The sequence below is a fragment of the Desmodus rotundus genome, chromosome 8 (genome assembly GCF_022682495.2).
Source record: "Desmodus rotundus isolate HL8 chromosome 8, HLdesRot8A.1, whole genome shotgun sequence".
Lineage (NCBI taxonomy): Eukaryota > Metazoa > Chordata > Mammalia > Chiroptera > Phyllostomidae > Desmodus > Desmodus rotundus.
In genome coordinates this window covers 90,385,068-90,524,272 of record NC_071394.1, presented here as the reverse complement: position 1 = coordinate 90,524,272, position 139,205 = coordinate 90,385,068, and the positions used below count along the sequence as shown (strand labels likewise).

Sequence of the window (139,205 nt, the reverse complement as noted above, 5' to 3'; positions counted from 1 at the left end):
TTTAAGAGTATGACTGCTGGCTCTGCCGTGGTAACAACACAAACTGACATCTCAAACCTCCTCAGGAATCCGAAACCTCAAACGGCTCTACATCATCTGTGACCAGCTTCTTCAACAAGCAGGATTTACTTACAGCAAAGCTCCAGGTCTGAAAGCCGAAGACTGAGCACCATTCACTACCCTGATGACCCCCTTGAGTTAAAAGGGTGGGTGGATTTCAGATTTACAGGGACCCAGCACTTCATCCATAATGAATCCCTGAGTTTCAGCACTGTTGGTGGAAATGGGTGCCACTATTGCCACCTTCCCCTGGTCACTGACTATGCAACGTCACCCAGGAACAACCTCTTCCTTTACTCTAAAAGGGAACATTTAAATTAATTCAGTAAACCCTGTGCTGAAGGTTTTAAACCAAAGGGTATGTGTAATTCAGCCTGCTTGAATGGGGAAAGCTTATAATCTATTTAAATGGCCTTTCTTTAGTCATAAAATAGTATCTCAAAAAGTAACATGAATGAAAAAATGCCACATGTGTGGCCTTAATAATATTAGAATTATATTATTGCTTAGAAAAACTATAAACTTATTTGTATAAATTCTCATCAGTGAATATTTAGATTGCTTTATACTCAGAAAATCTCTGGGATATCTCTCCATATCCACTGAAGGGGATCACAGTATGCCACCCAAAATAAGCCACTCAGGCAAAAGGATTATTTTAAGCTGAAGGCATCTGAGAAACAGCAGACACACAAAGGTCTCCCTGTCCTTCTCCTTTCTACCTAAAAGCAGAACATGAATTTTCCATGAGAAAGTTTCCCATCCTGGTACCAGGAGACAGGGAGCCAATGCCAAGATGAATCTGTGCAAACAAATCTTAATACAGCAACTCTAATCTTCCTTTAGTTTCACCCCACACATTTATTTTCCCACTTTACTGCCCCTAGGTGCTCCAACACCCTCTGTCTTGTCCTGTCTCCATAATTTACTGCTCCTTGTTAAAAATGGTATATAAGCTTTCAGGCCTAGTGGCCTCTTAGTTCTAACTTCATTTCTGTGAGCCCTCCCCACCATACGCATGTAAAATAAACCTTTTTTAGACTCCGAGTCAATATGGAGGCATAGGTAGACACACTTTACCTCCTTGCGCAACCTTGGAAAGAATTACAACTAGATCTCAAAACAAATAACACAGAACTATCAGAATATGGAGCTGTATGGAAGTCTGACAACCAAGGATTTAAAGAAGCCACATTCATCTAGACAGGTAGGAGGGGAAGAGTCACAGAGATGTGGAGTGGCGGGGAGAGGTGACGGCGGAAGAGATGATCCCACATTCACATATGGGGGATGAAAATTGGGAGGGATACCATGTGAGTGAGCGATCCCAGCCCCAGGCCCGACTGCACAGCCTGGCAAGATAAATACCCATAACTTCTGTCTGTAAAAACCAGTAGAGGTTGGGGCCACAGAAGAAACTGTTGGATTTTCAAGAGACTCTGCTTAAAGGTCCTGCATGGACTTAGAATGTAAGCAAACTCACCCACTCTGGGATCCACCACCAGTGCAAGAGCTGGAAGGGCACCAGTCACATATAGGAAGTAGGTGAAGTGACCGGAAACGGGGCAAATGCCAGACAAACATCCAGAAGCCAGGCAGTGGCACTGTCCCCTCTCTGAGCCCTCCCACCACACAGAGCCCCAAAGCAGTGAAGCAGGTTGCTCCGCCCTGGCAATTACCTAAGGCTCCACCCCCACATAATTTACAGGTGCCTTTTCTACAATAGGCCAAGATACTAAGACAGGCAGTCAAAGCAGCTATACCTAATACACAGAAGTAAACACAGGGAGGCGGTCAAATTAAGGAGACAAAGAAATGTGGCCCAAATGAAAGAACAGAATAAAACCCCAGAAAAAGAACTAAATGAAACAGAGATAGCCAACCTGTCAGATGCAGAGTTCAAAACACTGGTGATTAAGATGCTCAAAGAGCTCATTGAGCATGGCAACAACATAAAGGAAGAAATGAAGGTTACACTAAGTGAAATGAAGAAAAATCTACAGGGAACCACCAGTGGAGGGGAGGAAGCCAGGATTGAAATCAACAGTTTGGAACAAGAGTAAGAAATAAGCATTCAACCAGAACAGCAAGAAGAAACAAGAACTCAAAAAATGAGGATAATATGAGGAGTCTCTGGAACATCTCCAAATGTACCAATATCTGAATCATAGGGATGCCAGAAGAAGAGGAAGAGCAAGAAATTGAAAACTTATTTGAAAAAATAATGAAAGAAAACTTCCCTAATTTGGTGAAGGAACTAGACATACAAGTCCAGGAAGCACAGAGTTCCAAACAAGTTGGACCTAAAGAGGTCCACAGCAAGACACATCATAATTAAAGTGCCAAAGTTTAAAGATGAAGAGAGAATCTTAAAATCAGTAAGAGAAAAGCAAATAGTTACCTAGAAAGGAATTCCCATAAGAGTATCAGCTGATTTCTCAGAAGAAACTTTGCAGGCAAGAAGAGACTGGCATGAAGTATTCAAAGTGATAAAAAGCAAGGATCTACATCCAAGATTATTCTATCCAGCAAAGCTATCATTTAGAATGCAAGGGCAGATAAAGCACTTCCCAATAATGTAAAGTTAAAGGAGGTCATCATCACAAAGTCATTAGGACATGAAATGTTAAAGTGACTTATTTAAGAAAAAAAGGAGATCAAAACTATGAACATTAAAATGGCAACAAATGCACAACTATCAACAACTGAATCTAAAAAAAAAAACAAAAAACAAATTAAGCAAACAACCAAAACAGAAACAGAATCATAGATATTGAGATCATTTGGAAGGTTATCAGCTGGGAAGGGGAAGGGGGAGAATGGGGTAAAAGGTTCGGGGATTAAGAAGCATAATTGGTAGGTGCAAAATAGACAGGGGAGTGTTAAGAACAGTATAGGAAATGGAGAAGCCAAAGAACCTATATGCACAATCCATGGACATGAACTAAGCGGTGGAATGCTGGAGGAAGGGGAGTATTATGCAGAGGAGGACAAAGGAGGAAAACCTGGGAAAACTGTAATAGCATAATCAATAAAATATATTTAAAAAACAAAAAATAAAAATAAAATAAACCATTTTCTCCTGTTAATATGTTTTCTGTCAGGTTAATTTGTAGGGTCTCAACCAGTGAGCTTGACACTGTAAAGGAAAAAGCTTTCCCTCTCCTACCCTACACCATCTTCGTCCACATATCCAATTATTTCCCTGGACTGAAATTCCATGTCGCATTCTTGGTGTTGATATTTATTGCTAAAGTACTCTTTAAAAGACCGTACATATATTCATATCCACTGTCCAGGTATTTGTTATCATTTGTCTCATTTGATGAGCTCCATTGTTTTCTTAGACCTAAATCCCACCACTTCATGAAGCCTTCTACTTCTCACACCATCTCTTTTCCTTTTGTGAAATCCTTTCCATCTAGGGTCTGCAGCAGTTTGTAGCTAAGCACTTCACTGTTGTTTAATTCTTTAAAAGAAGACAATGATGAAGAAGAGGAAGAAGAGGAGGGGGAGGAGGGGGAGGGGAAGGAGGAGACATACAGCCCTTACCAGTGGGCTCAGTTCATTGCAGTGTCATCCCATAAATTCAAAGGTCACGGATGTGATTCCCAGTCAGGGCACATGCCTAGGTTGCAGGTTCTGTCCCACACAGTTGGGGCATGTATGAGAGGCAACTAATCAATTGATGTTCCTCTTCTCTCTCTCCCTCCCTTCCCCTTTCTCTAAAATCAGTAAGCATGTCCTCAGGTGAGGATTAAAAAATGAAATAAAGAAGAAGAAAGAAAATTCCAGTTTCTATTTTTGCCTGGTCCTATACAACGCAGTACAAGTACAAATATGAATTAGACCAAGCCATCACATTCCAGAAGCTCACAGTCCAGTGGGCATCTAAACTTTGCTTTTGTTAAATGCATCTTGTTGAGTAGTTGTGGCGTGTGGTGGGAGGTTAAACAAATGGGTACAAATAGTCCCCTTTTTACAGTTTGACAGAACAGCACTGACACATTAAATGGTATCTGTTTATGAGTCTCTGGCACTACATAATTAGAGAGGTGCTCAAATTTACACTCCTCTCAGCATGTGGGAATGTAATTACAAAAGCAGAGTAAGTTTCCCATCAGAAAGAACCACTTCTTACTCATCACAGCAGCTACAGCATTTGGCCCACATGGAAGACTCTCAGGAAATGTCTGTTAACTGATGGAGGAATGAATAAATGCATGGATGGATGAAGACTGCTTACTGTAAGCAAAGGACAAACTGATATTTTAAATATTTACAATTTCCCCACATCTAAAGAAGACAAGAACTACAGCATAGGGAATATAGTCAATAATATTGTAATGCTATGTATGGTGCCAGGTGGGTACTGGAAATATCAGGGGGAACAGTTTGTAAAGTATATGATTGTGTAACCACTAATCTGTACACCTAAAACTAATACAAAATAATACAGAATATAAACTGTAATTGGAAAATAAAAAACATATATATATGTTCTTTCTTTGCCACTCAACCCAACTCAAAACAAGTCTGTTTATTGAAAGGACCTGAAAATAGTAACAAAGCTTTCAACAACTTTTAATAAATTTAAAGAATATTAACAATATGAAACATTACGAATTTACTTCAAAAAAATTCAAAGCTTTCTTGACCACCCCACCACCATGCTGCTTCAGGCTTGGGTTAACACTTGCTTTGCTGTCTAAATAAGTGATCCAATTTCAAATGCCACACTTCTGCACCTAAAGCCGGGATTTGGGATTTGGCTCCCTCAACCTGCAGGTGGCCAGCCCGCGGGGTGGGTATGCGGGTCTCAGTGAAAACCCACTTCCACGTCCAGCATCAGGCCAAGTGCCAGGCACCACTGAGGTTCAGACACTGAGATGCCTCAACAGGGACAAGAGTGGGGAGACAGCATGGAATCAACGCACGTCAACACACACACGGACAGCAGAGACAGTGCTCAGGCTTCAGAGCCAGCTCTTTAGAGACCCAGCCGAAGGTGACCACATGTAGCCCTGGACATCTTCTTACAAGCACAAGATTGGAGTGTGTGTCCCTCCAAGTGAGCAAGGCACAGCCCCACCTATCACTCTAGATTTGAGTGATTAGGGTGATAGGGAAGACACTCAGCCCTTCGGTATCACCCCAATCTAGCAGATAAACATGACACTCAAAGAGACATCAGCTTTTGGAAACGGGACTGGATTTAGGATACCTGCTGGACGAGGAGGCCAAGGCCACATGCACACTGAGCCTCAGCTCCAATCTTGGACTCTACACCAGCTCTGGTCCCATGCAGCAAACACGCATGCACGTGTTTGCACATGTCCCAGCCAGCTGGTCGAGCGGGGGCAACAGCTGGAACGACTGGCTGTCCTTGTATGCCAGGACCAATATAAAACACCACCACCCTCCTCTCTGCATTATCTGGTTTGTCCCAACCTTCCTAACCAAGAGACCCCATGGCTACCACTCCAGACTGGACAGATGGTCTCACACACATCACACAGAACATACAAACACAGAACAAGGCTCCATTTCATGTCTATACAAACACTTCCCTCTGAAATCATTTTCCAAGTGTGCATGACAGCCTGTGGACTTAGCACTATAGAGAGTTTGAGAGCATCTCTAAAAAGTTACACAGGATTGAAAATGCCTTCCAGTTTGTGGGAGGTGCAGCTCTGATTTGTGAGGAGTGTTTGTGGGATGATCTCTCACCTAGCCACCACCAGGCTCATGGGCCACATGTGACACTCTGCAGCACCTGTCACACCAAAGCAGGGATAGGAGACAAGGCCTGGGGACAACAGGGGAGGGAGGAGACACATCCACCTGCCAGCTTGCAATCACTTTCCACGTGTTCCCTTAGAAGGGATTTAGGGGAAGGTGCAGGATTAGGGAAACTTGCGGCTGAAGGAAGACTTCTGACTGGGAGACATTTATTTCAACACCAAAGGATAGATCATCCACTCTGATCACCTCTCAAAGTAATGGACTGATGTATGGAAGTTTCCTGACAAGGAATTATGAAGAGCTGGGGCAGCTCAAGGTCCCTGGCGATGGGCTCTGGCGGACAATAAGTGTGTGCGGTATTGTTTTCAGAGCTCTGGTTGTTGCTTCCTCAGCTTATTTAGAAATGCAAAATAAGGTCAGATATAAAATATTAAAAACAGCTAATCTGGACAGCAAAAGGCAGATTCTGGGATCCTTCCCTGGCTACAGATAGAAGTGATATGACATCTGATGCCTGAATGGGCACGTGACCGTGCACAACACTGAGTGCAGCGGGCATTCGGCTATCCTTCCTCCTCCTCCTCTTCCTCCTCCTCCTCCTCCTCAGTGAAGTGTGCCTGCTGCTTGCACACATTCCAGTGCAGATACTGGGTCAGGCTCTCAGACTAGCCGCTCACAGGGTCTCAGACACAGATGGAGGGGAGCGGGTAGCACAAGGTGGTAATGCTGATGCTGTCTTCATGGCAGATCTGCCTCTTTCCACCGTCTAGGGACACCCAGGTGGTGTTCCTTGCTTCCAGTGACAGCATGATCTTGAGCTCAACTCCTGCAGGGACTACAATGGGCCAGAAGGACAGAAACTGGGGGCAGATGGGCATGATCATGATAGCCAGCACATTGGGGTGGATCATGGAGGCCCTTAACGCCACATGTTCGCTGTGCTGCCCATTGGGGTGGAGACAATCACACCTGAGGGACAGGTGCCACCCTGCACCATGGTGGTGAGGTGCCATCCAGGTAGATGTCCACTTTGGACAGGTAGGAGGAAGAACCTCTGTCAATCACCACTTCATTCAAGACCTGGTACTGCATGACCTGCATCTCAACCTGGGTGTCCTGGTCGGAAGTCAGCACATCATTCTCACTGACTCCATTGGGGGTGGCAATCTTCTTCCCTCTGGGCTCCTTCATGACCTTGACTTTCAGCCAGCTCTGGAGATCAACAGCTGCATTCCCCTGTATCACCTACATAACTTGTGTCTGAAATTTCTCAAAGTTGAAGGGGGTCAGGAAGCCCAGGGGAGCCCACATGGAATAACACGACTGGAGACACAATACCCTGGAAGAGCAAAGAGGCCTAGAGCAGGGTTCCAACCCCTGCCCCCTTGGACAGATGATGAAATCAATCTGGTTGGAAATGTCATCATAGTCTTCTCTGAGGGTGCAGAACAACTTCTTCACTGGCCCAAAGCTGTCATTACCCACAATGATGGGGTCTTCTAGAACTTTCTTCTCCACATATGATCATGTTCTTCTCCATCAGGTACACGCAGAGCTCCTTGAAGGGCTACAGCAGCCTGGTGTCCTGGATCTTGATAATGAGAACACTCTTTGGGGACTTACTCCACGCCAACCATTGGCTGTCAGGGTCCTGGATGTGCGTGATGATCTGGGGTTTCTGCAGCACTCAGGCCTTTAGTCCAAAAGTGGTCACTGGGCATGGCCCCTGCAGAGAGCAGGTCCTTCGGAATTCCTTTGTGCTTGCCTGGGCAGGCATGGCAGACAAACTGCAGGACTTGGGCCTACTGCAGATGGAGTGGCCCAGCACTATGTCCTCATCCTTCCCACATGCAGTGCAGTGGTAGGATGTGTCTGCATTCAGCCCCTTCCTCACATTGACCTTCTCTGGCTCCATCTCCATCATCAATGAACAAGGGCTTCAGTCAGAACACTGATCCCCGTTAGCTGCTGCAGGCCCCTGCAGGGCTGCCCACTCCTGGGGTCTAGCCATCAAGACTCCACTGCCCCACCCCCATTCTTCAGCATTACCTGCTCCCCCCATGGCTGAAGGGACCATGGCACCCACCCATGGAGCAGCACTCAAAAAACATTTTTTTACCCTCACCTGAGAACATACCCACTTATCTTAAGAGAGAGGAGACAGGAGGGAAAGAAACATCAGTGTGAGAGAAAACATGAACTGGTTGCTTCTCCCATGCACCCTGACCAGGACCGAACCCACACCCAGGCATGTGCCCTGACTGGAATCAAACCCACAACCTTTTGGTTTATGGGAGGACACTCCAACCAACTGAGCCACCATGGCCAGGGCTGAAAATAAAATTAAAAAATAATAAAGAAGGCAGATCTTCTGAAGGTGCCTTTGTTTGAATGATGGGGTGGAAAAGCATTTAGGAGCAATTGATAAGAAGTAAAAAGGTCCTCTAGTATAAAGGAAAAGAAAAATCCAGGGAGACAACTAGGAAGTGGGAAGGAGTTCATGACAAAAGCAGAGCACGGTCTGGAGACCTATGGAGAGGTGTGGCAGTTGCTATAGGGAATGTGGGTGTGAGAAATATGTTTTAAGATTTTTAGGATCTACATCCCCAAGAAAACGTAAATAAAATCAGTGTACTCTTTTGTATCTTTCGAATGTGTAAAACATCAAGCCTTGCTCAGTGTGAACACAGGATGACAGCAAGGGCTGTGAGGGAGGTTCAGGGTCCTTCGTATTTACGTGCAGCTTGCACGTTCGAAGATCACGGAAGTGAACTCTCTTGCAGAGTCAGAGCCCTTATTTGGTTGCCCAAAGGTAAGAGGGCGGGGACACCAATGAGTTACGTGAGACAACAGCGTCGGGGAGAGGAGGGGATAACTTAATCTGGCTCCAGAAAGGCTGGGTTGTGGGGAAGTAGTGATTCTCAACCCATTTGCTCATTCCAAGTGCCTGCCACCTAACTGGAGCTTGGAACCGATGACTGACTGATGGTAGAGGATAGAGGGTACAGATGATTGCAATCAGTGAGGCGGGAATTACTACCCCCATTGTAGAGATGAAGAAAACAAGGTACGAAGTGACTCCCTACAAGTTTCTGGGTGGAGCCAAAACCTCAGTACTCGCTCTAGCTACCCCAGCGTCTCTACCAACGCAATCCGCATCCTGCCCACGAACTCCGCCCCACCCACCCATCCCACACTTCCGGATTCTACTCCGCCCACCGCGAGTACTTCCGGTCTCCAGCACAGCGAGCCGCAGCCCGGAGCTGTGGGGCGGTAAGTCTGCGCTGCGAGAGTCTGCAGGAGCAGTCCTTGGGCAGGGCCACAACAGGTTCAAGCGGCAGCAGGCTCTTATTTCATGTGTCACCACCGACCATTACGCAGCAGTCATTCCCCTCGCAGAGGCCTGAGACCCCGACCAAGGATTACGTCACTTCCGGCGCCTTGCGAGGAGTGAGGGCCGGAGGTGACTCCAGCTCCATCTGGCGGCGGGGAGGAGTCAAGGCGCATCTTCTCGCCAGGTTTTGTGCTGTAGTGCCTCAGAGTTTGAGAGAAGTGTCCTGACTAGAGTTTCTGGGTTTAGCAAAAAAAATACAGGACGTCAGGTTAAACTGAAATCTCAGATAAATAACAAATAATATTTCAGTATAGTTATGTACCAAATATTCTATGGAACACACCTATTTAAAGCAATTCCTAATCACTGTTGTACACCTAAAACTAATATAGCATTGTTAAATGTTTGTTAAGAATTCTTTGTTTACGTGCAATTCAAATTTAACTGGACATCCTGTGTTTTCTCTGGCAATCTTAACCTTGAGCGTCCTTCTGCCCTGGGCTCTGGTATCCAGTAGCAAGGCTGGGATCCTCTAGGCCTGTGTCCATCTGGGAAATAAGTACAATGTTCACCCAGGCTGTCAAAATCAGCTATTGCTAGATGCTGAGATACTTTTATCTCCAAGCCTAATGGGGGCCAGCCCCAGGAGTCCCCTGGCAAAAGTTGGGCCTATTTCAGAGTCCCCATAGTGATGGTCTCAGTGTTCCTTTGCACAACTGGGGTCAAACAGGGTTGGTCTCTTATGGGAAAGCTGAAAAACAGCAGGCTAAGTGGCCGAGGGCTAGAAGTTGCCAGTTTTTTCAGTGTGGGATAATTTGGTGTTTAGGGTCCAGGTTTTCTGTGTTAACAGTGGACAGCTTCAGAGAGCCTGGAGATGTCAAGGGAAAGCATTAGTTTAATCTCATCCCACTTCTCATTCTACAGATGAGTCCCCATGAGAGAAATGGAGCCTTCCCAGACACTCAGAAAAACCTGTGGTAGAGCTGGAGCCTGATTCCAAACCCCTGCCCCTGCTCTGGCCACACTGGCTGCTGCGGTAAACTGGCAGCATTATGGTGGGCATTTATTAAAATAGATGCCTTTTTAGAGATAAGTTTTGGGGGCTTTTTTGTCCCTAAGCGCCTTTACAGACTAATGACCTTCACCTCAAGGCTTTTTTAGCCTTTACTTGGCCCAGTGGAGAAAATGATTATTTGAGCCCTCCTGTGGGAGCCTGGCCTTTGCCTGCTCTAGCCACTTGGCTCTCACCCCTGTGGGTGGTGTGACCCAAGACTTGTCTCATTATGTGGGAGCCAAAAGGCATGCTATTGGAAAGGGTGGGTCAGGCCCACCATGTAGGTGGAAGGGTGTCTTTTTCCGTCCTACAGATTGAGTCCCCTGATACATGGCCTCATGTGGCATCTAGGGACTTCTCTGAGGTTCCACCAGGAGCCAGACTTTGCTGCCTCTTCTGATTTGAAATTTAACCTCTTGTTGGACTAGCCCTGAGTGCTGGGATTCTTCAGGCTGTGTGCCTTGAGGAAGATGTGTACTGGGCCTGTCAGTGCCCTGCCAAGCCTGCAGTCTCCCAGCACAGACCCATAAGCTAATAAAAGAGAGCTGGAGGTCAACGGGCTTGGGTCAGTTGGTAGGACAGCCAGCAGCCTCCTGACAACAGAAGAGGCAAGGAAGTAGTGCCAGAAAGGGGTGTTGCCCCTGAGTGAGGGTTGAGTGTGCAAGGGTGGTGAAGGGGTGGGACTGGATCCCACTGGTAGGAATTCCTCACTCTGTGAATGATTAACTCTCAGCCAAAGTGGATGACTTTGGAGGAGGGCTCAGCTACCAGGACCTTTGGACTCCAGGCACAGTATCCAGAGGGCCAGCGTGTGGCCTGCAGAAGAGACAGACATGTCTGGGTGGCAAGCCTGGGCCCCAAGGACTGGAGTGAGATCCCGCAGCTGTGGGCCTCAGGAAGTCTCCTGGGACCGGCAGATGGTCCATTCTTGCAGCAGCTGTGGGGTCCACTGACCCTAATCCCTCAGGTGCTCGTGTCTCTAGCCTTGTGACTGCCTCACTAGCACTTTCTTTCCCCTAGGTGGCTATGGATGCCAGGTGGAGGTGAAAGCAGTGGGGCATGGCTGCAGCCTTGCAGGTCCTGCCTTGCATGGCCCGAGCCCCATTACGCCCACTCCTCTGGGGGCGCCCAGGGGCACGGCTGGCCAGTGGCATGGCCTTGGCAGAGCATGCTCGGAAGCTGTTTGAGAGCACTATTGCTGCTGTTCTGCCAGGCCCCATGATGCACCGGGCACTGTCCTTGGACCCTGGCAGTGGACAGCTGAAGGTTCGGAATCGGAGCTTTCAACTGAGGCAAAACCTCTACCTGGTGGGCTTCGGCAAGGCTGTGTTGGGCATGGCAGCTGCAGCTGAGGAGCTACTGGGGAAGCATCTGGTGCAGGGAGTGATCAGCGTTCCCAAGGGGATCCGTGCTACCATGGAGTACACTGGCAAGCAGTAAGGAGTTTGGGGGGCTGCTCCCCATTGCCGTGTGGAGGGGAACCTGGGCCCAGACTCAGACTGGATCGGTCCTCCCTTCCTCACCAGCTTCCTTTTTCTCCTAGGTCTGGCCTGGTTCCAGGATGGATATCAGCAGGCATCCTTGTTCATGCCCGTCACCTGTACAGCTGGGAAATTAGATGGGAGGAGAAGAGCCCATGCCATCTCTTATTCTCTGTTCTCTCTACCCTCAGGGAGATGCTACTGAAGTCACACAGCTGTGTCCAGGTCTTTGAGGGTGCAGAGGACAACCTGCCGGACCATGACGCCCTGCGGGCTGCGTTAGCTATTCGGCAGTTGGCTGAAGGTCTGACAGCTGATGACCTGCTGCTCGTGCTCATCTCAGGTGTGGGTGCCAGGTTGGCTCAGGAAAGTCAGGTGGGGGAATATCAGGTCTGTGAGAAACCATTGGTCTAAGCCCCCAGAGTTGCAGGGCAATTGAGGCAATGAGGAGCCTGGATGGCTGACTCCTAGATGGCCCTGTGCCAGTTATCTGGCCTCCCCTGAGCTGTGGGGTCCTCCCTTCAACTAACCTGTTGGCAGACCCACGAGAGGGCAAACAGCACCCAACTCAAGAGTCTTGCAAGGAAAATGCCACTGCTGTTGCTGCTGTCTGGTATCACCTGGGGCTGGAACTCAAGTCTCCAGCCCCCGGAGCCCTCTCTTTGGCCCTCCACTGTCCACCCTTCCATCTGCCTCCTATTTCAAGCTCTTAAGGAATAGTTTTTCCAGTACCTGCTGGGACCTGGGCTACCCCAAGGCAGGGCACAACCTCTGCTGCCCAGGGTGTGGTCACTGCACACATTCAATGCATGTCCGTATAGGGGCACCCTAACCCCGCCTTTGCAGCCCCCAACCCCTTCCCTAATGTGTGCAGTGCCCCACTGTGTGCCTGGGTGGGGAACGTTCTTGGCTGTCCCCTCTGCCTGAAGTCGTCACTGTCTCTGCAGGTGGAGGTTCAGCCCTTCTGCCTGCCCCCATCCCACCCGTCACACTGGAGGAGAAACAGACACTCACCAAGCTGCTGGCGGCCCGAGGAGCCACCATCCAGGAACTGAACACCATCCGGAAGGCCCTGTCCCAGCTCAAGGGTGGGGGGCTGGCTCAGGCTGCCTACCCTGCCCAGGTGTGTGAGTCACCTCTTACCCAGACACACATGTGCCAGGCAGATGAAACCCTAAAACAGCATGTAGATTGTCAGGGACCTGGTATGGGAGGTCACAGGGCTGTCAGAGAGGGTAAGGGGGAATCCACATGTCCACTTGAGAAGGGTTACAGATGGGCGAGGAAATGTACCCGATGGTGTAGGGTGTGTGGATACACAGGATTAGGGTGCAGTTTGTCCTCGTAGCTCTGGGGTGAAGATCAAGAAGGACTGAGCCTTGTGTCTTTGACCCATTCCCAGGTGATAAGCCTGATTCTATCAGATGTGGTGGGAGACCCTGTGGATGTGATTGCCAGCGGCCCCACTGTGGCCAGCGTCCACAACGTACAAGATTGCCTTCACATCCTTAATCGCTATGGCCTCCGTGCTGCCCTGCCACGTTCTGTGAAAACTGTGCTGGCTCAGGCTGACTCTGACCCTCATGGGCCACACACCTGTGGTCATGTCCTCAATGTGATTATTGGCTCCAATGCACTGGCACTGGCTGAGGCCCAGAAGCAGGCTGAGGCACTGGGGTACCGGGCCATAGTGCTGAGCACAGCCATGCAGGGCAACGTAAAAAGTGTGGCCCAGTTCTACGGGCTGCTGGCCCGAGTAGCTGGAGCACGCCCCACTCTGCCCAGCACTGGAACCCCCGTGGAAGAGGGTGAACAACTCCATGAGCTGGCAGCTGAGCTCCAGCTCCCAGACCTGCAGCTGAAGGAGGCCCTGGAGGTTGTGGCAGGGGCTGAGGGCCCCGTCTGCCTGCTGGCTGGTGGTGAGCCCACGGTGCAATTGCAGGGCTCCGGCAAGGGTGGTCGGAACCAGGAACTGGCCCTGCGTGTTGCAGCAGAGTTGGGACGACGGCCACTGGGGCCTATTGATGTGCTGTTTTTGAGTGGTGGCACTGATGGGAGGGATGGGCCTACAGAGGCAGCCGGGGCCTGGGTTATGCCTGAGCTTGCCAACCAGGCCACTGCTGAGGGCCTGGATGTGGCCACCTTTCTAGCCCACAATGACTCACATACCTTCTTCCACCGCTTCCAAGGTGGGGCCCATCTGCTATATACAGGGCTGACAGGAACCAATGTCATGGATGTCCACTTCCTGTTCCTGAAGCCACGGTGATGACATAGGTCATGGTTTGGGAGTCCAGAGGAAGCCTACAGGGAAGGGTCCTGGGATACACCATGGTTGGTCCCCAGGGTCTCACCAGGCCTTAGAGCCCCTCCTTGGCCCTGGCTGCATGGTTGGCTCTTACACCTCCCACCCAGGGCCTCTGCTTCATGTCTTTTCCTCAGATCAGAGTGGCAAGATGGTGGCTCTCTTCCACCTCTACTTTCAGCCATGGCAGCAGGTACCTCTTGAGGACCAGGACAAATCTCTTGGCCAGTTCGCTATTCCCCTAGGCAGCGCCACTGCTGAGGTCCTGAGACTGCTTTTTTTTCTGTGGGGTGAAGCAAGAAGGACTGGAAATAAAAAGGACCACTCTATGGGGTCTCAGTGCATCCTCCTTCAGAGCAAGGACCTGCAGGGAGCTGCTGGGGAGGGAGTAGGTGGGGCTGCACCACAGCACCTGGACCCAATGGGAGTTCCTCACACCCTCTCCACAACACACTTGGCACTTGTTTCATTTCAGCAGGAGCCTGGGAGGATTGAGCCTGGCTCCCAACACACTCAGTGAAGGTGAGCGGAGGGCCCAGGGAGGACAGGCATAAGGACTGCTCTCTGTGGGGTCTGCGAGGGACTGGCCACTCATCCAACAGTGACTCTCCCCAGTGGCATCCCTGCCCCAGTCTCCAGCCTCTGCCATATGCCTCACTGGGTGCCTGCTTACTGCCTCCCACCAGGGACATCCCTCCTGCCTTGGGTAGCCCTTAGCCACAGACACACCTTCTTTGGCTGAGCTGCCCTCTATCTAGGAGCCTCCCCAGCCACATAGGACACTGGACCTTGTTTCCCTGTGCCAGCTCTCTTCCCAGTCTGAATACCCCCAGTTCCTTTAGCTACTACTCTGGGGATACCGTTGTGTCCTGGGTACCAGCCTTGCCATGGGGATCTCCACTGCTGTGATCGTGGGCCAGAGCAGTGATGGGGTCCAGCAGCCCCCTGCCTCTCCCTATTACAGATGACAGGGAAGGGACCAGTGAGGAGAAAAGCAACAGAGGAGGCCAGCAGCCTGTGCTGAGAGAGGGATGGGCCACTGTCCCCGCTCTCCTTGGGCCCGCATGCTCAGTTTCCAAGCCCTCCGCTGGCCGCCCCCGCCGTGCGCCACGGCTCCAATCCCTATATGAGTGAGCAGTAGAATCACATAGGAATAAAAAGCCATAGAGAACAGCGAGGCCTGGGGCTGCTTCTGCTGGCCACCCCAGCCATCTCCTACTTTCTGAAGGTGTGAGGGGTTCTGGGCCAGAGCTGTCATGCCCTCTTCCTAGGACCAGACTCCCTTCCCCACTTGGGCTGTGACAGCCCAGCTTGCAGGTGGTTCATGAACTGGGGATGTCACATCAGGTAGGCTGGGGGTTGAGAGGGAGGTGAGCAAGGTGAGCTGGTCTCAGAGGCCAAGGAGCTTTAGGGAATAGGGGAGTTTACACCCCTCTGAGGCACCAGTTCCTTCTGTTCTGAGTATAGTTAATATGCAGAACAGAAGGAACCGGTGTTGGGGTCATAGTCTTAGGGGACATTGTCCCCACATGGCAGTGCCAGTATGCTGGTGCTCCTCAGGCAACATCTACATATGCCCTGTGCCTGCTTCAATCCCTGCCCTCAGGAGCACATGTATTAGTACTAGGGGTCAAGTTCCAGGCAAGAGCAGGACAGGAGGGCCAGGGCTGTGGGAGAGGACCTGTCTGCCATGTCCCCGGCATGTACACGTGTGTGCATGTGTATGCATACTGGTGTAGGCATACAGCCGAGAGGGGGGATGCATGTTTGTGTACACACAGGTTCTCCACGCAGGAGATAAGCTGCTGCTTGTGCTCATGACTGTTTACACACCTGCTGACGGATTGGGTGGGGGTGGGGTATTGCCAGAGGCTCCCCTTGTGCCACCTTGTCCCCTGCCCTTTGTCTGTTTGTGGGGGCTGGGAGGCCAGGGGCTGGATTGAGCCTAACCCATTAGATTTGCTCATTTGTACCCCGAAGATGACAGAGAATATATTTGGCCTCAATCTAGATGAAAATATGAGAGAAAACCTGCATGGTGAGTGTTCAATAGGACTCATTTGCTCTGTAAATGTCAAGTATGGGTCATAATAATTGCTCCCATTTCATGGTTCTTGACTTCTGCCTCTCCTGGCTCAAATTCCTGCTGCCCACCTCACCTCCCTTCCCTGACTCTTCCTGGCCCAACTGGAGCTTTTATAAGGTGCCTGGCACCTTTGCTGCTGCTGCTCTCACAAGCCCTTCCATTCTCTGAAATTGGCATGAACTGAGAGCAGCTGAACAGTGAGCCTGGATAGCCCTTAGGTGTCAGCTAATCCTTTGTTTTATAGCTGGAGAAGCAGAGGGAAGATGGTTGATTTGAGGCTACCAGCAAGTCTGCCGCAAAACCAGAATTAGAACCTGATTGGGGCATATTTGACCATCCTCTGCCCACCTGCTGGGACTCAGAGACCCTGGGGTCGAATGAGGGCCTAGCCAGAACCAGGGATCCACTCCTGTCTCCCTGCTGCTCCTCACAGGCCTGAGGACAGTGACAGGACCACACTTGGTGTCTCTACGGGTCCATAAATCAGATTCGTCAGACCCTTCTCGGCTCAGACGTCACAGCTCCATTGTGCACGTGATTTGGTAGGAAGCCACATGCAGGTGGGTGGTGGGCTTTTATGCAAGTATGTGTGTCTGCATCTGTGTGGGCATGGGGACATGTGCGGGCCTGTGACCAGTGGAACCCAAACCCAGACACTGAGCCGGCCTCTCTGCTGTGCTCTGCTCCATCCCAGGACAGGGACACACAGTTTGGTGTGGCTAGACTGTTGGGGACAAGGTGAAGCAAGTTGAGCCAGGAGGCCATAAAGTTTGGCAGAGGCCAATTGGCAAAGGGCCTTGTGTGTCTGGCCAAGGGGATAGGACTTCGCGGTGACAGTGGTGACAAGCCTCTTGAGGTTTTTTAGCAAGGCATGATGCCAGGAGGCTGTTTTAGGACTTTGATGCCAAGAGCTTCCTTCCTGCAGGGTTAGGGGATAGGGCATGCAAGGAGGTGAAGTAGGTGTCGCAGGTGGGAAAGAGGTACATCACCAGGTTCAGGAACCCCCTCCCACTTCCCCTCTGCCTGCCCCTCTGCAGCTTTATCCTAGCAGCCTTCAGCCAGCCTAGACAACCCATTAAATGCTCCCTTTGGAAGCAAGGCTGGAAGCTCTGGCTCAACACCCCCACCCTGGAGTAACCTAACCCCTCTGTCCCTGGGAATGCAGTTAGAGTCTTGGGGATTTGGGAGGCAGAGAAGCTGGGCAACTGCTGGACACATTTGTGAGCATAGGTACCTTGTCCTCATCTAGTCACCAGAGTGTCAGAAGTGCTACGTCTTTTAGGACTGGCCTTATCCTGGCCTTAGTTTTCTCCTCTGTCTAATGGGAACAACATCCTTGTCCTGCTTACCTCTCTGGGAGGTGTCAGTAGCCAGTAAATCTGGGTAAGAAACCTGTGCCTCAGGGAGGGATGAAACAAAGGGAGAGGGACTGACCTCTTCCAAGGAGAAGCTCAGGGAGCTCTCAGCTCAGGGAGCTCTCAGCTCAGGGAAGCCTCCTTCGTCCAGGCAAGACCAGGCTTAGAGCCAGTGAGGCCTGGTGCTATTGACTGAGGGCAAGCAAGTGACTATTGCCCTTCCTTATTGGACTGACACTAGCAGGGGGTGGTATTTGAGTCTTTAATGGCTTCTGGGGTGCATAGCACCCTGGGAGGTCACAGAGCCAATGGGGGTCAGTTGGAACTAAAGTTGACCCAGTCTGGGAGAGAGCCCCCATCGTGCCTCAGAAAAATAGGCAGGGCAGTGTGATCCCTCTGAATATGGGTCATGAGAGGGACATGACCCAGGTAGGGAGACCTGGTTTGATCCCAGGCTAGGAATCTTTGGGGTGGAGGGAGCAAGAAGATTTGGGGAGTGCTAGGAGAAAACAAGGGTTGTGTAGGGGTGGGGGGACGCTGACACACCTTGAGTAGTGGGGAAGCCAATGGCTTAGGCAGGCTGCCACATGAGAGACAGGGTCAAGGAGCTGTAGTGTGCCGTGCTCAGTCCAGGAGGGGTGGCTTTTCTCCCTGAGGCAGGGATGTCCAAGGGTCTGCCCCTCCCTGGGTAACCACTAGGGCCCGTCCTGAGGCTTTGCTCTCTCGCTTTTCCTGGTTCAGGCTGCCCTTGGCCTCTAGAAGCTCAATGGGGAAAGCTAGGGATGGACCACCTTGTCCCTTGAAACTAGATGCCCACAACTCTGATTCTTCCTCTGTCTGGGAGGGGTTGCTGCCTGCTCAGATGGGGAGGCTCTGGCCAGGGAAAAAGGCAGGCAAGGGAGAGTTAGGCCCCAAGTCCTAGGGGAGCAAATGTCCTTAACAGCTCTAGCTCATGGGATCACTACCTGCTATGATCTTGTCCACTGCTGACTCCCTGAGGGTTGGGGGACTGTGGGACCTAGTTCTGCCCTGAAAGATAGCTAGGAGCTGGCCCCTCAAGATGCACCCATTGGGAAGTTATCCCCTGCCCCCCCCCATATATACCCTGGCTTTCTTCGGGCAGCCAGTAGAGCCACCCTGTTCACTTCTCTGAGGAAAGGTGAGCAACACACTGTCCTCATCTAGCTCCACTGCTCCTTCCCCAGAGGAGGGTGGGGCTCCTGGCAGTGGCTGCAGCCCCTTCCCACTCACCTGTCCCAGCTTCAATGTCTCCGGCTCTCCTCCCAGCCCTGGGATATCTCCAACAATTACACTTGTAGCCTCACTCAAGGGCCAGGGCTCTGTCTTCTCCTGTCCCCCAGCCTACAACCATTCCACCCTATCCAGCTCAGTTCACCCCAGCGAGCTGACCTCCAGAAGACTCGGGCTCTGGCCTGAACCCCTACTGTTTAGCAATCTGGGTAAAGCTGTCCTAGGAACCCTGTCTGGGGAAGCTGATCAGAGACCCCTAGGGGAGGGAGAAGTTCCCCTCCCCTCATGTGGCTCTGTGGGTTTGGTGGACAGTAGCTTGAGGTGAAAGCAGCCAGCCTGTGGCAGGGGCAGATCTCTTCCGCCCACACCCACCACCTGGGCAGCGGGAGCAGCCCAGCACATCCCTATTCAGCAACAAAAACCTCAACGAGGGACAAGCACCTGTAGGGGTACAGCCCCACTGACAGTGCCACAGCCCAGCCAGAGGCAGCGTTCAGAGCTCCAGACTCCAGGACAGGGCACACACTCAAACCTTGAGGAATAGCTGTTCCAGGCAGCCCACCCCCCGCCCACCCCATCGGTTCCCTCTGAGGGTCTCCCTCAGCCCAGGACCACCCACAGAAGCCAGGCACCAGGAAAGGGACAGAACCTGTTAGCTCTCCATGAGCTCTGCCCACCCACCAGCCCCCCACCCCAGGCCAACTGGCTACCCCTCTGCCCTCCTCTCTTACTGACCACTGGGGCATCTGCAGCTGGTACTCTGACTGCGGTTCCCATTGCCCTGGGCAGAGAAGTGTCTCAGCTGGACTGCCCACTCTCCCCACCTGCCTGCCCCCCAGAGCTCCGGCTGCCCTGTCTAGCGGTCCCGGATCCCCCGGCTCACCTCGGTGGCGCTCTCTCCTCACCAGAGGCACTGCGGTGTGGGAACTGTCCCGAGGAGCTGGTTCTCAGCTGAAACAAAGAGGTGGGGGAGAAAGAGGGGGGCAGCGGGAGAGGGAGAGGGTGAGTGAGCAGGCGAAGGAGTGGAGGCTGGAGGGGGAGAGACAGGAGAGGATGAGAGAGAAGAGGGAGGGGCGGAGAACGTGTGTGAGAGATAAAGCCTGACTCCCAGGGACAGAAGGGCCAAGAACAGAGGAATGAGGAAATTGGGAGAGGGGAGAGGAGGTGAGGGGCCAGACCCAGAGAGGAGAGATTGTTAGAGGGGCAGACCCAGGCCAAGTGAGGGGGCGTGGGCAGGAGAAGGAGGGGTGAGAGGCAGGGCTGCAGGGGGCAGGCAGTCGGGCTGGGGGCTGGGCTAGGTTGGTTGGGCAGAGCCACCCACCACTGTCCCATGCCAGGCTCTGGCACTTGAGTGGACAAAAGACCACGAAGGGGAATGGCAAAGAGGTGAGCAACCAGGCCAGCAGTAAGGCACTGGGCTGGTGGGCTGGCTGGGAGGACAGGGGCCAGGGACAAAGGCAGGAGAACAAAGGTGTCTGAATGAAGGAATCGACCTCTGTTGGCCTCTGCTGACCTCTGGGTGCCACAGCCTGGAGCATCCTAGACAGTCTCCTGAATGGAGGGCAGGTCCACTCTGGGTCAGTCCAGGCTCTGAAGTGGCAGCCTGAGGTCAAGGGGACAGGGGCTAGGCTGTGAGAGGGGCAGGGATCTCCTTCATTCTGTGAGAGCTGGGAACACATCATGAGTGACCACACATCAGGATGCGGGTGTCACTGTCTTCTTGGGGGAGGGGTTGGTTGATGGGGTCTGAAGCTGAACTGAGAACTGGGTATGGGAAATCCTCTTTTAGGGAAGAGCATTTGATGCTCCAAGGGAGGAGGGAAGGCTGGTGAGTGCCATGGGCAAGGAGAGGGGAATGAAAGGAGTAGGGAAGCAGGGCATAGGGAGAGGATGAGGTGGAAAGGAGGTTGCAAGGGGTGGGCCCAGAGCTGCAGCCCCTTAACAAGCCCACCTAAAGCAAAGCCTCCAAACACACACCACACAATTCTTGGGCTGCCTAATGCAGACCTAATGAAGGATGGGATAATGAACCCCTTCCCCTCAGCTGCCCTCCTGGTTCTGGGCGCTACTGTTACAGGCAAAGGCACTGGGTCAGTCAGCCTGGGCAGCTGGGCACGGGTCTGTGTTAGCGCTGGTGGGGGCAGAGGAGGTGGGGTAGCCTTGCCCATAGCTGCCTCACCCCTTTCTTCTCCAGGGCACAGTGCCCTGAGCTAGTCCAGTCTCCTCTCATGCTCAGAGGCACAGGAGGACTTCCTAAGCCTCTGACCAAGACAAGTTCTCTTATTGCCCCACTGGAGACTTCTCATAGAAATTCCAGAGTACCTATAGTCTCTGGAGAGCAGGGGAAGGGGGGGCGAGCCATGGGTGGAGCCTGGAGCTGTGACAGGAAGAGGGGGAGAGAGAGTCAGCCCCCATCCCACCCTGCTATATTCCCCTTGGACTCTGCCTAGCCCAACTCCCTACCGCCTCCTCAGGGAAGCCCTCCGGGCCTACCAAGCAGGGACACATCAACTCAGCTGCCACAAGGCCAGCTGCCTCCTTCTGTAGCCTGGAAACCTATGAAAGCAAAGGACTTTCCTCCCTTCTTTCCTTATGTCCTTCTACTTTCTATTTAGAAATAATTTTAAACTTACAGGAAAGTTGTCAGAATAAGAATAGTATGACACCCAATATACCTGTTAGCCATATTCAACTATCAATATTTTGCCTCGCTTTCTCTCTCTCTCTGCAAACACACATACATTTGCTGTGTGGTGTGTGTGTACAGTCATACATAATTTTTTCCCAGAGCCATTTGAGAGTAAGTTGCAGACATCACAGCTGAAGACAGTTTATCTGTTTCTGTCTCCTAGAGCCAGCCTAGGGAGCCCAGACCATGTGGTGTGGAATGAATGAAGGCCTGGGACAAGCAATGAATGAGTGCACATCATCTATTGGGAGCCTGAGGCCTGGCAACTGGAGGGACTTGGCCAAGGGCACCTAGGAAGCTGGGCCAGTTTAGGTCTAGGTCCCACATCCCTCTTTTATTTTTTTTCTCTTCCCCCAGCCTGGGAGGCAGGGAGCTGGTGCCCACCTAAGTGAGCATGTGGTGTTTGCCGGGTGTGGAGCTGCAGCATATGTCTACGGAGATGGCAGCAGATGGAGCTGAGAGAGCAGGAATGCCTACGCTGTGGCCCCTGGGCACACTCGGGAGACTGGGCACTGCCTGGCCCTGAGTGGGCGTCAGAAGATCCAGTTTCTGGAGTCCCCAGTCACAGTGCCAAGGACTTGACCTCTTATGTTTGGGACCCTCCCCACAAACCAGTGAGGGACAGGGCAGGGATGGTGGGGAGGGGGTTGCTGCTTGACAGCTGGTCCATGCTGATCAGCTCAGAGAGGGCAGGATAGAGGCTCTAGTCCTACTGCAGCTTATATAGTATTTCCTGACACAGGGCTGGCATTCCTCTGTTTCCTCCAGTTCCCCAAAGTGGGTTGGAGTCCATCTGGATTTGTCCTTTAGAAGGCATCTCCCTTATCCCTTCTGACCCCCACCTGAAGATGGTGGTTAAGAAGTTTTGCGTTTAAAAATCACACCTGGAAAGATGACCTGAGCTCTGAAGGCCTGATCTCTTTCCCTGTAGGGGAAGTCTCCTGCTCCAGGAAGTCTTCCAGACTTCCTCTGATCATCCCACCTCACATGGCTTCTGGGGAGTGCCAGCTTGTTTCTTTTGCTGGTTCACACTCATGTTGCCCCCAGGCCCTAGGGCTTTGCTCAGGTCATCAGCCTTTCTCCTCCTCTCCCCTCCCACCAGCAGGATACGTGACTGATGTTCCTAGACGACTGACAGTGGCTCAGTTAGTCCCACCAGGATACTCAGTCCCCCTGATGCTGCTGTGCCCAGTATGTCTGAGAGTCCATAGGCTCTGGGTGGGCTGGGGTGGAGGGGTGAGCAAAGAGACCCACTTGAGAGAGGAAAGGCTTGTTCAAGACCACAAGTCTGTCAGGGCAAAGGCAGACACCCCTCCTTGGGTGTCTGACCACCTGTTCAGCACCTTAGCTGCTTCCTCCCCTGTCCAGGGCAGTGGCCAAGGGTGCTCACTTGGGTGACCACAGGACCTGCTGAACTAAGGGAGAAGTCCCACCTAATCCTTCTTCATCCTCCTTCCCTCCATCTTACCCCAGCCCATCCATGTGACAACCCCGGGGACACTGGCCTCCTCTCCCCCTGCCCATCCCCCTGAACAGATTTCAGCTAATTAGCACATACAGTATTTACTTGATTAGGGTAATGACATAATTAGTGTAACGTGGGCTCCATCACACAGCTTCAACATGCAATTAGGAGCCATCAGTGGGAGGCAACATTGTGAAAATGCTCATTCAATTTTGGTTCCAGCATGGAGGCCGCAGCAGCTGCCGCTGTTGGGAGGGAGGCAGAAGCAGCCGCTGTGTGTATGTATAAGTGGGTGACTGCTGGCAGCTGACAGCCAGTCTAGGACAGGAGAGTCAGTGGGGACAGAAAGGCAGTTTCCAGGGCTGATGGAGTCCCTGACAAAGCCTCTCCCATAACATGTGGGCATCGCCACCCCTCACAACCCTGGGGCAGGGCAGGCGCCCTGGCTTAGCTAGGGTGGCTGAGGCCGGGGGCCTGAGTGCTCTAGTTCCTCTGCCCCCATTAGCAGGCTGTCTCTTCAGGGCTTTGCTGCTGACAGGAGTCACTGGCCCGTCATGGTGGCCCTATAAGGCCACAGACTGGAAGGTTTGGGATGACTACTTATTGGACTAGTGGGGAAACTGAGGCTCCGAGCAAGAAAAGTGATAGAATGGCAGTGCTGACCCTAAAAGTGAGCCCAATGTGGCTAGAGATGCCTCAAGCCCAGGCAAGTCACCCTCAGCTTTAGGAAAGTCTCCTGTCCCCACGGAGGGAGCAGGACCGCCTTTAGAATCACTGTGGGGAGAGCACAAGGTGGTCTCCAGATTCCTGCTCACTCAGCCTTCTCTACCCTTCTTACCAGCTTCAACAAAACTGAAAGGCAGGCCCCTGACCCTTGGAGACCGTCCACAGCCTTCCTGTCAGTGAACCTCACAGCTTTGAGGGAAACAGGTGCAGGGATTGAAAGAAGATGGGAGTCACTGCCACCATTGTGCAGGTGAGGAAACTGAGGCACCAAGGCCTCTAAGAGGTGTGTTAGAACTGATATCAACCCTCAGCAACACTGCTCCCTGCCTGGCTGGGTCACCAGGGCTGATCCCTTCCCCCAGGCCTCAGTTTTCCTATGTGAAAAGAGAGAGTCTATGATCCAGAGTCTCAGATGTCCTGGGTCTGTCCAGAGCCCGTGAGAAATGGGCTGGGGAGTGCCCAAAGTACCAGACATCTATCTTCCCTGCCTCCTAATTATATTATCATAGCTATCCGTCCTTTAAAAAAAAAATTATTATCCTCACCCAAGGACAATCTTATTGATTTTAAAGAGAGGGGAAGGAAGGGAGAGAAACATTGATCAGTTGCCTCTCGCACATGCCCCAACCAGGCCCCAACCAGAGACTGAACCCACAACCTAGGCATGTACCCTGACCAGGAATAGAACACTTGAGCTTTCAGTTTATGGGATGATGCTCCAACCAAGTGAGACACACCGACCAGGGCTCTCCGTCACTTTTGTGTCTCACTTGTGCCCTCCTTGGGGGTCAAGGGGAGATATCTCTGACTGGCAATTCTGTGTGCCCCAGTCTGGGTCCCTTGCCCTTCTGAACTGGGTAACCCCTGTCTCCTATCTGGGAGGCCTGGGCTCTGACCTTCCCACTCAGTAGTGCTCCATCTTATACTCCATACCCCCAGCTAGCTGGACCCCACTCTTATCTGAGCCCTTCCCCAGGTCTAGAGCCACGTGGTCAGAGTAGGCTAACTTGTTTGCTAATCACTGACTATGGGCCAGCCACCTTGGGCCTGGCTGCTGGATCGGGGATGGGGAATGATAGGCAAGCAGAGATGAGGGTCACTGCCTTCAGGGGTCTATGACCTCAGGGTCCAGACAGACTCATGCCCAGGAGTCTCCTCCAAAGGATAGGCAGAGATAAGTGCCAGGAAGAGCCAAGGCCAACAGCCAAGCCAAGCACACAAGTTCAAACAGGCAGAGGTTCCCACCCTCTCCCTCATTGGTCAGAATCAGCACCACAGGGCCTGACAAGGCAGGGGTTTCAGCCCACAGCTGATGGGGAAAGGAGCACTTCAGGTAGTAGGACAACGTGAGCAGAGGCCGGAAGGCCAGAGAAGGAAGTGGGGATACCACGCTCAAATGTGATGTGTTTGAGTGGGCCCTAGGGAACTCAAGGAAGAGGGCAGGGACTCTGGCTGTTTGAAGGAAGGTCAAGGCATTCCCTCAATATCCATTCAACAAAAAGTCCCTATTGTGTGTCAAGCATATGGTGTCCTAGGTTAGGGATTCAGTAGCGACCACGACAGATGAAATCCGTGGCCCAATGTTGCCTATTCTGTAGTCGTGGGAGACAGGAAAACAAGAACAATGTCATGCAGGTGCCATGCAGAAGATCCTCACAGGATGACATGCAAGGAGACTAAGCTGTGGGGCCCGGGAAGTCTGCAGTGACATTTAAGCCAAGATCTGAGGGAGCTAGAGGTCAGGGGGAGAGCATACTATGCAGAAGGAGCAAGTACAAAATCCCTGAAGCCTTAGGGGCACTGAAAAGCAGCCTGTGTGACTGGGACAAGAGAAGAGAAGGGAGGGGATGAGACCAGAGAGGCAGGCAGGCACTGTAGGTCAGGCAAGGCCCATGGGCCTTATTCTGTATGGGATAGGAAGACATTGGAAGGTTTTGAACTGGGAGTGATTTTTAAAAACCATTGTGGCAGCTGTGTGGAGACTGGATTGTTGAGGCTGGAAGCCCAGGGCGGGGCTGTCCAAATGGGAGATGATGGTGGCCAAAACTGGGGCTCTTGCTGAGAGGTGGTGGGAGGCATCTGGGGATGGTGTTTGGGGGCAGGACCATCAGGACTCCTGACGGTTGACTGTGGGGTGTAAGAGAGGGTTGTCGAGGGTGGCTCTTCAATTCCTGGCTTAAGCATATCAGCGAATGGTGTGGCTATTTTCGGAAGAGGAGAATGCTGGGGATGGTTACCTGGTGAGAAGGAAATCGAGGGCCAGATTGGGCTGGAGGAACCAAGGAAACAGTTGTCAGATTTAAGCCTGGAGTTTCAGAGAGAGGGCTGCTCCATCTTTAAAATACACACAAGAGCCAAAGTGCCCCTCCAGCCCCAGGAACCCAGAGATCAAAGAAGCCAAATGATCTAAAGTCCCCCAGCACTTGGGGTAGGGAGGGAGGAATATAAGGGCACTAACTGGTAATGAAAAAAAAAAGCACAATAAAGGTTAAATCAAATAAATATATAAAGACACCCCCAGCAGGACCAAGGCAGGAGCCAGTCAGAGAGGACCCCATCACAATGCCTCCCTCATATCTGCTGAGTGCGCCAAGACCACCTCACCCTGCCCCAAAGCTAGAAAGTTGATTAGACAAACTTGGCTTTTCTCAGCCAAGGTCCAACTAGGAGTAGAATGTGTTGCCATGGAAATCCTGGAGGCCAGCTGTCCAGGTAATCCTCTGCCCACTCTAACCAGGCCCAGTGTTGGAAAGGGCTAGGCCCCATCTTGACAGGACCCTATTGGCTTTAAATTCTCCTTCATAGGGTCTGAGGACCTCCATCACCACAAGTTAGCTGTGTGTCCCCAGGCAAGCCCCTTACTTCTCTGAGCCTGGCTCCCCTTCAGAGGCAGTTGGAGGAAAAACTCTCTGAGCCCTGACCTCCCCTGTCAGAGGTCTGTGAACGCAAAGCCAGACTGCCACACTCAGCAGGGCTGCCAGAATGATGGGGCCGGCTGGGGTGGGGGGATTCTGTTCCCACAGGTATGGCCCTTGGCTCTGGCCTCACCCCCCACTCCAAGGCTCTCAGCTCTTTGGGGCCTACTCCTTCCTGGCAGACAGGCATCACTCCTGGGGATCCTTTCTACAGGGAGAGGAGATGGCTGCCAGGGCCACTGCCAAGGCCATCCTCCAGGACCCATGCTCCTCCATGCAAGCACATTAGGGGATAATTAAGTAAAAATAGGCCTTCTAACCAGTGTCGCTCATTAAGACCTAATTAAGTTAATTAGTTCCAGGTGTGAATGGCGAGGCTCCAGTGAGGCAGCGGCTGTTTGCTGTAATTGCATTTTCACAGAAGCCGTGGTTGCAGAGACAGTAATGGTGGTGGCAAAGGCGGTGGCTTCCCCCAAGGTTTGGAAGCCTGCCAGGGAGTTCAGGAGACTGCCACTCAGCTGGGAGGGGTATGTAGCAGCCAAGCAGGCCAGGGACCACCCATGGAGAGTGAACAGTAGCTGGAGGTTCAAGGTCAGCCAGGCTCAGGAAAACCTACTGCACTCTCAAATGTGTCCCCTCTCCATCCAAGTGTCAGGGGCAGGGGTGCGGGGTTGTACAAAGCCACCAACAGGCGTCTTTCCCCTCTGGCCGAGCAGGGTGGGCACACCATGGTTGAAACTTCGGATTCCCTCACATCACATGGCGGTCCTCAGAAAGACTGTAACAGGGCTTTGCTGAAAGAAAATAGGCGACTTAGAGGCAGTGGTTGAGTTGAGACCTCACAAGTCTGGGGCCTCTGCAGAGGACCTGCTGGCCCAATCAGTCTCTTGCCCTAGACGTCTCCCCAAACCCACTTCCTACCTCAGCTTCTGCACCCAGCTGACCTCAGGGTGTGGGACAGTCCTCCCAGCCTTGGTCACACTCCCATTCATTCATCCATTCAGCTGTCATTCACTGAGCATCTCCTCCGTGCCAGGCCAGGACCAGGGCTGAGGACACAAGACTGGGCGAAACAGGTGGGACCCTGCCCCATGGTGCCTTTGGTCTCTCTGAGGCGCAGACACATAGTTTTGTCGTGGCTATGGGAGCACAGGGGTGCTTAACCTAGACCTGGGAGGAAAGATGTCTCTGGGCTGCAGGGAATATGATCCAAGCGAGGAGGGACAGGCCCCTGGTATGTGGCAGGAACTAAGTGGGCCTCCCTCTGGCCAGAGGACAGCATGAGGTGCCAATTGGAGGAAATGAGGGGCCAAATCAGGCAGGACTGAGGGGCCAGGAGGAGTCTAGCCAGGGCTGCTGGGAGGAAAATGTACTGGTGACTGGCAGCTAAGAGGCCAGGGCTACGGCTGTGGATCTGGAGAGGGGCGGCTGAGTGTGAGGGATGTGCAGCAGAGCTGATGTCAGCCCCCTAGGGAGGAGCCTTGGGAGTGCGGTTGGGCTCTGAGACATTCCCCCAGAGCTGGGACCAGGGTGAGGGGAGTGAAGTGCCTAGGATGCAAAATTTGGGGTGCTTACTCCCAGCCTTGTGTTCCCACCTGTGCTCTGTCCCTGGTCCTCAGATTTGTCACTAAGAGAGACATCTCAGAAAGTGAAAGCCACCCCTGGAGACGGGGTAACAGGGTGATAGTCCTGGGCAGAATGTCCCTACTCTGTCCTTTAGCCCCTTCCTGGGTAGGGGGGAAGGTGGTGCCTCCTCTGTACCCTCCAGGACTGGAGGGGGGCTGGGATTGACACCTTAGGGTCTCACACGCTCTGGACAGGTGCTCCGTTTCCATTCGGGTGCCTGAATTGACAGGCACCCCAGCCAGCTTGCGTGTGTCTCATGACGGGGGTCCCTGACACCTGCGAGGCCTTCACTTGGGTCTTTATAAAAAGTTTTCCCCTCAGCTAAAATCCCCTGAGCCTACCAGTGGCCTCAGCTTGGCTTTCTACCCTTCCCCACCCCTAGGGTGGGTCTGCTGATCTCCTTTCCTAAAACAGCTTAACCTGCCTGGGCTGGTGCAAGGATTAAATGACATGATGTGTGTAAACCTCATGACACATGCTAACTCCTCAGTAATGGGTTATTCACCCACAACAAGAATGAATAACTACAGAGGTGGACCCTGTCCTTCTCCTGGCTTGGGCTGCCCAGTGGTGCAGCCTCAGCCCAGGCCCTGCATCCATCTGTTGGCCTCAGTTACCAGACCCCACTGCTGCCCCCTCTGACATCCAGTGCAGATGCAGAGCTAATCCCAGAGGGAGATGTTCGTAAGGAAGAGGAAGCGACATTTTCTGGAGATGGCCAAGCTGTGCTTCAATGTGGGGCCTGCCCTGTCATTTAAATTGGTTCTCAGTTCACCATTCCCTCCAGTTACAGGTGCTGTCCCAAACCCTTCCCTGTGGTCCCCTGCTCCTCAGGCCTCATTCAGGGGGACCAGTGGTGGCTGAGAAGGGGGGATGCAGAGCCCCCCTCAACTGAACTGTCTGCCTGGAGGCTTCTCTGGGGCATGTCACCAGAGCCCAGCATGTCTGTGGTCTGTCCATGAGGTGGGAGTCTGTCCTGAGCCTGAGGGGCCTGCAGAGCCCCAGATCCCATGGAGGGTGGCAGACCCTGCCGAAGCTCACTCGGAACAGGCTAGGTTCCTCCCAATGGGTGTGTCAGGAGGAGGGATGACCTTGAGGCTCTACTTGCATTTGTTTTGAGGGTCTGATGCCTTGAGGTCCTGGGTCACCTGCAGGCCTGGCTCTGCCACTTGTTTACTGTGGTGTAATCCAGGCCAAGGCCCAGCTTTGCTCTGTGCCTCAGTTTCCCCTGTTGTACAGGAGAGTTATCAAACTCCAGTTTGGCCCATGCTTTTTCACATCCCAGAGCCACCGGGCACCAGGGGAGAGGGGCTGTCCACAGCGCCACTCACAGGAGAAAAAATTAGGTTCAGAAAGGACAGGAGGGCCTCGGCCCCAGGTCACTCCCAGGCCCACAGACCCAGCTTTGAGGGTGTGGTCAGCCACTAGAAGAGGAGGCTGCAGGGGTCAGTGGCCAGCAAACCCCAGCCTTTTGGTCTCCAGTTTTCTTTCACCTGCCCTCCGGCCCCCTTTGCTGCAGCTCACAGCTCTACCCCATCTGAGTGTGTCCTGAGGCAAGGCCCCTTTCTCCATACTCCCAACTATGTCTGGTCCACAAAAGCTGGACCATGACCAGACAAAGGGACAGGGATGAAAGTGCTGGTTGTCATGACAACCTGGCAGTGGCTGGGACCCAGGGGAGGAGCTTGGCTGCGTGCCTGAGCCCAGGCATCTGGACGACCTCTGAGCATCAGGCAGGGTGGCCCAGGGGCTCACAGGGGTCCCCCTCCAAAGCTGGACATACAATGACAACCTCACCCCCTCCACAGCAGCACCTGCTCCCTGGGCCTCCCTGGCGGCCCCATTATCCTGCACCTGCTACCCCCCCCACACACACCACACCTGCTCCCCAGCCCAGGCACCCTCCCCAAGGAAATCCCTGCCCATCCTCAGGCCCAGCTGCCTGCTTTCAAGGCAAGAGGGGCTGTGGAACCAGGAGAGGTAGCTGGGGAGGACCCCAGTCCAGAGCAGAGGGTCCAGCTGCCAAGACAGCTCTGCCTGGCCAGCAGTGTGTGTGCCCTTGACAAGGTGTCTACTTCAGGGCCTCAATCTCCTGATCTGTAAGATGGGAGCAGCCATTCCCTCCCTTGGGGCCTCCAAGAATAAGTTTCCCTTTGCTTGGGATGTCCCCAGAGCTGGTTCAGGGTGGGCAGGTAGGTTGTGAAGAGAAAAGGGAAGGGGTTGTCTCAGGCCCACCTCTGTTAGACCACCTGGAGACCTGATGCCTGCCTGCACAATTAAAAGCCATCGCTTGGAGGTAGAGATGACATTTTCTATAGGCCCCTTAGGGTATAGAGGAACTATACAGAGGACCCATCATTGCCAGGTTCTTGAGGGAAGCTATTGGGTAAAGAAGAGGACACTGGGGCAGGGAAACCATCCACCCTTCCACAGGGAGAGTGAATGCTGTAAAAGGGTGGCCTGGAGGGATCTCTAGTGATCCAACAGTTTCAGGTGGGGAAACTGATCTAGGAACTATCAGTGTCTGGCTCTCTGACACCACCCAACAGATGGGGAAGAAACACAGGGGCAGGAGAAATGGGAGGCCCTGGCAGACGCCCTCCTCCTAGAATGGGAAGGAGATTCCAATAGCAACTGGTCTTTGTCTCATGGCCCACATTCAAGCTGCTTCCTAAATCCTGCAGAACAGCCCCATGTTCCCATACTACTATGCTGCAACCTTGGTGAGTTCCCTCCATTCTCACCACCTCAGTTTGCTGACCTGGAGTGTGGGAGCAGATTGTCAAGGAGACTGACAGCTCCAGCTGCTGCCCTAGCTGTTGGAATGCCCCTGCCTAATGCATTTGGGCCACTGCAGCTGCCTTACCTCTGATAATGAGGAACTCCTTCTCTTGAACAAGCCACACTCCATCACAGAGATCTGGCAGGGGCAATGCTTTTGCCAGACATGGAGGTATTTGGGGCAGGTTAACAGTCCTGGTGCTCTCAGGCCACTCTGTACAGGTGGCCCCAGTACAGGGCTGGGCAAGGTGTGTATTCCCCACTGTGCAGTTGGGAAAACTGAGGCCTAGCAAGAGACTTGACCTGTGAGTTGGCCACAGGACCCATGCCTCCTGCCCTGTCATGGACCTGTCTAGGGGTGGACAAAAGGTCAGAATGGCAGTCTGGCCCCCAGACTCAGGTAACTTAGGATCCCTGGAGTGCAGGGGTGGGGGGCACTTGGTGGGGCACAGGGCTGAGATGATGAGGCCACTCACTGCCAAGAGACCCCTCAGCCAGTGCTCCCCAAGCTCCTTGGGGTTGAAGGGAAATTAAAGGCACTTAGAGCCTAATTATGATGAACAGCTCTCTGTGCAGCTTCTCAGGACCTCCCTGGTGGCCCCATTATGGCCCCATGGAAATGTCTTTCAGAAGATGTCACTATCTGGTCACCTGTCACCTGGAGCTTTGGCCCAGGTAGGTAGGGGCTGGTGGGAAACCTTTCCTGGCAGCTGCTTCTGGAGAGCAGAGCCTCAGCATCCTGGACCCTGTCCCCTGGCATGGTCTGGAATTGCAGGTCAGAGGGAGATGGACTGGGGAAGAGGGGCCATGTGCAGCTGGGCTGCGGTCAGCAGACACCATCTTCAGGTAGTGGCTTCAGTGTGGGTGCTCTGCCTCCTGGTCCTTTCCTAAGGGTCTTTCTAGGACTGATGGATTGGCAGGGCTGCTGGGAAAAGCAGTAACCTTTGGTCCTGTTGCTCAAGTCCACCCTCCAGTTGGGGGACGCAACAGTGACCACTGTATGGTTGCCTACCAAGGGCTAACAACCATGGTCCTCTGGGACCCCTGAGGAGAATATGAATGTGTTCTGTGAGCCGAGGGAGGGCTTCCTGAAGACGTGTAGCCTGAGATGGGATGGAAAGTTGTAGAAAAACTGAAAGAGGGAGAAGATTCCAGCTGGGAAGCTCCACATGAGTACAGGTAGGAATGGGCTTTAGCTGGGACTGGGATGAGAACTGGGCATTCATGGGCCAGTGGTTCTCAATCCTTCTCCTCCTCCTCCTTGTGATCTGGGCTGTCAAGCAGGCCACGTGGATCAAAGGAGAATTTGTCTCCATTTTTATTCATCAAAAAAAATTCTAGTAAGAGCTACTGAGGCCAGTTGGCCAATGGCAGGGGGGGGGGGGTCAGGGGAGGAAGGGGAAGAGGGTGAATTCCAGACCTCACTCAGCCCTCTCTGATACCCCTCATGCCTATGACTTGGTTTCACTTGGCAGCAGCTCAGAGCTCCTGGCATAGCAGCCGAGCTCTTGGGCCCGAGAGAGATCCTAGGGGCCCAAGAGGCAGAGAGTAGGTAGCTCCAGCCACCCTGCCTGGATGTCTGTTCCTCTCTGTTCCAGTTGGCCGGCCACGTGAAGGGTCTGTTCTGTCTCCCATTCACATGGGGCCTTTAATCTCTGCAGCCAGCAAAGCAGTGCTCCTGCCTCACTCAGCACTGCCAGCAAGAAGGCACGGGGAGGGGGAGCACAGGTCTGTGATGCCCTCATACCCCTTGCCTGAAAGGCATGGTCTGGGGCAGGGCACCCAAAGCAGTCTGTCTGCTAAAGCTCTGAGCTTCTGGGCCACCAGAGATGGGCAGAGAACTGCCCCTCTACAAGCACTGGCAGAAACCTGGTTTCCCCTTATTTCAACAAGAGCAAATCTGACCTCCTTTACAGCCCATACAAGGCAAGAGACTGCCCTCCCACCACAGGAGGCAAAAGGAGCTCAGGGTGGTCTCATGGCTCAGCCCCTTGTTCCTCTCCCAGGGAACAAGTAGATATGGTGGACTCCAGGGCAGGGCAGGGACACCAGAGCCTGATCTCATGCCCAACCATTGAGGAAGATGGGGGCTTTAGAGGGTGGGCACCTGAGACCCAGCCTGAGCCATAATCTCCTGCCAGGTAGAGAGGGAGGCAGTCACATTCATTGTCCATCCATGTAGAGGTGCAAGGTGGAGCTGCTAGGGCTGCTGGGAAAAGCAGCCCCTCCCTGGTCCCCACTACTCAAGCCCACCTGCCAGCTCAGGGGCATAACAGTGACCATTGCATAGCAGAGGGTGAGTGACTCTGTGAGCTAAACCTCCTGAGAGTGGATCCTCTCTGCAGTGGCCTGTTCATGTGTCCAACAGCCATGGTCCCCATGATGTCACCAACCCACTGTGTTGCTTGGCAACTTTTCAGGATTAGCACTCTGCCCCTGTCATCCCTGACGTCCCACCATGGGCTGATGTTGCCCTGGCAACCGGATGGGTACTGCAGCTTTTTGGACAGCTGTACCTAGTATGGAAAGTGTCAGACAAAAGCAGGGAAGCAAGTGCCTCTCCATAGGTTGAATGGGGTACACAGCCTATCCCCAGATCCACAGAGGAGTCAGGCTGCCCAAAATAGGGCTTTGGGGTTCTCTGTCCCCTGGAAGAGCTATAGCCACCCTTGCTTCACCCTCCTTCCTTCCTCCCACAGTGAGCACTGAGTACCTACTGTATGAATGCCAACAAGAAAAGCAAATAAAACCTTGGTTGGGGCTCAGGAAAGGTTGTACCAGCATAGGGTCTTGAAGGATGGAAAGGAGTTGGCCAGGAGTAGGAGTTGGTGGAGAGAGATGTCCTGGACAGAGGAGGCAGAAGCCTGTGCAAAGACTGAATCACCGTCTCCCTCCAAATTCCTGAGGCCTGGCCTCTCTGGCTCTCCGACTGAACAGACATTTTATGGTAGGGACAGGGTCCAGTTCAAATCTGGATATTTAATGCCCAGCACAGGCCTGGTACCAAGCCAGCTTTACTAAAATGTCAAATAAAATAGGACATTTATATAATGAGCATAAGTTCCTACTGCCTCCTCCAATACCAACCTGTCTTACCAAGCCTCAGTTTCGCCACCTATAAAATGGGGCCAATTCTGAGAAGGTTCTGGGCAGGGGTTCTCAGGTTAAGGTGGGGTGATTTTTAAATTTTCTTTTGGTTTGTAACCCACCTCTTTTCCTTACAGAGAAATTGAAAGACTGTTAGGGTGGACATCTGTAAACCTTCAGATCCCCTGATTGTTAGCATTGGGCCACTTTTGCTTTGTCTCCTAACTATACTTTTTAAAAATTTTTATTGATTTGAGATACACTGATTTATTGTTCCACTTTATGCATTCATTGGTTAATTCTTGTATGTAACCTGCCCAGGGATCAAGCCCCCAACCTTGGCATATCTGGATGATGCTCTCCCCAAGTGAGCTACCTGGCCAGGAACTACCTATACTTACCTATATATCAATTTTGCAGAACTGCTTGAAAGGGAAATCACAACAGCAGACATTGTGACATTTGTCCTGAAAATTTTCAGTACACATCAGCTAAGACAAGGACAGTCTCCTGTATAACCACAATACCATTATCACATCTAAGAAAATTAAATATAATTTAATATCCAGGACAGGCAGGAGGATAAAAGCCTGAACCCATGCGAGGTCACTCTAGCAATGGGATGCCTGAAACTAGAGAGGGGGGGTAGGCGCACCCACCGCCCACCTTGAGGAGGGGGAGGGGGAGGAGTTGCCATCCGGTGGGTGGGGTGGCTGTTCCGCTGAGCCCCTGGAGAGTACCAGAAGCCACCCTTTTAGCAATAACCTGACTATTGGTCCTGCAGCTGTGGCTTAAATGCAAACTTCCAGTTCGTAAATTTCCCCTATTATTCTCCCTAAATTATTTACATAGCTTTAAAAACAGAACAGGATTCACTCAAAGTTCTCTCACTGAATTTGGCTGTATTGTCTCTTATTCTAAAAGAGTCTGGTAGGGAAGAGGAACTAGGGGGCCTGGATCTGAGAGCCTAGAGAACTGACACTTTCCTACAGCTCCGAGGTGGCCCAGGTCCAGGAAGGGGAAGCAACAAGTCGGGGAAGGAGGAACCAAGTCGCGGAGGGTGCGGGGGAGGCCGGTGCAGACTTGGAGGTTCCGACGGAAGCTCCGGCCCCACGGAGCTGGATGGTCCGGCCCCTTAGCAACGGGCTCAACCTCCCTCCCTAGAGACTGGCCGCCAGACGCGACGTTGCTCCGTGAAGCTGGTAGGTCTGTGGGGCGGAGGTTTGGCAGGGCGAACACGGGCAGGGGGACCCCATAAGGCGCAGAGGGAGAATGGACATGACAGTAAGGAGGACGCCTCCCAGCCCAGGGTCCACATCCCTGCCCCCAAATCTGAGCGCAGTTTCCTGAGCCTTGGCAAATGAGAAAGGAGTGGGCGCATTTTTGAACAGCCTTGGAGAAAAAGTCCTGTATTTACCAGACCGGTTTGGGGGACCCTGCTCCTTGCCCCCCGCCTCCTGTGGAAGACCGAGGCAGGGAAGGAGCCGAGATTCTGGTCCTCATTAGCCAGCCACCCGCTCCCTTTCCTGCTCGTGACCACATCCAGTCTCCTTAGTCCTCGGTGTCCCCATCTCTAAATTGGCAGAGTATTATGGCACTTATCTCGAAAGTTGTTACAGAGATCAACCGCCTCCCTTTACTCACTTCATTCATTCAACAATTAGGCAAACACTTTCCACGCACCTACTCTGTAATTACGAAGGCTGTGTCGGTTCCATGCTAAGTACGAAGGTTCTAAAGATCAATGTTACTGGAAAATTTCTGCATTTTGGGCCCTCATGCTCAGCAGGCAGGTGAGACAGGTGTTTGCATTTATAATAAGGGGAGATGTTCACTGGAGGAAGGAGCCTCAGCTGTGGGAACACAGATCAGGTCACATCAGGTGAGTGCTCCAAAAAAGGCAGAGAAAGCCCGAGTCTGTGGGGTTATCAGCATCCACAGTATCGTTTGCCAGGTGACTCCACAAGGGCAGAGACTTTCAAAGACCCTTAAGCCACAGATCCACTTGTCAAATGAAATCCTACACAGGACTCTGGTACATGAAACATAAAGGAACAGGGTCCTTGTTGAATCAGGGGTGGGTGGCTTAGAGGCCCTTCTGCTTAGGCCCTTCTCCCCACAGGTACACACTTTGCAGAACCTCAGGGTTTCTTGGTACACAGTTCGAGAACCACTGTGTGGTGGTGCTAGGGACATGGACCTTTACGTCAGCCAGGGAGGAAAACTTCAGTTTCCATACTGTTTGTGGGTCCTTTGTAAATTTCTCACTTCTCTAAACCTTAGTTTCCTTGCTTGTGGACTGGTGATAAAAGAAATAACCTACCTTTTGTGAGGATCAAATACCCTTGTTCATCATGTCCATCTAGCGCAGTGCCTGGCAGGTGGTTGGCCACTTGGGGTTGAATGTCAGTGAGTCCAACCTGAAGCTTCCTCTAGCTCCAGCCAATAGGGCTCCCAGTTGATCTGACTGGGGGAAAAAATTAACTTGGTTTCAAATTCCAACTGTGCCTCTTGCTGGCTGTGTGACCTTGCATAGGTTACTTAACCTCTCTGAGCCTTGTTTTTCCCACCTCTGAGCAATGAAGATAGTCTCAGTTTCTACCTCAGAGATTTAAATGAGATGATGCATGAACTACATCCAAGCCTCTTAATAACATTTACCATTCCCAACACTGGATCACCCATGGTATCTTACTGGCCAGCTCCCTCATACAAATGGTCTGGATGGGAACCTTCTTGCCAGCCACACTCATTCCCATGCAGAGGCTGCCATCACCCAGGGGGCTGTGACAGAAGAGAGGTGTTTCTGTCTGTCTCTGTGTCACTGTGCACACTGGCAGTGTACAAGTGCCCAGAGCTGGGGGAGGGGGACTGGAAGGCAGCTGTCCATCTTCGTGAAGGGCTGAGGGACAGAGAGGAAACAGGACTCTGGGTTTGCAGCTCACACCTCCTTCCACCTTCCTGCTTGGGACCTGCCTGGACTCTGCCCATCTGCTCAGAGGGAAATGTTTCAAACAGGCAGCCAATCCCCCCCATCACAGACTCCTTTTGCCATCAGTGACACTGGTTTCCTTGACATTTCTGCATCTATCTCTGTCAATCCTTATAACATACCAGTGAAGCAGCCGAGCATTTCAAGCTTGTTTGGGAGCTGGGGAAATGGAAATGGAACTCTTTTCTGTGGAGCTGGGGCCTTCTTCTCTCCAAGGCCTGCTCTATTTGTTCAAAGATGAGGCAGACATCTGTAGGTTTGCAGCCACGATGGGGCTGATCCCCAGGGGCGGCTCTGTTCTTCAGGGTGCTCTGGGAAGCGCTGGTGACTGTCAGACAGGTGGACCAGACTTAGCATTGTTTTCAGCACCTGCCCTAGGAAGCAGCTGGCCACCAGGGAGTGGATTCAGGGGGGAGTTCTGGTGGGATATGGCTGACTGGATAGAAGCCGGAGCCCCATCTGCCCTTCACAGTCCCTCAACTGGTCTTGCCAACTCACCACCCGCTCTTAGAAATAGCCTCAGCAGCTGCAGGCTGCTTCAGCATTGCTGGGGAGCTTGCTCCAAACATCCCCAGCTGCCCACTCACCTTTCAGGTCAGTCCAGGCAAGGTGCCCCTGCCATGACCCAACAGGAGACCTACACCACCAGTCCCAATGATGGCTAAAATGGACATGGCAGAGCATGGAACACCAAGCCCAGAGAGCAGCCTGTATTGCAAGCTCCTGGCTGCCTCTTCCTCATATGCAGGGGGTGGGAAATGGAATGGGAAAGGAGGGGGAGGGCTGTTATTTGGACCAGGTCCCTATTTCCTTTTGTTAGGATGCTCCCCTTATTTAATTGAAATTTTTATTGAGATAATCGTAGACTCACTTTTGTTTTTGCATCAGTATTGTATGGAAACCTCTCCTCCCCCATACCCTTGTCCCATTTCTTATAATGCTCCCCTGACCAAGGAGTTCCCCCCGTGATGCATTTTGAAGTAGCCGAAAGCAAGAGAGGGTTGGCGAGGGCTTGTTCACCCCTCAGTGAAAACTCTACACACCCTTGACCTTAGGATGGTGGATGATTATGTAACCCAGTGGCACATCTGCTACTCCTTTTGGGGAGAGAGGAGGGTATATGTTTCCTAAACGGGCCTGACCCTGAGCAAAGTTTCTGGCAGTGGAATCTGTGGGCCAGTAGAGGGTCAGTGTCCCTCTGTGGAGGCCATTTAGTCCTCTGGATCCTGGGGTATGGTTGGGGGACAGGAATGGAGAGGCAAGCAGGGCATGGCCCCATCCCCACATGGGGAGAGGCAAGGCAACCAGAGGGCTGGGCTGAGAACATTTGGGCTGTCCTGGGTAAAAGTCTTTTTGGGAAAAACCAAACAGGGCCCTTCTTTGAGTGAGTGAGCTCTGGGCTGTCCTCTTTGTCTCCCCTTGTGAGAAGCCAGGCCTTTTTCTGTAACATGGGGGGGGGGCGAGGGGGGCAAGTACAGAAGGGTGCACTGGGGTAGGGACATTTGCAGAGCTTCCCAGACTCTCCTCACTCAGCCCTGACTGCGTCTGGGAGCTCATTTCTCACATGCAGCATGCAGGGAAGGCCCGTCTCCTGGTGGGACCTTCCCTGCACTGTGTGCCTTTCCAGATTAGGCAGAGACTATTCCCTCCATGCTCCCGCTTCTCTTTCCATGCATAAGAGGATGGGCTTGATTCGGGTGGCAAGCAAGGCATCCCGTATTGTGGTGTCCCTAGGGACTGACAAGAGGCTGGCAAAGGCCCAATGATGCCAATATCTTCTCTTAGGATCTCTGGCTGGGCCATCGCCCTGAGAAACAGCATGGAACAGCCTAACATAGGACAATGCAGCCCTGGAAGGACCCCTCAGGACCCAGGATGCAGCAGTATTCCTGACAGCCAAAAGGATAGTCCGAGGAGGAATCATGCAGGCCTCGAACATAACCTGGGACCAGATTCTGGGTTGGAGAAACCTCCTCCAAGCCCTTACCCCAATCCCCCAGCTTTACCCTTGCCTGCAGTCCCACCCATTCTCTCAGATTTGGGGCAGCCCCTGAAATTGCCCCTGAAAAGCACTGAAAAGAAGTATCCACTGATGAAGCAGCGTGGATTCTACTCTGACATTCTCAGCCCTGGAACCTTGGGTCAACTTGGGGTGAGTGTGGTAACTCTCCTACCAAGCCTGAGCCCTCCTTGTGGGCTCCATTTGCCCATCCTTCCATCCACCCATCTATTTATCACTTCATTTGTTCACTTATCTATCCATCCATCTATCTGTCCATCTATCAATTTGTCCATCACCCACCCACCCACCCATCTACCTCCCTTCCATTCATCCTTCTGTTCATCTATCCATCTGTTCACTCATTCAACAATTCATTACTGAGCACCTACTGTGTGACAAGCCCTGAACTAAGCACTAGGGACAGTGAAGATGAGATATCCATGTTTCTATTGTCATAGGGTGATGGGTTTAGTGGGGAGTTAACTCCCCCACCATCTCCGGTTTGGGAGGGGTCCTTGGATGAGGTGGCATACTGCTGAGATCTAAGAGATGGTAAGAAAGCAGCTGGGGGGCCGTGTCCAGGCAGAAGGTACAGAAGATACAAAGGCTTGGGGTCCCTGACAGAGCCAATGGCCATGTGGAGGAGGAGGGTGTACTATGAGGGGAGAGATAGAGGCTTGGGACAGGGACAGAACAGAGAGAGGGTAGTTAGGGAAGAATTCATGGAGCCCCACAGGCACCAGACAGCATTAGGAAGGTTTTAGGCAGGAGAGAGGGGCCAAGAGAGATAGGACAAGGACCCACTGATACCCACACTGCCTGGGGTGCCAGAGTGGCCTTTGAGAGGGGAGGTCCACACAGAGACCCCTGCTGGCCATGCAGTACCTCTTTCTTGTGACTCCGTTCCTGAACACACACCAACAGTTTTCTCGGAGTGGGCAGTACAGGACCAGAACAAGGTATGGCAAGGGGTGTCCCAGGGGGTGACAGCTTATGGCCCACTGTAGCCTTTGAATCAGGAATTGTACAAACTCACTGTTTCTGCCCTACCCCCATACTCCTGTGGTGCTCCCCAGTGGACTTGGGGAAGACACCAGGCCTTGGGGTGCCTCCCAAGTCCTGTCTATCCCCAGGATGATCATTCCCCCTTGGGGTTCTGGGGTTTGGTTCTAGGAAGTATGCCGTGGCCCCTGCATAAACCAGAACCTCCTACGGCAGGCCGACCTTGACAAGTTCTCCCCAAGAGGTCAGTACCCTGGAAAGCTGGGTGAGCAGGTACAGTTAGAAGCAGGGCCTCTAGCCTCAGGCTGAAAGTCTCAGTTTCCTCAAATGTAAAATGAGGATGACAAGAGATGAGGTGCTTTGCAAGGGCCCAGCTCACTGAACTGGGGTCTCACTGAGTACTCAGTGAGCCCCAGCTACTTTATCATTCCTCTTAGCAGAGCTATACAAGGGTCCTGGGGGGCTAGGGTTGCTGAGGGCGGTGGCTCCAGTTCCTTCCACCCAGCTGGGGGCAGGGGTAGGGCATTTACATGTATATTTTCTGCCTCCCCTGGACGGGGCTTGGAGAAAACCAAGACTGTGTCTGAGCTGTTTCCCGCTAGGGCCTCATCCTCTAGAAGAGGGCCTGACACAGGAATGTGTCCTGGAGATGTTTCCTGGAGGAAAAAAGGTCTCTTCTGTCTCTGTGATGAGTTTTGTAAGGACTGGGACAGGTCTGCAGGGAGTGGGGGGTCAGTCCCCCTTGGCAGAGGGAAGAATAAGGTGGCTCCGGGAGAGACAACAAGCAAGGTGGAGCCCTGAGTGACAGTCAGGAATTAGGTGGGGCCCTCCCACCTGGACAGCAGACAGGATGCCTGCCCCCTTAGATGAGGCACAGGTGCCCCGTGGTCCCAGCTGTCTGCCCATCCTCTCCAACCCTAGCAGAGGCCTAGCTCCTTGCTGGCACTACCCAGATTAGTACTGTCGGGGCCCATGAGCCTCCTAGGGTTTGTGAACCCCCCAAAGTGGCCCAGGAGATGTCACATGCATGAGCATTCGTGCTGTGACCTGAGGATCAAGTATCACAAGTATACATGGCCCAGAAAATTGTTGCAAACCACAGATGTAAGAGCTGTGGGGTTACTGGGAATAGGGAATGGTGCTTCTACCATCCATGGCAGGGGTAAGGTGGGGTGGTCAGCAGCTCTGCGACCCCACCCATGTGATGAAAAGGGGAATGTTGAAGTAGCCTGCCTCAGGCTCATGGATGCAGCAGGGACCAGAGGCCACACTTTGTTCTCCTCACCCTGGCTCCTTCTTGGCCCCTGAGACTCAGGGCCAGGAGCCTGTGGTTCTGGGAGTGGAATGACCCACAGGCTCAAGAGCAGGTGGTTGGGGGTCTGAAAACAGCCCTCTTGGCCAGGCCTTTTTGGTGCTGTGGGGCAGTGGGGTTTCCCTGAGTACTTGACAACTCTGGTGAAAAATGAACTTCAGCTGAAGGCAGGTGGCCTCTGCTGGGCCTCAGAAATGGTAACGCCCAAGGAGGGTCACCAGGGCCTCCCAGGAGAGTGGAGGGAAGTCATCACCTAGCTGTCCTGAGCCCAACCAGCTCCTGGGGAAGGTGGCTTATCTCCTGAAGCATATTCCCATACCTCATTTCCCATTTCTATAGTCTCAGTTTTTCTGGACCTTTCCACTTAACAGCCTGAATCCTGAATAACACCTCAGTCCCAGGCAAACTGGAATGGTCACCCTATCAGTAGGCCTGTGTCCACCAGCTCTCCTCCCCCGAGACCTGGAATGAAAGCCTCTGCCTGTCCTGGTTGTCTAAATAGTGGTGTCCATTTTGTGACTTGAAGGTCCCCCAGGGCCCAGGTGGGGGTGCCCCTACTCTACACTACCCAGGATGCCTGGAGTCAACAAATAGTCCCAGGGAGTGAATGGTGTTCAGAGTGATATGCTTTGGGGGGGCCTCTAGGGCAGGGGTAGCAGGAACAGATCCCAAATATGCAGGGAACTACCACTTAGCCTTCCTCTCTAGTTGTAATCCTCATTTGTGGGTTGATTTAGCATCTGGCTTGAGCAATGGCCACTGGTACTGGGGTCATGGGCAGCATGCTGGCTCTGAGCTTAGAACAGGACCTAATAGACCTTCTGGAGGCCTTGGTCCCTCAGGCTTGCACTCCCTTGGGTACCTGGTGCTATGTCTGGCTTCTCCCACCACTGCCTGGCCATAGGCTAGCTCTGAGATTCCCATGTCCCAAAGTAGTATGTATGCCTAATCCCTGCCTAGTGCTTTGTCCTAGAGCAGGGGTATTGGGCCCAAGTCTGGGTCTCTGCAGCTCCTGCCCATTCCTCTACCTGTAGTCAGAACCTTTGAGATTCCTGAGGACTTCGAGGAGCGCCTGGAGCGGCAGTGTATCGGGCCCACCACCCAGTTGCTCAGCCAGGCTGACTTCCCACTGCAGGCCTATGAGCCCAAGGTGCAGGTGCCCTTCCTGGTGCTGCCGGGCCAGTGCCCCCGCAAGACTGAGATTGAGAGGTATGGCTGGGTGGGCTGGGGGAGGGCCTGTCCTCGGGAGGCTGTGTCTGCCCAACTCAGGGTGAGAGATAGCAGGCAATTCAGGGACTATTCCCACATCAGAGGTCACTAAAATGAGCCTGTGTGCAAGTGTTCAAATCAAACCCGCTAGTCCTTTGGCCTCTTGATATGAACAAATTGCTTTTCTTGCTGTGGAATTGGGGAGGGTGATATTTGGGTCAATGTGGTAGAACTGCCAGGCAGGACAGTAGGGCAGTTGGAGCCCAGAATACCAGTTCCAGCCATCACACCACTCCCTGATGAGTCCCAGAGTCACAAGTTGCCCTGGAGGGGTCCCTGGGCCACATCCTTGCCACCACAACCCCATGGGCTTTTGCTAACACCCACTGATCCAGCCACCTCACACAAGAAGTCATGAGATTCCCTGTCTTCCTCCACCAGGAGGAAGCGGCTGTACCTGAGCCTGGACATTGAGCAGTTGCTGGCCAGCGAGGGCATTGACTCCAACAAGCTCATGCCCAGGCACCCAGACCCCTACCACCCCCAGACCATCGAGCAGGGCAATGACCCACTCTTCCCCATTTATCTGCCACTGAAGGTGAGCATAGCTTCCCCGGAGGGCCAGTGGTCAGGGGGGTGCATGATCTCAGCTAAGGGGCCAAACCAGAAAGGGGGCCCCATGACAATCACAAGTGCTTACTTGCAACAGGGCAACTGCATAATTGGAGCCCCGTAGGGGTCTCAAGCATCCTAGCCTGAGACAGAAGGGCCCCAGGACCCATGGGATGCTGATTCTCCACTGCTTCCCTGGGAACCTTGGTAGCCTCTATGCTCCTTCCCCCACCCAACCCACAGGCACCAAGAAGCAGCCCAGTTGGACTGTGGAATACGTGCAGGACTCTCTGGCCACTGCTCTGGGCTCACCAGAGGGAGACCCGGAGTGGAGGAAGGCATCATTGCAGCCCCTTTTGGGTACTGACAGGCAAACTGAATCCCAGGAGGAGAAGGGGGAGGATGGCCTGCTCTGGCTTCCCCCCTCCCCCTCCCCCTTCCTCTCCGTGGCCCTGAGTGTGTCTTGCAGGGAGGCAGAACTGAATCCAGATGCATATTGCCCTGCTGAGGGTGGTCTTCTGACAACCCTGAATCTCCATCATTTCCAAGTCTGGGTGGGGTGCTCAGGAAAATCTAAGGGTCATCTCTTACCTCGGGCTTGAGCCGGATGATTCTGGGCGGTGGGAGAGGGACCCCATATCCCACTGTGGGTCCCCAGGTACCCTTCTGCCTGAACCTTAGGGTGGCTTCGCTGGACAAGGATCCTGGGTTTCATAGAGTCAGAACTCACGGGCACCTGTGAGCAGCAGAGGAGGGGCTCAGCTCTCTGGTCCCCAGTCTGCAGCACCTGCACCTGGGGAGGAGCCTATGTAGGCGCCCCCATACGCTGGTGTGCCCAGACTACTCAGGCCCCACTAGGTTGATCTGCCTCCTCCTGATGGCTGCTGCTTTCTTTCAGGTGTTCGACAATGAGGAGTTTGACTGCCGGACTCCCAGTGAATGGCTCGACATGGGCTTGGAGCCAGGGTCTCAGGACAGGAAACCAGTCCCAGGAAAAGCCCTCCTGCCCACCAATGACTTCCTGGGACATGGTGAGCAGGGCCAGCCTGGTTGGGGGGCAGGATCCTGGTCTGTACCCTCCCATCATGGCAGTAACTCTGCCAGGGATTCCTGGGCTGCCCTGGGGCTTAGCAGTCCTAGGAGATGAGGGCCCCACCTTTTAAGACATCCCATCTAGGACCCTGGCCAAGGGGCTGGTCACACAGAGGCAGGAAATGCAGGGGCCAGGGATGACATTGGTGGGAGGGCTGGGGAAGGGACAGCTGGATAGTGTCTAGTGTTAAAAACAAAACAAAACAAATCAAAACAGCTTTGACTTCTTGGTAATAAAAAACATATATGTGCATAAGGGGCACAGTTCAAGCCCTTCCATCCCACCACCCAGAAATCACTATCGCTCCAGCTCTAACTGGGGCCTGTCAGCTTCACCTCTCTGTGGCAACACACACACTGTCACACACACTCACTCACTTGCAAATGCACAGAGACACACCATCACACATGTCCACAAGCATGCTCAGTGTTGCACACACCATCCCACACACTCACAAACACATGCAGGCACATTCACATGCACATTTTTACCAACACACACTCACCTACCATCATCCATTTGCAACCACTGTCAAACCCACACACACACACCCACACTGATGCCCAGGTTTGCTCTGCCTTGTGTGTATTGGCTCCTCCATTGGCCCCAGGTCTGCCTTGTGGGCAGTGGAGGCTCTCTCCAGTTGGCCACTGTTGGAAACAGTGCCAGGGTAAGCTTCCACAGCCTCTACCCTGGCCTGTGTGGCTAGTTCTGTGCAGGCATCCTAGAAAGGCCTGGATCATGGGGTTGGAGGTTGGGGGTAGCCATGCCCATGTGCAGGGCTGAGGGCTGCTCTGATTCCTGCCAGTGGGTGGACAAGCCACTATAGAGCAAAGAGTGGGCCCGGTGGCAGGCAGGAGTATAAGAGCCATGTTGGTTTTAAGACTGCTCAGCATCCAGGGGGCCCTCAGTGAGTCCATTGAGCATGCTGTTAACTTTATGTTTCGATTTAAAATCAGGTTAATGCTGGAATCAATTTCTCTGAACTAGACAAGAAGCCCAGAATGTTCCCTTTATTTTTACTTAATTACAAAAATAATTTAACTCAATTGTACCCAGATCACCAATTCCTGGTGATAAAACCAGAATGTTTGGGGCTGCATTAACCTTAAATGCACCGAATACCAGCCTCCCCAGAGTGCTTCTGTTTGGACCCCTTCACACGGGTCCTGGCCTTTGAAGAAGGAGGAGGGGCTCTCAGGGAGTGTTTCTGCAGAGAACTCTCATTTTCTGCTGAGGGTTTCTTATGACATCTTTTCCTTTAAGCTGAGCCAAAACAAGGTTAGTATTTTCAAAAAGGAAACTTACTAGGAAGGGAAGGGAAAGCAAAAACAGAATGAAAGCCAGTGAGGTATACCAAGCAACCTCCTTTACTCATCTGTCCGGCATCAGCCTCCAGGGAATGTTTCCTGGGAATTTAGCCCTTCTTCCTTCCTCGGTCCACTCTGTATTGCCCACATTTATTTTTTTAATTATATTTTATTGATTATGCTATTACAGTTGTCCCAATTTTTCTCCCTATGTCCCCCTCCACCCAGCACTCACCACTCCCTCAGGAAATTCCCACACATTGTTCATGTCCATGGGTCATGCATAGGTTCTTTGGCTACTCCATTTCCTATGCTGTACTTTACATCCCCATGGCTATTCTGTAACTACCTATTTGTACTTCTTAATCCCCTCACCTCTTCACCCATTCATCCACACCCCCCTCCCATCTGGCATCCATCACAACACTCTCCATATCCATGATTCAGCTTGTTGTTGTTTGCTTAGCTTGTTTTTCAGAATCAATTGTTGATAGATTTGTATTTATTGCCATTTTATTGTTCATACTTTTGATCTCATTCTTTTTCTTAAACAAATCTCTTTAGCATTTCATATAATCATGGCTTGGTGATGATGAACCCCTTTAGTGTTTTCTTGCCTGGGAACCTCTTTATCTGTCCTTCGATTCTAAATGATCACTTCGCTGGGTAGAGCAACCTTGGCTGTAGGTCCCTGCTTTTCATGGCTTTGCATACTCCTTGCCAGTGCCTTCTAGCCTGCAAAGTTTCTGTTGAGAAATCCGCCAACAGTCTTATGGGAATTCCCCTGTAGGTGATTTTCTCTTGCTGCTTTTAAGATTCTGTCTTTAACCTGTGGCATTTTAATTATGATGTGCCTTGGAGTGGGCCTCTTTGCATCCATCTTGTTTGAGGCTCTCTGTTCTTCCTGGACTTACATGTCTACTTCCTTCACCAAATCAGGGAAGGGGTTTTTTTTTTTCATTATTTTTTTCAACTAGCTTTCCAATTTCTTGCTCTTTCTCTTCTCCTTCTGGCACCACTATGATGTGAATTTTGGACCTCTTGAGGTTGCCCCAGAGGCTGCTTACACTGTCCTCATTTTTTGGATTCTTTTTTCTTCTTGTTCTGATTGGTTCTCTTTTGCTTCCTTATGTCCCATATCATTGATTTGATTCTTGGCCACTCTATTGTTGTTTCCTGCAAATGATTCTTTATTTCAATTAGTGTATCCTTCATTTCTGACTGGATGTCTTTTATGCTGTTGAGGTCCTCACTAAGTTCCTTGAGCATCCTTATAACCAGTGCTTTGAGCTCTGCATCTGATAGATTGCTTATCTCTATTTTGTTTAGCTCTTTTTCTGGAGTTTTGATCTGTTATTTCATTTGAGCCATGTTTCTTTGTCTCCTCCTGGTGGCAGCCTCCCTGTGTTTGTTTCTATGTATAAGGTAGAACTGCTATGACTCCGTGTCTTGGTAGTGTGGCCTAATGTAGTAGGTGTTCTGTAGGGTCCAGTGACACAGTGTCCTCTATCACCCAAGCTAGATAATTGAGGTGCGCCCTTCCTGTGGGCTGAGTGTACCCTCTTTTTGTAGTTGAGCCTTGGTTGGTGTTGGCAGGTCAGTGGGAGGGATTTACCCAGGCCAATCAGCTGCAAGGACTGGCTGTGATCACTGACCACCAACCTCCACCCTCTGTGGAGGATCAGCTATGTGGGGACCGGGGGGCCCACATTTGTTTTAAGCCACTATGTATTGAGGCCTTCTCTGCCTGGCACTGTGCCATATGTGTCTAACTTCTACAAAAGTTTACTGAGCACCTACTACATGTACCAGTTTGCATTCTAGGTACAGGGATGCCGCTGTGATAAAGATGCGACAAAGTTGCTCCTGCCCTTGGGGAGCTGACACTAGTGTGAGAAGGCTAACCAGGACCAGGAGAGGATGCACACACAATATGACTTAGCTCTTTGAGGGACACAAGCAGGATAATGGGTCAGAGAGTGTCTGGAGCAAAGACACTACTTTAGGCAGAGATGATTTTCCAATGAAAAGCCACTTGAGCAGGGAACAAACCATTAATGAGGTGACTTGAGTAAGACTGTTCTAGGTAGGGGGCACATCCAATGCAAATGCAAAATCAAGCTCCAAAGTCTCAGGAATAGCCAGACATCCTGTGTGGCTGGAGAGAAATAGTGTGGGGTGAAGTGGCAGTAGGTGAGCTGGAGAAGTAGACTTTCAGTGGTGGGAGGCCCATCCAGACCAAACAGGTACTGAGGCCCCGTTGGACGTCATTGCAGGACATCAGTCTTCTTCCCTGACCTAACCTGTCCTGATAAGAGGGGCCAAGGGGCTCAACTGCCACAGACAGCCTATGGGAAGAGTACAAGTCACCTGGGGCTTGGTCAGTTTGAAGGGGTCTAGCTCAGACATGATGACCTTTACAGCTCAATAGGTCTCTGTTTGCTTGGGGCTTTCCTGCCTCCTCTCCCAGTCCTGCTACCTTGTCTGTCTGTCTGTCTGTCTCTCTCTCTCTCTTTGTCTCTCTCTGCCCCGATGGGGTCATGCAGAGTACAAGGGCAGAGAGGGCTACTCCTTGTGACTCCTCCTGCGGCCAGGGCTTCCCCAGAGTCCAGCTCAGCTAGGAGGAAGCAGGGTCCCCACTCTGCTGGAGCCAGAGGTTGCCCTCCTGGTGGGAGTAAGGCTAGACTAGTGACCTCTGAGACCCATTTCCAGCACCTGCTGCCTACGTTGAGAGGGCCCACTCACCCCATGACAGGAAACACTGGTGGGTTTCCCTCCTGTTTTAGAGGACCCCAAAAGTCGGGAACTGAAGTATGAATGGTTCAATGTTGGTGTCCTGGACTATGACAAGGAGAAGAAGCTGTACCTGGTGCACAAGACAGATAAGAATGGCTTGGTGCGAGATGACATGGGGAAGCCCATCCTGAACGGAGGGGTCACTGCTGAAGGTACAAGCTTACTGCCCCCAATCCAGGCAGACCCGCAGCTCAGGCTAGGCCTGGCCTGTAACTGAAGCCAACCCCTCACCTAGGGCACAGCCTGCTCATTTGGAATTTTCCCTTGCTCTGTTTGTCCTGTGGCTATCTGTCCCTAACCAGTGAGAACCAGAGGACCCACCCAGAGACCTCAGGAAGGGCAAATGGGCATTATTTGATATACCAACTCTGAGTAGCTAGTATTGGTATACCAACTCAGCATGATGGTGAGAAGGAACCCAAGGCCCATCAATTAGGGATGTCCATTTTAGTGTGGCATCAAGGAATGGGCATGTAAACAGCCACCCCTGTATAGCTCCTTGTTTGTGCAAAGCTCTTAACAGTTTTCAGAGCACTCACATCCATCCATGACAACCTGTGAGGTGGGCAGGGCAGCGAATACCAACATACCCATTTCACAGATGTGATGGGGGTCAGGAAAGGGAAACCCCTTGCTCAGGGCTACCATGCATCAGTGGCAGAGCCAGGCTGAACCCTGGGTGCTCCAACCCAGACAGCCCAACTGACTATCCCCTTCTCTCTCGCACCTGCCTGACCCCAGGAAGGCCACCCCTCCTGATCTGCCAATACTGGGTACCACGGATCCAGCTTCTCTTCTGTGCTGAGGACCCACGTGTGTTCACACAGCGTGTGGTCCAGGCCAATGCCCTGCGCAAGAACACGGAGGCGCTGCTGCTGTACAACCTCTATGTGGACTGCATGCCCTCTGAGGGCCAGCGGCTCCTCAATGAGCAAAGCCTAAGCAGAATCAAGCAGTGGGCCCTGAGCACACCCCGGATGCGCAAAGGGCCCTCGTGAGTACCTGCCAGACCTTTCCCCATGCCCAAACATTACCACTTCCAGGAAACACTCCCATGGGGAAGTAGTGCTGCCCAGGGGTAGAGCTACCTTCACACTTGTCTGTTTGTGGCTGTCTTGCCCACTGAGCTATGGACTTGTTGGATCTCAAATAATTTCTTGTTCACCTCCAAATCTTTCATTATCAATATGGACTCATGGGTTCTTACTTTATTCAAAGGGCTATCATCTGTTGCTGCCATTTTTTATTTTGGTATTCAAATTGTCCCAGATTTGGCCAGTGGGACCCCCTTCAAAGTGGTTCCTCTGTCCTTTTAACGTGTTCCTATTGTTCTTTGAGCATATTTTTACTTCCTAGCACAGCAAGAAATTCTGGGCTCGTCTTGCACTTTCCCAGACTTAGCCCTGAAATCAGCTATTTCTCCAAGGAGCCCTGGTTCCATTTAGTGGGGAATGGTATTTAGAAGCCAAGGTCTAGGCATTAGATGTGCTCATTGCTATTGGGAAATCATTGCTTTGAGGCTTTTAGACCAGACAAATCTGGGAAATATATATGTATATTATCACATTATTATATTTCATTACATTTTATGTATAGTCTCCACACACATTTCTGTCTTTATATCTATCTATTGATCTGTTAAAAATCATGAGTTCATACTGATACCTTAAAATTCACTCCAATACCATACGGCTCATTCTCACTTGTACGTATTTCTTACTTATTTCTTCTGAAGAAAAATGGCTCCCATTGTTCATAATGTATTTCCTTATTTGCTCAGTCCTAGAATACACACAAAGTATTTTCAAATTGCTAATCCATATCCTTTAAAAGAAAACCCCTACTAATACTTTGAAGTTTGTTCAATGTTCTTTTTCTCTCTAGCCTGGGAGCATATAGTCTAAATACTGTGTTCCAAAGTTACTTGGTTTAGTTCTTCCCACTCCCTTTAGTAGGATAAGTTCCTGTAATGAAATACAGCTTGGTCCATTGTGTGTATGTATATATACACATATACATACATACATTCATATATGTACACACACTTATAGTGGGAGAATATATATTCTATATAATGCATATATATTTAGTATATACCTCTGTGTGTATATGTGTGTCTATATATCAAAAAGGTACACTCGGAGATTTGTCACTCTCCACCCCTATTCATTATATCCTATTCACATCTCCCTTATTTTCCACCCTGTTCCCACCACATGTTCATAGGTAATAATATCACTAGTTTCTGATTTATCCTTCCTATATTTCTTTTTGCACAAGTGAGCAGACATGTATACTTTCTTTTACCCCTTCCTTCTTACATGACAAGTAGCACACTGTAGACGTTCTTTTACACCTTGCCTTTTTCACTTACAGTATATCCTAGAAATCAATCCATATCAGTTCATTGAGCTGTCTTTCATTCTTTTTTACAGCTGCTTATTTATCTATTGTGTGGATGTTCTATTGTTCTGTTTTTCTGTTTATGCACTTTACTTAGGTTTTTTTCCTTTTCTGTTATGTTTATTGAGGTGACAATGGTTAGTAAAATTATATAGGTTTCAAGTGTATTACAGTTTTATATTTTAATTATATTTTATTGATTATGCTATTACAGTTGTCCTGATTTTCCTCCTTTGCCCCCCTCCAGACAGCACCCTCCACTCCCTCAGGCAATCTCCACACCATTGTTCATGTCCATGGGTCATGCATATAAGTTCTTTGGGTGCTTCATTTCCTATACTGTCTCTACATCCCTATGGCTATTCTGTAACTACCTATTTGTACCTCTTAATCCCCTCACCTCTTCACCCATTCCCCCACACTACCTCTCCCATCTTGCAACCATCAAAAAGCTCTCTATATTCATGATTCTGCTTGTTGTAGTTTGCTTAGTTTTTCAGAATCAATTGTTGATAGATTTGTATTTATTGCCATTTTATTGTTCATACTTTTGATCTCATTCTTTTTCTTAAACAAGTCTCTTTAGCATTTCATATAATCATGGCTTGGTGATGATGAACCCCTTTAGTGTTTTCTTGCCTGGGAACCTCTTTATCTGTCCTTCGATTCTAAATGATCACTTCGCTGGGTAGAGCAACCTTGGCTGTAGGTCCCTGCTTTTCATGGCTTTGCATACTCCTTGCCAGTGCCTTCTAGCCTGCAAAGTTTCTGTTGAGAAATCCGCCAACAGTCTTATGGGAATTCCCCTGTAGGTGATTTTCTCTTGCTGCTTTTAAGATTCTGTCTTTAACCTGTGGCATTTTAATTATGATGTGCCTTGGAGTGGGCCTCTTTGCATCCATCTTGTTTGAGGCTCTCTGTTCTTCCTGGACTTACATGTCTACTTCCTTCACCAAATCAGGGAAGGGGTTTTTTTTTTCATTATTTTTTTCAACTAGCTTTCCAATTTCTTGCTCTTTCTCTTCTCCTTCTGGCACCACTATGATGTGAATTTTGGACCTCTTGAGGTTGCCCCAGAGGCTGCTTACACTGTCCTCATTTTTTGGATTCTTTTTTCTTCTTGTTCTGATTGGTTCTCTTTTGCTTCCTTATGTCCCATATCATTGATTTGATTCTTGGCCACTCTATTGTTGTTTCCTGCAAATGATTCTTTATTTCAATTAGTGTATCCTTCATTTCTGACTGGATGTCTTTTATGCTGTTGAGGTCCTCACTAAGTTCCTTGAGCATCCTTATAACCAGTGCTTTGAGCTCTGCATCTGATAGATTGCTTATCTCTATTTTGTTTAGCTCTTTTTCTGGAGTTTTGATCTGTTATTTCATTTGAGCCATGTTTCTTTGTCTCCTCCTGGTGGCAGCCTCCCTGTGTTTGTTTCTATGTATAAGGTAGAACTGCTATGACTCCGTGTCTTGGTAGTGTGGCCTAATGTAGTAGGTGTTCTGTAGGGTCCAGTGACACAGTGTCCTCTATCACCCAAGCTAGATAATTGAGGTGCGCCCTTCCTGTGGGCTGAGCGTACCCTCTTTTTGTAGTTGAGCCTTGGTTGGTGTTGGCAGGTCAGTGGGAGGGATTTACCCAGGCCAATCAGCTGCAAGGACTGGCTGTGATCACTGACCACCAACTTCCGCCCTCTGTGGAGGATCAGCTCTGCAGGGCCAGGATGGTGGTGCTCCAATGTGGTTTGTAGCTGTCCACTGGGTGCACTGGCCCTGTGATTTCCCTGGTGGTGCAGGCCAAGGTCAGCCACCACATGTGTTTTGCCTGGGACCACCCTGCCTGAGCTATAAAGCAATCTGAGATGGCTGCTACCTCTGCTGGGCTTGGAGTTTCCCAGGGGAAGCCAAACTCTGAATCTAGCCTGGCTACTGCTAGTGCTGGGCTTGGGGCTCACTGAGACCACCAGCTGGTGCTCTTTGAGAGGATTTAGGAAGTTTTGAAGCATGAGCCAAACCAGCCATTCACATGGAAAAGCAGCTTAGGTGGGCCATAGGTTATGTGGTGAGGAGACTCTGGCGATATCCAAGGGGGGTCACCTGATGTTAGCCAGGTTGGTAGAGTCTCAGATATGGCACCAGCTTGCCAGCTCTGTGGGGGGAGGGTTTAGAAAAGGGACAATGGCCTCTGCTGGCCTTGATTCCAGACCCTTCAGTTTCTCCCTGTATATCACTAATGCCTTTCAAGCTGCTACCCCAGTGCCAGAGCTCAGAGGGAGTAAGTCTAAGTAGATGAGTCTGTGTGTGGGTTCTTTAAGAGGAACTGATTGGGGCTCTAGAAGTTCCTTGCACCGACTCAATCTCTGCTGGTTATTGCAGCCAGAAGTTGTGAGGACTAATCTTACTGGCACTTGAACCCTGAGCTGTGGGGCCTGGTGTGGGGCAGGAGCTCCTCACTCCCAAGATATTCCACTCAAATTTTGATCCACCACACATAGGTTAGGAACCAGCCTATTCTGCGTCTGCACCCATTCTACGAGTCTAGATGGGTGTGGTTTCTTTAATTCCATAATTGTTAGACTTCTATTCAACTTGATTTCTGACAGTTCTGAGTGATGGTTGTTCTATATTTTAGTTGTAAGTTTGATGTGGTTGTGCGAAGAGGTGAGCCATGTCTGCCTATGCCGCTATCTTGACTGTTTATTACAGTTTTAACTATAGGTGTTTTATAGTATGTTCTAATGTCTAATAGACATTAATGTCTAATGTCCTTTCAGTTAAAGCTAAATGTAGAGAACCAAGATGGCGGCGTAGGTAGACACACTGTGCCTCCTCGCACAACCAGAACTGACAGAAAATCGAATGGCAAGGAAGTCCGACACCAAGGAAATAAAAAATAAACATCCAGACCGGTAGGAGGGGCAGAGACGGGCAGCCAGGGCGGAGAGGACTCGCGTTGCTGTGGCAGGACCGAGACTGGCGGAATGTGGAACAAACGGGGCAGGCAGTCTGACCAATAGCAGACCCTGCGGCCCCACATTCACGCACGGATAAACCAGACAAACAGCGGGGAGCAAAGCAGACCACGCAACCCAGGGCTCCAGCGCAGTGAAATAAAGCCTCAAACCTCTGATTGAAAGCACCCGTGGGGGTTGGGGCGGCAGCTAGGGAGACTCCCAGCCTCGCAGGAGAGGTCGTTGGAGAGACCCACAGGGGCCTGGGGCGTGCACAGGCCCGCCCACTTGGGAACCAGCACTGGAGGGGCCCAGTTTGATTGTGGGTGGTGGAGTGAAGGGTTGGAGCCTGGTGCAGAGTGGAGCGGGCGCCATTGCTCCCTCTCAGCCCCTCCCCCACATACAGCGTCACAACGCAGCGACCAGCGTTACCCCACCCCGCCCTGGTGAACACCTAAGGCTCCGCCTCTTTCAGTAACAGACACACCAAGACAAAAAAAAAAAAATGGCCCAAATGACAGAACACTTCAAAGCTCCAGAAAAAATACAACTAAGCAATGAAGAGATAGCCAACCTATCAGATGCACAGTTCAAAACACTGGTAATCACGAAGATCACAGAATTGGTTGACTTTGGTCGCAAGTTAGATGAAAAAATGAAGGCTATTCTAAGAGAAACAAAGGAAAATGTACAGGGAACCCATAGTGATGGGAAGGAAACTGGGACTCACATCAACAGTGTGGACCAGAAGAAAGAAAGAAACATCCAACCAAAAAAGAATGAAGAAACAAGAATTTGGAAAAATGAGGAGAGGCTTAGGAACCTCCAGGACATCTTGAAACGTTCCAACATCCGAATTATAGGGGTGCCAGAAGGAGAAGAGGAAGAACAAAAAATTGAAAACTTATTTGAACAAATAATGAAGGAGAACTTCCCTCATCTGGCAAAGGAAATAGACTTCCAGGAAGTCCAGGAAGCTCAGAGACTACCAAAGAAGCTGGACCCAAGGAGGAACACACCAAGGCACATCATCATTACATTACCCAAGATTAGACAGAAGGAGATAATCTTAGAAGCAGCAAGAGAAAAGGGCACAGTTACCTACAAAGGAGTTCCCATAAAGACTGTCAGCTGATTTCTCAAAAGAGACCTTACAGGCAACAAGGGGCTGGAAAGAAGTATTCCAAGTCATGAAAGGCAAGGACCTACATCCCAGATTACTGTATCCAGCAAAGCTATCATTTAGAATGGAAGGGCAGATAAAGTGCTTCCCAGATAAGGTCAAGTTAAAGGAGTTCATCATCACCACGCCATTATTATTTAAAATGCTAAAGGGATTTATCTAAGAAAAAAAGATCAAAAATATGAACAGTAACATGACAGCAAACTCACAACTATCAACAATTGAACCTAAAAATAAAAACAATAACAAACTAAGAAAACAACAAGAACAGAATCACAGAAATGGAAATCACATGGAGGGTTATCAGAGGGGAGGCGGAGGGGGGGAAATGGGGGAATGGTACAGGGAATAAGAAGCATAAATGGTAGGTACAAAATAGACAGAGGGAGGTTAAGAATAGTATAGGAAATGGAGAAGCCAAAGAACTTATATGTACGACCCATGGAAATGAACTAAGAAGTCAGGGGAATGCTGGTGGGAGAGGGGGTTGCAGGGCAGAGGGGAATAAAGGAGAGAAAAAAATGGGACAACTGTAATACCATAATCAATAAAATATACTTTAAAAAATAAGTTTCATACATACATATATTCCATAAAATCTACCTTACTGATTATGTTATTTATATCTTATATATCCTCATTTTGTCAGAGTACTGTGTAATATATATAAATTGCAGCTTTTAGCATTAAAAAGTGTCCTTGATCAGGTCTAATGCTTTTTACTTGAATTTTACTTTGTTTTTTATCAGAATTATAACCTAGCTTGTTTTTTGTTTCCATGTTCCTGATGCTTCTTTGGCCATCCTCTATTTTCAGTCTTTCTGAATTACTTTAAGTAGGTCTCCTGTTATCAGCATATTGTGTCTTTGTGAGTCAAACTGAAAATCTTTTTCTTTTTTTAAAAATATATTTATTGCTTATGCTATTACAATTGTCCCATTCCCCCCCCCCTTCACTCTACTCCATCCTGCACACACCCTCCCTCCCACATTCCTCCCCTATAGTTCATGTCCATGGGTCATACGTATAAGTTCTTTGGCTTCTACATTTCCTATACTATTCTTACCCTCCCCCTGTCCATTTTCTACCTACCATTTATGGTACTTATTCTCTGTACCTTTCCCCCCTCTCCCCCTCCCACTCCCCTGTTGATAACCCTCCACGTGATCTCCATTTCTGTGGTTCTGTTCCTGTTCTAGTTGTTTACTTAGTTTGCTTTTGTTTTTGTTTTAGGTGTGGTTGTTAATAACTCTGAGTTTGCTGTCATTTTTACTGTTCCTATTTTTGATCTTCTTTTTCTTAGGTAAGTCCCTTTAACATTTCATATAAGAAGAGCTTGGTGGTGATGAACTCCTTTAACTTGGCCTTATCTGAGAAGCACTTTATCTGCCCTTCCATTCTAAATGATAGCTTTGCTGGATACAGTAATCTTGGATGTAGGTCCTTGGCTTTCATGACTTCAGATACTTCTTTCCAGCCCCTTGTTGCCTGTAAGGTCTCTTTTGAGAAATCAGCTGACAGTCTTCTGGGAACTCCTTTGTAGATAACTGTGTCTTTTTCTCTTGCTGCTTCTAAGATTATCTCCTTCTGTCTAATCTTGGGTAATGTAATGATGATGTGCCTTGGTGTGTTCCTCCTTGGGTCCAGGTTCTTTGGTAGTCTCTGAGCTTCCTGGACTGGAAGTCTATTTCCTTTGCCAGATGAGGGAAGTTCTCCTTCATTATTTGTTCAAATAAGTTTTCAATTTTTTGATCTTCCTCTTCTCCTTCTGGCACCCCTATAATTCAGATGTTGGAACGTTTAAAGATGTCCTGGAGGTTCCTAAGCCTCTCCTCATTTTTCCGAATTCTTGTTTCTTCATTCTTTTTTGGTTGGATGTTTCTTTCTTTCTTCTGGTCCACACTGTTGATGTGAGTCCCAGTTTCCTTCCCATCACTATGGGTTCCCTGTACATTTTCCTTTGTTTCTCTTAGAATAGCCTTCATTTTTTCATCTAACTTGCGACCAAAGTCAACCAATTCTGTGATCTTCATGATTACCAGTGTTTTGAACTGTGCATCTGATAGGTTGGCTATCTCTTCATTGCTTAGTTGTATTTTTCTGGAGCTTTGATCTGTTCTTTCATTTGGGCCTTTTTTTTTCTTGTCTTGGCGCGCCTGTTACGTAAAGGGGCGGAGCCTTAGGTTTCCCCCAGGGCAGGGTAATGTTCTGGCTGCACTGTGACGCTGTATGTGGGGGAGGGGTCCTATAGGGAGCAATGGTGCTTGCTCCATTCTCCTTTGGTTTTCAGTCACTCCTTCCACTACCCACAGTCAAATTGGGCCCTTCTGGTGCTTCTTCCCAGGTGGGTGGGTTTGTGTGTGAGGCTGGGAGTTTCTCCTGCTGCCACCTCAGCCCCCACAGGTGTTTCCAATCAGAGGTTTGAGGCTTTATTACCCCGTGCTGGAGCCCTGGGTTTCACAGTCTGTTTCGCTTCCCGCCGTTCCTTCCGGTTTATCTATGAGCGAATGTGGGGCCACAGGGTCTGCCAGCCACCACCCTGTGGGCTCTGTCAGCTGCAGCCTGGCCTGTCCCATTCCACAATCTGCCACCTCCCTGGGTCCACCAGCCGCCGCCTTGCCCCTAGTCCTCCCCACCCGGCTGCCCATCTCCGCCCCTCCTACTGGTCTGGATGAATGTTTCTTCTTTATCTCCTTGGTTGTCAGACTTCCATACAGTTCAATTTCTGTCAGTTCTGGTTGTTTTTTGTTTTTAAATTGTTGTCCTTCTTTTGGTTGTGCGAGGAGGCACAGTGTGTCTACCTACGCCTCCATCTTGGCCGGGAGTCCCGAAAATCTTTTTCTTGTAGTAAGTGATAGAGCTGATATGTTTGATCTCAATTTTGTCATATTATTTGATGTTATAATTAATATAACTATTATAATACAATGCAATTGTATTATACATCCTCTATATATAGAGGATGTATATGTACATCCTCTGTACATATATAGAGGATGTACAATACATCCTCTACAGGATGTATTTTATTTGTTCTTTTACTTTTTAAATTTATCATGGTGTTTAGGAAGGCTTGTGCCTTTATTTTAGTTGTTTCTTTTGTATTTATCCCCTTTATAATACTTATAATTCTCTGCTTTTCTATTTAATCTTTTAACATCTGATTTGTCAGTTTTTAATGAATCTTCTAACACCCTTCTATTTCCTATGCAATGATCCTCAATTTCATTCTAGTTTCCTCATTCCTTTGCCCTCCCATTTTTAGTTGCTTTTTTCTTTTCTTTTTTTTTGTCTTTTTTAAAATTTTTATTGTTATTCAATTACAGTTGTATGCCTTTTCTTAGTTGCTTTTTTTTCTACTTAATAGTTTAACATGATATATTTGGAAAAGATTTTATTTATTTATTTTTAGAGAGAGGGGAAGGGAAGGAGAAAGAGAGGGAGAGAAATATCGACGTAAGTAGACATCAATCAGTTACCTGTCACATGTGCCCAGACCTGGGACCAGACCCGCAACCCAGGCATGTGCCTTGACCTGGAATCAAACCAGCCTCTCACTTTGTGGGACAACAGTCAGAGATAACATGATATTTTTTCACTCTCATCTCTATCTTTGTTTTATCCTTAAATCTACAATTAAATAAATGTATTAGTCTTCTTTTCCTGAAGTTTTCCTGAAGTATCCCTATCATCTTGTAGGGGAGGAAGAAAGTCATTTTTCCTTATACCCTTCGTGGCTGAGGCTCTGTAATAAAAGACAGATTAACAAGAGAAGAGCATACAAATTATTTAATTTGTTTTAGTTCACATGGGACCCTTCATAAGGAAATGAAAACCTGAAGAGGTTAAACCTGAGCATTTTTATGCTAGACTTGGTGAGGAGTGGAAAGATGTAGGAAAATGTATTAAGACAAGTGGATATGAGCTAAGACTAGTAAACTGGGGAAAACTTATCAAAGCCTGTTCCTTTAGATTCCTCTTGATATAGCTCCATCGTGGAGCTAAGGATGCCCATTTCCTCCAAGGTATAGGGAGAGCACCTCTCATGAGAGGGTCTTGTGACCTGCTTCAGGAAAAGGTCAGAGGGTCCTTCCTGCAGCTGCCATTTCTCAAGTTCTCTTCAGCTCAAATAATTCAATATGCCAACTTGCCATATTTTGGCATAATGTGTCTGGAACCCCATCAATCTCTTGCTTGGATGAAATTCCTCTTCTAGTATGTTCCCTATAAAAGGCTCAAGGATATAGTGTTCCTAGAGTTCTTGCACATTTAAAATTTGAAAGACAACTTGACTGGATATAAAATTCTTGGTACATACTTTTATTCCTAGAGGGTGTTTGTTTTTTCTTATGCTACTCTTGTTGCCTTGCTTTGTATGTTGCTTTTGAAGAATCATGCCAATCCAATGCTCTGTCTCTTGTAAATTGTTTGATTTTTTTTTTTTGGTTTTGAGTCATTGGGGATTTTTTTTTTAATCTTTAAAGCCCAATCATTTTACCAAAGTATGCCTCAGAGTTGATCATTCTGGGTCAGTTTTCCCAAGTACACAATTGCCCTTCTCAATATAGAAATTCAGACATTCTTTCGTTTCTGGAAGTTTTTTTAATTATAGGTTTTTTTTTTCTTCCAGAGCAGGAAGGTCTTTGTCTGTACCTTTTAAACAAAGAATACATTTGTGAAGACTGGAGAGACAAAGGGGAGTCGGGGTGGGTAGTCCATGGTGAAGAAGTAACTGGGAAGATAGGGGCTAGTTTGACAAGGTTTGTTGGTATGTCTGGACAGATGACTCAGCAGCCCCCAATTCTCCAGCTGCCTGTCCACTGTATTTCCCTTTCCCCTGATTTATAATTTTAAATATTAGTTCTGTTTCATGGTTTTGTTTTTCTTCAGAGATTCCACTATATATCTATATCTATCTGTCTGTCTGTCTACCTTGCTTCTTCCTTGCCAGTTTCTAATTCAACCACTTTATGACCCTTTTTAGTTCTTTCTTTTTATCATTTTCATTCTCTTGGGTATATTCCCACCTTTCTTCAATGTACTTTATGACATTTTTTATTTGACTCTATTCTTCCTTGGGCACCTTGTAATTTAGCCTTCCTTCCTGAGGTAATTTTGTTTTTTCCATTTCTTTTCTGAGTTCAATCAAATATCTTTTCTTCCTATTTTCCTATTTCTGTGTTTTATTTTTGAATTTCTGATTCAAGGTGGTTTTTTCCATATGCCCAATCACGTGTTTGAAGATGTTTAGTTCAGTTTGAAGTATTGTGTTAGTTTTTTCCTGTTATGTCTTTCTTTTTGAGGGATGGATGAGACTTTTCATCAGTTAAAGTGTTCTCTCTCTTTTTCTTGTAGTAGCTTTATATAAATATATTTACTTTCACCTATTCGTTTCATGGCTTTGGGATTTTTTTTTACAAGATTCCTAGTTCACAGGGTGCCCTCCTCTGTTAGTGTAACAAACAAGTTTTTTGTTTTTGTTTTTTTAATGGATGGCTGTGTGTGTGTGTGTGTGTGTGTGTGTTTGCAAAAAAGAATGGTGTCCTCCAAGTTTTTTGTTTTATCTTTTAGGACTCTCATTTCCCCTTTTACTTCTTTTCCAATCACCTTCTAATCTCCAAATGACTCCTCTTTCCTGTTACCTTTCCCCTCATAAGTCACACCTTTCAAGAAGCTGCCTTGACCGTGTGCACATGAGTTTCTCCCTTGCAGTCAGTGCTCTGATTTGCCAGCACTCTTGTTCAGTATTTCTGCAGGTGGGATGGGCTTGTTCTTTCTGGCAGGACTTTAGACCAGTCTTAGAGCTACCACTCTTCCCTCTTTGCACAGTTTTTCTCAGTCTCCCCTCATTCTCTATGAAGGCTTGCAGCAGGAGTGTGAGCACTACCTCACTGGGGTTTGATACTTATTTTTCTACTTAAAGATAATGTAAAGTTTGAGCATTCTTTCTATTCTAGTTGTGCTGAAGGTGTTATTTGTACTTGTATGTATGTATGTATGTATTATTGAGAGTGTGCTAGGAGAATTGAATTGATGTAGCCACCATTACCTTGATTGCCCAGAGTTCCACTTCTTGAGTGTTAGATTATTTGGAACACTTTTGGCTTCACATAGCTAAGATGCTGGGCTCAGATTGGCTTAGACTTCAGGGAAATATGCACTACTTTATGTGTAACAAGAAATCTGATGCAAGATGGCTTCAGGATTGGTATGTTGGGGCTCAATGTGGCTCCAGTGTATGTTGGCTTCACCTTCAGGCAGGGTGGCAGCAGCAGTTTCAGAAGCTCAGGTCCAGGGTTCATAAGTCCTGCCATAGGTCAAATTGCCTAGAAGCAAAGTATGATTTGGGGATTCTTGTATAAGTGGTTGATTTATTGATGAAGTCCTCTCAGGAGAAATCTGTAATGGAGAGAAGGAGGCAGGATATGGTAGAGGAAGCAATTAGGCAAAGATGTGGATTTAGAAGGAGTCTAGCCTCTGATTCCATGGGGAATTCTGGAGAACAGATGACAACACAGAATTTATCCTGAGGGAGACAGGACAAGAAGGCTTGGTTTTATATGTTTGCATCAGTTATTGATCATTGGAGGAAGCAGCACTTGAGCTTAACCTGCTGGGCTGGGAAGCAGAGAAGCACAGAGAGAGAGCTGCAGGCCAGGGACTAGGTGAAGGATGTCCCTGGACAGGAGGAGGGGTCCTGGATGTCATGGGCCACCTCCCACCACAGTCTTCACTTCATGTCACATGGGGCTCTCAGCCAAACACATGCTCTCATTCATTTCTTTATGTGTGTGCTCAACACCTGTGTACTAGGAACCCTGAGAATGTCAGGCCCCATTCAAGGCTCTGCAGAAATTACCATGAGCTGGACATAGCCCCATGTCCTTCACCCTCTGCTCACTGACCAGAGGGGATCAGGTGTGTCAAGACAGGGGATGTGCTTTGGGAGCATAAATGGGGCCTGCCCTCATCCAGAGAGGACAAATATGCTCAGGACAGAAACACTAAGGGAGAAGGAAAGCTGGTCAGGCAGAGTTGGGGCTGGGTTGATCAGGCTTGGCTGCCAGAGGCGACAGTGTATGCAGAGGCCCTGAGGTGCGTGAGAGCTCGGTGCCTCCAGGAACTCAGAGGGGCTGCCTGTGGCTGGACTGGGTAGGAACAGAGAAAGTGTCCTGAAAGGAAGAGGGGACAGAGCCAGCTAGAAGGGCCTCTTAGGTTCCAGGAAGAGGTTTGGCCTTATCCTAGGATCCAGGGGACCTAAGGATGGACTTTAAGCAATGTGATCAGATTTGAGTTTTGTGGGGAATGGATTGGAATGGGCAGGGGTGGGAATGAGGCAGCCAGGCAGGGAGGGTGGCCTGCACTGGATGACATTGAGAAGTAAGAAGCAAAATGGGCAGAGTCAGGGCCTGATATGGGAGGTAGCGTGGCATGAAAGAGGCAGCTGACAAGGGTGATGGGTGTCAGTGGCCCAGGGTCCAGGTAGGAGTAACAGGGTGTGGAGCCCCCTGACTTGCATTTCTCTGGTACCCATGCACAGGGTTCTGGAGCAGCTCAGCACTCTCTCCAGAGAAGTGAATCTAGACTACGAGCGCAGCATGAACAAGATAAACTTTGACCATATTGTCTCCTCCAAGCCTGACACGTTCTCCTACGTGACCCTGCCTAAGAAGGAGGAGGAGAAGGTCCCCAAACAAGGTGAGGATGTCAGGCAAAAGTGGTCCTAGGGCCACCCACTTAGCCAGAGCCCCTCCTACCCCTCCCTCTAGGATCTCTATAAACCCAACACTCACTGGCACCTATCCTGTCCCCAACATTCATCTCCCTCCTCTTCCTAACTGCCTGGAGAGCTGGGGGTGTTTTTAAAATAGTAGTCTGAATAGTGCATAAATAGCAAAGCAAATGTATACTAGGAAAACAGTTTTTCAGAGTGGATGAAAAGGGTTCTGATGGTCTGATCTAGGGACATACGTCCCTTTCTTCCTCCAATAGCAACAGTAGGTTAGCATTGCTGGGGCCCCACTGGACAGGTGGCAGACTGAGTCAAAGAGTAGGATTCCAGATGCCCCCAGGCCCTCCTTGCTTTGAACTCTCCGATCCCTGATAATTTCTTTTCCTGGGCCCAGCTTCTGCATGTGTAAAGTGCCCAGGGAGCTGGGTCAGGCACGGACAGTGGGCATCCCGAGGGTCCCAGCTGGTCATCAGGGATTGTGTGCAGAATGGGCAGGAGTGGATGGGGAGAGGGTTTGCAGTTCTTACCTACTTCAAAGGTGTCTGTGACCTAGAGGGGCCTGGAGGAAATTCATTTACTCAACCCAGAGCAGGCACTTCACTGTGGGGCCTTAGGGCCACTCTGACAGGCCGTGGAAAAAGAGAGGTTCTAGAGACATGTGTGTCTCTTCCAGGGAGGAGGCAGGAGAGGAGCTGTGTCCCTCTAGGTCCGTCTTGACCCCTGGTATGTCCTAGGCCCATCTGACACTGGCCCTTGGCCCCCAACCCCACAGGGCTGGTGAGTGTCCCCAGGTACCCTTTCCGGGAGCAGAAGGAGGACTTCACCTTCGTGTCCCTGCTCACACGGCCGGAGGTCATCACGGCCCTCAGCAAGGTGCGGGCTGAGTGCAACAAGGTGACCACCATGTCCCTGTTCCACTCGAACCTGTCTAAGTACAGCCGCCTGGAAGAGTTCGAGCAGATCCAGTCACAGACCTTCTCCCAGGTACGTGGGCACAGAGTGGTGGCATGCAGGCGCAGACCAGGGGCTCCTGGAGAAGTCTGGGGTTGATGGGCCAGCAGTGAGGCTGTGAGCCCCTGCTCTCCTTAAAACCAGGCCTCACCTTTTCCTAGACCTGTGGGAGGCTGGAGTGGGTACCAAGGGGGTGTGGCTCACTTTGGAGAGAAAAGGAAAACCAGTCACTTTCTATCCCAACTGTGGTGGTCTCTGAAGCAGGAGCAGGAATCCTATGCACCCCTGTATCTGCCTGAGGTTTGGGTATGAGAGAGAAGGGGTTCAGCCTCATGGGAGACAGCTGCCAGATGGCCTAGGAGAAAAGCTCCCCCTCTCTGCCTCTCTCTGCTCCATTCTATATCTCTCTCCCTTGGCTATAAGGAAAGCCCTGTTTCATTTCCCCTTTCTTTCTCCTCCCCCCAGAGCAGCCCTGGTTCCTGGGGTCACAACTTACTGATTGTCAGTAAGTTGGGGTTGGAGGAGATTCCTCTATGGTCATCTGAGTCCTGAAGCTGCCCGAGCACCCTAGTGCCTAGAGTCCCTGAGTATGGCAGCTGTGGACAGCAATTCCCTGGAGTGGCCGAGTGATGCCATCTGTGGCCACTCCAGGTGCAGATGTTCCTCAAGGACAGCTGGATCAGTACGCTCAAGGTGGCCATGCGCAGCAGCCTGCGGGACATGAGCAAGGGCTGGTACAACCTCTACGAGACCAACTGGGAGGTGTATCTCATGTCAAAGCTGCGCAAGCTGATGGAGCTGATCAAGTATATGCTGCAGGACACACTGCGCTTCCTGGTGCAGGACTCGCTGACCAGCTTCTCGCAGTTCATCAGTGATGCCTGCTGCAGTGTGGTCGACTGCACTGATGACATGGTCTGGGGTGAAGATCTCATAAACAGTCCCTACAGGTGGGGCCTGACTGGGCCGAGGCACCTGTTGACACCAGAACTATTCCTTGCCAGGCCCCAGTAGCTATGGTGGTGCAGGTTGGAGGGACCAGGGTGGCCAGGGTCAGGGTGCCCATCACTGCCAGGTCCTAGACAGCAGGGAGAGCCTGGCTCCCACCCTGGTTTCTAGAGAACATCCCCCCAGCCCTGGCTTGCATTTCTTCTGTGACTTTCATTCTCTCAGTCAGTTACTGAGTTACTCACTTGAGAAATATTCTTGGAGCCATGAACCAGGCAGGGCTTTAGGGGAACAAAAGAGGGATGGCCCTTGCTCTCACAAGTGGGACAGACAGCAAGAAAATTAATAGACACAGTCATTGCCAGTCTTGGCAGGGGTTGTGACAGACCCTGGGGAGAAAGGGGCTTTGCCAGGGAGTCAAGTGGGAAGTTACATCTGAACCAAGCCTTGAGGCTGTGAGGAGCCATCTGTGAGATGTGGGGCAGATGGAGGGACCAGCATATGCAGAAGCACGGAAGGAAGAAAGAACTTGGGCAGTTGAGGAAGGAAGGGCCAGCAGCTATGGCTGGTGTGGGGAAGGCAGAGAAGGCTGGTCGGGTGTCTTGGGTAAGGTGGCAGGGACTGGGCCAGATCACACAGAGCCTCCTGGGGTCAGGGTCAGGGGCTGGGTTTATTCTAAGTGTGGTCAGCAGCTATCAGAGGGGAGAAATGATCTGATTTACATTCCAAAATGATGCTCTGGACTTGGGGGACAATTGAGACAGAAACAGAAGTCAGACCAAGGCTTTTGCCATTGTCTAGACAAGGGGTGACAGAGCTGGGACTTGGTGGGACAGATTTGGGGCAATGAGTGCATGGGCAGCAGTGCTGTGGGCCTGGCCTCAGCAGGATGTGCAGGGGGGGGTAGAGGGGGAGGAGACAAGGCTGACTCTGGGGTTTACCCCTAGGACCAAGCCCTTGGGGTAGCTGGTAGGAGTCAGGGGACACAGGATATTTGAGATGGCATCAGAGGCCCAGGTGAGTGGGTGGCAATCCAGAGTGCAGAGGGGAGGTCCAGTTAGGATCCAGGTTTGAGGGTTGTTGTCGTGTAGTGGGTATCTGAAGCCAAGGATAGTGGGCTCCCAGGGAGAATGGGGTGTCAAAAGTGCCCAGGGTCTGGCAACCTGTCCTGATCACTACAAGACCACCTGGAGGGGAGGTCTCCCTTTCCCTGGTGCCCATGGAACTCTGGGCAAGTGGCAGTAACAGCAGAGCTTGTTTGGCTGGTCTGGGTCTTTCCCTCTGGCAACTTGGAAGTTTCTGGGAGGAGGGTGGGGGGAAGTCTCATGCATGGAAAGCTCAAGAGCCATTGTGATGGCAGTAGGGGCAGAGGGCTGGGCCACTGCCCATGATCAGCCTGGCCATTGCCCCACAGGCCCCGGAAGAATCCCCTGTTCATTGTGGACTTGGTGCTGGACAGCTCAGGGGTGCATTACAGCACACCGCTAGAGCAGTTCGAGACATCTCTGCTCAACCTCTTCGACAAAGGCATCCTGGCCACCCATGCAGTGCCCCAGCTGGAGAAGGTACCCACAACCCACAACTCAAGGCCTAAAATACCTGTTGCCCTGCTGCTAGGGGCTACCATGGCCCCAGGTTGCACCCCTGAGTATTAGAGCAGTTCAGCTTTATCATGAGCCTCCCACTTGGCTGCAGTGTGCTCACCCTTTAATTCTTGAGTAGCTCATTTCATCCTCACCATAGGCTGAATTAGGAACCATCAATATCCACATTTTGTCATGAGACTCAGAGAAGTTTAGCCTCAGGTCATGTAGCTGCTAAATATCAGACCTGAGATGACGATTGGGCTTACTCATCCACTCCTGCTACAGCCATGTCTGACCCAGATCCCACTCTCTTGATCCCACCCAGCTCCTGACCTCTGTCTTCAGCTAAGACATGGACAAAGACCAACCTTCACACTCAAGTCAAAAGTCCCCATTTCATTACCAGATCTTTGCAGAGCCCACACCCTTGGTCTAACAGCCTCTGTAACTCTGGTTCCTTGCTGGTCAGTCAGAGCCATCAGTGACCTGGTTTTCCCATCTGTTTTTCCCTGGCAATGGGCTGAATCGGGCACAGACAGAGGAAGACACTGCCCCTTGGTGGACCCCATGGGGCTTCCAGCCTTGTATTGGTCCATAGCCCCACCCTTCCCCCACCCCCACCACACTGTCTGTGCTAGGCCATACTGCTGCCCACTCAGTCTTTGGATCACATTTCCAACTCCTCTGCCTACCTGCCTCATGGCTCATCCAGTTCTGTGCCCCTCCCCCTATTCCACAGCTGGTGATGGAGGACATCTTTATCAGCGGTGATCCCCTGCTAGAGTCAGTGGGGCTTCGTGAGCCCCTGGTGGAAGAGCTGAGGGCCACCATGATCAATGCTATGCAGAAGGCCATGGTCCCATTGCAGGCCTATGCCAAGGAGTACAGAAAGTACCTGGAGCTGAACAACAGTGACATCACTACATTCCTCAAGTGCGTTTGTGTGTCTGAGTCTGTGTATCTGTGTGATTGGCACCCACACCCTCACCACCCTTTGACCCTCCTGTGCTTGCCATCCACAGAACCTACCAGGAGCACTGCCCATCAGCTGAGGAGGTACGGAAGGTGGTGCTCACCCACCTACAAGAGAAAGAGATTCTGGACAACTCACTGCCCAGCAGCATCATCATTGGGCCCTTCTATATCAATGTGGACAATGTCAAGCAGAGCCTGTCCAAGAAACGCAAGGCCCTGGCCACTTCCATGCTGGACATCCTGGCCAAGAACCTGCACAAGGAGGTGGATAACGTAAGTGCCCTCCCATCCAGCCCAGTGACCACAGTAGCACATATATCCTTGTATAGATGGTAAAGTCCCATGAGCAAGATGTTCCCAGGCAGGGTCAGGGGTGTCTGCAGACACCCAGGCAGTGAAAGGATCTGGAAGTAATCCTGCCTTGACCCTGCCTGTCTGCAGGGAGCTGTCCCGTATGGAGGGGTCCCAGGAAAGGGCTGCTCCTACCTCCTTCTCTAGACTTATAGAGGCCTGGAAACCCCTCATAAAGGACATCCTGAGATGGACCATTTCACAGGGCTGAGGGTGTGCAAGTGCAGGCCTCAGAAATGCTGTGCGCATGTGTGTGCATGTGTGTGTATGTGTGTGTTTTGGCACAGGAGGCTAGGGAAGGCGAAGTGTGCTTGGTGACATCCTTGCCCCACCACAAGGCCTCCACTCCCCAGGGAACTGGCTGCAGGATGTGGTAGGGTGGGGGCAATTACCTGTCTGCAGACACTGGGGATCAAGAAGGAGGTGCAGGTCCTGCGGAAGGCAAGGGAGAGGCACTTGGCCTCCCTGGTGCCCTCCTCCCACCGCCAGATCTGTGAGGAGTTTCGCAGCATCAGCCGCAAGATCTATGAGAAGCCCAACAGCATAGAGGAGCTGGCTGAACTTCGCGAGTGGATGAAGGGCATCCCTGAAAAGCTGGTGGGGCTGGAGGTGAGATGTACGCATGGGAGCCAGGGAGTGGGGGCTGGTGTCCAGGATCAGGATCCTAGAAGTCAGGTGGCACCCTGTACACTGAGGGGCTGGGAGATCAGGAACCAGGAGGCCAGAGGTGAGGTAGATACAGAAGACAGGTGGGGCCCAGGGGAGCTGTGAGTCTGGGGAGGGGAGTGGAGGTTCAGAGCTATGCTGTCTGGGAGGTCAGATGGATGAAATATATGGATCAGGGGCTCAAGGTTGGAGGTATGGTGGCCATGGCCCTTGAAGCTCTTATCTCAATGCTGGTCTTGCCCCCCACACTTCAGTCCCTTCCCCACCCCAGGCCTCCCCTCTCTGGAAGAGAGCAGTCTCTCCCCAGCACCAAAACACCTTGGGGAGCCCAGTTACACCAGTGGCACCCGCCCCCCCAGGCACACATGCATTCTCATCACCACCTGTCCCTGCAGGAGCGGATTGTGAAGGTCATGGATGACTACCAGATCATGGATGAATTCCTTTATAACCTCAGCACAGATGACTTCAATGACAAGTGAGTGGGAGCTTGGTCCCCACCCTAGGTGGGTGGTGGACAGAAGGAGATAGGGGAGGAGGTACCAAGGATATTTGCAGTGGCTCTCAAATATCCTTGTAACTACAGCTGTGCAGTCACACCACAAATGCCTTGCAGAGATGCCAGAGGCCATGGTTCCACATGGTCTGGGACCAGGGCCAGGGTCAGATGGCCAATGGGGCAGAGAAGGAAATCATTTGAGCATCTTGGCCTAGGGACCATGCCGCCCCCCAACCCTATCTCCATTATCTGTCCTGTCATCAGCAGGGCCTCTTGTTTATAATTGGAACCCTTTGGGTTTTCGGGTAAAGGAGGCTAAACCCTTTTTCCAAGGGTTTTCCCAAGGCAGGCATGCCTTGGGGAAGAGCACTTGTCCCCACCCAGCTCATGGGAAATGGTCTCAGGCTGGAACTGCCTTACTGAGGCCCCTAGAGACCCCTTGCCCACCCTGCCTCACAGTCTGGGGGTACCTCCTGGACCTTGGGAGTTAGGGGAGATTGATGTTCTCTCCTGGGAGCCCAGGAGCTTCAAGATTCCGACTTTATAGGACATCCTGGTGCTCAGGATAGGCCTACCCAGGGTCAACACCTCTAGGCCAGCAGCAGGCAGAATCCCTGAATCCCATGTCAGGCAGGCAAAGAGAGTTGGTCTAATATGAAGGAAGCTGGCCTGGTGGCCCTGGCTGGTCACCAAGAGAATGAAGGCTAGAGGCTCTTACTTTGACACTGTGTCCACCCCCTTGCCCCGTCACTGCACTGGGCACATTGGATCTGCATCTCCCTGGATGCTGACCACAGCTCCCAGACCACAGTCCCAGGGTAGGGACTGCTTCCCCTGCCTGAAAGATGCATACCCCGCAAAACGGCTGCCTCTCACCTCACTTCTACTTCCCAGTTGTCCAGCCCTGTCTAGCTTCAGCTGCCACCTGGATCCCTCATTCTCCCCTTCACCCTGGGTGCCCCTGCCTGGCCTGCCCACCCCATCATTTCAGCTGTGACATCCCCCACCCCAATCTCCACCTCTGCCCCATCTAGATGGGCTGCCAACAACTGGCCTTCTAAGATCCTCGGACAGATAGAGATGGTGCGGCAGCAGCACATGGAAGATGAGGAGAAGTTCCACAAAATCCAGGTTATGGATCAGAACAACTTCCAGGAGAAGCTGGAAGGGCTACAGGTAGGGCTTGGCTGAGGCTTTGCTGGGATTGGCTCCCAACACACACACACACACACACACACACACACACACACACACACACACCCACCACCACCCCCACCCCCCCCACCACCACCACCACCCCCACCACCACCACCACCACCACCCCCACCACCACCACCACCACCCCCACCACCCCCACCACCCCCACCACCACCACCACCACCCCCACCACCCCCACCCCCACCACCACCACCCCCACCCCCACCACCACCACCACCCCCACCACCACCCCCACCCCCCCCCCACCACCACCACCCCCACCACCCCCACCCCCACCCCCACCCCCACCACCCCCACCACCACCACCACCCCCACCACCACCACCACCACCACCACCTTCTCCAGGGCCAGACCAAATGAACTGAAAAGCCAGAGGGGTGCCTGGGCAACATGCTCCAGGAGAATTCAGAGTATTAAAAAGCCCCAACTCTTCTGTTGTGTCCCAGTGGGCAATGACCACAGTGTTCAGGGCACTGGGTTCTTCTCTGATTTTGCTATGTTACCACAGGGCAGTCAGCTGCCTGTGATGGGCCAGGAATCTGCTTACTCCCAGAGAAGAAAGTGCCCTCAGAACTGGGAGATGCTGATGCTCAGGGACCTTGGGCTCCCTGGATACATGTGGGCATGGGTGGGACCACAGAGGCCTCTGACTCCTTGCTCCTTGGCCCACAGCTGGTGGTAGCTGGCTTCTCCACCCACGTGGAGATTGCACGAGCGCATGAGATCGCCAATGAGGTGCGGCGGGTCAAGAAGCAGCTGAAGGACTGCCAGCAGCTGGCCATACTCTACAATAATCGTGAACGCATCTTCGGCTTGCCCATCACCAACGTAGGCCTCCTGCAGCCACTCCATCCCTTAACCCCCAGGGTTTGAGGAAGAGCCATGGTGTTTGTGGCCTAATCAGAACCCAGCTGCCAGCTGGCAGGGCCTGGCATTTGAAGGGTAGGACCAAGCAGACTGCAGAGAGGAGATAACCCACCCCTAGTCCTCAAAGCAAGGAGACTGGCTGGAACCAGGCAAGAGGCCTGAGGGTCAGTGCAGGCCTTGCTCAGCTGCTCGGAGCCCAGAGCCTTCAGGGGACAGGAAATAGGGAGGCCAGGGCCAAGTCCACATGGACAGGATTAGGGCAGCAGGCAGGAGCAAAGAGGGGAAGAGGACCTGGCCCAAGAATGAGCAGCATAGAGAGAGACTTAGGAGCATCCCAAGGCAGCCCTGGTTCTTCTGTCCTTGCAGTACGACAAACTATCCAGGATGGTGAAGGATTTCCAGCCCTACCTGGACCTCTGGACCACAGCCTCTGACTGGTTGCGCTGGTCTGAGAGCTGGATGAATGACCCCCTATCAGCTATTGATGCTGAGCAACTGGAGAAGAATGTCATTGAGTCCTTTAAGACCATGCACAAGTGTGTAAAGCAGTTCAAGGACATCCCAGGTAGGTGACCAAGCCAGCCCATCTTCTGCTTCCTTGCCTGTGCTGACTGCTTCTCACACTCACCTTCCCTGCCCGGCAGCCTGCCAGGAGGTGGCCTTGGACATCCGGACCCGTATTGAGGAGTTCAAGCCATACATTCCACTGATCCAGGGTCTGCGAAACCCTGGCATGAGGCACCGGCACTGGGAGGTGCTGTCCAATGAAATCAACATTAATGTCAGGCCCAAGGCCAACCTGACCTTTGCCCGCTGCCTTGAGATGAACCTACAGGACCACATCGAGACAATCAGCAAGGTGGCTGAGGTGGCTGGCAAGGAGTACGCCATTGAGCAGGTGGGCAGCCAGTAGGCTTACCCTGCCCCACCCAGGTCCTGCCTGATGGCATAGGAGGATGACAGTACTGGGCCCCATCCCTGGGCTCCTTCACCAGGCCCAGGAGTTGAGGTGTATTCTGTTAAGTGAGTTAATAATGTATGTATGAAGAGCTTGGCACAGGGTCCACCATCCTAGTTATTGCTCAGTTGATCCTCTCAAGTTACTTCCTCTCCCAGGATGGAGTTGATAGCATTACCCTCAATTAACAGATGAGTAAATTAGGACTCAGAGAGTTTCAGCAAGTGGTTAGGGTGACATAGCCAGTAAGGGCTGTAACTGGGACCAGAACTCCTAACTCGCACCTTAACTGTCTCTCGGCACAAATGTACATGCACATTGTATACATGCAATACATGTGTGAGAGCCAGTCAGCCTTGAATTCTGATGAGGGCCCCTGGGGAATTTGGTGACCAGGGGGGCCTAAGTGAAGGTCATGGCCGGGCAGATCCTGCTCTTCCCTGCCCAGTGCTGGTCACAGAGAATGTGGGCCAGGTCCTTCCCAGGACCCAGCCTGACTTGCACCCACACCAGGCACTGGACAAGATGGAGAAGGAGTGGTCAACCATCCTGTTCAACGTGCTGCCCTACAAGGAAACAGAGACCTACATTCTCAAGAGTCCAGATGAGGCATCACAGCTGCTTGACGACCACATTGTCATGACCCAGAGCATGTCCTTCTCACCCTACAAGAAGCCCTTCGAGCAACGCATCAACTCCTGGGAGACCAAGTTGAAGCTGACTCAGGTGGGCCCTCCATGGCCTTCCCCCTCCCTCACAGCCCCCTGTCTCCTAAGTGGCTCTTTATGGTGTCTGGGTGGGAGCAGTGAGGAGCCTTGCCCAGTGAGGAGCCTTGCCCAGGTTTGCTCAGCCCCTGGCTCGCTGACAGGACCTTCATGCAGAGGAGAGCAACTACAGTGGGTCTCTGCATCTCTGAGGTGTGTCTGCTGAAGAAGGCAATGGGAGTTGAAGAAGGCAATTCAGGACAGGGGAGTGGGCCGCTGGAGCTATGGTTGGGAAGGGCATGAAAGCTGCCAGCAGAGCTCTGAAGGACTGCCTGGGCTTGGGGCAGCTAGGACCTCCAGTCTCAGAACTTTCTGAGCTGGATACCATGAGGCCCTGTGGTTCCTCAATGACCTCTCCCACTCTATCTTAAGCCTCCCATTCCTGTCCCATTTGGAGCTGGCTTGGGTTGAGGTCACAAGGGCACTGAGGAGTGTCCCTCTTCTGAGCTTTCAGGCCAGAGGCAGCTGTCTACAAAGCCCTGGAGGACTGTCCTGGGGTCAGGCCTACCTGTGTGATTCCGACAGTCCCTTCCCTGGAGCCTCCTGGAAGCTGTTTGGAAACCTCCAGTGAAGGCCAGAACCTAAGGGAGGAGGGCTTATCTGTACTCCTTGGGCTATCCAGAAATGGTCATCATAGTCCCTGGGTTTCCCCTGCACCTGGAGTTCCATCCCTACCTTCCATCTCCAAGGCAGCCCTCACTGATTCCCCCACACCTGCCTGCAAGGTATTCCCACCACATCATTGGTCAATACCTGTTTGAGTCCATCATTCACGCCAGGCCCTTGGTGATTCAGAGACAGAACTGGCCGTTTAGTGGACTGTGGGCTCCTCAAGGGCAGGGGCCACATCCTGTTCCTCTTTGTTTCTCCTAGTCCCCACATGGGCCTCACACAGAGCTGGCCATAGCGCACATCTCAAAAAGAAGATAATGAAAAAATGGGTGAATGAGGGAATGAGTTTGCATTGATAGGAAAAGACAAGAGATAAATCCTGAAAGGGAAATTTGGAGGCAGAATTTGGAGAAAAGTAGCCTGTTTTGAAGAAATCTCATTCTTGGACTGATGTTTCAGAGTATTTTAGAGATCTCAAGTTCAATTTCCAATATGCCTCAGAGAATTCTGGGGTCATAGACCCCAGAGTCTGGCCAGACAAGGAGGCTGGTTTGGATTTTCACACATTGGGTCTTTTTACTCTGTTACTTCAGAATTTGCTGTTTTGGAAGTGGTTCCATTCTTGGGAAGGGTGGCTTCCTAGCTCTGTTAGAAGCATGGGCATCCTATGGGGGACTTGGGGTTTCCCTGGAGGGCAGGCATAGTACTGTGGCGACAGCACCATCTAGAAGTTTCCCCACAGACAGTGGCTCTGATGCCCAGTCTCTGCCCAGCACTCTGGTGTAGAGAAAATGCCTAGGTCATGGGGACAGGACCCCCAACTTGGATGCTGGGTTCTAACAGTCTATGCCTTGCCCAGGAAGTACTGGAGGAGTGGCTGAACTGTCAGAGGTCCTGGCTTTACCTGGAGCCCATCTTTACTTCTGAGGACATCAACCGGCAGTTGCCCGTGGAAAGCAAGCGCTACCAGACAATGGAACGGATCTGGAGGAAGATCATGAAGAACGCCTATGAGAATCGGGAGGCAAGCTCACACAGGGATGGGAGGGGGAAGCAGGACCGCCAATGGCCCTGGTCACATTGTTGGGAGCCTCCTGGTCTCATCTCTCCCTGAACAAGAAAGATTATAGAGCAAATCCAAGGCTTTGGTCTCTGCCTGTGTTCCAAAGTGAGCTCTCCAATCATAAGAGACACTCCTTGGAAATACAAGAGTTGATGATTTTTCTTTGCAGAAATTTGCAGTTCACATTAGCATTTTAAAGGCCCTGATCAGTCCTGCAGCAAATCAAACACCCTGGCTTTGTTTAACCCTAATTTTTTTTGACTGTGGACTGTTTTCTGGGGGACCAACAGGAATAATGGATGCAACCCTTAGCTCAGGGCCATTTTCCTGCCGCTGTTCTTTCCCAGGCACCACTGAGAGTGTCTGGCCTATGCGGGTGCTCTTTGAACCCACCTTACTCCCTCCCAGTTGGACCATGCTCACTTCCAGTTTCTTTCTGGTGCGGGCCATGCAGGTGATCAATGTATGCTCTGACCAGAGGCTGCTGGACAGCCTGCGGGATTGTAACAAGCTGCTAGACACGGTGCAAAAGGGCCTCAGCGAGTACTTGGAGACCAAGAGGAGCGCCTTCCCCAGGTAGGCACCACCTGGTCCATGCCCACTCTTTCAGTGCCTGCCCATGAGGCTGGGGCACCCAGAACCCCACCCAGGCTGGGGTGCAGGAGTGTCAGTGGTACTGGGGCAGCTGGACCCCAAGGGGTACCTGACCCACTCCTTTACCCCTGTTCCCTTGGCAGATTCTATTTCCTGTCAGATGATGAACTACTTGAGATCTTGTCCCAGACAAAGGACCCCACCGCGGTGCAGCCCCACCTGCGCAAGTGCTTTGAGAACATTGCCCGGGTGGGTTATTGGGCCTGGTGCTCAGGGCCTGGGGCTCAGGACTAGGAGCCCTGAGGCTCCTTCCATAGGAGAATGGCTCTTCTATAGCCCCAAGTCCTTTTAGAAGGAAATGAGGTGGCAAGTAAGATACCTGGCCCTTAGAGATGCACCTGGGGCCTGTGGGAGGAAGGTCAGCTGAAAAACCCCCAGCTCAGGGACTGGCAATGGGAGGCTGACTCTCAATTCATCCAGGGGAGCCCTGTCCCCACAATATACTGAGGTGCTAGCTGGGTTGAGATACCCATGAGGCCAGGGGCTCCTTACTCTCCTTGTCCTTATTCTTGCCTAAAAGGTAGGCTGCACAGGCCTGTACAAAGTGGGGACTCACAAGCAGGGTTAGCCTCCTTCACCAAGTCAGCTGGGCCACAGCCAGGGACAAGGCAGACCCATCCTGCCTGAATACACAGTCAGAGAAGTCCCAGCCAGATAGATGTTCAGGTGGTGCTCCGTGAGGCAGAGCTCTCTTCTGAAGGTGAAGAACGCAGGCAGGTCATCCCTAGGGCTGTGGAGGGTGGAACCTCTGGGTATACTTAGTATAACCTCCACTCTTGCCCACCCCACCCACAGCTGCTATTCCAAGAGGACCTGGAGATCACACACATGTACTCGGCAGAGGGTGAGGAGGTGCAGTTGTCCTTCTCCATCTACCCGTCCAGCAATGTGGAGGACTGGCTGCGGGAGGTGGAACGCAGCATGAAGACCAGTGTGCGGGACATCATTGAGAGGGCCATCAAGGCCTACCCCACGGTGAGTCACGCCTCCCACCCCAGCATAGCCTGCCAGCCTAGTCCTCCTTCTGTTTGCTCCTTTCTCAGTGCTCTTTGCTCGAGCATGGTAGCTGGGCTGCCTGCCTGCCTGCCTCATCCTCAAGCTCCAGCCTTGACTGATGCTGCTCTCAGTCAGCCAGGGGATCTCCAGGGACAGGGAGTCCTTGAGGCCTGCCCAGGGAGGAATCTGAAAATGAGCTGCAGAAAATGAGACTTACTCCTAATAATAGTCGCTGTTATGATTCAAATGTTCAGTGTGTGCCAGGCCTGAGCTGGGACTTCACCCACATTTCCCCTCCCAGACCCACAGTCAATAGTGGGACTAGAGGTTAACTCTTATCCTACACAGTCAGTTCAGAGATATTTTATGCCCATAGGCATGAGCCACGGTTTGAACCCAGGGCTGTATGTCTCTGATCCTGGGCTCCCAACTCTCAGCTTCAAAGTCTCTTCTGAGGAAGTGATGACCCTGCCTACCCTGGAGAGGCCCAGAGTTTAAAGGCTTCTCTGCTTTTGAGGTGGCATTAACAACTTTTGGCCTAGAGTTCAAAAGGCCAAAGCACAGACCATATTTAAGAGAAAAAGTGTGCAAGGTCAGGGCTGGCCACTGCCTGGGTTAGCCCAGCCTGTATTATTTTCCCAGATGCCCAGGACCCAGTGGGTCCTCAACTGGCCTGGCCAAGTGACTATCGCTGGGTGCCAGACCTACTGGACTATGGAAGTGGCAGAGGCCCTGGAGGCCAGCAACCTCAGGAACCAGCTGTTCCCCCGGCTTGCCCAGCAGGTGAGAGTCAAGGGGTCATCATTACTCCACACACACACACCCACACACCCAGGAGAGCCCAGATTCTGCAGGAACTTTTCCCTGTATGAAGCCTGAAAGAGGCCTTGGGTTGGATCCAAAGAGCAGAAGGTCAGACACCCCAAAAATGAGTGTTCCATGACCAGCCACCAGTAGGAGGAGAGCTCTGAGGCCAGACAGGTGCCCCTCTCCTGCTAGTCACTGAGGGAGCCATATCCTGCACCATCCCAGCCCTGCGCACCTGCTCCTCACCACAGTCCTTCCTTGAGCTCCTCACCAGGCTCCACCGCCTGGCCACTGAAGGCTCAGGTGGCACTGTACACTGTGGGAAGACAGATGCCATGTGCATGCCTCCATTCTTATTTACTTCCCTGCCAGACTTCTCATGTGACTAATGCCCTCCCTATGCCCCTCTCATCCCAGACTATCAGAAGCCCCCAGGATAGAGGGGTTGTTCCTGGCCAAAGCCCACCCTCTGTACAAAGGAGAGGGAGCATACCCCTAGTGTGACTGTGCCTGACAATGTCCCCCAACTCCTGCAGCTCAGTGACCTGGTGGCCCTGGTGCGGGGGAAGCTGTCCCGCATGCAGCGGGCAGTGCTCTCAGCACTAATCGTCATTGAGGTCCATGCCAAGGATGTGGTGGCCAAGCTGATCCAGGAGAATGTGGTCAGTGTGAATGACTTCGAGTGGATCTCACAGCTGAGGTGAGGAGATGGGGCTCCTGGCCCAGCCACCCTCAGGGTCAGAGCAGTGGCAGGCTGGGGCCAGGGGAGGGGAGAGAGTCAATCAATAATTGCTGTTCCTGGCCCTCGAGGCCCTGGGACAAACTGGGCAGAGGTACCTGATGCCCTTACTCACCAAAAGAACCACCTCTCCTCAGCTGCATACCCTGCCCAGTGGCTTATGGTCTCCTGGGCTGGGAACCCATTGCCCTGCAATTCCAGGTACTACTGGACGAATAACAACCTGTACATTCGAGCCGTAAATGCCGAGTTCATCTATGGCTATGAATACCTAGGCAACAGTGGGAGGCTAGTAATCACACCCCTCACCGACAGGTAAGAGTCCGCCTTCCCATGTGCCCACCCGCTCTGGGACCCTTCCTCCAGCTCTGGATGGCCCAGAAGAGCAAGGACCAAAGGCACAGCCAGTCTATCAGAGCACAAAGGGTTTGGAAGATGGGCTTCGGGTTTCAAACAGCTCTGTCACAGGCTGAGTGACCTTGGGCAGGTGCCTCAACCCCTCTATGCCTTAGTTTTCTCTGAGCCTTCCTCAGGGTGGTTATGAGAATTTCATGAGCTGATATGTAAAGCTCATTGCTCAGGGAACATTAATGGGTGTGAGCTTTATAGATTTTTTTCAGTCAAATCCTCCTTTCAATGTGCCAGAAGAATTGATCTTGAGAGAAATAATGGGCGAGTTCCTTTATAAAGTGAACAATTCTCTTCTAAAGCAATCAGTCATTTCCTCTTGCCAACTGTATTTAGTAGCAGATTTTCAAGTTGGGTTTTGAGTAAGGATATTGAAGTGTGGCCACAGATCAGCCTTCTCAATGGGTTTCTGAGGAGGGTGCTGCATGGCCACAGGGTGGGCTGGAGAAACACTGGGCAAAGGCTGCAATTTTGACCCCAGTAACGAGGACCTGACTACCTGGAGCCATGAGAGGAAGGAGGAACAAGAACTGCTCATCATCGGGAAACAAGATGGGGAGGCTCTCTCTCCTGGTGCCCGTGGGAATCCTGAAGAAGTTGCATGGCCCATGCATGCCTCCTCTCACTCCTGCAGGTGCTATCTGACCCTGACTGGTGCCTTACATCTCAAGTTTGGGGGTGCACCAGCTGGCCCAGCTGGCACAGGAAAAACAGAAACTACCAAAGACCTGGGCAAGGCCTTGGCCATCCAGACTGTTGTGTTCAACTGCTCTGATCAGCTCGATTTCATGGCCATGGGCAAGTTCTTCAAGGGCCTGGCCAGGTGAGGCTGGGTGTGAGGGTGGCACAGGACAGGGCAGGAAGGCTGAGCTCTCCTGGGGACACTGCATGCGAGGAGCCTCACAGGATGGTGGAGGGGGCAGGAAGGGATAAACAGAAGTCAAAGGCAGTGCCCCTGTGGGCAGTGGGGAGGGGTGGTCGGCAGCTGGGGTTGTGGCTGAGTTGATAGAGATTACTATTGACTGCTTCTTCCCCGGTGGAGTCAGAGAGGCCCTTGGAGGTGCCAGGTGGGCTCTGAACTCACATCCACCTTGTGTCCTCACCCCATTTAGTTCTGGGGCCTGGGCCTGCTTTGACGAGTTCAATCGCATCGACATTGAGGTGCTGTCTGTGGTGGCTCAGCAGATCACCACCATCCAGAAGGCTCAGCAACAGCGGGTGAGCCATCCCCCTCCATACTTCCCCAAGTCACCACCTCATCCCTTCATCTATACCCTCCACACCCATGCCTTCCTGTGATCCGCACCCTGCAGGGTGAACAGCCAGGCACTGAGCCTGCCCTGAGGCCAGCCTCTCTCATCTTACAGGGGACTGGACACTTCTTCCTCCCCCATTTTGGAGCTCTCCTGAGGGCTTTTGTAGCCAGTCGGGAAGCCCCACATCCCTATTACACTCTGGGGATATCTCCTAGCCCAAGCTACGGTGGATGAAGGGGTCCCTCCCACAGGAAGAACATCTGTCCTTCCTTTACCCTCATTCAGAGTGGCCAACAGTCTTCTGCGAGCAAGAGCTGGGAGGTTGGCAGGTGCCCCAAAGCCACTCAAGTAGGGGGCCCTGGTCCCAGACAAAGCCAAGTTTGCTCAAGTTTGAAGAGAATCAGTGTGAGGATCTGGGTGTGGGAGATAGCAGATTTGTAAGACTTCAGGCAGCCAGGACCTAGGAGGCCATGGGTACCAAAGGTCTTAGGCCAGATCCTGAGAGAGGAGCCAGCTCATGATCAGAGATCCATTCTGGGCTGACTGACTATAGTCAGGACAGGGGCATCAGCAGGGGATGAGGGGGCCCATCCAGAGGAGGGGCAGGTGAGTCAACCCCTGCCACCCTGTAGGTGGAACGGTTCATGTTTGAAGGCGTCGAGATCCCACTCGTGCCATCCTGTGCGGTGTTCATCACTATGAACCCAGGATACGCTGGCCGCACCGAGCTGCCCGATAACCTGAAGGTGGGTTCAGGCCTGGAAGGCCACCCAGGACACTGGGAGACACTGGAGCATGTGGCCTGGGTTCAGAGATCCTAAAGAACTCACGCAAGGTGCCCTGACTGGTGTGGCTCAGTTGGTTGGAGTGTCCTCCTGTAAATCAAAAGGTCTTGGGTTCAATTTCTGGTCAGGGCACATGCCTAAGCTGCAGATTTGGTCCCTGGCTGAGGCGTGAGCAAGAGGCAACTGATCAATGTTTCTCTCTCACATTGATGTCTCTCTCTCTCTCTCTCTCTCTCTCTCTCTCTCTCTCTTTCTCTCTCCCTCCCCCTGTCTAAGCATGTCCTTGGGTGGATAAAAAAAAAAAATTAAAGGAAAAAAGAACTCATTCAAGGCACACAGCTGCTGGTCGTCAGGAAATGTGATTCCCTATGGCATCCCTCCTGCCCAAGGGTCTTGAGGCCCATCCCCCGGCATGGAAAGGAGGCCCCAGTCCTGTCCCCAGGCTTGCAGGCAGATTCAGGTCATCACAAAAGATCAGTTTCTAATGGGTAGACTGGTCCAGCCACAGGGGAGTATAAGACTCAGCTATGGCGGGCATGCTACAGAGAGGGATCCAAGCATCAGTGAGGGAAAAAGGCAGTGAAGCTGCCTCCTGAGGACTAGACAGCCCATAAAGCAGGTAGTGCTCTATGAGCAGAGGTCTGCCTCTCAGTTCACATATGCACCATGGACCCCAGGCACTCTTCCGGCCTGTGGCCATGATGGTTCCAGATTACGCCATGATTGCTGAGATCTCCCTCTACTCCTTTGGCTTCAATGAGGCCAATGTGCTGGCCAAGAAGATCACAACCACCTTCAAGCTGTCCTCCGAGCAGCTCAGCTCCCAGGTGAGGGCTTGCCCCAACCAGGTTCCAAGGTCTAAGGACCACTGCTGCCCCCAGCAACCCCATGAGATAGGAATTACATCCCCATTTCTCAGCTGAGGACACTGAGACCCTAAGCAACTAATTGGCCAGGCTCATGTGGTACACAGGGGAGCTGGAGCAGGAGCCAGGAACAGATGCCCACTCCGGCTAGTTCAGATGCACGGGAGGGTCAACCATTAGGTCGCCAAGAACTACAAAACCCAAGGCTGTAGATTAAGTGCACCTGGGTCTCATGCAGACAGTATGGCATAGCCATCCCCCAACCTGGGCCTCCCAGCCCCCCCACCTAAGCCTCCCAGCCATGGGAGCATGCTGAGCCCAGGTTCCAGGGATAGATACCCTTGGTCCAGGAACCAGCACTGGTGGACGAGCTTTCCTGTTTGGCTCCATTCTCAGTCAGCCCTGCCATCCCCACTCCCTTACCCTTTGCAGTGGCAGAGATGAGCCTCAGCTCTGTCTGGGCCCACATGCTAGCAGCTTAGTTTCTCTTTCCTAATAGTTCCAGAAAATATCCCTGGTATCACCCTAATGGGCCCTCTCTGGGTGACCTGCTCATGCATGAACACCAATCACTGTGGCTAAGGGGAAGCCATACTGCCTTTGGCCAGGTGGAGCCCAAAAGACCCCATGGGTTGGAGGAGATGCAGTCTGTTACTGGGGAAAAAAACTGCCCACCACAGTGCATTCTGGCTGCCCACACCTCCACACACCCTTCCTTCTAACCATCCACTTTCAAAAATGCTTTCCTCTTTATCAGAGCAGCTATTCCCACATGGTTCTGTAAATAACATCACCCCTTCTCAAATGACAGTGACCTAAAGTCAAGCCCAGTCTCCTCACCCAAGTCCAAAATTTCTGGGAAATGCACTGCTCTCTGGGTCCAGGTATATTCTCAGGGTCTGGCACCATGGGGCAGTCTGATAAATTTATTCCCAACACCTGCTCTACAATAGAGAAACAGGACCAGTGGGGAAAGCCATGGTGGTGTGACTGAAAAGTGGGTCTGGAGAGATGTTACAACAGAATCTCAGGAGGAAGCTCAAAGGCCGTGAGGCCAGCTTGTCCATGACACATGTGGGAAACTCCTTCGTTCACTCTGTGAATCAAACTTGAGTGCCTCCCTGCCCTTGGCACCATGCTAGGACTGCAGGAATTTAGCTGCAACCAAGGCAGAGTCCTTACCCTCGGGGCCAAGAGTCAAGCAGGGGACACAGAATAAGCAACCTGGTAAAAGGAGAGGGCTGCTGGGATGGTGAAGTAGAGGGGCCCAGTGGAGGGCACCTGGCCCAGGCTAGGGGGTGCAGGTGGTCATAGATGACCTGCTGGGGTAGTGACATTTTAGCTACCAGCTGGGCAATGGGCCAGGTACCAGGTGGGAGACAAGAGTGTTCCAGGCAGAAGCCCCAAAAGGGACAGATGCCCACACACCCCTCCTCCTGTCTGGCGGGAACAGGATCACTATGACTTCGGGATGAGAGCTGTGAAAACTGTGATCTCAGCGGCTGGGAACCTCAAGCGAGAGAACCCCAGCATGAACGAGGTGAGTGCCATCCAGAGAGGTGCCTAGCTGCAGGCTCTGGGAGGGCTCCAGAGCAGCTGGAGGGAAACCTGGCCTGGGCCACCCTGAAGGCTCCCCGGCCTGTGCTGCAGGAGCTGATCTGTCTCCGGGCCATCCGCGATGTCAATGTGCCCAAGTTCCTGCAGGAGGACCTCAAGCTCTTCTCTGGGATCGTGTCTGATCTGTTCCCGACCATCAGGGATGAGGACACTGACTATGGCATCCTGGACAAGGCCATCCGCAGGGCCTGTGAGAAGGACAACCTCAAGGACGTGGATGGTGAGCCCCTGGCCCCTGGCTGTCTGAGGAAGCGTTGGCTCCAGTCTCCCTGGAATCCCAAGCAGGGGAACAGAGACAGGCAGTCAGCCTCAGGCTCCCTCACACCTGACCAAGTGTGCTGCGGGCTGGGGCTCTCTGTCAAGCAGTCCATGGGCAGGGCAGGGCCCCTAGCCCTGGCACTGCTGGACCCTTCAGGTGATAACTATCTAGAAAAAAACGCTTCACTCTCACACTATACTTCTGACACCAAATGTGTGGGATTTTCCCACACCAACCAATTCTGACACCAGCTGTGTATCTTAAAATTCAATTCAATTCAATTCTGACACTCATCAGAGTTACCATAGACTCCACAGGTTAAGGTCTCACTTCCAAAGACTGCCCCCACTTCAGGCACCACTTACATGTAGTGGGTCCCCAAGTTGCCCACAACTTCTGTCTGACTTGGCTACAAATCACAGTTTCCCAAGACCCTTCCTCAAGTTTGATCATTGGCTAGAACAGCTCACAGAACTCAGGGAATTACTTACTCAAGTTTACTGGTTTATTATATAATAAAGGATATGATAAAGGATACAGATGAAGAAATACTTAGGGTGAGATCTGACCCCACAGAGTTGGGGTGTGTCACCTTCAGCATGTGTTCACTAACCTGGAAACTCCCCAAACCCTGTATTTTAGGGATTTTTATGGAGACTTCATCATGTAGTCATGATCAGTTATTAACTCCATTTCCAGCTTCTCTCCCCTTTCTGGAGATTGGGGGTGGGCATGTAAGTTCCAACTTTCTGATCTAGGCTTGGTCGTTCTGGTGACCAGCCCCCTCCCAGGAGCTTGGCACTGAGTCACCTCGTTAGACCAAGAGTTCCCAGCACTCAGGAAATGACAAAGGTCTAGGAGCTCTATGTCAGAAACCAAGGTCAAAGACTAACAATTATAAAAGAAGATCCCTAGAAAAGGACTCCTTCCACAAGCAAAACATGTTGCTCCCACCTGCGGGACTCACTTTCCTTGTGGAACTACAGCCCTGGCGTCATAGGAGCACTTGGGCGCTTCTGAACTGGCTTGTGACAAAGGCTACCATCAGCTGGAAGGGCTGGGGGGCATGCCACCCTCAGTTAGATTTCCTGTGACCCAAACACCCTTCCCTGATAGAAACTGGGGGCCTCAGCCCTGCTAGCATGTAGGCATGCAGCTGTTGTCCCCACAGCCCCATGCTTGGAGGCCCTCTCCTCCTCGCACACCCTCCCAGGGAGAATGATGCTCTTCCAGGAAGTCACACTGGCCACTATGAGCATGTGTGACCCTCCTCTGTGGCCTGATATGCTCATGTGGCCAGCCTGTTCCTCCCGCCCTCCATTGTTCCTTCCACAGGTGGCTCTGACACCACCTCCTGCCCTCCAGGCCCCAGCAGGCTCCTCGAATGAAGCCTCAAACTCTGCTCTCCCGTGATGGCCTTGGGTCAGCTTTGCCATCACTGAATAACAAGCCCTTGTCCTCTTGGCGAGGATGCCCAACCTGCAGTGCCACAGCTCTCCCCACATTCTTGGGCCCAAGTGATGCTCTCATTCCCTACCCACATGGGTCTGGCCTTCCACCTACAGTTCACAGCTGTTTCAATAGCCCTGGGCTTGTCAGTTAAAGCTCCCGACTGACCCTGGGATTTTGCCTTGTATTGGCCAGCACTTACTGAAGGCAATGCTCCCAGCAGGCCAGCCAGGCAGTAGCTTTGGGGCTGGAATTGATTGCAGGCCTGTGACAGCTGACACTGGGCAGGCCCATGTGGTCTGCCCCCTAACCAGTGGATGTTAGGGAGCAATAGTTTCCATGGAAACCATGACTGGCTGCGAGCAGAGAGTCTCTGCTCTCTGCCAGGCTCATGTTTAGGACTTCACCGCCCCTGCCCATGAGAACTATGAAGCCTTATTTTACAGATGAGGAAACTGAGGCTCAGAGAGTGAGGTGACCATCTGAGGGCACACAGCAAGCTAGCGGCAGAGACAGGACCTAAGTCTATTCTCTGACCCCTGGGTTCCTCTGCCATGTCCCCCCAGGCTTCTTGACCAAGTGCATCCAACTCTATGAGACCACAGTGGTGCGGCATGGCCTCATGCTCGTCGGACCCACAGGCTCCGGCAAGAGTCAAGTAAGTGCAGCAAAGTCAGGCAGCCCAGTGCCCGGACAGCAGGCCTGAGGGCAGTGCAGTCTCAGCAGGATCTTGGTCCCCATTTAGACGTCTTGATTTTTAGAATATCTCCTGTCCCCTGGGGCCTGCAGCCCACTCCAGCCCTGCTCTCCGGGGGGCCAAGAGGCTCACTCTTGGGTGCCTGTCTTCCCAGTGTTACAGAATCCTAGCAGCTGCCATGATGTCGCTGAAAGGGCAGCCGTCCATCAGTGGTGGCGTGTATGAGGCTGTCACTTACTATGTGCTCAACCCCAAGTCCATCACAATGGGCCAGCTGTACGGGGAGTTTGACCTGCTCACCCATGAGTGGTAAGTGATTCCCAACCCCCCGTTCAGTGACAGCCTTGCTCCCAGATCTCTGGAGGCTGTGGGCCATGGGCCCCTCTTCCTCCCCTAGTCTAGTGGAAGGTCTGTAGCTCAGGCTCTGGAGCCCAAAGCCTGGGACTCTACCCACCACTGCACTTCCTGGGACTGAGTGACCTTCCTGGCCTCCTGGGCCTTGGTGCCCTCATCTGCAAAGTGGAGGTAAAAATGGCACCATTATTATGTTAAGGAGAAAATGAGTTTAACACATGAAAGATGCTTGGATGTTGTGGCACACACCAGGTGCTCAGTAAATATTGACTTCTATCCTTGCCCCAAGGGAGGCTGGTGTCCCTCTTAGGGCCTCTTTTTGCAGACAGAGGCGTGCATTTTAAAGGAAGCGTGCTGAGCTGGGGGAAGAGCAACTGGGCTGAGACCCTTCAAACATCAGCACCTAAGGGTCTTTTCTCTGAGGTAATTCTGTATCTCCACAGAAGCCTCCAGTCTCCTGCTGAGGGTGTTGCCTGGCTCCAGTGCTGTGGGAACACAGCGGGGGTTGGGCACTGGAGAGGGAGTCACCTGTCTTTCTGAATGCAGACCTGTCCTGCTTCCCTTATTTCCAGTGAAGGGTCTCATCCATACCCACTCCAGGCTCCTGTGTGGGTAGATGGGTGGCGTGGGGAATCAGACCAGAAAATGTCCCCCTAAACCCCTCCCGGGCACCTGGTACCTCTGAGACCTGAGCCTTCTTGGTTCTGAGGCGGGAACCAGGTATATCTCACAACCCATCGCCTGCTTTCTCTGCTTAGTCATTTCCCCCTTCCCCATTTCTTTCCACACTCCAGAACTGTGTGGGCCTCCGTTTCTGTTGTTGCCTCTCTCTTACTTCCTTTTTTCTCTGGATATCATCTTTTATCTTCCTATAATACAACTTTAGTGGGGATTCAACAGAGGGAATATAAGCACACATTTTTGTTACACCAAAAAGTCCTGTTTTCCCTATTAAATTTTTTAAATGAATGAAGATATTGAAGAATGAAGAAAAAAAAAGACCAGCAAAGCAGGGCCAGCCTAGTAGCCAGGTTTCCTTGGGAGCCAGCTGTGCTCTTGGACTTGCCTCCTTGGCACCTACAACCCTCCCCTCCCTGGTGGCTGCAGGACAGATGGGATTTTCTCCTCCCTAATCCGGGCGGGGGCCACCACCTCCGACACCAACAAGAAGTGGTATATGTTCGATGGGCCAGTGGACGCTGTCTGGATTGAGAACATGAACACGGTGCTAGATGACAACAAGAAGCTGTGCCTCAGCTCCGGGGAGATCATCAAGCTCACAGAGGTGTGTCCACCTGTCCCCTCACCTGCTCTCCTCTGCAGCTGGGTGGGCCTGGAGGCCAAACCTTGTCCCCCTCTACCCCTCCTTCTCAGGCCACAGCTGCACCTCAGGCAATCACCACAACCCACCTAGGCCTCAGCTCCTAGCACCCTCCCAGTCCCCAAGCTCCCGCCCCTCAGCCATGTCCTGCACAGCTGCTCAGTGCTGCCCTGTCAGCAGACCCACTTTCTGTGATGCTCTGAGCCCAGGACGGGGACAGCCACACACCACTCCCAGCTGATGCTGCCTTGTGCCTCCCAGGCCCGCTTTCAACCATATTGGCCCAGTCCAGGTCACCGTTCTAGCAGTGTTCCCAGAGGCTAGGATACAGATCTGACCACAGGGACACCCCCTGGTGTGTGAGGGGCATCACCTAGGAGTAAAAGCAGTTCACTATATCTACACTGAGCCAATCTTTGAGCCCTTCTGAGGGCACCTAAAGGTCAATGTGAACTTATGTCCCTGTACACAGGTGCAGGCTCTGTAGCAGAGTACAGGGCTCCTATTAGACTTCCTCAGGGCTCCAAAGACACCCAAATGCCCTGACCCCAGGCTGCCCAGAGAGCTCCCAGGAGAGGACTCGTGTTCCTCTTCAGGTCCCAGGGGAGGGCCACATTATCAGCTGAGGACCAAGGACTTCCTGCAGCACCCCTGACCCCAGGACTACTGCTGGCCCACAGCTGGCCCCATGCCCACAGCTACAGGATGAGCACCCCTCCCCATGGCCCTGCAGCCCTTTCCTGGCCCTGGGGACTGGCACCTGGCCCCCACACACAGATCATCTTTGTTCCAGGAGATGACCATGATGTTTGAGGTGCAGGACCTGTCAGTGGCCTCACCAGCCACAGTGTCCCGCTGTGGCATGGTGTACCTGGAGCCCAGCATCCTGGGGCTCATGCCCTATGTTGAGTGCTGGATGAAGAGGCTCCCTCCCTTACTCAAGCCCTACCAGGAGCACTTCAAGGCCCTCTTTGTCGGCTTCCTGGAGGTAGGTGAGGCCACAGTGTGCCAGGCCCAGGTGTGGCAGGAGGGCGCTGTGTCCACCAGCCACAGGAGCTGAGTGTCATCCCCTGCAGGACACCATCGCTTTCGTCCGGTCTTCAGTGAAGGAAGTGATCGCCTCAACCAATGGCAACCTAACCATGAGTCTCCTCAAGCTGCTGGACTGCTTCTTCAAGCCCTTTGTGCCTAAAGAGGTGCGGCTGTGAGCAGTGGGCTGCGTGCCTGCTTGCCAGGCCCCTGTCCTCCTTGCCTGAGCTGCCTGAGGGCCCTGAATCCCAAGTCCAGCTTCCTGAAAGAGAGAACTGGATTGGCTGTCCTGGGTCACGGGCATGCCCAGTCCATTCTGCTATAGACACAAAACTGTGCAGTGGAGACCAAGGGATGTCCCCCCACCCGCCACCTTTCTCAGGCCACTTAGTACTGTTTCTGCTGTAGCCTGATGCTATTCCCTTTGTCCCTAGGGCCTCAAGAAAATACCTCCTGAAAAGCTGAGTCGCATCCCAGAGCTCATCGAGCCATGGTTCATCTTCTCCCTGATCTGGAGTGTGGGCGCCACAGGGGACAGTGCCAGCCGCAGCAACTTCAGCCACTGGCTCAGGATCAAGATGATGATAGAAAACGTGAGATGTGGCAGCCCCCAGGATGGGCGTCCACGTGTGGGACACATGTGCTGAATGCTGGGCATTCTGGGGCTGTCCCCCAGGCCCAGGCACCCAATGACAAGTAGCCACACAAACTACTAGGCCTCACAACCTGGTTTTCCTCCCGGTTCCACAGCTGACCATGCACTTCCCAGAGGAGGGGCTGGTGTTCGATTACAGGCTGGAGGATGCTGGCATCAGCAATACCAATGATGAGGACGAAGAGGAGGAGGGCAAGCAGGTGACTGCAGGCCTTCCCTGAGGGAATGGGACAGGGAGCGCCCCACTGGGTGGGTGGCTATGCACCTGGAGGAATAATGACTAGAGAGAGCAGACCACGTTGACAGCCACAGGTCTCAGGCTGGAGATAGGTATACATCATCTCGTGAACACTCCCAGACCCATGGTGTGGTTATTTCCCAAACAAGGAGGCTAAGGCTCAGAACAGTCATACTCAGCTAGTCATTGCAGAGGTGGACTTCAATCTGGATCTAGAAGAGGTCCCTTCTCAACCATACACACTGTCTCCTCTGTGTTAATGTTGAGCCCAGAGATTGGCCGCTTCCATTTTACTTAAAAGCCCCATTTGTCCAGGGCCTGGGCTCCCCAGGAGAGGGAAAGCAAGTGCCCATGGCCTGCCTCAGTGTTCCCATCCCTCCTATAAGCCAGTGAGGACTCAGTGAGCCTTCTTACCTTATTCCAGCATTAGGACCCCAGCTCAGAGGGAGGAAAGGGCACCGAGACATCTGTAGAGATGGTCACAGGGCAAAGTCCTACTGGGAACCTTACAGGGCACATTTGAATCTAATGGTCAGAACTGTCCCTAATGTGACATGTTGGTTTGACCATAGTGAACACCCACATCAAGGGAGGTCTGCAAGCTGGGTCAGGGCTGTGGGTGAAAGGATTAATGCAGGTGGGGATGGTGGGGGAGACCGGTCCAGGTGACCTCTGAGTGTTCAGGTGATGCCAGTGCCCATGGCTCTGGCCCCCACATTCTTGGGCAGACTGAAACTAAATAGCAAAGACCTTTTCATTCTGGGTTGTCCAGTTCCCAGAGTACCTCCTTCATGTAGAAACCTAGGGACTAGCAGTCCCTAGGGAACCTACCACTGGAGGCAGCTGTGTGCAGAGCCCCCACCCCTGCCATTCCTGGTGATTTGTTCTGGAAGTCCCCTACCCAAGCAGAGGGTGGAGCATGGGGCTTCCAACTTCTGTCAGAAGCAGCCCCTCACTGGGCCTTCTTGCCAAGGCCCTGCAGTATAGCTCCTGGCCCTCCTGGTGCACTTGGCTAGGGGTGCGGTAGGGAGGGGTTCGAGGCCCACCCCTGAGCCACCTGTGGTTCCAGGTTGCCTGGGTGAAATGGATGGACTCTTCAGCTCCATTCACCATGATGCCAGACACCAACTACTGCAACATCATTGTGCCCACCATGGATACCGTGCAGATGTCCTACTTACTAGACATGCTACTCACCAACCACAAGCCTGTGAGTGCCCCGCCATGCCCTGCCTCACCCTATACCAAGGCCCAGGTCAGGGTGGCTGGCTCCTGCTGTGCACTGGGCCCTGTGAGAGAGCTCTGTGTACATGACCCCCACTCTCTTAGGTGCTGTGCATCGGACCAACAGGCACGGGAAAGACCCTCACCATCGCCAACAAGCTCCTGAAGAACCTGCCACTGGAGTATATCAGCCACTTCCTCACCTTCTCAGCCCGCACCTCAGCAAACCAAACTCAGGACCTCATCGACAGCAAGCTTGACAAGAGGTGGGCAACCCTCATTCCTTTCTAGGCTCCAGTGTTCCCCTTAGTCTGGCTGAACCAACCTCCCCACCAAATAATGCTCTTGGGTTTGCCAGAAACCTTCCCCAGGGGTGGGCAGGGGTGGGCTGGGCTCCCTTGAAGACTGTTCTGGAGCCTTCTTGCATCAGGAATTCCTACTGAGCCCTTCCATGGGTACTTGCCCTGGGCTGGGCACTTGGGCAAGGCCTGTTATCCATATGCCTGGGAGGCAAGACTCACCCTGAGGGAGACCAGACCTTAGCGCAGCCAGTGTGATGATCCAGGACACTCAGGATGGGGCCAAGGAGGCCCAGCAATCTAGATGAGGCCGAAGTTTGTGAGGGCTTCCCAGAGGCTGCCCCTGGATTCCCAGAGGACCTGGTGCCCATGGGTGCTGGGCTCACATAGCCCCTCCCTATAGGCGGAAGGGTGTGTTTGGACCACCCCTGGGGCGTAACTTCATCTTCTTCATCGATGACCTGAACATGCCAGCCTTGGAAACATATGGTGCCCAGCCACCTATCGAGCTATTGCGCCAGTGGATGGACCATGGTGGCTGGTATGACCGCAAGATCATCGGTGCGTGCCAGTTGGCTGGGGCAGCAGGGCACAAGCAGAGTGTGCTGGGCAGGGCAGGCTACTCCTCCACTGGGCAGTGCAGGCACGGGGGCTAGGGCCCATGACACAATACTTTTAAAGGGTCCTCAGAAATGTTTTATTTTATAAAAACCAGGGGGGAAATGAACTTTTAGCTCAAAGAAAAATTTAATGTATATTAATGTATTTGTATTTATACTGATACTGTTGTAAATTGTAATTTTTAATATTTTTTAATGGAGAGGAAAGCCCATAAAGATAAAAATGCCCAGGGCCCACGGAAGTCATACTGCAGCCCTGGGCAGGGCCCCCTCCTGACTTCCTGCTCCCACTCCAGGAGCCTTCAAGAAACTGGTGGACATCAACTTTGTCTGTGCCATGGGTCCCCCAGGCGGAGGCAGGAATGCCATCACTCCTCGGCTAACACGCCACTTCAATTACTTGTCCTTTGTTGAGATGGATGATGTCAGCAAGAAGCGCATCTTCTCCACCATACTGAGCAGTTGGATGGGTGAGCATTGGGTGGCAGTGGGGGAGGCCATGGCAAAGGCAGAAGCCCGGGCTGGGTAAGCTACAGCAAGGACAGCTGGGCAGCCACTGGAAAGGGTGGAGTGCTGAACCACTGACCTGGCTCCACCCCTTACTTGGCTATGTTACCTTTGTCAAATTCATGAACCCCTCTGAGCCTCAGTTTCTTCATCTGTAAAACGGTCAATAATATTAGTGCCCACCACCCCAAGTCCTGAAGGTTAAGTAACACATTGCATGTAGAGCATCCAGCATGAAGCCTGGCCAGTGGTGACTGCTGAATAATATATATGTATGTACAAATATGCATTCACCTGTATAAGTACCCACGTATCTATTAGTACTTGCCCAGAAACTCTGGTGGAAGGATGTTACTTTTAGAACTGAGGAAAAGCCATCAAGACAGAATAGACAAAATTGCCCTGATCCCTCGTGGGGCTTGGGGGAAAGTCCACCCCAGGATGGAATTTCCCCCCACCATCCCCCCTCCCACCTAACACATACTCTGACCTGTGAATTCCACTTGGCACTGTGCCAGGTTATGCAAGATGGGAGTCAAGACTTCCTCAGGCCTTCCCTCTGTTGGCCTTGCCTACTCTGCACCCAGGTGCTATACGCCAGACGTGCCTACCTGCCCAGCTTAGAGATGGGGGTCATATTGCTCTGGATGCAGTGGTCAGTGGCTACTCTGGGAGCACCTAGCCAGGGTGCATAGCAAGGGGCCCACCTGACTCTGAGCCCCATATCTCTCCCTCAACCCTCCAGATGGACTCCTCGGAGAAAAAAGTTACCGGGATCCCGTGCGTAAGTACAGGCCTAGATGGAAAGGGGCTCTGATTCCAGGGTAGCCCTGGGCACCGGTTGGCTGTGGCTGAGGCTGGGGACCAGGGGCCACAGTGAACCATCCTCAGGATCATGTGGGAACCTTGGGCCTTTGCTAGAGCAAAGGTTAGCACCATAGCCGACTGCCTTCCTAGGCTCCTTCACCCCTTCTTCTAGCCAACAGTCCTTCAGTGCCTGACACTGGGTTAGTGTCTGGCCCATAGTAGAAGCCAAGTGAATGTGAGTCGAATGAATGAATAAAGAAATCCAACAATCTTCCACCCTGTGTGAAGAAGAAAAGGCTTCAAAGAGAGCTGGCCCCTCCAAGGAGCAGACATGGCCTTGAGAGCCAAGGGTGATCTGCAGCTGGAATCTGGCAGCCCTCAAGACGCAGCCTCACACAGGGCAGGTCTGTTGGTCATTGCCGCATGGCCATGGACACTCCAGAACTCTGTCCCCAACTCATGTCCCACCTCTTCACCCCCCTCAGCTAAAATAGGCCATCAGAAGACAGAGCCCTCTCTCGTCCTCCACATCCACTGCTTACCTGCACCCAGGCCTCCCCCAGTATCCTCCCCTGCATTCTCTCCTATTTCATGAAATGAATTTCCCTGCTTCCCACTTAGAGCAAGCCCTCCTCTTAGGCCTGAATCTCATCCCCTGTTGTCTGCTTGAGGATGTGGCCCCACCCCCCCACCCCAACACCAGTAGTCCCTCAGGCAAGCATGTCTCAATTTCTCCCAGCTTAACAATGAAACACAAATCACCCCCCTTAGCCCCTTCCCACCTACCCTGGGCCATCTCGATACTCCATTCCTCTGCTCCATTCCTCTGCTCTCCTTGACTGCAAAACTCCTGAAAAGCGTCTCCTCCTGCTGGCGTCTCCACCAGCCCTCCTCCTACTGGCCTTGATCCCCCAGGAGTGCTGTTGTCACCAGCGGCCTTGTATGGCCACCTGTCAGTCTTCACCTACCCTGGTAGTCGCCAGTGTTGACCAAATGTGTCCCACCCATCTCTCAGGTACCCCTTCCCATAGCCACCCCTTCCTAGATTGACTGGGGCTGGCTCCCCAGCCTCTCCCTCCAACCACACTCTCCCGGGCAATCTCAGCCTGCCCCAGCGAGAAAGCCGTCCAAGTACTGAGGACGCCCGAGTTTGCATCTTCAGTCCAGACCTCACTCCTGAACCCCTGAGCCCACATCTCCTCTCACATATCCACTGGGCATTTTTAAGTTATGGCAGCTCCGTCCTTTCAGTCATTCAGGACAAGAGCCTTAGCGCCATCCAGACTCTCCTCTCTTTGATACCCACAACTGTCAGGGGGGCCTGCTGACTCTCCCTCCAGAACCACCCCCGAGCCACTGCCCATCCTCACTCACCCAGCCCTAGCAGCAGCCCCACCCTGGTGACCCTGCTCCTGCCTTCACCCCCTGCATCCATTCATCTGTCTTCTGTCTGTCCGTCCATCCTCCATCCGCAGCCAAAGGGACCTATTCAAACTTTAAATCAGATCACATTCTCCCCGCCCACCCCATACAGGCAAGCCCCAAGCCCCAATAGAGGCAAGCAAAGCCGCCCCATCAGCCCCTGTGCTCTCACCTCCTCCTGCTGGTCATTAACACCCCAGCTGTGCCCACCTCAGGGCCCCCACCCTCACAGTCACGTCTCTGGAACACTGTCCCCAGTTCTGGGCCTGCCTGCACCTCACTTCTTCATGTTTCTGCTCAAGTGCCCTCCTCAGTGAGGCCTTATGTTACAATCCCCAACCCTGGCTCTCCCTGACCTCTCTCCTGTTATCGGTGTCTCCCTGGCACTCTTGGTCACCTGTTTTCTGTCCGCATTTCTTATGTGTGTCGGAGCTTCTCTCCCTACAAGCATGTTCTCTTGTTGAGGAGTGTCTGTGCCCAGGACCAGGAGCAGCGCCTGCGTGTGTGGAAGAGCCACCCTTAGAGCTCAGGAGCCCTCCTACCCTTCTTTATGTTTTCCACTTCTAGGGGCTCCCTCTGCCCCAGGGTCCTGCTGACGGAATTGTGGTTCCCAGCAAAGAATTACATAGTTTTCAAAAAAACAAGCAAATACGTTGTTAGTAGTGAAGAGTCAGGCTGGGGCGGTACAGCAGCTCCGAGGTGAGCCTGAGGGTCATGGCTGAGCTCCAGCCCCACTACGTTCACTGCAAAGTCCTGAGTCCATGGGGATTGTGCGACCCTCCCCGTGCATGGCTCAGAGGTGGCAGATTTCAAGTCTGGGACAAAGACCCATAAGGCAAGAGAGTAATGGCCCACCCAGCACTGAATACATCCCAGTGCCCCATGCATGAACAGCCTATGTCAGTAATAAGGATGTAAAAGGGGGAAGCTCAAAGCAGGAGATTCCTCACCCTGAGGTGGGGGCATCAGGAAGTCCTGGTGGAGGAGAGGGGCTAAAGGACAGGTAGAACCCAAGCATGCCGCCTGAAGAAAGGGTGTCTGGGGGAGAACACAGCACCAACAAGGACTGGGGTTAGGATCTTCAGAGGCTGCACAGGGAGCTCCTGCCTGTGTGACCCAGGCTCCCTCCTATTTCCACAGCCGGTGCCCCCAACATCACCCACTTCACGGATCCCCTCGTGGAAGCTACCATCATGGTGTACTCCACCATCACCTCCCAGCTGCTGCCCACCCCAGCCAAGTCCCACTACACCTTCAACCTGAGGGACCTCTCCAAGGTCTTCCAGGGCATGCTCATGGCCGACCCAGCCAAGGTTGAGGTGAGAATCTGGCAGACCCCTCCCCAGTGTCCTGTAGAGAAATGCCCACTCTGCCCTCACTGTCCCCCCAGTTTCAGGTCTCCCTGCCCCAACTCCCCAGCCTTGATGTGGCCAGGTCTAGAGGGAGCTGGGGACATGGTGAGTGCCAGGCCCCCAGGAGCCCTGCATTCCTGCAACTGAGCTCCATCTCACAGGTGAAGCCCATGCCTAGAATGGCAGCTGTGATGGGGCCACACAGAAGAGGGAGCCAGAGCAAGGCCAGGGAGAAAGAGGGCTCCTGATAGAGGCCCTGGGTGTGAGAAGATTTGTGGGGAGAGTGAGAGGGATGCCTTCCGGGAATGAAAGGCACCTAGGTGGAAGGAGCAGGAAGTACGGTGGGGAGTGGGGCATCACGTGTGCTGGACAGGCTCAGGCACACCCTGTGAGCTGCCAGGGGGAACAGCATCCCAAAGGAGATGGGGAGCCAGGGAATGGGTGGGGATCTGCATAATGGAGAATTGACTGGTCAGCGTGTATGGATCATAATTGACTGGTCAAGGAGAGAGAGTGAACAAGACAGAAGCTGCCCTGACCTTGCCAAGCTACAACCAAAGCTGTTGAGAGAAGAGGCTGGGGGCTCCCAGAGGGTGGTCTAGTCACCCAGAGGGAGGTGGGGAAGCAGGGATAGAAGTGGCAGTAGGGATGGAGATGGGGGCAGAATCAGAGGGGATTTGAGGATCAGATCAGTGGAATGTGCTGCGTGGTTAGATGTGGGATACTGGGACGGTGCAAAAAGAATCAGGCATTCCTCCCAGGCTTAGAGTTTGGCAAGCCATGGGAGCCATTACAGGGGAGAAGCAACGACCAGTTAATGGAGCTGGGTGCCCAGCAGGCACTCGGCCAACTGGGCCTGGAGCTGAGAGTGGAGACGCCCAGGCAGTACTCTGCGGGGCTCGGTCCTCAGTCAGCAGATGCGCCTCCAAGCAGCCCCTGGAAAAGGCCGGGCCAAAGAGCTGTGGCTCCCGCTCACCCTCTGACTCCTGGTAGTTTGAAAGGTGGCTGAGGGCCCAGGGGTGAGGGTGGGCACTGATGCTGGGATGGCTGCAGGACAAAGTGCAGCTGCTGCGACTGTGGTACCACGAGAGCTGCCGCGTGTTCCGTGACCGCCTGGTGAACGAGGAGGACCGCAGCTGGTTTGACAAGCTCTTAGAAAGCCACATGGAGGTATGGAAGGTAGCCTTCAGTGAGGTCTGCCCCTTCCAGCCCATCCTTTATGGAGACTTCATGTCACCAGGCTCTGATGTCAAGTCCTACGAGCTCATCACCAGCGAGAAGAAGGTAAAGGGGCCCAGCTGGTGCCCTATCCCTGGTGGGGGCCTCTTCACCCTGTACCCCTGAGCCCTGAGCCCTCTGCAGCCACCAATAACAGACTGAGCATCAGGATACTGGGTCAGAAGGCCAGCTCTGGGACTGCAGGCCTGCATTTACTTCTCTGAGTCCCATCTCCTCCCCTGTCAAATAGGTACAGCTGGCCCCGCCTGACCCATCTCTGAGGACAAGTCTTGTGGTTCAGCCGAGACAGGCTCTGTGAACAGGCACATGCTCTCCCTGTTTTGAGGGCTCTCCTCCCATTCACAGACGACCTCAGACTTCTGTCTTCCTGGGGTCACAAGTCTGAGTCAGGATTCCAGGGAGACAGAAGAGGCCTGGGTTAGGGCCATGGAGCTATGTAGCTGGAGAGAGCCTCCTGATAGTTTCTCTCCACACATTTCTCCTTGCTCCCAGGAGCTCCCCCCAGGGTCCTAGGTCAGCACATCCTGGTGAGCCCCAGGAAGAAGGCAGGGCTCTGACCCTAACCCTCAGGATTCAATATGTCCAGCAGGTCAAGCCTCATTCAGGCAGAACTGGCTTCTTAAAGCCCAGCACCCTTCCAAGCACAGAGGAGCAGGGCAGGCCATGGGCAGGGGTGTGCCTCCCATCAGGGGTCCAGGTGTACAGGGACAGAGGGAGGACCCAGTTCTCCCCCTCCCCCCAGATGATGAAGGTGATTGAGGAGTACATGGAGGACTACAACCAGATCAACACAGCCAAGCTAAAGCTGGTCCTCTTCATGGATGCTCTGAGCCACATTTGCCGCATCAGCCGCACCCTGCGCCAGGCACTGGGCAACGCACTCCTGCTGGGTGTTGGTGGCAGCGGCCGCAACTCCCTCACACGGCTCACCTCACACATGTGAGGGTCCCAGGCATGGTGGGCAGAGGGCAGCTGGTGGCAGGTTGTTGCTTCCATCCATGTTATTCCACAGTGCTGGGAACACAGGGCAGCCCTGAGCCAGACCCTCCCAGCCCATGGGCTTCTGGGAACAGGACCTGGGGTCCAAGAAGAGGCAGCAATGTGCCCTGTACAGCTGTGGAAAGAGGGTGTACATGCAGTCATCCAGCAGGGATTCCTGGAGGTGGTGGCCATGGGCTTGCTCTCAGAACCAGAGCTGGGAGAATGGAAGGGAAGGGCATTTCAGGTCAAGGGAACAGCTCGTACAAAGGTCTGGAGGTCAGAGAGCAGGCCAGGGCCTGGAGAGTCTGCAGATGTGTCCAAGATAGGAGCAAGACTCTGAATGGCCAGAGTGGGGTGTGGGCACCTATGAGCACCTCAGCACTGGGCCCCAAGTGTTGTCACACCTCTTCTCAACTCATCTCCAGGGCCGAGTATGAGTGCTTCCAGATTGAGCTCTCCAAGAACTATGGCATAACTGAGTGGCGAGAAGATGTTAAGAAGGTCTTGCTCAAGGCTGGCCTGCACAGCCTGCCCATCACCTTCCTGTTCTCGGACACCCAGGTGCCACCACCATGGGCAGTGGGCAGGGTCCAGGGTGGGCTGGATATAACCCCATTCAGTGTGGCATCCTGAAAGGTGGTCAGTCCTTCATGCCCAGGTCACTGTCAGTGGAGTGGATCCTAGGAGGGACAGTCGGGACAAGGGAGAGCCACAGATAGGTGAGTCAGGAGCATGAGGCATAAATCATTATCATGCTCCAGTACACAGAGGCCCCTGCACAATGGCTGACCACAAGCAGCCACACTCACTGGCCAACACTTCCCACCTCAAGGACCACTCAACTTGTGCCCAAGTCACTGTGCCCCTGGCTGCCCTCTTGGGGGCTGCTCGCTCTGGAGCTCCCTGTGTGTGACGTCTCTCCCATGACTCTGAGAGAAGGTGAGGTTGTCGTTTTGGGGCCTCAAGACAAATGGAGCAGAGATTAAATCTGGCTGGTGGTCAAGGTTGGGCCATGGCTACAGGCCTAGGATGTGACCCAAACTGGCAAAGGCCCCTGTGCTCCTACCCCTGGGCTCCCCACACAGAGTCAGCCAAGGGAGAGTGTGCTCTGGCACTGGCCAGGCCCTGGCCATATGAACTGGGCAAGGACCTGTTTCTACCTGTAGCCTGGTTTCTTCCTGTGAGTAAACGGAGGCATGGAGAGGCCAGAAAAGTGAAGAGGAAGATGCCACAGCTCTTACCCAGGACCCAGGGCCCTTCCACCACACACTGGCAATGTTCAGGGTCTCTGCCATAGGGCAGGCCTGGATGCAAGTCCTAGACCATGACTTGTGACTCTGGGCTTCTCTGAGACTTGGTGCCATGGTCTGTAAAATGGGGCTGCTGTGAAGGTCCAGTGAGACCATAACTGTGGAGTCTAACATCCAGGAGCCATCTCCAAGGCTCAGCCCCTTCACCCCTATCCCTCCCCAGATCAAGAACGAGTCCTTCCTGGAGGACATTAACAACGTCCTGAACTCAGGTGACATTCCCAATCTCTACACCCCGGATGAGCAGGACCAGATTGTCACCACCATGCGGCCCTATGTCCAGGAGCAGGGTCTTCAGCCCACCAAGGCCAACCTCATGGCTGCCTATACTGGGCGTGTGCGCAGCAACATCCACATGGTGCTGTGTATGAGGTACAGGGAGCCATCACAGCCACACAGGGACAGCAGGGCTGGGTGGGGATGCACTTGGGCCAGCTGTGAGGAGAGATGGTCTGGGCCTTGCCACCATGCCACTGGGTCCAGACTACTGTATGTAGCATCCTGGCTGCCATGCTGAAGGACTATGCTAGGGCCCTGGGTTCCTGGGAATGTCGGTGTCTTAGGACCTCATTTGGACTCCTGGCCCTCCAGCCCCATCGGAGAGGTCTTCCGAGCTCGCCTGAGGCAGTTTCCTTCCCTGGTCAACTGCTGTACCATTGACTGGTTTAACGAGTGGCCGACAGAGGCCCTGGAGTCTGTGGCCAACATATTCCTGAATGAAATCCCAGAACTGGAAGCTACCTCTGAAGTAATTGAAGGACTGGTAAGTGTCTTGGTTAAAAACAAACAATCAGGGGGAACCGTTTAGGTTTGGGCTTGGGGTCACCGAGGCCTGGGTAAGAGTCCCAGGCCCACGACTGACGGTAAGCCTTTAGGTAAACAGCTTTACCTGTCTAAGCCTCAGTTTCTTCATCTGTATAACGGGAGTGCCAGGGGGTCATCACAATGATGTAGGAGGTTGAGCACACAGTTATAGTTACTGTTTATCTTATTCCCTGAGTGCTCAGCTTTCTTCAAAGAACTCTCTGTCACAACCCAGAGACTACAGACAAGGGTCTAGAATTGTCTGGTCCAACCTGAAAGAGTAATGGCCACCTGAGGGCCAAGACCTAGGATGAGCCCATTTCCCTTTTCCCCTCAGCCTTGGGCCCTCCCTTAGATCCAGCTTAAGGTGGTGGGGCCTCACCTCAGGGCCCTCAAAGAAAGGCACGCAGGTCATGGGGGCTGTGGCTGGGCCAAGAGCTGGGAGATGCCTGGGTCCACGTTCAAAGCCAGCTCTGCTTTGAACAGGCCCCTTAACTTCTCTAGGTCATGGGTTTTTCATCTGCAGAATAGGTAACCTTGTCCTTGAGGTTTTGAGGTCATAGGAGAGAGTGAGTGTGAGGGGCATCAAGGTTCCTGCACATGGGTCCCTTCTCAGGACCAGGTTGTAGCAGGGGTGTCTAACATTTGGAGGTCTCTGGGCCACACTGGAAGAGGAAGGGTTGTGTTGGGCCACACGTTAAATACATTGTGACACATAATCACAAAAAAATCTCACCATGTTTTAAGTAAATGTACGATTTTGTGTTGGGCCGCATTCATAACCATCCTGAGCTGCATGTGGCCCACAGGCAGCCAGCTGGACAGCCCTGAGAGTGGCTTTGCGGGCACCCTGGTACCCTCTCTTTACTGGGGGCTCTACAAGGCTGCCATCAGTGGTCTCCCACCCCACAGATCCAGGTTTGTGTGCGTATCCACCAGTCAGTGGCCAGGAAGTGTGTCGAGTACCTGGCCGAGCTGGCCCGCCACAACTACGTGACACCCAAGAGCTACCTGGAGCTGCTCAATATTTTCTCCATCCTTATCGGACAGAAGAAACAGGAGCTTAAAACAGCCAAGAACCGCATGAAGAGTGGCCTCGACAAGGTGAGCTGGGGTGGAGTGTGGTTCTGCCCGCTTTCCCCTTAGCCCTGATCCTGGCAGCCCAGCCTAGCCTTTCAGTCAGCAGCCCAAGCCTTTAAATAGGCGGCTTCCTCTCATCAAAAGAGCAAGAGCTGCCAGGCAAAATGCAAAGCCAAAGCAGATTACTCCACAGATTCTCAGGGGACTGCTACCTTCTTCTGTGTCCACTGGGGACCACTGAAGCTGCTGGCCACACAGCCTCTTACTCATAGTGAGGGCAACCCTGCAGGGCCCTCTCGCCAGCCCCCTCCAGGCTTTCTGTCTGGCCCCCCCCCACACCCATTTTCCTCTTTGTGCACCCCCCATCCCCAGCTGCTCCGAACTGCTGAGGATGTGGCCAAGATGCAGGAGGAGCTGGAGATTATGCGCCCTCTGCTGGAGGAGGCTGCCAAGGACACCATGCTCACCATGGAGCAGATCAAGGTAGGGGAGCTGTTCTCAGTCAGTCCCTGATTGATGTCTGACCACGTCTTAGTATGCTCAACATCCCCATGCAACCACAAGATCACTAGAAGCCAGGACTTCTTCAGCTTGCTTAGCCTGTCTGTGCCATTTCCCCGTTCAGTAGTCAGGCACTGCCCTGGGCAGGGGATACAGTGAAGAGCAAGACAAGTCCGAACCCCAATGGTCACAACATGGAATAAGTGGCAGGGTTGCCACAGACAGCCATGGAGAATCTGCCTAGTCTGTCTCTGAGAGCCTCTGAGCCCCACCTCCTGCAGACGTTACAGATTTGCATTTTCATTATGACAGCTTCCTGGCAGTAGTTGTGCTCTACAAAGTCAGTATATTGAAACTTCTTCCAACAGATGGAAAGATGGGGAATTTGGGGAGGAGCACCTTTCTCTGTCTTACATGGAGGTGCCCTGCCCCATAGAGCAATTAAGCTTAAACGTGTAAAGCAAGAACCCCGTGCCAGGCCCACAGTGAGCACTCAGGATTGGAAGGGGCTCTTACCATTCCAGATCTCCATGGCTTATCACAGCCAAGAGGGCTCCTGGAGAACAGGGCATCCCAACCCTCATTTCCTTCCACTTGAAGAGACTGAGAGGCAAAGAGGAAAGAAGGGAGGAGGGCACGCCTATCCCTCACACTGGCCACCAGCTGGGCCCTCCCTGCCTCCGGTCCCCAGGTGGACACGAACATTGCCGAGGAGACCCGGAAATCAGTGCAGGCAGAGGAGATCAAGGCTAACGAGAAGGCCAGGAAGGCACAAATTATTGCCGATGATGCCCAGAAGGATCTGGATGAGGCGCTGCCTGCCCTGGATGCAGCCCTGGCCAGCCTGCGCAATCTCAACAAAAATGACGTGACTGAGGTGGGCAGCCAGGCATCTCCCAGAGTTCCCCGTGGCCTCTTTCTGGTGCCTCGGGTCCTGGTGCCCAAGCCCTCCCTCCACACATCCCTTGGGGATCCTGGGCCAAAAGGTGAGGGTAGGAGTAGGGCTTGAACCCAGCTTCCTGCGCTTAACTCCTTGTACCAGCCCCAGGGCCCAGGCAGATACAAGGGAGGGCTTTGGGCCCTGAGAGGTAAGCATCCAGGACTTTGTGGCCAGGCCTGGGTACACAGGGGAGCAGTAAGCTGAGACCATCCTCGAGGTCTCTGGGCATGCCCTTTGTCTGTGGTGGTGGGGACTTGGTTGGTGGGGCCCACCCTGTCTGGCAGCTGTCCCTACCCAGAGGTAACCACACGGTGATGGATTTCCCTTTTTCACTCTTGGCCTGGCTCACAGGTACGCGCTATGCAACGGCCGCCTCCAGGTGTGAAGCTGGTCATAGAAGCTGTGTGTATCCTGAAGGGCATCAAGCCCAAGAAGGTTCCTGGAGAGAAGCCTGGCACCAAGGTGGATGACTACTGGGAGCCTGGCAAGGGGCTGCTGCAGGACCCTGGCCGCTTCCTCGAGAGCCTCTTCAAGTTTGACAAGGTGAGCATGCCAGGCACACGGCCAGCCAGTGAGTGAGGGCCACCTAGCCAGACAGGGAAGCAGGAGAGGAGTCTGCCCCAGCATCTCTGTCCTGTCTCCCTCCACCTGCAGACACACAGTCCTGTGGCCACAGAGCTGACAGGAACCAGACTGGCCTGGAAGGACTCTTTGGGTGGGGTGACAGACATATTCACCAACAGATGGGTATTGAGGAAATCAGGGTGCGGACAGTCTCCTGTGCCCATAGGATGTCACCCTCAGTTACTCCAAGGCTCTTCAGCCTGGAGATTCTTGTGCCCTTTCCACCCTGTAACTCCCATGGCCTTGGCCTAGACCTTCACCATCTGCTTGACCATTGCCTCTCCCTTAGCCTCAGCACCTGAGATTAAGCTTTCCCTGTTTGTCTTTGCATTTCTCTCCCTGTCTATCTGGGCCTCTCATTGTCTATGGGCATATGCTCTCTTAGGAGCTATTTCAAGGTTAGGTCAGCCTGGAGCCCACAGCCCTTCTGGAGGGCCCCTCTTCAGCCCAGAAGTTGGCTAAGGGACAACTGTCTGTCCCATGAGGGCCACCCACTACCAGCTTGTGTTGGTGTTGGGGCTGCAGGCACTTTCCCAGGCTGCACTGGAAGGTAGCTGGACCCCCTGTGAGCTTCCCCATCTCTCCTCCTCCTCTTCCATCAGACTGGAAACCAGAGGCCCCACAGGCCTAATTAAGCCCAAATGAGGAGTGCCCAGGCCAGTGCTCAGGCTCCCCTGGTCCCAGGCTCTGAGTTCTGGGAGTTCATGAACAATGCATCTTTCTGGGCCCATCCAGAACTACAGGATTGGAGTCTCCCAGGGTGGGACACAAGTCCCAGGGGTGTGGTGAGCTCTTGGGGTGGGGATTATTATCCTTGACATGATTTGTCTCCATACCTGCGAGGAAGCAACCCTGGTCTCTAAATGAACTTTAAATGGGGCCTATGTATTAGCAGATCTTTAGGCTACATCATTTCTCAAGAAATCTCCAATCATGTTATCTGAAATCCTGGAACACAGAAGTTTCTCTTCTGGCCAGTCTTTTTGGGTCATGTTTATTCCCTAAGGAGGACACCTCTACTGAGGTCTGCACAGGGCTTGGGACACAGAACAGGATCAGGGTATCCCTTATCCCTTAGCTGGCCCCACTACCCCATCCTCCCTGAGAAGTAGCCCCTTGAACCCCATTGTTCCCATGTCCAGGACAACATTGGGGAGGCAGTGATCAAAGCCATTCAGCCATACATCGACAATGAAGAGTTCCAGCCAGCCGCCATTGCCAAGGTGTCCAAAGCCTGCACCTCCATCTGCCAGTGGGTGCGCGCCATGCACAAGTACCACTTTGTGGCCAAGGCCGTGGAGCCCAAACGGGTGAGGGCTGGGTATAGCTGAGGGGCGAGGAAGAGGGGCGAGGGCTCCCCAGGGCACTCAACAAGCTGGCCTTGCCTCCTTTGCCTGCAGCAAGCCCTGCGGGAGGCCCAGGACGACCTGGAGGTGACACAGAAGATCCTGGAGGAGGCAAAGCAGCGCCTGCAGGAGGTGGAGGATGGCATCGCTGTGATGCAGGCCAGGTACCGAGAATGCGTCACCAAGAAGGAGGAGCTGGAGCTGAAGTGTGAGCAGTGTGAGCAGCGGCTAGGCCGAGCTGACAAGGTACACACACCCTCTTGGGAGGGCCTGTGGGCATGACCTGCCCCAGACAGGGGCTAGAAGGGTCTGTGTGGTGGTGGGGTCCTGGGGTGGCTGTCTGCAGCCCCTCCCTGGCACCTGGGGACTGCACCAGGCAGAGACACCCAGGCCTCCCAGAGCCCACCCCACAGGGCTTCCTCTGCAGCTCATCAGTGGTCTATCGGATGAGAGGGTGCGTTGGCAGGAGACAGTGGAGAACCTGGAGCACATGCTTGAAAACATCTCTGGAGACGTGCTGGTGGCTGCTGGCTTCGTGGCCTACCTGGGTCCCTTCACAGTAAGGAGCCCCTAGCCCTGTCTGGGACAGCCTCACTTCACAAAGGGGCCCTGCCTAAAGGCCTCACCCCTGAGGGACAGCCTGTGGGGTGGCTCTTCCCTCACTCACTCATTCAACAAGCACTTATCGGGGCTGGCCAGTGTGTCTGGGTTGGTTGGAACGGCATCCTGTACGCTGAAAGGTTGTGTGTTCAATTCCTGGTCAAGGCGCTATCAGGGCACTATGTGGGTTGCAGGTTCAATCCCTAGTCAGGGTGCGTACAGGAGGCAACTGATTGGTTTCTCTCTCACATTGACATTTTTCCCCTTCTCTCCCTCTCTCTCTCCTCCTGTCTCTCTAAAAGCAATGAAAAAAAAAAATGTCTTAGGGTGAGGAACTAAATAAATAAAATAACATGCCCCAACAGGTGGGCATTGTTATGATTACCCGTTTCACAGGTGAGGCACTGAGGTTTATGGAGGCCAAGGAGGTCACCCAAAGCGGGACTAGAGTACAGGTGTCCAGCTCCATGTCTGAGCTCTGACCTCTGTGTACAACCGCCAAGTGATAGGGTACAGAGGGAGGCGGGAGGGTGTCACAGGTGTCGTGTTGGGGTGGACCTGAGTCTGGTGTCTCCCCAGGGCCAGTACCGCACAGTGCTCTACGACCACTGGGTCAAGCAGCTCGTGATCCACCACGTCCCACATACCTCCGAGCCCACACTAATCGGGACGCTGGGGAACCCTGTGAAGATCCGCTCCTGGCAGGTGCCTGCCCTGGGGGATTGGAGCAACTGGCCTGAGCCTGTGGTGTCGTGCAAGCTGGACCAAGATCCCCCTGTCTCTCTTCCACCCTCTTTCCTACGTGTGCTCAGTGATGTCTCCCCTGAACCCACCCAGACTCAGCAAGAGGGTGGTGGGTAGGAGGAGAAAGCTGAGCACATTGTGGCTCAGATGCTAGCTAACTATGGGCAGATAATTCAAGGGTGCTTAAAGAGGGGGTGAAGCTGGGGAAGCAGTGTTCAGAGGGAGGGTTAAGAAAGGTTCCTAAAAGAAATTGTGCCTCAGCTAGACCCTGAAGGACAGGTAGAGTTGACACAGGAAGAGAACCAAGAGGCAGTAGGCAGAAGTAAAAGGTGCACATAGTCTGGGAGGGCTGATGAGCTGTGGGCCCCATGGAGAAGGTCTAACTGAGTGAGGACTCAGTAGGCAAAAGGACAGAGAAGCCCAGTAAAGGGGAGTGTTGGGAACCAGCCCAGGAGCACACTTGTCCCCTAACTCCAAAAGGACACAACACGGAGAGGACAGACACAGCCAAAGCATGAGGTTGGGAGTAGCTGATGCCACAGCTAACACCGTTCATGTGGTGTCTGGTGCCCCACAGATCGCTGGCCTCCCCAACGACACCCTGTCAGTGGAGAATGGGGTCATCAACCAGTTCTCCCAGCGCTGGACCCATTTCATTGATCCTCAAGGCCAGGCCAATAAATGGATCAAGAACATGGTAAGCCTACCTGCCAGGTGCCACCACCCCACCCAGCAGGCTTAGGAAGCACAAGAGGAGTAGCTGAGCCTCAGGGTGGCTCTCAGCCCCCCCCCCACACCCCCAATCTGCCCCTACTCCCACAGGAGAAGGAAAATGGGCTGGATGTGTTCAAGCTGAGTGATCGCGACTTCCTGCGCAGCATGGAGAACGCCATCCGCTTTGGCAAGCCCTGTCTTCTGGAAAATGTGGGTGAGGAGTTGGATCCAGCTCTGGAACCCGTGCTGCTCAAGCAGGTAAGCCTGCAGCCATGGCTGTGTGGGGAGTGGACTGTCGGCCTGGACAGGGAACAGGAGAGCCTCCCTCCTTTGCCACACTGGAGAAACCCAGGCCACAGTGCTTGACCATCCCACCCACCACAGACATACAAGCAGCAGGGAAACACAGTGCTGAAGCTAGGGGACACGGTGATCCCCTACCACGAGGACTTCAGGATGTACATCACTACCAAGCTGCCCAACCCACACTACACGCCCGAGGTCTCCACCAAACTCACACTCATCAACTTCACCCTGTCGCCCAGGTAAGCCTCTAGCCCCCAGCCCCCAGGATTCCAAGTATCAGCTCTGCCTTGGCCTGTCTAGCTGCCCCTCTCCTACCCCCAAGGCCAGGACTCAGTGGGTCTTTCCCCAACTCAGAGGCTCTGCCAGATCCCTCCCACTCATTTTGCCACCTTCTGGCCCTTCCACCAGCTTCCCATTACTTGCACTATTTCCACCTAAAACCCCCATCCCCAACTCACCCCAATTCCTGGTCAAATCCCCTCCCCTTCCCCAGCCTCCCTTGAGAGCATTAGCCCCACCTTGTCCCTTCCCCTGCGGCTCAGCCCTTTCCAGGCCCTTGTGCACTCACCCTCAGAGCTGTCCTGGAGCCCTGAGTCGGGTCCACTCTGGGGCACTACTCCCCAGCCCTGTTTCCCACCCTTACTGCTGTGAGCCCAGGCACTGTGGCTTTCACTGGCCATCCACAGATCCTAGAGGCCTGCTCCATGCCAGTGGCCACTATGAACCTCTCCACAGAACAGAGGGTGGAAACATCCTTAAGGCCTGTCCCTCCCTGTCACCCACAGCTCCCTCTTGCTGAGAGGGAGTTTTTCAGAGACCTCAGAAGCTCACATATCCAACTGCCTGTCCCTAACTGGGATTCCAGGCTGCTATCCAAGGTCTCATTGATAACCGACCACTCTGAAAGCAGGCTCTACATTATCCCTGCAGCCTGAGATAGGCTAGGCCTCCCAGGCCGATACGAGCAGGAGCCCAGGAGCACAGTTAATTAGAGGGGCTGGCCCTCGGGGCCCACCAGGTGTTATAGACAGGGTGTTCCCTGCCCCTGGCAGTGGCCTAGAGGACCAGCTGCTAGGCCAGGTAGTGGCTGAGGAGCGGCCTGACCTGGAGGAAGCCAAGAACCAGCTGATTGTCAGTAATGCTAAGATGCGCCAGGAGCTAAAGGACATCGAAGACCAGATCCTGTACCGGCTCAGCTCCTCCGAAGGCAACCCCGTGGATGACGTGGAACTCATCAAAGTGCTGGAGGCTTCCAAAATGAAGGCTGCGGAGATCCAGGTCAGCAACTTCCTGCCTCTCCCCACCTGCCCCAGGCCTGCCCCCTGCCCCACCCATTTCTACCTGCTGCTCTTTGCCAAACCACCTAGGCCTGACCACTTCCCCTCCACTTCACCCCCAGGCCAAAGTCAGGATCGCAGAGCAAACGGAGAAGGACATTGACCTCACGCGCATGGAGTACATACCTGTGGCCGTCCGTACCCAGATCCTATTCTTCTGTGTGTCAGACCTGGCCAACGTGGACCCCATGTACCAGTACTCCCTCGAGTGGTTTCTCAACATCTTCCTCTCAGGCATCGCCAACTCAGAGAGGGCAGGTAGCCCTGGCACATATGCACATGTGGGCACAAATGCCGGGCACCCACCATGGCACAGATGGGACGTGTGAACCTGTTTTCACGTGCGTGGACACACACAAACTGACACCCATAGTCACTTACGCATGCTCTCATCTCAGATACACTCTACATAAGAACACACACACCCCTCCCTATCTTCCTCAGAGCCCTTTTACTGGGAAGTGCAGATGCCCCACGGGGAGGCCCAGCCCTTCTGTGGCTGCTTCAGGGACTGGCTGGGCTGGCTGGGCAGGACCCCAGGGCTCTTGCTTCCCTCCCCTCTCCCCATGTGCTGCATCACCTCTCTGCTTGCAGACAATCTGAAGAAGCGCATCGCCAACATCAATCGCTACCTGACCTACAGCCTCTACAGCAACGTCTGCCGCAGCCTCTTTGAGAAGCACAAGCTGATGTTTGCCTTCCTGCTGTGTGTCCGCATCATGATGAATGAGGACAAGATCAACCAGGTGCATGAGTAGAGCGGCAGCCAGGTGGGACAGTGGTCCAGGATAGACTGCCTGAGGAGTTGCCCTGTTGCAGGGCCTGGGAGAACGGGGTGGAAGGAAAGGCCAGTCAAGAAGGCACAGTGAGAGCAAAGGGGCAGAGGCCTAAGGAAACATAGTTTCTTGCTTAAAAAAAAGCCAGGAGACCCTGGGTTAGTTGTAGCCCAAGCAGTCCTATGAGTACAGGCCTTCTCAGAGCCTTGAGTGTGCCAGTGGGCACAGAGGCTGGCCTGAGCCTGCCAGCTCACATTCTCATGAGCCCCAGGTATTTCATAGTGTGTTGGAAAGCACTGCCAAGGTATCGAGAGTGACAGCCACCACCACCTCACTATGTACTGGGTGGGCTCACAGGTACATAGGGCCTGGCACTAGCCTCCCTCTGTCCCCTGCTAGAGCGAGTGGCGCTACCTCCTGTCTGGGGGCTCCGTCCAGGTGATGACTGAGAACCCTGCAGTGGACTGGCTGTCAGACCGGGCCTGGCGAGACATCCTGGCACTCTCGAACTTGCCAGCCTTCTCCTCTTTCGCTGCTGACTTTGTGAAACACCTCTCAGAATTCCGGGCTATCTTCGACAGCCCTGAGCCCCACCGGTGAGCTGGGCTCCAAGGCGTGTCAGAGTGGGTACATTGAGGGGGTGAAACCCAGACATAGGAGCCTTCTGTGAGGCCACCCAGGACTGCCCTGCAGCTGTGGCCACATCTCTTCCATGCGCCCAGCCACATACCTCCAGACACTCCACTCTCCTGTGCCATCCATCCAGCAGAGTCCCTGTGGCCAATGCCTTCCCATAGGTCAGCTTTCAGGGAGACATGGGCAATATTACAGGGAACCCTTGCCTGGAATCTGGGATCAGTACCTGGACCAGTTCCAGAAGCTGCTGGTCCTGCGCTGCCTGCGTGGAGACAAGGTTACCAACGCCATGCAAGACTTTGTCTCCGCCAACCTGGAACCACGCTTCATTGAGCCCCAGGCAAGTGCTGCTAGCCAGTGCCACCTGCTAATCCCCACATGAGTACCAAGAGCCTGACTGCACCTGGACAGACCACTTTGCAGCTTTCATCAGGCCAGGACTCCTAGCGTACCCCCCAAAAGGCTCTGGGAGCCCCCAGATTGCTGTCCTTTGCCCAGGTCCCTGTGCCTCCTCAGCCCAGCATGGCCCCAGCATGTGTCTCTGCCCTGCAGACAGCCAACTTGTCAGTGGTGTTTAAAGACTCCAACTCCACGACACCTCTCATCTTTGTGCTGTCGCCGGGCACTGACCCTGCTGCCGACCTGTACAAGTTTGCTGAAGAGATGAAGTTCTCCAAGAAGCTCTCTGCCATCTCCTTGGGCCAGGGCCAGGTAAGGGTGAGGCCGGGAGGGTGATGGCCAGCCAGGCCAGCTGGTCCCACCACTTCACACTTGCACCCCCACAGGGCCCACGGGCAGAAGCCATGATGCGCAGCTCCATAGAGAGGGGCAAGTGGGTCTTCTTCCAGAACTGCCACCTGGCCCCAAGCTGGATGCCAGCCCTAGAGCACCTCATTGAGCACATCAACCCTGACAAGGTACACCAGCTTCCTCTGCTGCAGGGAATACTAATGTGTCCATCCAGGACTGTGAGCTAAATGAGATGGTCCCACAAAGTGCTTAGCCCAGCCCAGCCCCGGCACACAGGGAGTGCTCAGGAACTTGCCTTGACTACATTAATCTCAGTGCACCCAAGTCACATTACCACACCAGTCAGGGTGCAAAGCTCATATCCTTAATCAGTGGTCCGTGCAGCCTGGTCTGGGCCCCCCAGGGGTAGAGTCAGGCTGAGGGTGGCCCAGGGTCCCTGGGTAGGAGGGAGCCTGGCATTGGAGAGGCCACCAGGTATGGGTCCCACTGCTCACATGGAACATGGCCACCAGGTGCACCGGGACTTCCGCCTGTGGCTCACCAGCCTGCCCAGTAACAAGTTCCCAGTGTCCATCCTGCAGAATGGCTCCAAGATGACCATTGAGCCACCACGTGGTGTCAAGGCCAACCTGCTCAAGTCCTACAACAGCCTCAGCGATGACTTCCTCAACTCCTGTCGCAAGGTGAGGTACACTTGATAGTGCCTTGCCCCACCTGTCCCCCGTCCTTGCCCTTCATGTCTCCTGTCCCTCACCTCTCCCAGGTGACGGAGTTCAAGTCCCTGCTGCTGTCTCTGTGCCTGTTCCATGGGAATGCACTGGAACGCCGAAAGTTTGGGCCCCTGGGCTTCAACATCCCCTATGAGTTCACAGACGGGGACCTGCGCATCTGTATTAGCCAGCTCAAGATGTTCCTGGACGAGTATGATGACATCCCTTACAAGGTGGGCTGGGGACAGGCTGAGGGTGGGGAGCTGGGCACTTGTGGGGCCCTTACCCACCCACCACATAGGTCCTCAAGTACACAGCAGGGGAGATCAACTATGGGGGCCGTGTCACTGATGACTGGGACCGCCGCTGCATCAAGAACATCCTGGAGGACTTCTATAGCCCCGAAGTGCTCTTCCCTGAGCACAGCTACAGCACCTCAGGCATCTACCACCAGATCCAACCCACCTATGACCTCAACGTGAGCACAGCCTGGGTTCTGGGGCACTGAGAACCACCTGGGTGCTGGGTGAAAGGAGACGTGGCCCCTGCCCTGCAGCAGCTCCTTCTCATTGATTAATCCACCCCACAAAGACAGTCACTGCTGCCTGAGGGCACTCAGTGAGGCAGGGGAAGGCGAGGGCAACAGGACCCAGCCCACATAGTCAGGGGCCCTCCCTGAAGAAGCTCTGCTTCAGCTAAGATGTGTGAGGAGTGGTCAGGGGCTGGGTCAGGCATTCCAGAGTATGGAAACAAGGCGGTGTGGCAGGTTTGAGCAGCCTAATGAAGGTGCAGGGGGCTGGATGGCAGTGAGAGGTGGTCTGGGAGGGAGGCAGAAGCTACCCCCATCATGCCTCAGGAGCCACGGAGTCCCAAGAACAATGGGGTTACAACCAGGGTGATGGGTGGGGGATGTGCTCTATTGGAAGGCCACCCACAGGCTGGGGTTAGAGCCAGGCAGGGGCTTCAGCTGTGCCTCCCAACCCACAGGGCTACCTCTCCTACATCAAGGGCCTCCCACTCAACGACATGCCTGAGATCTTTGGCCTGCACGACAACGCCAACATCACCTTTGCCCAGAATGAGACTTACACTCTGCTCAATGCTATAGTACAGCTGCAACCGAAATCATCCTCTGTGGGCGGCCAGAGCAGGGAGGAGGTGGGCCGCAGCAGGGGGAAGGGACCCAAGGGTCGGTCAGGGCTAATCTCCCACCCACCATCCTGCCTGCTCCCTTGTGGGAAGAAACACTGTGCATGTGAAATCCTTTGAGGGTTGTGGGGGGAAGCCCTGACCCCCAGTATCCCTTTGCCCGTACAGATAGTGGAAGATGTGGCCCAGAACATTCTGTTTCGGGTTCCTGAGCCCATCAACTTGCAGCTGGTGATGAGCAAGTACCCTGTGCTGTATGAGGAGTCAATGAACACGGTGCTCGTACAGGAAGTCATTCGGTAATCCCCCTACCCCAGACACCCCTCACCACCACCAGCAGCCCGGAGTCAACAAACCACTGAGCTGTAGAAAAATGACAGCAAGAGGTACTATGGTCCAGGTGCCATACCAAGTGCTAAAATCCATCCTCTAACTCAGCCACATTTTTATTATTCCCATTTTACAGGTGGGTAAACCAAGGCCCAAAAAGATTAAGTGAACTAAGGTCATACATTTGCTAAGGGCCAGAGCTGGGATTGGTGCCCAGGCTGTCCAAGCAGCTCTATGTTCTAGCCCCTATGTTAGGCCATTGTTTTCTTGTCTATGGCCTACAGCTGCAGAGTGTAGGTACTGCTACACAGCCCTGGTCCCACAGGTACAACCGGCTGCTGCAGGTGATCACACAGATGCTGCAAGACCTGCTCAAGGCACTCAAGGGGCTGGTGGTGATGTCCTCGCAGTTGGAGCTGATGGCTGCCAGCCTGTACAACAACGCTGTGCCTGAGCTCTGGAACGCCAAGGCCTACCCATCGCTTAAGCCACTGTCCTCGTGGGTCATGGATCTGCTACAACGCCTGGACTTCGTGCAGACCTGGATTGAAGCGGGCATCCCAGCTGTTTTCTGGATCAGTGGATTCTTCTTCCCCCAAGCTTTCCTGACAGGCACCCTGCAGAACTTTGCCCGCAAGTCTGTCATCTCCATCGACACCATCTCCTTCGATTTCAAGGTCTGGACACAGGCAGGGCCAGGTCAGGTGACAGGCTGGGGTACAGCCTGATCACTTATTTCTGAGGCCACACCTGTCTGGCAGTCAGGGGACCCTTAAGCAGGGGTGGGGGAAAAGGAGAGCCAGGCCAGAAGAGGCCATGAGCCCCATGGAAATCCCAAGGGCAGGACTCAGACCGCTGGCTACCAGCTAAAATAGTGAGTGACAGGCAGGCAGGCAGAACTCTCAGGAGTTTGTGCTTTGGAACCAAAACTCTTAACCCAGATTCTGGGTACTGACGTGTGTGGGGCATGTCTGTGCCCCCCACAGGTGATGCACCAGTCAGTGTCGGAGCTCGAGGAAAGGCCTAAAGAGGGGTGCTACATCCATGGGCTGTTCCTGGAAGGTGCCCGCTGGGACCCCATGGCCTTCCAGCTGGCCGAGTCTCGGCCCAAGGAGCTATACACGGAAATGGCTGTTATCTGGCTCCTGCCAATACCCAACCGCAAGATTCAGGACCAGGCCTTCTACCTGTGTCCCATCTACAAGACGCTGACCCGTTCTGGTACGACACCCAGGGCAGGGAGCCTACACCACAGATGGGGGCCCAGGACTGGGCCAGCCCAGGCCAGATAGGCTGACCCACGTTAGCTGAACAAGACGGCCAACAGAGGTCCGTCAGCAGTCCTTGGACCAACCAGGCAAGGACAGAGCCTGGCAGCAGCAGGCAGGGCTCGTCTTTGGAGTGGCCCCTGAGCTCACCGCCCCCCTCAGCAGATCCACCTTGGGTCCTGGGAGCCCCAGCCTGATAATGTTCAAAGGGGATGACTGAGGCCTACAGAGGGGATGGGCCTGGCCTGGGTCCAACAAGAAATGAGTGGTGCAACTCTCCCATTGCTGCCTGACCTGAGTCAGTGCATTAACCCTGGGCAGGCCTGAGCCTTGGCCAGACCTATTCACCAAGTGGGCTTCCCCTTCAGTCAAGACTCCCCCTCCTTGTCCCCAGGTCTGCCAAATCCATTGCCTTTACCCTGTCCTTCTCTAGTTGTGGCAGACAACTTAATCCTCTCCCTTTGTTGCTTGTTCCAGGGACACTATCAACCACAGGCCACTCCACCAACTACGTCATTGCTGTAGAGATCCCCTCTGACCAGCCCCAGCGACACTGGATAAAGCGCGGTGTGGCCCTCATCTGTGCCCTGGACTACTAGACTTGGACAGAAGAGAGGGAGCCATTAAAGTTGAGTTTTCTAAGCAGTCCAGCTGAGCCTTACCTGCATACGTCAGGCTGCTTCCATACAACGCACTGCCAGGGAAACAGTGAAGGCGAGGGGCTACAGCAGCCCCAAGAGAAAATGTGGCTAGTGAGGGGGGAAGAGGTGACAGGTAGCAGCTTTAACCTGCTGGACCTGTCTAGGTGCAACAAGAGGAGAGGTGAACCCTCCAAAGTCCCAGGGCCCCTCAAGGGACAGGACACCAGGCAGGACTAGAGGCAGCCCTACCTCAACCCAGAGCCCCAGCTTCTCTCCAGGTTGCAAAGCTATCAGATCTGCTGAAAGCCATGGCCCTCTCCTCCCTAACTGCACCTTGCACAAAACTCTTCAGAATCCAGAGCCCACCTGAAGCCCCCCTTCAGCTCAGGTCCTAAATCCCAGGCCTAGGGTCCCAAGAATCTCTTCCCTAGAAAGCTGAATACTCAAGAATGCATACTTCTCATTTCTGGTCACTAGGCCTTGGGCCCAGGCCTGGTTAGGTCCTCCCTCCCATCTCAGCCTAGAGTACAAACCTCAGGCCAGCAACAACAGGAGGGTTCATTTTTTTTAGGAGAGTTTTATTCACTTATCGATCCAATATTTACAGGGGGTCAAGGAGTCAGGCTGTGCTCCATGCAGAGGCAACTGCCATGCCTGCCAGCTGTCCCCCAACCCCCTCCCAGGTCACTATGTACAGATAAGGGGTCTCCTTGGATCTCCTTCAAAGCCATCTGGCAGAGGCCATAGGGCTATATTTGGGGGCCGAGCTCCAAAGGCAGTGCTAGGCCCATTACTCCTTGGCATCAGGCCCTCTGGGAACATGGGGGCTCCAACTGGTCATCTTGGTCCTGCAGTCCCCCACCCTGAGTGCCTTGTAGAGGCTGAGGAAGCTGGCATGGCAGGGAGAGCTGAGTGGTGCCAGTTTCCTGCAAGCAGCCCTGTCTCTGCCACCCCTAAGGGAAGGGAGACATGGTAATACTGAGGGGATGGGCAGAGGCTCCTCTAAGCCCCGGGTTCCAGGGACAGAGCCCAGGAGCCCAAGGCAAGCCCACTGTGAGGGCCACAACACTGAAGGCAAAGAGCCCCAGAGCCTTGCTCAAGGGGAAAGCAGGCTTGACAAGCCCAACTGGAGCCAGCAAGGAAGTTTACAAGCCACCAAGCAGCTCAAACATTCCTCTCTGCTCAAGCCTGGGACTACAGCAGGTTGCTCACCCCACCTCCACTGGGACCCCCCCACTCCCAACCCAGCCCAGAATCCAGGCCCCTGAGTTTGGAGCTCTCCCAGGAGGAACAAAGAGCAGACCTGGCTTCCTCACAAGAGACAGTGGTGGCTGGGGCTACAGCAACAGGCCCATGTCCACCCAGGTCCCACCAGCACAACAACTGTTGAGAGAGAACGCATAGTCAGGAAGCCGGCTATGTCAACACAGTGGTGGCAAGACGGGCCAGAGCCCAGAAAAATAGACGTCTCTGTAGGTAAAATATATATTCTGCTACCCAGGCAGAAAGGCCGAGTCCTGCAGATCCACAGCCAGCTGTGGAGGAAGCTGCAGCACCTTACTGTGCCCCAGCTCCAGCTGCTGCTTCCTGAGCACTATGGGCTTGACTTGCCCCACCAGACCCAGGGGCACAATGCAGGGAATCCTAGTCTGGCTTCCATTTCCAGGGTCTGGGCTCTCTGGCTGGAACTATTCGGTAATACTGGGAAGTGGAGAGTAGGGCAGGGAAGGGGCCCTGGTGAGGGCCACAAGGCAAGAGCAGGCTGCAGTCAGGGCCAGCAGTCCTCACTGACGCTTGGCCTTATAAGGGCGTGAGCGTTTCCGCCGATCAGGCTTCCGCTGCTTGTGGAGCCGGCCAATGCTGACCCCTTGGCGCCGCCGCACTGAGATGTTCTGCTCCACCAGGTTGGCCAGCATGCCTGCAGAGAGGCAGAGGCCCTTGAGCAAGTAGCTGGATGCCCAGCAGCCACCTGCTCAATAGGCCACAGTCTCAGGCCAAGAGCTGAGGGCCTCCCAGGCCTCCCTGAGCTCCACAGTCTGCTCAATCCCTAGCAGAGGCCTGACGGAGCTGGAACCTGAGGAGTACGGCCCTCAGGAGGGCATGCCAGGTAACACGCAGTGAGCACCCTCACCTTCCTGAGCCAGCATGGAGATAAACGTGCAGATGAACTCATCATAGTTGTGCGTCCTTCTCTGATCATCAATCTGTGGGGAAAAAGGGATGAGGGCACTGCAGCCAATCTCCAGAGAGCTGCCACCAGCTGATCTCAAGAGGTCGCACCTCTGGAATGGCAGTCATGAGCAGAGGACCAGGCAGTGGGAGAGATAACCCACCTTGAATTTCTTCCTCTTCTCTACTTCTTCCTTGAGGCAGGCCTCATAGTTTGCAATCTCAGCCTCCACACACTTCAATAGTGCCAAAAGCTCCTGCCAAAACCCAGCATTGTACCCATGAGGGGGGCTGGCCAACATCAAAGCCATACTACCAGGAAGCAGCAAGAGGCAAAGATTAGCAGCCAGAGTGCCTGGAGCTTACTGAGGCCTCTTCCACTACCCAACCCAGACAGGCTTCATAGCCACCAACCTTCCCACCAAAACTCCAATCAAGAACCCAGTCCTTCCCCCTGCTAGGATGAGAAGAGAAACCCACAGGAGCTCACCTTGGGTGAGTACTTCTCCCCACTCAAGGGCTCACTGGGCCTCACCAGCCCAGACTTCTCTCTGCCATCTACAGCTTCCACCACCTCCTTCTCCTCTGGGCTGCCAGCCCCCTGGCTGCCCAGGCTTGGTCTGATTGAGGGCGAGGAACCCTTCCCACCCTCTGGGAAAAGAAGGCAGGAGAAGACCCATCAGAGTGCAAGACACTTGGTGGTCACTTGGCTACCTCCCTCCTCCATCCTTGGTACACCAAGTGGCCAGTGGGCCAGCCCGAGGCCCACCTGTCAGTGCCAGGGGACTCAGCACACCATCCTCGGCCAAGTGCAGGAGGCCTGTGCTGATGACAGGACCCAGGTCACGTACAGCACGATTGTAGCGTATACAGTCAACACGCAGCAGGCTTTCATCCTCTCCAAAAAGCACCTTGGAGATGTGGGAGGTGACAGGGCTGGAGGGCCGTGTGGGGTTGGCTGAGCGGATGGGTGAGCGCAGTGGTGAGTTGAAAGCACTGCCAATCTCGGAGGCTGTGTCTGTGCTCTCATTGCTGGGGGTGGGCGAGGGCTGTGAGTGCGTGGGTACTGCCACTGCCGGACTCCCGGCACCACTGCTGGTCTTGATGGACAGGGGAATCGAGAGGTCTTTCTGGGACTCTTTGAGCTTCTCAGCCAAGACGTTGATAGTGTTGGGCTGCAGCACTGACAGCTGCCCATCCCCAGAGCCACTCAATGGCCCTGGCTTCCCTGGCCCCTTTCGCTTGTACCTGTGGGGCCCAAGGAAAGGTGAGCCAAAGGAGTGGGCCAGGTGACCACACACCCAGCAAAGCCTAGAACTGTCTGAACACACCTTGACATCCAGGGACTGACCCTGCAGCTCCTCTCTCAGTCCAGCAGCCTGACCCAGCCATGCCAAACCTGGCACCCTAAGCTCTGACAGCTACAGCCAGGTGTCCTCAAAGGACACCTCTATTCCAGCCGCTAGCCTTTTGCCAATGCCATGTCTTCTAGCAAAGTACCCCAGTCCTATCTCCTCCTTCCCTGCTTCATCCAATTCTTACAAGGCCTAGCCAAAAGGCAACCTCCCAAGAGGACACATTTTGATGTCTGGTTAAATGTGCTCAGCCCCCTCCCCACCCACCCCAGTCCTCCAGAAGTTTCTTGGGGCCTGGAATCAGCCTCCTTCATGTCAGCCTCCCCCAGGGCCCTGTACTCAGCAGGTGCTCAGCACTGTCCATCTGCTGAAGGGCACTCTCAGATACAACCTGGAATATTCAAGACAGGGTCCATAGCACTCAGGGCTTCCAGCGTTACAGAGCTGAGGCTGACCTGATGGCGGAGTTGGTGTTCTGCACATCGTCTTCCTCGTCATCCTCATAGTCGTCCTCATCATCTGAGTACTGCTGGGGTGGGCGGACTGGAACTCGGCTGCGGCCCACACCTGCTGCCAAGTCTTCTTCCTCCTGGGGCAGAAACCCAGGGCAGCCCATCAGCAGGGGTCAGTCAGCCCAAGCTGGACAAAGCAGTCACAGCCAGAGAGAAGGCCAACACGGCTCTCAGGTCAAGTCCACAGAACCCTCTAGGTATTCCAGAACCCACCCTTGGTTCGTAAGAAAGCTTCTGCCTACCCACACCACCTGCCTACACAGGGCTTCTGAGAGAAACAGAAGGCCCTGAAACGTGCCTTCATTTGGCCAGCAGAATCCAACCCATAGAGTTGTACCAAGGAACACGACCTCAACATTTAGGCCCACAGCCATGTAGTTGGACTTAAAGTCAAAGGAGCTCTCTCTACCTCCCTAAGCCCCTGCCTTGTAGGGTGCTTCTGACTATCAGAGGAACCAGGATGATGAACACCAAGAACCGCCTGAGGAAAATGCCTGTGGCAGCCTCTCAAGAGAATCCTGGAGGCACTCCCAGCTCACCTGCATGGGGGACTTAGCATAGTTGTGATTGTCCAGAAAAGCTGGCAGCCGCTGGACGATGGGAGTGGGGTTGGGGGGAACACCATTGAGGCTGCTCCCTGAAGGTTTCACCACCAGCTTGGGTTTGCTGGGAGGACTGTGGGTCAGAGCCTGTGGGCATGTACCAGCCGCCTCCTCCACACCATCTGAGAGAAGGAGCAAAAGCAGGACTTTCAACTAGCTCCTTGAGAAAAGCTGTCTCCAGCCCATTGTCTCCCCCCTCCTGTGACACAGCACTGCTCCCCCTCCCTTCCCAGGGGACAGCCAAGCAAGCTGGTGGGATGGAAGTCATTCATGGGCCCACAGCGAGACAGGTCAAGGGTAAACTGGAAAAAGAGAGGGAAGAAGAAAGAAAAAAAAGCCTCTAAGAAAACCAGAAAAAGAACATGCATTACAGAAAAGGCTCAAGGGCCTGTGGTAATGGCAGCCCTTTACAGTTGCATTTCTTCAGAGAAAAACTGCTCTCCCTCCATGTCTAGAAGGGGGAGGGATGCAAGCATTGAGGCTTCAGGCCTCCTGTAGGAGCCCGTGAATCACTGCCCAAGTGCCTCCATAGGAAAGACTTGCTCTGTTTGGGTCTCCCAGGTCAAGTGATAAGGCCCACAGGAGGCCCTAAGCCCCCGAGTACCTGTGTGGGTGCCCTCAGTGGCCACTGGGGCCCTGCTTGCCTCCAGAGCCACGGGGGACTTGCCACTGACTGGTTTGGTCTCCTCAGGCAGCTGTGACTCTTGCGACTTGTGGGTCTGAATCAGCTCTGGTTGTGTTACCCTGATCAACTGAAAACAGAATCCAAGGCTCAGAGGAGAGAAGGCAGCCCCAGCCTCTACCTCAGACAGCTAAGAGCCTTGGCTCTACCCACTCCCTCACAAGGAAATAGAACAGTGAGACCCAAACCTCCTTTTGGAAATGACTTTCTCTCCCCACCCCAAGTCCCACCTTTCCCAAAAATGGTGCAAAAGAGGTGACGGTTGGTTGAAGCCCAGATCCACGAGAATGGTGTGGAGAAACAGAGGCCCCAGTGAGGAGGAGAAGATGGCTGGGAAGGGACCAGGCAGGAGGGTACCCACCTGCTGCAGGGCCTCCAGTACTGTCTGACGATTCACCTTCAGCACATGCAGCCTGGCCTCATACTTGATCCTGCGGTCAGGCACCACCGCCATCAGGTTGAAGCGGATGTCATGGTAGGGCTCCCTGCAGTCACAGCTGCAGCTGTGAGAGCAGCTCCCGCCCAAGCCCCACCATCAGGTTGAGGCAGATACCCTGTCAGGGCTTCCTGAAGTCACTCCTACAGCCACATAGGCACAGGCCCCACGACAGGCAGGCAGCGGCTAACTATGCACACCAGGCTCCTGAGCTGGTAACTTCCCATGAACTGTGTGAGGTGCCTGGCAAGAAGTGAGCCAGCATACCTGGGCCACCCAGGGCTGCAAGGCCTCCTCCTCCCCAAAGCAGGCCATAGGCAGCCTGGGCGGGAAACAGGGCAATGAGCTGGGAGCCCAAGATCTAAGTCTGACCTTTTCAGATTCGCCATGTGGCCTTACACAAGTCACCTGGCTTCTCTCTGCCTTGGTTCCCTTTTCTGTGTCCCTCCCAATGGAGACACAGGTCCAGAGGATAGGGGAGGCACAGGGTCCTTACCCTGCAGTGGCGAGGCCAATACGCTCCATAATGACCCGCCGGGCCTTGTCTGTCCACTCCTCGTCCTCCCCCCAGGGCCCTAAGGAACACCAAGATGAGGAGTCAGCAAGTGGGAAGCTCTGAGTTTGGGCAAGCCAAGAGTGGGCGTGAGGACAGAGAGCAGTTGAGCCAGGGAGTCAGAGGCTAGTCAGGCAATGCAGTGCAGGGTGCCATCTGGCCAATGCCAGATATCGTAAACACCCATCACCCATCCCCCACCACTGAGTCCCAAGCACCTGAGGACACTGGACCCCAGCTCTTTAGGAGGTAAGCAGAGAAACCCAAAGGGCCCCCAGTTCAGAGTGCCTACCATGGTCAATGGGGTAGACCTTGAGCCCATCCAGCTCAAAAAGCCGGCCTGTGATAGGCACATAGCTGACAAAGTGGAATGCCTCCATGGTCCGCACTGCACTAAGGCCATTCTGCTTCTCCGGAAGGTGGCGTGGCTCGGGCCTGGGGAAGAACAGAGTCAGGACCCAGAATGGGACAGCCCTTCCTTACCCCCCACCCCCATCAGCTCCCACACACCTGGCATGGCTATTATGTGCCTTGGCCAACTCGGGGGCATTGCCAATCGCATATCCTTTGCTCTAGAGGGAAGAAAATAAGCCAGATCAGACCAACTTCTCAGGTGACCCTCTGGGTGGGAAACAAAGCTCAGGAGAGCAAGCCTGGAGGTGTTCCAGAAACCTACAGAAGCACAGGTGGACTCTCCTAAAGGTAGAAGAGAGCTCTGGAGCCCCAAATAGATGAGCTCTAATGTCCTTGCACAGTAATCAGCGGACACTGGGAGCAATGTGGCCTGTGAAGAGCTGACAAAGTCCTAAAATGACATCGCTTAAGCAATGTTCCCTCCTTCCCTAGGTTTGTCTCTTTTCCTTACAATTGGGCCTAGAACCAATTACCTTACACAATTAATTTAAGAGTCAATGTGATGTAACATAATATAAACGTAATGGAAACATTCACGTGAAAAATGAAAAGCCTCAGAGTGCCAAATGTCATATGGCAGCATCAGTGGCCCTGGAGGCCAGAGCCAGATCTGCCCAGCCAGCTGTGACCCAGGATTAAGGCACTGTGGCCTACCTCAGGGCTGAAGCCTTTGGTGAAGTCCTTCATACGACTCAGGGTGGGCCCCAGGTCCACGTTGCTGCAGTTCAGGAGCACACTCAGCAGGGCATGAGTGGCGCAAGAGTTGGGTATCAGCTGTGAAATCAAAAACAATCACCCATACACAGCATCCTCAACTGAAGCTCACATTCACTGGGAATGGGGACCCAGATAGAGACAGTCATATCTGGACAACCACCCTCATCTTTGCCCAGTATTTATTCATTCAACTAAATATCCAATGTATGGGGACATGGAGAGTGGATTCAGACCCCACACTGCTCTAAAGAGTCTCCCTTTTTTAATGAATAAGAGCTCAATTCCTTCTGCCAAAGGACTTCCACAACCACCGTCCTGGTATCTGCCTATCTCCTCTTCCTGCCTTCTCCCACTGCCACTTCCCAAGCCAAGAAAATGGCAGCACCCCACCCTCCAGACAGAACACAAAGCCCAGCAGACCTGGTGGGCAAAGAACATATTATTCACAATATCGTCATCAATCACAGATGTATCATCCACCAAGGTAGAGACCTTGCGACGGGACCGGCGCTCTTCGATCCATTTGAACAGGAAAATGAATCCATACACGGGGCTGAGGAAAGCAAGAAACAGAGCTAAACCAGCCAAGTGGGGGAAGGCAACCAGTATTCCCTTCTTTTCCTCCCCCTTTTCCCCTGCACTGTGTTACCACTCAGGTGCCCTTCCTGTAATCCCAGCCCTCCCCTGGTTTCTGCCCAACACTGCCCAAAGTGGCCCTGAGCCCTGACATCCTGAAGCCTGCTACAAGCTCTCTAAGCAACAGCTTCTGGCTGTGGTTCTCCAGCCATCCACCCAGTATCCTTATGAAGTATATGGTTCTGGGATAAAAGAAGAAAAGCTGAACCCATGGCCCAGACCAGGGTAGGAACAGAAGGTAAGGCAAGAACAAAAACATCTGATGAGGAATTTAAACACTAATTCTCACTTGGGGACCCCAAGGCCTGAGGCCCAATGCAACCAAGGAAGAAAATGAACACCCATTATCAGCCCCTTCTTTCCTGGGAAATAAAAGCAGACTCTCAGTTCAGTCACTGCAGCAGTTCTCCACACCTCTATTCTGCAGGACCACCAAAACAAGACCCTGTGGTTGGTCGTCCAGGAGGGGCCTTATAGATGCTGCACACACACCAATCAATACAAGACCTCTGTGTGGAGATTAAAGGCACCAGCGCCCCGGCACGCTAAAGCAGTAATTAATACATTACAGCTGCACAAAAGGCACCGTACGGTCTGCGTATAGAGAAGAGCCTGGCTTCCTGCTCCAAGACCAGAAAAAGCAGCTGAACTGTACTCCAACGGATGGTTAGAATTGGTAGGGGTGGGGGGAGGTGCTACTACATAAAGGGAAGTGCTGAGGGAAGACTGGGAGAAAACAAAATAATTTAATCAGGAAAACACCCAAAGAGGAGGGATGCTTCCTTACATGAGCTTTTACAACTTAGGGTTCCTGATACTATCCCCCTTGAGAGGCACTCTTCCCCAGGCCCTTCCCGAGCCCTCGAGGTGTAAAGGGAGGTCCTGCCTCCAAGCCGCTCACCCCTGGCACTTGCTCTGAAGGTCATAGATCTCCTCCACTTGCACCCCTTTGACACCTGCGATCAGGGAAGGAAAGAAGTCGGGAAGGGCAGCTCCTGGCCGTGCGGCGAGGACGCAGGAGTGGGCCCCCACAGCCCGGGTCCGGCGGGTAGCAGAGACTCTTACCGAAATCTTCCACCAGGAGGGTGAAGAGGCCTGGTGGGGCGACAAGAGGAGCGGGTGGTGGTCAGGGAGGCGCCTCCCAGGCCCACCCGGCCTCCCCAGAGCCCGGCCAGCCCACCCCCTCCTCACCAGGGTCGCTCTCCAACTCCAGCCAGCCCTTATTCATCTTCCCACGGGGCGGCCCCTCAGCGCCATGTCCAGGCCCTCCCGACCCACCGCCGCCCCCGCCGGGAGCCCCCGACGCCCCCGACGCCCCCGGGGCCCCTAGCCCCACACACAGACAACGGGCCCCGTTACGTCACCCGCCAGCGCCGGCGGCTACGTCACACCAGAGCGACGGCCTCCGCCCCGCCTCTGGGTTCGTCTTCCGCGGGTTTGACTCCACCGGCCTGCGCGCACGTCCCGGGCGAGGTAGGGGGCGTGGCCAGAGGAAGGGCGGGGCGAGCAGTGTCCGCCCCCGGGGCGCGAGGAATGGGAGCGAAGTGTAAGGAGGGGCAGGTGCGCGGTCGTTTGCCCTCGGCCGTTGGCGGTTCCGCTCAGGCAACGGTCCGCGTAGCCGTGCCTCGGGGCCGCAGTCTCCCTGGCTCGTAGTCCGCATGACCCGGCCCCCGTTTGCGCGCTCGCCCCCTTCGCCGGCGCAGTCACCGCGCGGGGCGGCCGCCCGTGAGGCAGCTACAACGAATAAAGCTCCGGGACAGAGGCGCCCTCGACCACAACTGAGCTGGCGTCCCCGGCCGGGAGCGGCGGCCCGTGTGGTACCGTGAGGAGTGAGCGGCGGAGGCGACCTCCGGCCCGGCCCCGCACCAGCCTCCCTGCGGGCTAGACATGATCCTGGACTGGCCTCCGCGAGATGCTCCTTGAGCCCTTTCGTGGGCTGTTACCTCCTGGGGACTGTTGTGGCCACACCGACACGTATTTTCCAAACCAATCATTGTTTATTCTTGTGGCGGCGGGGCCGAACACGCTTATTTATTTTTAATTTTCTCAACAAGCTTTTACCCAGCCCCTTATCCAGCGAAACAACTCGGTAACCGTTTCAAAGGAGCACCGCGCGGAGAGGAAATCTCGGACTGAGCCGCTTATGTAAGCAAGCGCCCCCTTGCATCGACCCTCCTTCAGTGCTTTGAAGATTGTTGCATCTGCCCGTAACTACCAGTGTGCACAGAACCCCATTCTAGGAACGTCTTGGCAGAGCGATGCAAAGAACTGAAGTTTCAAGGTTTTATTTCTATTGCTAGACAATCGGGGTCTCTCCCCACAACTCGGAACCGTTCAGTAGTCACCTCACGTGGATCCCCTAGTGCACGCCCTTCTCTCCTCTTCCAGCCTGTCCAAGTGCTTTTGTTGAGTAAGAAGCCATCCAATGTCATTTCTTCTGCAGGTGCAACTCATGGGTTAGAAGAGGAGATGAAGCAAACCCAAAGAGAGGAAGGGCGGTGTAGCCTTAGTAGTTGCCTTACTGGTTGCATTCTACAGGCAGTTGACAGTCCGTGAAGATGTTCACGGCTCCCCAGCTGTGCAGTGAGGACCTGGGTGCTGGAGTGTGTGCCCCCGGAGTGACTTGATTCACTCAGTTCTCCTAGGAAATGTGGTCCTCTTCTCCCCTGACTAAACAGGTCTTCCTTCATAGGAGTGGATTTTACTTAGTTTGTCCCCCTTCCCCCTGGCCAATGAAAACTCAATTTGCAGTCAGCTGACATTGGTGGGGGGAGTAGTGGCAGGTGTCTTCTCCACAGTTAGGCATTTTACTCTTGGCTCAGAGCTGGACAAAGGTTGAGAACAGGCCAAATGACCATCTGAGCCTGGTGAAAAGTGGCAGGAGCCAAAGGGTAGTTTGTCAGTGTTATCTCTTGTCTCTCACTAGAGGGAGTTGTCGCTTTACACAGACGAAATCCCACAAGCTCCTTCTCCTGGGAAAGAACTGGCTAATCTAGCTTTTACTGGGCAAAATTAAGGTACCCATACTTGGAGACAAAAGGAGCCTTCTTTTCCTGCGTGCTACCTCATGGATTTAGTAGGCACAAAGAAAACAACCATTTAGCCAGTTCGAGCAGTGGCTCCAAGTTCTTATACTGCTGTGTGAGAGCAGTACCTCTGACCATAGGCAAGTGCCTCCTCTCTGTGACCTCTGTGCTTCAGTCTCCTCATCTTGAAGATGGGGATAATGATGGCACCTGTTGCATGGGAGTTTTGTGAGTTAACACATGTAAAATGTCTCAAACATCCCTCACCACCGTGGCTCGTGGGTTGGGCATCTTCCCACAAAGTGAAAGGTTGCCCATTTGATTCCCAGCAGGGCACATGCCAGGTTCCAGGTCCCCCTAACCAGGTTCCAGGTTAGGGGAGGGGCATGAGAGGCAACCAATTGAGAGCACTTTGATATTTCTTTCCCTCTCTTTCTCCTTCCCATCCTCTGTGTCTAGAAATAAATAAAATCTTTTTAAAATGTCTAGAACAGTTCTTGGCATAATTTAATAATTATTGGCTATTACTAGCATTGGTACTGGGTGGGCCCCTTATATTCTGTCGTATAGGTTGGGAGGTGAAGCACACTGTTGCTTTGACCCTGTGGGACTTGATAACCAACAGTAGAATAAAATTTCTGACCAAGCCCTGTTTATTTTTATAGCTAGAAGAGCCTGTATTGTCCTCATAATAATATAGAAGAATTTAAGATAGGAGAGAGAGGCTGCAGCGAATGAAGACTATAAAAGAAAAGAAGAAGGAATGTCAAAGATTGAGGTAGAGTAGGTGACATAAGGGAGTTTGGGATAAATTGTCCATCGGTGTGTGGTATATGCTGTACCTTTTCCCTCCTTTGCGTGGTGTTGGGGACTAGGGTTGGGTAGTGTGCAAGCGCACACCACTGATAGTCTGGAAGCTGCCCAGTAACCTGCCCTCCCAGCACTTTCCCTAGTAGCAAAGTGCTGGCTCTTGAACCCTACTTACTGCCTAGGTTCATATCCTGGCTGTAACACTTGCTAACAAGTGGCCTGGGAAAGGTTACTTCATTTCTTTATGCTTCCGTTTCCTCATTGGGAAAATATGCATATTAATAGCACCCACTTTTTAAAACATTCTGTAGATTCACCAAGCTAACACATGTAAAGAGCCAAAAATAATGTCTAGCAATATGAAATTCATAATTTTAGTATCATTTTATTACACTTCATGAATACGATAGCACCTGAGATTCAGAGTAGATGACAGAAATACTAAAAGGATGTTTGCTCCTCCATTCCTTCAGTCAGCACAGGCACCAGGAACAGAAAGATGGTGACTATCTTACATTATTCAAACAATTCAGTAGGTATGTTTTATACTTTCAAAAAATATAAAATAGAAAAACTGATATCTTAGCCTTTAAATATTTGGGTATTTCATCAGACCTATGGATGGCATTTTGAGGGAAAGTTACAAGGGATGTTGACAGGATCCTTCTTCTCGTATAGAAAATCTGCCAAGACGAGGGGGGTGACCCAGAGGAAGCCATCTTCAGGTCCTGGTAAGAAAGATTGGAGGTTTTGTTCGGCGTCTGCCTCCTAACCACAGCGAAGACCACCTGTGTGGGGCAGCAAACATGCTCCTCACTGCCAGTTCTGCTTCCCAGATTCTCTAAGATTCTGAAGAACTTGGGATCTATAATTTTTTAATATCACATCCAAAGTTCAACAAACAAGTTAATTTCCACTTAAGACAAAAAAAAAAATCAAGTGAGTAGTTGTAACCAACTCCTTCAAATGTGGCCAAAATTATATAAAGACCGAACTGATACCAAATAACACTTCAACCCAACCTTCCTCCTTGTCAAAATGACCATTTCTGATACTCTACTCCTCCTGGTACTTAGAGAGATGGTTACATTCCCAAAGTGAATTCTTAACATTCTCTCTTCCAGTATGCCTGCTATGCCTTCAAGAGCCTGGGGATCCCGACAAGTTAGGGGAATTTCTTCAAAAGGACAATCTCAGCATGCACTATTTCTGTCTTGTGAGTACAAGTTTCCCTTTGGATGTCTCGTGGTTTTTGCTATACAGTCTGTTCTCTGTTTTTGCATCTAGCCTCAGATCCATAACCCTTTTTGCTTCTTTTAATAGCTTTTTTCTTTTAAAGTCTAATTTTTAAATAGCAATACACATGCCAGATATAAAACCCTAACAGTATAAAGTATGTACAATGAAAAGTCTCTTCCCAAAACAGTATGTCTCATTTTTCTCAATCTTGCCAGAAGCAAATGCTAGCAACAGTTCTTTTAGTGATTTTTTTCCCAATATTTTTTATTAGATATAACTTACATACTATAGAAAGCACTCGTTATATATATTGTATATCTCCATGTAAATACTGTCTGAATGAAAATAAATATTTCTATCACCCTAGAAAGTTCCCTTCTGCCCTCTTCCACTCAATCCCCTTGGAGATAATCACTGATCTATAGATTACTTTTGCCTATCCGTATGCTTCATATGAATGGGATCATACAGTGTGTACTCTTTTGTGTCTGGCTTCTTTCAGTCAACGCAGCGAAGATGTTTGGAGATCGATTCATGTTGTTAAATGCATTAGTAGCTTGTGCCTTTTCACTCCCCAGTAGTGTTCTCTGGTGTGCATACATTTTAATTTGCTTCTCCACCTACCTGTCGAGGGCCATTCGAATTGTTTCCATTTGGGGGCTATTATCAATAAAGCTGCTGTGAAAATTCAAGCACAAGTCTTTTTGTGAACAGGTTTTCACTTTTCTTGGGCAAATACCTAGGAGTGGAATTACTGATTATATGCCAACTGTATGTTTAACTGTTTGTGAAGTTACCAAATCACTTTCCGAGGTAGTTATACCAGTTTACACTCTACCAGTTATATACCAGTTATACCACTAGCAATTTATGAAGTTCCCCTTGCACAATATTTTTGCTAGAATTTCATATTGTCAGTCTTTTTTGTTTTCTTTTTTTTAAGATTTTATTTCTTTCTAGAGAGAGGGGAAGGGAGGGACAAAGAGAGGGAGAGAAACAGCAATGTGTGGTTGCCTCTCTTGAGACCCCAACTGGGGACCTGACGGGCAACCCAGGCATGTGCCCTGATTGGGAATTGAACTGGCAACCCTTTGGTTCACAGGTGGGCACTCAGTCCACTGACCACACCAGCCAGGGCATATTTTCAGTGTTTTTAATTTTAGCCGTTCTATTATATATGTATTGGTATTGCACCGTAGTTTTAAATTGCGTTTCTCTGATGTCTTAAGATGCTGAGCTTCTTTTCATGTGCCTATTAGCTATTTACATATTTTCTTTTATGAAGTGTCTGTTTCTCTTTTTAATTGTACTTATTTTTAGAGAGGGGGGAGGGAGAAAGAAAGGCAAAGAGACATTGATGTGCAAGATAAACATCAATCAGTTGCCTCCTGCAGGTCCCCAACCAGGGACCTGGCCTGCAACCCAGGCCTGTGCCCTGACCAGGAATCAAACCCACAATCTTCAGGTCCATGGAGCGACACGCAAGCCACCAACCCACACCAGTCAGGGTTGTTTTGTCCATTTTAAAAGCTGAGTTCTTTTGACTGAATTAATTATAAGAGTTCTCTATGTATATTTTGGATACAGTCTCTTTTCAGATATGTATATTGTGACTATTTTCTCCCTTGTTGGGTTGCCTTTTCATTTTTTTAATGATGTCTTGCAAAGAAAAAAGTTTTTAATTTTGAAGTCCAGTTTATCAATTTTTTCTTTTATGATTAGTGTTTTTTTGTGTCTCCCAAGAAATCTTTACCTACCCATTGAATTATCTTGATGTCTTTTTCCAAATTAATTGACCATACATATATCTGTGCATCTAAATGACTATTTTATGTTGTTGACCTATTACTCCTTACACCAGTACAGCACTGTCTTGATTTTTGTGGCATTATAGTGTCTTGAAATTAAGGATTTTGTAAGTTTTGCAGTATTTTCCAAAATTGCTTTGACTCTCGGGTCCTTTTCTTTTCCATATGAATTTTATAGTTAAGTTTTAATTTTTCTTTAAATTAAAAAGAGAAAACGTTTTGGGATTGTGACGGGGGTTGAGAAGGGGAATGCACTAGAGAGTGACCAAACAATATTGAGTCTCCCAGCCCGTGGACGTGATACAGTTCACCATTTACTCGGGTTCTTTAAAATGTGTCTTAGCGATGTGTGTTTGTGTGTTTTTAGTGAAGAACACTTGCAACATCTTTTAAATATATTCCTAAATATTTTGTGATTTTATGCTATTTTAAATTCTATTTTAAAATTTCATTTTCAGGTTTGTTGTTGGTATATAGAAATGCAGTTTATGTTTGTACATTGATTTTATATCCTGCAGTCTTGTTAAATTCACATATTAATTCAGTAGTTTTTTGGTATTTTTCTTTTGTAAGTGCCTTAGGGTTTCCTGTGTACACATCTGTGTTATGTGTGAATAAAGACAGTACTATTTCCTTTCCAATCTTTATGTCTTTTATTTCTTCTTCTTGACTTTTTGTACTAGCTAGGACCTTCGGTCTAGTGTTCAGTAGAAGTTATGTGATGAATATCCTTGTCTTGTTTTCAACATCAGAGGACAGTATCCAGTTTTTCACCATTAAAATATATTAACTGTAGGTTTTTCATGGATTCTTTTCATTAGATTGAAGAGGTTCCCCTTTATATCTCGTTTGCTGGAGGGTATTATGAATGTATACTGAATTTTGTCAAATACTTTTTCTGCATCTATTGAGATGATCATTTTTTCCCTTAATTTGTTAATGTAACTTGTTACATCAATTGAATTCTTTAATGTTAAACTAACTTTGCATTTCTGGTATAAACTCTGCTTGGTCGTGATGTTTTATCCCTTTTATATGGTGCCGGATTCAATTTGTCAACGTTTTGTTTCATTTTTACATCTCTGCTCGTGAGAAAGTTTGGTCTGTGGTTCTCCTCTCTTGTGAGTTCTGTCTGGTTTCATTGTCAGGGCTTGGTTAATTTCATGCATATACAAGCATATACATTTTCAACATAAAAATAAACACACTATACAAGTGTTTTTATTTGTATTTTGCTTTTCTAATGGCCATTTCATATATAACATATTGATCTAGTTTTTTCTTTTTAATAGCTATTAGTATTCCATGGTATGGGTATGCCAAAAAGTATTAAAACAAATCCCTTTTAAAAGACATTTAGATTTGTTCTAATCTTTCACTATTAATTTTTCTGTTTATAGAAATAATATATGCTCACTGTAGAAAACAATACTTAAAAATATAAATAAAACAGTAATGGTTCATGTAGTCCTAAAGCCCTGAGATAATTAGTTTTAAAATAAATGAGTTTTAACCCTAATTGGGAACATACGTTTATAAGCCAAGTGCCCTCAAGGTATCTAACCTTGTAGGGTCACCTCCTCTATCGTGTTAAAATAACCTGAGTCCCCTTTCACGTTACATGTGATTACTGCAGGAAGTTGAACACTCTCCCCAGTATTTTTGGAGGATTCCTGGAGTGGGGCTGGGGTGCTGACATTCTTCCAACTGCGTTAGGGTGGTCAGAGCTAAAATGTGTTTTTAAAAAGTTCAATTTCTCTCCTTTTTCACCCTAAGGCAGAATGTCTACAGTGAAAACATTTTAAAGCCTCATTTCCCTTCCCATAGAGAACACACTCTGAGAAGAGTATTTACTCTATACCAAGGGGGCAGCACAGCAGAAGGGGTAAGAGTGTGGGTTATGGGGGCCTGTGACTGTGCCTGTTAGCTCCGCTGCCTCCTTGCTGTGTGACGCCAGGGTTGCTGACGGCACTGTAGTTCGGTGGCCTCCTCTATAAGGCGAGAATCATAGTAGCATCTGTATCACAAGGCTGTGGGGAACGTGAAATGAGGTCATACACAGGGAGTGTTCCCCAAACTGCTCAAAAGCAGTCCGCAGTAAAAGACACAGCACAGTACAAAGGCGGCTAAGAGCCGAGGTTCCGCAGTTCTGTGGGCTTCAGCAGGTCACATAATGTCTCCTATAAAATGGGGATGATGATACTACCTAAATCTTAAGGTTGTTGTGAGGATTAAATGAGTTCATATTTGAAAAGGACTTAGAGCATCCATCATATAGTTAATACTATTGTAAGCCTTTGTTAAGTGCATTACCCTGTAAATGCATATATATTCCAACAAGCTCTATTTCTACCCTGTCCTCTCCACCCCACTGCACTTTTTCACCGATCATCAATGTTGACAGCCTGGTTCTGTGCACACCCCTCCCCCCAGATACTATCTAGCAAGCTGCCTCAGCGGGGCCAGTCTAACAGAGGTTTCCATGGATTCCTGCCTGAAGACATCAAAAAGGAGGCAGCACGGGCTTCTAGGAAGGTTAGAATCCCCCTGGAATGGGGGCCTTGGGTGAGGCCTCCTTTCATAACCTCCCTGGTCGTCCCTGCTTCCATTCTTTTCCCTAGCTGCTAATTTAGAAGTCAAAGGACTCCTGGATTTCCCAGCTGCCGCTCCTCTTAAATTCCATGCATCTCTAAGGCGTAGTATTCTAAGTGAGGAGAGGGAGTAACATCCTGGGAAAACAAAAAAGAATTCAGTGCTGCTTGAAGCCCCAGAGCTTTCAGGTCCACTGAGGAAAGGGAATGGCTGTTGCTTCACAAAATTTCCATTCCAGAGAATGATGTGCCACAGAATGTCTGTCTGTCTGTTTGCGGGTCCTAAGCACTGCCTGGGATCTCATTTGCAGATCTGCTTTGTGTGCAAGAAAAAGGGAGCCGCCATCAACTGCCAGAAGGATCATTGCGTCAGAAACTTCCACCTTCCTTGTGGCCAAGAAAGGGGTTGCCTTTCACAATTTTTTGGAGAGTACAAGTGGGTGATGAAGGGGAAAAGTCGGGTTGCCCTTTTGTAACTTGCTATTAATTAGCCATTAATCAAATCAGAGTTCAGCTTCCACCGGCCTGTTTTGATTCACCAGTAAATCTGTCCCCCGTTCAATAATGAGAGTGTCTTGACTTGGCAGTTTCACAAGGGTTACTTCTTGCTTCCTGTCCCCTTCTTAAATTACAAACAGCTGAGGTTCTTAGACAGCTGCTCAGAGCAAAGTGGGGCTTTCAGGAACGAGAAGGCTGTAGAGATAGTCCCAGGAGCTTTGCTGAGTGGGAGAGCAGCTGTGAGAAAGCTGTTTTTTACCCTCCTCCTCCTCCTCCTCTTCCAGCTCCTCTTCCTCTTCCACCTCCTCCTCCTCCTCCCCTCTTCCCCTCCTCCCACCCAACAGCACAGAGGTTCGCTGGGCACCAGCCTGGGCAGTTGATTTCCCTCCCTAGGCCAGGCAGCTGGAAAATTCCATCAATGACAAATCAAAACCAAGTCTATTTACTCTGTCACAGATCATTTTGTGAAAAACATCGCCCAACACAGGACATCCAACAGGGGAATGTTGGGGAGGAAGGCTGCGTCTTGTGTTGTGAAGACTTATCCCAAGCAAGTGTTGAAAACATCCAGAGTCCGTGCTGTAGTCAAACTATCTACCACCGCAAGTGCATACAGGTGGGGCTTTCTCGGCCATGGGGACCTTCCACAGTTACCCTAGTTGGAGCACCCTGGGAATGCTCAGGCAATCTTGACGGGAGGCCTGGACGCAGGGCTGGTCAAGGGAGTCAGAGGAAAGTCAGCCCAGTTCCAGGTTACCCTTGACTTGTAGGACCTCATTCATGATAAGATTTAGACTGTGCAAAATCCTCAGGAGAGCTAGAGCAAGTGAGCTCATCCCAGAATAAGTCAAGTAGCTTCCAAATCAGCATTGCTTCCTTGGATGGAAGGAAAGGGAAACATGTATCCAGGCACCTGAGTCTTACTGGGTCAGCACTGCCAAGCCCCATGGCCAAAGGTGACAACTAAGGTACTTCTGGGAATTCTCTTGAGCTTTTGGTCCCTGGTCTGGAACCAAAATTTGCAGCCCTCACCCTAACCCACCCAAATTCCTTTTCCTGGAAGCCCCAGTCAAGCTTTCTTAGCAACTTCCTCTTTATGAGATGAAGGTGAAGTGGAAATGAGGTGATCAAAGAATATTTTTACAAACAGAAAGGTTTTCCATGTTTGTCTTACAGAAATATGCCCACACATCAGCAAAGCATTTCTTCAAATGTCCGCATTGTAACAATCGAGAAGAGTTTCCTCAAGAAATGCTAAGAATGGGAATTCATATTCCAGACAGGTAGGGGAAACTCTAAAGCAAGGATTGAGCCAGGGAGTGGTTGCCTAGCTTTCCAGAGGAAGTGAGTATATGGTGAAGAGGGAAGGGGTGGAAGCAGGGCTTTCCAGGTATCGAAAGAAAAGGAGGGGGACAGTGAGGGTTGGGGGATAGGCATGTTCTGAAAAGGGTGCTTTAGGGATCAGAATTCCATGAGTTGGGGGGTAGGTTCTTGAATTCCGCTGTGAAACTAAGAAGCCCCCGTGTTCCAGTCATCCTGCTTTATCCTTCGCCCACTGCCAGGCCACCGCCCAGCCTTGCTGAAATTATTCGGGCAGCCTGTTGAACTCTTTTGCTGTGCTAGTTTGAGTTCTTCCTAGTTCCTCCCAGGTGGACAGTGGTTTCACCCACCAGTTTACGTGTCCCTTACTCCCTGTTTCTTCTCTTAATACAGAGATGCTGCCTGGGAACTCGAGCCAGGGGCTTTCTCAGACTTGTATCGGCGCTATCAGCATTGTGATGCCCCCATCTGTTTGTATGAACAAGGCAGAGACATCTTTGAGGATGAAGGGTAGGGAAAGGCTTCTGGCTAGAAAGACCTCTCATCAGTGCCATCTTGGAGTTAGACCTTGGCTCAGCTATTAAGAGCAAATAATCCACTTTTGTCTGCAGACCTCAGGATGAACACAATTGCTAAGTCGCATTCCTGAGCAGCCTAGGACTCACTCACACACATGTGAACAGGTCTCTCTGCAGGATCTGCTTCTCCTTGTGCCCAGTGGAGAGGCACTCAAGGCTGTGTCCTCTCCAAATCCACCCTCCAAGTATCTGTGCCTAACTGCAGCTTCCTGCATCAGCACACAGCCACATGTCCAGCATGGGTAAAATGTACAGTAAAATATGCCTGGGAAGCCCTCAGCAAAGGCCTGGCCAGTAGTGAACGTCCCAAGAGTGGTAGTTAGTGTTATATTTGTGCCCACAACCCTTCCTTGTCTTCCTGTAGGAGGTGGAGCCTCATTCTGTGTGCTACATGCGGATCCCACGGAACCCATAGGGATTGCTCATCTCTGAGATACAACAGTAAGAAATGGGAGTGTGAGGAGTGTGCACCTTCGCCTGAAGTCACAGGTGAGACTGAGGGATGGTCTGGTCTAAGAACTGGGGGTGGGGTGGAGGAATCGTGGTGCCTGGGAAAGGAGGAGGGTGTCCCCACCAGATGGGGACTTCGCAGTGGTGCCTCCAGTTTGGGAATTGAAGTGGCTATGGTGGGGCTTCAGAACCAGTGCCTGGGAGAGACAGAGGGTTGAGTTGTCCTCTCCCACCTTTTTTTCACCACAGACTGAAAACTCAGGTGACATCCCCTGCTGCAGCAACACATTCTACTCTGGGAGGGGTCGGGGGACATTACTGCAAAGACACCAACCCGGAAGAGAATCTGGGCCTTTCTTGGACTGATTGCCCAGGACCTTCCTTATTAGAGAAATCAGAGTCCTCCGGCGGCAGGAGGGCCACTTCTGATGGTCCAAGGGTGTCAAAATAACTAAAAACTGCAAAAAGTACAAATAGTGGCTTCTAAGTAGTTGCTACTGAGCACATTTGGGTATAAAACTGTTCCGCCAACAAGTTTGGGGAGGGACCACTTTAGGACTGTGAGACCAGGAAAGGGGGCCAGCAATGAGACTAAGGACCAAGGAAAGAGAAGTCCCAGAGGGCGTGAGCCTGCGCAGTCCCGATGCCAGCCACGGAATGTGTATATGGCTGCGACAGCTAGCGCCTCTGCTCTTTTGGCCTGATTCCCAGAGGGCCCTTTTTCTCTTCTTCCGCCAAGATTCTTCCACACTAATATGGTTCTCATGTGCCTCTTCTTACATCACCCATGTTTGGAATCCAAATAAAGGCTTTCTCTCCATCAATGTCTCCTTAGAAATTCACTCTGGATTTTATCTAGCACAGTAAGGAATCTAGAGGGTGGAGTGAGGGAACAGAAAAACTATAAAATTCAGTGACTTAAATGTAGAACTTTCCATTTAGAATATAGATGTGTTGCTTTGGAGGGAAGCAGTTTGCAGAGAAATCAACTTTATAGGGACAGAGATTTCATTATTGTGCAAATAAACATACAGGTTCTCATTAGGGAGGTGAGCCAGCAGAGAAGTCCACACTGGACTGAGAAGAGGCCACTGTTGCAAGGCTTGGGGCCCCAGACTCAAACAGGCCAGGGACTGCCGTGCTCACATGCAGCAGAAGGGACTCCACTAACCTCCACAGCATGAGTGAAGACACACCTCCACACAAACCCCCTCAGCCTGGTGGCTCAGGCATTTCTGGCAGGTGGCGGGGTCCAGCCAGGACAGTTAAGTAAGGCAGCTAGGATGAGAATCTGCCGAAGACCTTGGGAGAAATTGAATACAACCTATCTCACACGTGGGGGGTTTCCCCCATGATTGTGTGGGACTTGGATTAGTGGGACAAACTCAGGACTATTGCCAGAAACTGAGTTCTCAGGGTCTCACTGGGTCATTGTCACTAATGGCAGAGGACAGGGTTCTTGGTTCAAATATTGCTGACCCCTGGAGACATAGCAACTTGTGTGTGGCAGTCGCCTTCAGATTTGACTGGTTTCACTTGGAATCACACAGCAGGAGTGAGGGGTTATAAATTGTGTCTTTTTGTATTAAAGTATCTAGGCAAGTGATAGAGACTCTTGAAAAAATCTTAAGAAGCACTGATAGGGTTAAAATGAAAAAGTCTCTTGACTTACCCTCCTTACTCCCAGTCCTACTCCTTAAAGACAAAAACTGTTCACTTTTTTTTAGCCATGTCTTGATTTATTAATCTTAGACATTATTGACTTCCTATTACATAAAGATCTAGCACTTTTAAGCCTTCTCATTTTTATTCTCTTTTAGAAATTGCATCACAGTTTTTTTCTTTTTTTTAAATATATTTATTGGTTATGCTATTACAGTTGTTCCATTTCCCCCCCCACTCCACTCCATCCTGCCCACCCCCCTCCCTCCCACATTCCCCCCCATAGTTCATGCCCATGGGTCATACCTATAAATTCTTCGGCTTCTACATTTCCTACACTATTTTTACCCTCCCCCTGTCTATTTTCCACCTATCATCTATGCTACTTATTCTCTGTACCTTTACCCCCCCCTCTTCCCCTCCCACTCCCTTATTGACAACCCTCATGTTGTAGTTGTTTGCCTAGTTTGCTCTCGTTTTTGTTTTATGTGTGGTCATTAATAACTGTGAGTTTGCTGTCATTTTTACTGTTCCTATTTTTGATCTTCTTTTTCTTAGATAAGTCCCTTTAACATTTCATATAATAAGGGCTTGGTGATGATGAGCTTCTTTAACTTGACCTTATCTGAGAAGCACTTTATCTTCCCTTCCATTCTAAATGATAGCTTTGCTGGATACAGTAATCTTGGATGTAGGTCCTTGCTTAATCTTGGGTAATGTAATTATGATGTGCCTTATTGTGTTCCTCCTTGGGTCCAGCTTCTTTGGGACTCTCTGAGCTTCCTGGACTTCCTGGAAGTCTATTTCCTTTGCCAGATTAGGGAAGTTCTCCTTCATTATTTGTTCAAATAAGTTTTCAATTTTTTGTTCTTCCTCTTCTCCTTCTGGCACCCCTATAATTCGGATGTTGGAACGTTTCAAGATGTCCTGGAGGTTCCTAAGCCTCTCCTCATTTTTCCAAATTCTTGTTTCTTCATTCTTTTTTGGTTGGATGTTTCTTTCTTTCTTCTGGTCCACACTGTTGATGTGAGTCCCAGTTTCCTTCCCATCACTATGGGTTCCCTGTACATTTTCCTTTGTTTCTCTTAGCATAGGCTTCATTTTTTCATCTGTTTTTCGAACAAATTCAACCAAGTCTGTGAGCATATTGATAACCAGTGCTTTGAACTGTGCATCCAATAGGTTGGCTATCTCTTCCTCACTTAGTTGTATTTTTTCTGGAGCTTTGAAGTGTTCTGTCATTTGGGCCATTTTTTTTTTTTTGTCTTGGCGCGTCTGTTACTTTAAGGGGCGGAGCCTTAGGTGTTTGCGGAGTAATGCTGGTCGCTGCGCTGTGACACTGTACGTGGGGGAGGGGCCAAGTGGGAGCAATGGCGCCCGCCTCACTCTCCTCCGGCTTTCAATCTTTCACTCCGATACCCACAATCAAACTGGGCCACTCTGGTGCTGGTTCCCGAGTAAGTGGGCCTGTGCACACTCTAGGCCCCTGTGGGTCTCTCCAACAACCTCTCCTGTGAGGCTGGGGGGTCTCTCCTGCTGCCGCCCCAACCCCCAGGGGCGCTTTCAATCAGAGGTTTGAGGCTTTATTTCCCCGAGCTGGAGCCCTGGGTTGCACAGTCTGCTTCGCTGCCCGCCGTTCGTCCGGTTTATCTGTGGGCGAATGTGGTGCCGCAGGGTGCTACCCGCCACTCTGCCTGCCCCACTCTCCGCCACTCTGAGTCCGGCCCTCTGGGTTTATCTGTGCAAATGTGGGGCCACAGGGTCTGCTAGTGCTTGGACTGCCTGCGCCATTTGTCCCACACTCCGCCAGTCTCAGTCCCGCCACAGCCACGCGAGTCCTCTCTACCCCGGTGCCCGTCTCCGCCCCTCCTACCAGTCTGGATGAATGTTTATTTTCTATTTCCTTGGTGTTGGTCCCCCTTGCTGTTCGATTCTCTGTCAGTTCTGGTTGTGCGAGGAGGCGCAGTGTGTCTACCTACGCCGCCATCTTGGTTCCTCTGCATCACAGTTTTTAAGCCAGGCAGTATACCACAATTATTTTTCCTCTCCTATACATTTTTTAATATATTTTATTGATTAAGCTATTACAGTTAGCCTAATATAGTTAGCCAATTTTCCCCCTTTTCCCACCTCTGCCTGGTAAACCCCCTTCTCTCCAGCAGTCCTCCCTTAATTCATGCCCATTGGTCATGCATATAAGTTCTTTGGCTACTCCATTTGCTATACTGTTCCTAATATCCCCCTGTCTATTTTGTACCTACCGATTAGTACTTCTTAATCCTTGAACCTTTCCCCCATTCTGCCCCTTACCCCTCCCAGCTGATAACCCTCCAAATGATCTCCACATCTCTGATTCTGTCCCTGTTCTGCTTGTTTGCTTCATTTTTTAGATTCAGTTGTTGATAGTTGTGCATTCACTGTCATTTTAATGTTCATAGTTTTGATCTTCTTTTTCGTATATAATTCCCTTTAGCATTTCATATAATAATGACTTGGTGATGATGACTCCTTTAGTTTTATCTTGTCTGGGAATCATTTTATCTGCCCTTCCATTCTAAATGATAGTTTTGCTGGATAAAGTAAAGTAATTTAGGTTGTAAGTCCTTGCTTTTCATCACTTTGAATACTTCTTGCCATTCCCTTCTTGCCTGCAAAGTACTCTTGAGAAATCAGTTGACAGTCTTAAGGGAATCTCCTATAGGTAACTCTCTACTTTTCTCTTTCTGCTTTTAAGATTCTCTCTTTATCTTTAATCTTTGGCATTTTAATTATGATGTGTCTTGGTGTGGTCCTCTTTGTGTCCAACTTGTTTTTCTCTCTGTGCTTCCTGGACTTGCATGTCTATTTCCTTCACCAAATTAGGGAAGTTTTCTTTCATTATTTTTTTCAAATAAGTTTTCTTTCTCTTCTACTTCTGGCATCTCTATGATTCAGATGTTGCTATAGTTTGGAGATGTCCCAGAGACTCCTTATCCTATTCTTTTTTTTTTTTAATTCTTTTTTCTTCTCGCCATTCTGATTGAATGCTTATTTCTTCCTTATGTTCCAAATCGTTGGTTTGAATCTTGGCATCATCTCCTCCTCTGTTGGTTCCCTGTGGATTTTTCTTTATTTCACTTAATGCAACTTTCATTTCTGCCTGGGTCTTTTCTTATGCTGTTGTAATACCCAATGATTTCTTTGAGCATCCTGATAACCAGTGTTTTGAACTCTGCATCTGATAGGTCGTTTATCTCCATTTCATTTATTTCTTTTCCTGAAGTTTTGTTCATTTGGGCCATATTCCCTTGTCTCCTCAACATTTGGCAGCCTCCCTGTGTTTGTTTAGGTAGTGCTGCTTTGACTCTCTGTCTTAGTAGCCTGGCCTCTTATAGAAAAGGCACCTATAAATTGTGTGGGCAAGAGCCTTAGGCAGTCGCCAGGGTGAAGCAACCCATTTCACCGCTTTGTGGCTCTGTGTGGAGGAAAGCTCAGAGAGGGGACAATGCTGCTGCCTAGCCTCTGGAGATTGCCAGAGAAGAAGCTGTCTCCCTGACACTCGCCCCCTTGCCAATCACTTTACTTTCTCCCCTCTCCCTGTGTGCCACTTGTGCCCTTCCAGCTGTTGCCCTGGTGCTGAATCCAAGTGGGGGTGGGTCTACATGAGTCCTAAGTCTGTTGAGGGCCCTTTAAGAGAGAGAATCCCACAGTTTCTTCTGCCTCCCTAACCCTCACTGGTATGTGCAGCTGGCATAGGGGCACTATCTTCCTGGAGCTGGAAACCTGGGCTGGGTGAGTGGTCTGGGATCCCTCATTCCTGAAACCCAGGCATGTGCCCTGACTGGGAATTGAACCAGCGACCTTTCAGTTTTGCAGGCCGGCACTAAACCCACTGAGCCACACCAGCCAGGGCTATCCCTCCTGATTTTTACCCACCACACTTGAATGTGGCATCACCTATTCCACCTCCTCTCCACTCCTCTCTGTGCCTCTGCCTCCGCCCCTCCTA

At 51.9% G+C, this 139,205-nt stretch overlaps 4 protein-coding genes and 1 pseudogene across 18 annotated transcripts; 3 read left to right on the top strand and 2 right to left on the bottom strand.

The window, feature by feature from the left end:
* Window positions 1-6,368: 6,368 nt before the first annotated feature.
* Window positions 6,369-7,738, bottom strand: LOC112301067 (NAD kinase pseudogene; annotated as a pseudogene).
* A 1,071-nt stretch (window positions 7,739-8,809) lies between these two features.
* Window positions 8,810-14,336, top strand: GLYCTK (glycerate kinase). 4 transcript variants are annotated; one of them, XM_045192401.3, is made up of 5 exons: window positions 8,810-9,078; window positions 11,407-11,629; window positions 11,866-11,978; window positions 12,622-12,797; window positions 13,077-14,336. In XM_045192401.3, the coding sequence occupies exons 1-5, from the start codon at window positions 8,814-8,816 to the stop codon at window positions 13,941-13,943; spliced, it is 1,644 nt and encodes a 547-aa protein (XP_045048336.2). In that variant the 5' UTR covers window positions 8,810-8,813; the 3' UTR covers window positions 13,944-14,336. The 4 variants fall into 4 exon arrangements, with proteins under 4 accessions (XP_045048336.2, XP_045048335.2, XP_024412361.1 ...); XM_045192400.2 differs by having other exon boundaries at window positions 8,844-9,078; window positions 11,866-12,017; window positions 13,077-14,335; XM_024556593.4 differs by having other exon boundaries at window positions 9,017-9,078; window positions 11,214-11,629; window positions 11,866-12,017; window positions 13,077-14,335.
* Window positions 14,337-35,101: 20,765 nt separating this feature from the next.
* DNAH1 (dynein axonemal heavy chain 1) lies at window positions 35,102-113,679 on the top strand. Of its 10 annotated transcripts, none has more exons than XM_053929557.2 (78): window positions 35,102-35,162; window positions 38,738-39,104; window positions 40,128-40,200; window positions 42,303-42,477; window positions 42,919-43,075; window positions 43,988-44,120; window positions 48,279-48,440; window positions 49,030-49,282; window positions 62,363-62,520; window positions 63,327-63,538; window positions 64,157-64,455; window positions 65,868-66,018; window positions 66,779-66,972; window positions 67,062-67,287; window positions 67,855-67,974; window positions 68,427-68,509; window positions 69,565-69,706; window positions 70,421-70,576; window positions 70,982-71,180; window positions 71,260-71,513; window positions 72,087-72,299; window positions 73,809-73,973; window positions 74,467-74,588; window positions 74,750-74,855; window positions 75,462-75,641; window positions 76,305-76,445; window positions 77,006-77,169; window positions 77,410-77,523; window positions 78,251-78,439; window positions 78,729-78,834; window positions 79,505-79,618; window positions 80,335-80,484; window positions 81,977-82,063; window positions 82,174-82,360; window positions 84,415-84,506; window positions 84,700-84,854; window positions 86,007-86,184; window positions 87,014-87,208; window positions 87,297-87,416; window positions 87,684-87,842; window positions 88,000-88,104; window positions 89,212-89,352; window positions 89,472-89,632; window positions 90,069-90,226; window positions 90,582-90,755; window positions 91,538-91,576; window positions 94,162-94,340; window positions 95,583-95,657; window positions 96,355-96,551; window positions 97,019-97,154; window positions 98,067-98,275; window positions 98,495-98,666; window positions 99,620-99,811; window positions 100,160-100,270; window positions 100,980-101,165; window positions 101,580-101,771; window positions 102,995-103,162; window positions 103,253-103,444; window positions 103,626-103,757; window positions 104,378-104,503; window positions 105,120-105,239; window positions 105,365-105,514; window positions 105,641-105,801; window positions 106,615-106,840; window positions 106,962-107,157; window positions 107,494-107,645; window positions 108,075-108,271; window positions 108,507-108,651; window positions 108,864-109,022; window positions 109,097-109,228; window positions 109,574-109,744; window positions 109,825-110,004; window positions 110,073-110,249; window positions 110,759-110,929; window positions 111,089-111,219; window positions 111,576-111,927; window positions 112,237-112,471; window positions 112,996-113,679. In XM_053929557.2, exons 2-78 carry the CDS (start codon window positions 38,772-38,774, stop codon window positions 113,115-113,117), a joined length of 12,639 nt encoding a protein of 4,212 aa, XP_053785532.1. In that variant the 5' UTR covers window positions 35,102-35,162; window positions 38,738-38,771; the 3' UTR covers window positions 113,118-113,679. The 10 variants fall into 10 exon arrangements, 9 of the variants coding, with proteins under 9 accessions (XP_053785532.1, XP_053785531.1, XP_053785529.1 ...); XM_053929556.1 differs by lacking the exon at window positions 95,583-95,657 and adding an exon at window positions 95,427-95,543; XM_053929554.1 differs by having other exon boundaries at window positions 95,427-95,657.
* A 37-nt stretch (window positions 113,680-113,716) lies between these two features.
* On the bottom strand, window positions 113,717-122,624 carry BAP1 (BRCA1 associated deubiquitinase 1). Of its 3 annotated transcripts, none has more exons than XM_024556706.2 (17): window positions 122,427-122,624; window positions 122,301-122,330; window positions 122,137-122,191; window positions 121,020-121,152; window positions 120,537-120,656; window positions 119,979-120,040; window positions 119,761-119,903; window positions 119,412-119,490; window positions 118,841-118,964; window positions 118,402-118,549; window positions 117,735-117,919; window positions 117,139-117,272; window positions 116,098-116,576; window positions 115,819-115,979; window positions 115,493-115,585; window positions 115,291-115,363; window positions 113,717-115,077 (listed from the first exon to the last, which is right to left on the bottom strand). In XM_024556706.2, the coding sequence occupies exons 1-17, from the start codon at window positions 122,461-122,463 to the stop codon at window positions 114,944-114,946; spliced, it is 2,190 nt and encodes a 729-aa protein (XP_024412474.2). In that variant the 5' UTR covers window positions 122,464-122,624; the 3' UTR covers window positions 113,717-114,943. The 3 variants fall into 3 exon arrangements, with proteins under 3 accessions (XP_024412474.2, XP_053785540.1, XP_053785539.1); XM_053929565.2 differs by having other exon boundaries at window positions 121,092-121,152; window positions 122,427-122,574; XM_053929564.1 differs by having other exon boundaries at window positions 118,841-118,910; window positions 122,427-122,573.
* On the top strand, window positions 122,610-134,368 carry PHF7 (PHD finger protein 7). The gene is given in 13 exon segments (XM_053929566.1): window positions 122,610-123,645; window positions 124,927-125,039; window positions 125,750-125,802; window positions 126,196-126,287; window positions 130,552-130,653; window positions 131,021-131,145; window positions 131,664-131,823; window positions 132,384-132,490; window positions 132,921-133,037; window positions 133,470-133,587; window positions 133,805-133,867; window positions 133,869-133,982; window positions 133,985-134,368. Coding segments are annotated over 12 exon segments (1,143 nt in total). The 5' UTR covers window positions 122,610-123,645; window positions 124,927-124,995; the 3' UTR covers window positions 134,033-134,368.
* The last annotated feature ends 4,837 nt before the right edge of the window (window positions 134,369-139,205 follow it).

Bases quoted from the DNA above. Each gene is read 5' to 3' on its own strand.
- DNAH1 (XM_053929554.1), top strand. From the start codon at position 38,772: ATGGAACAGCCTAACATAGGACAATGCAGCCCTGGAAGGACCCCTCAG. The intron at 74,589-74,749 runs GTAGGCACCACC...TTCCCTTGGCAG, and splicing joins AAGAGGAGCGCCTTCCCCAG to ATTCTATTTCCTGTCAGATG. The intron at 101,772-102,994 runs GTGAGCATGCCA...TCCCATGTCCAG, and splicing joins GCCTCTTCAAGTTTGACAAG to GACAACATTGGGGAGGCAGT.
- BAP1 (XM_024556706.2), bottom strand. From the start codon at position 122,463: ATGAATAAGGGCTGGCTGGAGTTGGAGAGCGACCCTG. The intron at 117,273-117,734 runs GTGAGCTGGGAG...TTTCTGCCCCAG, and splicing joins ATGCTAAGTCCCCCATGCAG to GAGGAAGAAGACTTGGCAGC. The intron at 115,980-116,097 runs GTGGGCCTCGGG...TTCTTTTCCCAG, and splicing joins GAGTCCCCTGGCACTGACAG to AGGGTGGGAAGGGTTCCTCG.
- GLYCTK (XM_045192401.3), top strand. From the start codon at position 8,814: ATGATTGCAATCAGTGAGGCGGGAATTACTACCCCCATTGTAGAGATG. The intron at 11,630-11,865 runs GTAAGGAGTTTG...CTCTACCCTCAG, and splicing joins ATGGAGTACACTGGCAAGCA to GGAGATGCTACTGAAGTCAC. The intron at 11,979-12,621 runs GTCTGACAGCTG...CTGTCTCTGCAG, and splicing joins TATTCGGCAGTTGGCTGAAG to GTGGAGGTTCAGCCCTTCTG.